This window comes from Rhea pennata, chromosome 4 (genome assembly GCF_028389875.1).
Source record: "Rhea pennata isolate bPtePen1 chromosome 4, bPtePen1.pri, whole genome shotgun sequence".
Taxonomy (NCBI): Eukaryota; Metazoa; Chordata; class Aves; order Rheiformes; family Rheidae; genus Rhea; species Rhea pennata.
This window is the reverse complement of record NC_084666.1, coordinates 6,184,840-6,329,018: the sequence shown is the minus strand read 5'-3', so window position 1 is coordinate 6,329,018 and position 144,179 is coordinate 6,184,840. Positions and strand designations below refer to the sequence as shown.

Below are 144,179 nucleotides of genomic sequence, written 5' to 3'. Positions count from 1 at the left end.
TATCAACAAACTGAAGCTCTCTGCAGTAATGTGGAGACTGCCTTCCAAATGCAGGTTTATTTTATTGAATGTGCAAAGACTTGACAAATATTCACACACATACCTGCTTTAAATCTCTGCTTTTAGAGGGTAACTGCATGTGCTTGCCACATTAAACTGCGTAATTTTATTTCCTCAATGTGTGCTGATAAAGCAAATGCTTTGCTAGGAATAAACAGGCAGAGCTCCAAGGAGCTGTTACGAGCAGAATGGGGATTCAGTAAAGTGGGATTTATTCAGTTTTGCCACAGATTTTCTGTGATTTGCAGCTTATTTTGTCTTTGAGTGCTTCATCTTTAAAATCCCTAAAGTTGAAGTCGTTTATCTGTCTTGGGTATTTAGACTGTAGGTTCTTCAGGGCCAGGGCTTTCTTGTTTGCATAACACCTATAGTATCTCTCCATTCTCTGATATCTAGAGGACCTACTTGTGCCTGAATAATACAGTTACAGAAGAGCAGTCTCAGTTTCAATGCAGTGAATGATACTGGAATTAGGGGAGGACACGGGTCCTGGTTCCTGCTCCCTAACATGCATGAGCTGGCTCTTCTAAATGAAATCTTAGGGCAGATGATTTACACAGGGGCGGAAGTAGGAGGAGACTTCTAGGGGAAAGCAAACACTTGAAACTTCAAGGTGGGATGAGTTTGGTGGCACACTTCTCTAATGACCATCGGATCCAGGAGGTACCCACTTCCTAAGCACAGATCAAAGACAAAAGGTGACTTTTGAAATGACATGCAACCGCCTCTTGCATTACTTAAATTCTCTCCTCCTGCTAGTGTTTGATCTCACTTTACTTTTGCTGTCACCTGTAAGCAGGTGGTTGCTTTATTCTCCCCGACAAGTTTGAATCAGCTGAACAGCTAATAGCCACAATGGGAAAATCTCCTGGTTGTGGGCCCAATCCAAACCGTGGTGCAATAAACAGAAGGGCTAGATAAAGTGACTTTGAATGGTCATTTTCTTGCCAAACTTAAAAAATTGATGTGATTGTATTGTGAGGTGAGACTGTACAAGGAAAGTTAAGCCAGCTGAATTCCAATAGTTCTTCCAGAGATGTGAGTTGAGGATTTTCCATGGCATGCAGTAAACATACAATCCTCCTGTATTCATTGCTAGCAATGCCTAGTGCTAGTTATTTGGGCTCTCGGCCATATGTGGTGGCTTCAACAATTGTTGATGAAAATGTCAGACCCTTGATCACTGTGAGACCTGTGACTAATATGATTTCAGGTGGCAGGCATAAGTCAAGCCAATGCCATATTGTAACTGGAATTACCTTCAATCAGGAGCTTCCTCAAGGCTTGGGTTGCTCGTATGTGCTGCTCTGGTATGTCCTATTATTCCGGCATGGCCGTAACTCACAGTGCTGCTCTGCAATACCTGTGTGAGCCTATCTCTAGTTTTAACCTTCTTCTTCCAAGGAGAAAGAGTAGTAGAATTTACCTAGCAGGCAAGCTCTTAACAAAGCCTTGGATATCTGATACACATAATGGTCCCAGAGGCATGTTTACTTTGGACTGACTGACTGAGTGAAAACCATTTTGGAAGGGCTTTTTCACCTCCAGCGACTTAACCTAACGAGGAGAAAAGTGATGTGGTTAAAGGGCTATTTAAACAACAGCATTAGTGAGCAGATTTAAGTTCTCTAACAATACATATATGTATTTGCCTTACACAGGTGCATAAATACACATTGATTTGTATCACAGGATACAGAATGCTCTCACATAGACAATGACAAGATTCTTGCAGTCCTCTGCTGATCGATGCTTTTGGGGGGACTATGAACAAACATCTGATTGTCTTAAGAGGCTACAGCAGAATTGGGCATCACTCCCGGGTTCACCAACTGCCCTAGTCTTCTGCGGAGAGTGGAGCGTCTGTGCAACAAGAAGTTGGACTTTCAGGACTCAGCCCAGTAAGTGATGTAGGTGTCTGGAAGAGAACTACAAGTGCCTCAAATTTAGGCTGAAGGGCACTAGTTATTTCTATCAGAGGGTGCCATAAATGCCCCTCACCAATTTACCAAGAAAACTGGAGAAACACATTAAATAAACCCTATGAGGAACCCTCCCCTGTTGGACTGCTGCACTCCTACAAAAGTTCATGTTTTTAGACCCAAATGGGTGACTGACCTCATGCTGACAGAACAGGCTGTCAACACTTGTCCCTTGAAGAAGATTCTCCTCTTTGTGCTTTATCTGCTTGTGGTGTTAACGTGAATGGAGATTCCCCTCACAGATTACGCTCGGCCTCTTTCACGTGATGGGGGTCCTACTTACCAATCGCTTTCCTCTTTCAACATCCACACTGGGGCAATGAATCTTATTCCCTGCTCAAAGAGCTGGGCTGACAGGGAGGTATGTCCTCCTTGAAATGTTTTCCTGAATTAAATTGTTAATAGCTGAGCATTTTTGATGGTTCTACAGAATGCTGCCAATACCTGGTGCAGCACCTTGCACAAGAGCAATACAGGCACTCCTGCCATTTTGCAAGTAGAAAAAGATGGCAAACAGAGGAAGTTAAGGCCAAATTTAGATAAAATTTGTCTCTGAGCCAAGTCCTGTATGTTACTGCAGTCCTACTGAAGCTATGAGATCAGCTTTCAGGAGGTGTATAGAGGCACCTCAAAACACAGGGAATTGGGATGTCAGAAAGCAGCTGCACAGATTATGTTCAGAGATCTCGTTTTATGCTAGAATTAAACTTAACTCTATTTTAAACTCTTCACATCTAATATTAAAGGATTCGAACTCAACAGTCATACACTCAACCCCTTTGGAAATTCTCCCAAGATGCTGTTTAAACATGTAATCACCTGCCTTTGAAAATCTGATCCTGAGTTGTACACTTGTAATTTTCTTACATCTCTGCACGTAAAATGGTCTGAAGAGGTGAAAAACACCAACACTCTCTGAAAACCTCTCTGAAAGTTTGGGGTGATTGGTGCCTTGATAAATGGGGGCACTTCCATTTAGGTTCCTGGTTTAGGATCCTAACCCTGGAAATCTCAATCATCATTGCTCTGGAGTATTATGAGAATAAACTAATTCATAGTAGTTTTCTCCTGCAGCTGTTTTGTAAAGCACTATTGGTCTTCAGACTTCATTTCTCTCTTTCAGCTCTGCAGTCAGCTCTCTGGAGAAGAAGCTGTGCAGGAAAGAGCAAGAAAGCTGCAACACAGAGAGATCGGTGGTTGCTCGACCTCTCTCTGCTGGTGCTTCTTGTGCACAGCCCAAACTAAGCATTGTGCACAGGAGTGCCAGGGAGGGATCTGATGCACTGAAGTATCCTTCTGCCAAGCTTCATCAGTCCTGAAGGCTTGGAGAAATCTGGAACCATTGCAGAGAATTCTTAGGAGGAAAGGTAACAGCACTAGAGACAACACTAGAATGTGAAGGAAGTTTAAAAAATGTTCATGTATATAAAAATGCTAAAAAATGGCATATGGTTGGTTCACCTTTTTCTCTGAGTTAGCAACAAGGAGGCAGACAAGCTCTCTCAAAAGTAGAGGAAGATATGAGCTAGGATTTTGGTTCAACCTGTTTCTAATTGGGATTACGTTGGCAGTTGTCAGCCTCATCATTTGGAAGAAGAAATAGGAAGGTAAACAGCACTAGCAGGCTGCTCCTGAATGAACTATGCTGGCAAAATGCCTTTTAATTTTCCTGTGAGCTGTGCCTATGAGAAGATGGAAGAATCAAGCCTTCATCAAGGAAGATTAGGATTTGAAGCCAGATTTTGGAAATTGTCTCCTATCTCAGTAATGAATCAGACACCCTAGGTGAAATTCGTATCCTCCTGAATAAGCAGTTTGTTTTTTGAGCTTAGCTGAGGCAAGATTTCACCCCTAACTTCAAACATATCCAAACACTGGTGTGCTTGCAACTTGGAGCTAGTTATCAATATTACATCCTAAAATTATATTTCATTTTTATTAGTCTTCTAGGCCCTGATTCTATTTCCACTGTAACTGATGGGAGTTCAAGGTGGCAGGACTGTTCCTCCTTTACCATGCCGCTTTACAGAATGCCTGGATTTTAAAAGCAAGTCTTCTTAAATTATGTAATTCCTGATAATTTAAGAGTGCAGACTTAGTTTCATTTACACTAGAAATATGATCCATTTTCCCTACCCTGGAAGGAAGACACTCTCAAGGGCTTACTGATATTTGTGTGTTTGACTTTAAGGCAGAAGTTTGTTCCTAATTAATTGAATAAGTGCTTTAATCCCTGGCCTGAGGGCTTCCCATAGAGCATTAGCTCTATTAAGAAGGAAATGGAGTGTAATCCCTTTAATATAAGCACAGGAGAACATGAGAGTTTCACATTTCTGCAAATAATTTCTTTCCTTGTTGCATTGTTTATTCTAATATTCATTTGCATAAAATACAGTGGGGAGCCAAGGGCTTCTCATTCTGCTTGACTTCAGTGGCAGGGTATTAGCAGCCCATGACTCTGATGCCAGCGCATTAGCATCCTAAGGCTTTGTGTATGTGCTGGTATGTAACAGAGTGCAAAGAGAAATTACTCTAGTAATTTCGTTCATTGTGATGGGGCCTGTGAACCTGGATCCGTGACCAGATCTCCTCTGTATCCAGTGCTATGCAAACTCAGAACCAAAGGGAAGTTTCTGCCCTCATTAGAGTCAGAAAACCCTCAGAAATAAGCTCATGAAGTTTCACATAGATACCTCTCCACACCCTCCAGCAGAAATTGTCTGACTGATCCAAATAAAAAGTTTCGTTTTAATTGTTCTTTAGTAAACTCAGCCAGGATCCTGAAACCAAGACGACATCTTTTGGACTCATGTGGCATCACTGTCATTTATTAGTTGCATTAGTATAGTAACGGAGAATTGAGTTTCTGAACTGATTTCCAGACTTAGATTTAGCTACAGAAACTGGACTCTTGACTGAGATTCAGTGGACTGAAGACAGGCTTTCTGAGAAGGCAGTTCATTTCATCCCAAACTACATATCTACACCGGTCAAAGGAATCAGTTTAAACAAGCTAGGGAGCCTGGAATGATTATTTAAAAGGGAGATGTCCTCTCTGTAGACATCTAAAATTAGGTGAAATTAGTCTTGGATGAGATGGATCCCAAACTTGGTTAATGCTTGATGGTTTTTTTTGAAGAGTAAGTACTGCCTTGAAGGTCTAGTCTGGCAGACACTCATCTGTGTGACAGAAGACTAAATCTGAGCATCCTCTGCTATGTTATTTTGCAAGTCATCAGAGGCTCTTAGGAAGGATAAGGAGATGTCTGGATAGGACAGGTCAGGTGTATTCAGACACCCTCCAAAGCTGAACAGAGATCCCTGCCTGCCTTATTTCTGCAGTTTGTTTTGTACTCCTCCAGGTAGTAAGGTGAGGAGGCTGTTTTACTCTGCTCCCCACAGCACATGCACAAAGTGGGTCTCACTGGAGGGTCTTCTGAGGGCTCACCAGAGAAAAGGGCCTGCAGGCTTTGTCCCTGTCCTGGCCACGTGTCCTCGGCATGGCTGGTGGCAGCTGAAAGAGTAGGGAGCAGGTCCCAGGCAATGTGACTGTGGGGACACTTGTGGCTTCTCCTCTGAGGAAACCTCACCCTGCACCCTCACAAAGGTCCCCTTGCCCCATCAAGGCTGCTGGGGTTCTGGAGCCCAGGTGTCTCACAAAGGGCAGGAGATTTTTCCCCTCCCTGGAAACTCTGCAGCTGTGTAGAGACTGGATCACCCCGCTACACAGGTACTGAGGCTCTCACCTCTTCTGCCCTGGGAGGGAGATCGCCCTGAGGGTCCAGACCTTAAGGTCACCCCGCAGGGCCAGCTCTGCCCTGGCTAGCCCTGGGGCTGCTGGTGTTGAGGTGCCGATGTCTCTTCCTGGTTATGTCCCACCAAGCAGCATCCCTGAGGTGCACAGCTTTGTAGGTGCTCCTTGCTGGACTAGATGGGTCCCTTTGCATTGCTAAAGTTGGATGAAGTTGTTCATACTCTAACCACCAATTTGGGCTGCAAAGAAGTCCTACAGCTCCCAGCTGTAGGTACTTGCTGCCAGTACCCATTCCATGTCACTTGGTCCCTTGTCTCAGAAGGGGCTATGGGAAGGGGCTATATAGAAGAAAGGAATTTGTTTGCTGGTTAACTGAATGACTTCTGTTTCAGGTTTCTGGTTCAGCATGGTGGACGCGATGAGGAAAATAGCCCTGTCAAAGGTGAAGCACAAGAGGGGCTCTCTTCCTTGCCAACATTTGAGTAATGGATTTGCAGTGCCTGACAGGCTGGGAAGATAATAGCATCTGGTGACAATAGGCTTGTGGTGGCCAAAGGCAGCCTCTCACCTGGGAGGCAGCAGTGGAGGAGAAAAGAGTGAAATGTTAGAAAAAATGGAATGAGTATATAAAATATACTCTTGACCATAATGGATAGCATTGGTAGCAAGGCACAAGAAATCCTTCCTAAGATGCCTTGTACTGGTACAGTTACTGATTCCTTTTTTTCTCAGTGGATGGTTTAAATACTTCAAGGTTGTCTGAAAAACTGAAGTTCTGTATTTTCCTTTGAAAGTGTTAGGCCAGGAAAAGCTGAGAACTGGTCTTTGGCAGAGTGAGCTTGTGGCGCTTCAGTGGTTTTCAGGCCCCTCTGCCTTGCAAAAGCAGATGGTAGGGGTGAGTCCCCTGGTCTCAGAACTCCCTGCACGAGGCATGGGAGTGCAAACTTGTGCTTTGGCTGGCCAAGCCGGTTCCTGCAGGGTGGACATGCCTGGACAGTATGTTTGTGTGGCAGGGGTGACAGCAGTAACACCTTCAGTTACTGCACAGGTTGTGCCGTAGCTCCTCTCTCAGAGCCCTCTGCAATGTGTTTAAAAGTTAGCACATTTTATGCTTTAACATAAGAACAGCTATCTTGGCTTAGCCCGAAGGCTCATCTCACCTGATTTCCTGTCTCCGGATGCGGCTCGTAGTGGATGCCAAAGGAGGGGCATAGAAAACAAGGCAAAATGCCTCTTCCCTAAAATCCTCGCTCTATTTGCAGCAGTTTGTGCTGCAGTGATTTTGAGCATTAAGGCTGGTGCCACTGTGCTTAATAGCCCTTGGTAGAGTTTTCATCCATAATTTCTCCAATCACATTGTAGAATAAGTATTGACATTAGTGAGCACTTAACTTTAAATATGTGACAAGCACAAGGGAGATATTGCTGAAATGTGAGACTGGAGCACATGCTTATTTAACTCGAGTGACACTGGACCTCAGCAGCTGATCAAACTATTTCAGGAGCTTTATCTTAGCGCTCTGCCCAGGCGTGAGCATTGGTGGCTATCAGGGTTGGCTGGAGAAAGGCAGGAGGAAGGTATTTTTGCAAGAGTCACCCAGGACTATAAGAACCCCAAAGCCCATTACCAAAAGAGTAGGGGGACCTTCCTGCCCAGCCTGCTTGGGGCTACACTGAGCAAGGAGTTGTCTCTGTTGCACTGACCCCACCTGGCCCAGGGAATAGACGCTGGACCAAAAGGAGCAGCCTGTCATCTCCTGAGCTCTGAGGAAGCAGTGCTTGTATTATCACCTTCGAAGGCTTCCCCCCAAGCCCTAGCAGGAGGCATCTGTGTAAATAACAGCTACATTGGTTTCCTGTCTCTTGTTTCAGGCACCTGTGTCACTGGACATGTACAGGAGTTCATACATGACAGACTACAAACGTCACAAGGAGTACCAGCCACCCACCGAGGAGTACTTGCGGGTACAGTGGGTTTTTCCTTGCATGGCTCCATGGCCCATGGTGCAGGCTGCCCCACGGGGCTCCATTCCCTCTTGTGGCCATGGGCAGCTGGGAACCAGAGTCACATCCCAGCAGGTCCACTGCCGCCTGCATGAGCAGAGTGGGAGCCCTGCGTCGGTCCTTGCTGCTGATGACCCACCAGTGGGTCATGTCAGGCACAAATCCCCTAGCTTGTGTTGGGGCGTCCCTTCTGGAGGAAATCCTCCTTGTACCCTTCAGTAAAGCCACTTTGGGCAGGCAGTGCTAATTACACTCATTAAATCAGGGCACTAATGACTGCTTGCTGAACCAGGGCGTAAGCCTTGGAGTCTTATTGCTTCCTCTGGGCTGATGGAATGAGTCAGGATTAGGCCCATCCTGATATTGCCGTGGGAGGTGGGGGGGTGTTTGTGATGGAGATGTCTCCTTACCCTGACACAGGCCTGAGAAGACTTATGTAGGGAATGTTATGGTTTTTTTAAATCTCCTTGCAGGGAGAGCGACCCCCTGAGCTATTTAATCTGATTTGCCTCGCTCCGCCTGGCCTGGCCTAATTGCTTGTGGCAGCCCAGTTGGGACAGCTGCGGTTTGCACTGGGCCACTGGGGAGAAGTAGCAGGGGGGATGTTCAGTTGCTAAAGTGGCTTGATCTGTCCTACACTCATAAGAGAGGAAAAAAGTTCAGGCTTGGGGGAAAACGACAGAGAAATCATTGTGTGAAAGTGCCTGGTGGGGCAGAGAGGAGAAGCTGTCTGAGCGGGAGGGGTGACGTTAACCCTGGAGGGGCCTCGGTAAAAACCACATCATTAATCCAGCACAAGCATGACCCAGGCTCCTGGCTACCCGTGCCTTCCTCTCATCTGAAGCAGCCTCAGGAGCCCTCTCCTGTGTTCCCTTCTCCCTCCTGCTTCTTCCCTCACTGTCAGCTCCCCTCCCTCTGCCCTCTGGGAAGAGTTACCGCTGCCAGCAACATTCATTAACATTCCCTGCTCTGGGCTCCCGCTGTTCTCCGAGGCTGGCGAGTGGTTTGCAGGAAGCCCAAGCCTTAGGTGGCTGTTCTGCTTCCAAGCTGCTGACTTAGAGGGCAGGGTTTTTTAACCCCCTGCCTGCTGGAGTGCAAGTCAGGGCCAGTGTGGAGGGAGAAGAATTCCTGTTTTCCGAGCTGCACACCTAAACTTTTTTTTTCAGGCTTTTTTTTGGTTTCACTGTTTTATTTTTATTTTTATTTTGTAAAAGGCCTTTAAGGCTACATTCTCTTTGTGGAGGTCCTGACCTGTGTCCTGGCTGGCTTGGGAGATAAAGAGGGAAGAAGCATCTGGTATATGTTTGATTTCATTGGGTTGCAGCTCTCTTTGGCTCTTTTTTGATCCTTTATTAAATCTAAAGGCCTATAAAAAAAAGTTGTCCTACTGAGTAGTTTACTGATGAGGTATTCAGGAGATTCAGATTTCTTTCTTAGACTCACAAGGTATTTTTTAAGAGGATAGAATCACTTCGGTATTTTCCGATGTGAAAATTTGAATTGTTGCCCTCTCCCAAAGAGGAAGTTGGAGAGTTCCTTAACCAGAGAGTTTCTACTATCTGGTGAGCTGTATCCACCATGAGCCTCTGGAGGCTCTTATTCTCTTGGGAGATTTGTTGTTATGAGCCCTTTCTGTCCTTAAATGAGGAAGCCCCCCAGTACAGGTAGTTCCCAGAGCTCTGCAACACTGAGTTTCCCTGTTGTAAGTGTGTTTAAGGAGAAGTCAGCTTGGGCTGAAGTGATATGGAAGGGGAAAGCCCTGGGGGATGTTGATCTTGAGGGACAAACAGAAACCCGTGCAAGTCCCAAACAATGTCATGGAGGAGCTGAGGAGCAAACGCAATGAGGACAGTCGCTGAGCAACTTTGCTAACTTCACGGGTCTGGGAATGCTCACGGCAGGAATGTCCTTGACTTGGCCCTTAAAAGGAAGCGATTTACTCTTGACAGCTGCAGTATGCAGTTTAAAAGATTCTGAAACCAACTGACTCCCAAGAGCAACCATACTGGCAGCTACATTGGTCTTTCTCTTTGTGCCAGGATTGATTCTCTCCCCTCTGCTGGCATAATTAGCTGCATTCATAATCTTGGTTGCCATTCCTTCATCTCCAGTGGCTGAAGGGCTCAAATACTGCAGTCAGGTCATTGCAGCATTATATGCCTTCAAACATCTATCTGGTCTATCTATTTGTCAGGAACATACTCATTAAGGAAAGTTAAGTAAGTAGGCTATTTTTCCTGTAACTTGATGTCCTAATCCATGACATGAGAATATGGAGGTGGTTTAGCAGAGGCTTCATGGCTGTCTATGACAGTGGAAAGAAGATGGCCAAAATGGTAGTTTATTTCCTAACAACATGCCACCAGTGAGAAAATCCTGGTGTGAAATCTATTGTGGGTTAAGATTTGCACTCTGGGCTTGCTCCTTGGTTATTACAGGTAGATCTCTGTGTCCACATGGTGCCCAGCAGAGTCCCTGGAAGAATCAGATAGCTCCATGCTGGCTCAAAGAATGGCACTTCAGCTTGCTTTACTTCAACACCCTGAGGGTGTTGCAGGTACAGCAGAGTCTGGGCATAGCAGGCTGGACAGAAGAAGGTGGGGGAAAGAAGAGGCCTAAGTGTGTGTCTCCACACAGTGCAGAGCATGCCCAGCCCAAACCATCTGTCTCAGCTGCCTCTGGAGCAATATCCCAGCTGCTGCTGAGCTACCAAGTCATCTGTTTCCTACCAGGTTTCATAAACTGCCTGAGATAGGGGCACAGCTTGCAGAGCTGTTCTTCTGGTGTTGGACCCCGCAGAGTGTGTGAGTGGAGATGGTTCAGGGGAACACTGCTTGGGTGCAAAGTGACACAGCCCAAGGAGTCATAAAAAGGACAGAAAGAAGAAGCTTTGATGCCCTGTGCATTTTAATGATACAGTTATGGAGCTGCTTTATGGCTGTTGGGTCCTTGGTCTCACTGATACCACCAAAATCCATGTTTTTCTGTGGGCAGATAGTGTTGTGTTTGATGCTGCTGTAGGAACTGGTATCCTACCTTACTGCATCTCCACTGACATATGACTTCCTTCTGCAGAAGCTAAAATTTGCAGACTCCCAGCTAAAAGCCAAGGAGTTTGCAGTGCCTCAAGAGCAGCGGTTTATGAACTACTGGGACAATGTGGTCAGAGAGGGAAGAGAAGTCATCCCAGGACCATGCAGTAAAGTGAACAGACATACTGACATGCCAGAGAAGAAGCAGGAAGGTAGCTCCTCCAGTCCTGAGTCATTCCAGCAGGCCGAAAAAGAGCAGAGGAAGTACTTCAATTCAGTCCTTTCCAAAGCAGAAAGCTACCTACCAAAATATTACCCTGCCACGGAGGCAACGGCAACTCAGGAGAAGAAACTGGAGAGGCCACAGACTCTCACTAAGCCAGAAAATGAGCTTTCTTATTCCCAGTATCTTCCAGCTGCTGTTCAGACTCCTGGAACAGAAGGTAATTTCCACGTTGTTGGCACTGTTTGCTAGTGAACAGCTGACTAGCCCTATCTTGCTACCTAAGGGGCTGTCTGCATGGTCGTTTGCCAGCTGAGCGCCCTTTGCTCATGGACTGAGCTGGCTGGACACAAGCAGATTCCAAACTCCAGACAAAGCATTAGCACAGGGCTATGCCCAGCAAAGATTAGCAGCCTGAGCACAGCACCCTTTTGACACGAATATGCAGCTTTCAGGCCAGCTAAAAGGGCAGGCATAGTGAGTTTGAATTTGCCTTCAGAAAACTCTGCAAACCTCTTGGTGCATAAAGAGCCCCTGCTACCAAAGTATCTGCACTACTGTCTTTAGGGTTTTTATCTTCACAACTCCTTTGTGAAACAGGAAGACACAGTCAACCCCATGTTGGAGGTGGGGAACAGAAAGAGCTCAGAGAGGCAAAGGGACTCCACAGTTGAGCTCTAGTTACTTTGGTTTTGGTGTTCAAGATACTGGAACAAACCAACAGCCCTTAATGTCCATCTGTCAGAGCTACTTGCCTTGGCAGTAAATGCAGAAGGAAATGACTGTTAGCAAGGCCTCATCTGAACTCCATTTCACTATCTGCTTATGTAGATTAAAATGCTGATGGAATTTTGTACTAGGATTTCAGGATAACAAAGTTAGTGATTACGAAACATCACCCAACCCTGCCCAACCTTCTCAAAGCAGCTGAGATCTTCCTCTGAGCTCCTGCATGAAAGGGAAGAGGGCAGTGGAAACAATACAATTCCCTTCTTGCTCATGAAGCAGATAACTCAAGATTCTTGTTGTTTTATTATGGTAGAAGCTGTAAAATAGAGTTGGAGCCATTTGTTGTTCTCCATGGGTTTTCAAAATTTTGATCTTGGTTTCCATCATTACTGTGCACAGGAGCAGCCATGAATTTTGTTGCTGTTCTTAGGCATGGAAACTCAGCCATGAGGCTTTTTATGCACCAAGTTACTCTAAGGGTTTCTTCTTTTTCCCTCCTGCTCCATTGCCTTTCCTGGTGATGACCTGGCTGCTCTTCTGTGTGTCAAACTGTGTTTAGCTGCAAACTGTGACCTGGCAAAGCCTTGGTCAGACACAACGTCCTGGCTCAGTTTGGTGGGGAGTCCCGCTGGGAGTCCCTTTCTCTCAGCAGTGCTCCAGAACCACAGAGGAGGACATGAGACAGGGATGTTCTCTCTGTTCCCTGAGTTCATCTCTGGAGATGATCATCTCAGCTCCCTTCATGATCATTGCAGAGAAATGCCACAGCCTTTGGCATTGTACTATAGCCTTAAGCTACAGTAGCCATTAAGCTACTGTAGCTTAAATGCCCCATGGAAGATGAGAAGAATTAAACCCAGGCAGAGTTTTTCTCTCTCCACAAACTGGAAGTCTGAACAAGCAGCCCTGATGGAGATGTCTCCATTTGGGTAAGTGATTTCTTCACTTAACATCTGAGAGCTTTGAGCATCTCCTTGCCAAGCCCATCTGAGGCTGTCTAGTGCTGAGACAATTACTGTGAGCTTTTCCCTTCCTCTACCCTGTCTAGCTCAGCATTGTAGTATTCTCTGCAAAGTCTTTCTCTTTTATATACTATCTTCTTGCAAAGGGTCTCAGCCCCTTTTAATGCTCCAGTGCAACACAGAGATGGAATGGCTCCTACCTTTCACAAAGCTAGCTGTATGCACTTGCTTAGCATCACTATATATCTTTCCCTCACTGGTTTCATGAACTAAATCAATTCAGAATTGATACAACAGCAAGGCTCTGCTGAAGTGAATGGGTCTCCCCTGATTTATGCCAGCTGATGCTCCAAATTACTGTTAGTGTACACCTGCCCAAGGGTAGGATTTGGGCGAGTAATTGATAGTCCTCCCAGTCTAATGTGCTCTCTTGTTCTTCAATCTCTCAGGTATATTGCTGTGCAAGCAGGAGCTGGCTCAGGGCTGGGCTACCTACCAGCAATTCATTTTGGAGACATGTCGGGCAAGGCAATTTAAGGCTCAACAAAACAAGAGCATGGTCTTGGGTTCATCTGTCTTTGGGGAAGGTCAGTTGATGGAGGCTCTGCCTCACATAGATGACTTATGGCCTTTGGTTTGGCTTTGGGCTTTTGAAGTGAATGCAGGCTGACAAAGTTGAAGGGCAAGTGAATGAGATAGGAAAGGTCCTTGGAACCAGGTTTGGTGGGAAGGTTACTGCCATGTGCTCAATGGGCACCCATCACTGGGTTTGTACTTCTCACGCAGCTTTGCATATCCAGAATTTCACAAGGGTAGCCTGGTCAGACGAGGCTGAGGTCTAGTCCTCAGAGACTTCATCCTCCATACGGCCACTGCAGTCCATACCAATGCCTATAGATGGTGCCCTAGAAATGCCAGGCTCTATTTACCAGGCATGATGAAGACCACTGGCGATGGCATGAAGGTTTCTGACTGAACACCCACTTCTTGGAGAGAGTGTGGCTTAAATTCTCATCTGGAGACTGAGCTGCATGATCCCAAATGGGTGAGCAGTCCCCACGACCATCTACCTGTCAGTGGGGAGAAGAAAGGCAGAAAACAACTATCTTTTTCCAGAGAAGATTGGAGCATTCTACGTGATGCTTCCTTCTTCCCAGTTTCCATATGGGCCACACAATGAAGCATGGTCCTGCTCAGTGTGACCTGTGTGGAAATTATGGCACAGCATGGAAACTATTGCTGCTACTGCTCGTTCAGTTAGCATTAACTGCATGACGTAGATGTAGAGAAGTGGATACCTATGAAATATCTGTAATCTCAGTATTACTGAAAACAAAAAATCTTAATAATGACTCATTACATGATCATATTAAAATACGCAAAAAGATTGAAACATTTGGAATCTGCAGTTCTTTGTGTATCTCCCTTGTTTTGTTGTGAGAGATAGTGACACGTTTTTCCACAGACAGATCTGTTCAGTCAGAAGGTTGCATACACAGGCTATTAATATACAGGTGGGACATCCCTGTAGAAAAAGATAGGAGACAATGTCACTTCAAACCAGCTCCCATGAGGATTTTAGGTGAAGAGGGCAGAACTGATGTGGCAGTCCTCACTTGTGGGGTCTCTTCTCCAGTGTGTATCCCCTCTGCCTGCTGAGATCTTCCCTTAGCACTTTGACAGGAGGGCTGAGATGTTGCCCTGTTACCAGCTTTATATCGTATCTGCACTAGTGCCAGCCCTTCAGCAGCAGTCTTTCAGCCTATAGTCCAGTAACAATGGGTGTTCCACAAACTCATGGCAAACCATTTTTTTTTGGGGGGGATCACTTACACATATATTTCCACACAAATGGAGGAATAAAGCCCTAAGTGAATATTTAGCATTTAGCCTAGTATTTTGGCTTGTTGTCCATGTATACTCTTGTGGCAACATTGCACAAGATGGTCAGTGGATTTCTTTTTTCTCTGAAAAGATTCAGTGGGCCCTGGAACTCTTTACTTGTTTAGTCCTTGATTAAATAAAGCAGAGGCACATTGTGGCGTGATAAAAGAGAAAATCCAGAGGACAGGAGAAAATATATAGCTGCTGACAAGTCAATGTCAATAACGGAAAAACTTAAGATATCATTTCCAGATCTGCTTTGCATGACTTACTTACCATCAACTTAAAAGGCTATAGAAAATAAGGACTCGGTAATCTTGTCTAAAAGGCCTTCTAGACCAGGGAACCACTTCTTGCATTTCCTGTTGTGGCTAACTCTGGTTACATCTCAATAATGGTAGCTACAACGGGAGAGCTGAAAGCATTAACAGCTGATTAAGCTGAGAGAAAGGGGAACAGACAGACTGCTGCATACAGAAGATAGAGACTTGAAAAAACCTTTCAATTATTTGAACTCTCTTTTACTAGAATGCTTTGACCTTGACCGCAGAAGTGTCTACAACACAGATTTCCAGCCCTTGCCTGGAGTCCATGATGGATACTGTAAAGCAAATAGGACTCTCTCACACATTTTTGCTGAAGATGAGTGCTTTAACCAGTAAGGGAGAGCAGGGCTAGGGGAGAGGGCGGGTGCTGGCAGTGGGGATACGTACATTTTGGAACTGTACGGGATCAGAAAGTGTTTCTCAAGTGTATTTCTTCTTGTCCATGTTATGCAAGGAGCTCAAATGAATTCCCTCAGGGTCAAATCCTTTCACAAGAATTGTTTAGTCTTTTATTGAAAATTTTTTGGTGAGGTTGATATAAGCTGGGAAACTTTTCCCTCCTAGGGGATATATTCTCTGATATATCCCTTTTCCCTTGGAAAGAAGGAGTCAAGCCCTTATTGGACTGGTGGAGGGAGATGTCTCTCAACACTGCAGCACCCATCTCTCCCTGGGAAAGGGCACGCTCAAATTAGGGCAGGAACTCTTTGCAATGTGATTCATCTGCATACTATGAGCAAACAGGCATCAACTGCTCCTGAGCACTCATTTCTCACTGGAAAGGCAATTCCTCCCTGCTGCATCATTCCGTTCCCTCCCGCTAACACACACATATTTCAGATTTGCACTGAAGTCTCGATTTTGATCTATGATCTTGGAGTTATGTGTGGGCTGGAGACGAAGTTTTTGTAATGGTTGATCTGGGTGGGAGATTGGTCCCAATGACAGCCATGTGTGTGGCAGCATCCATGCTGTTCCTGATGGAGACTGTTCTCAGTCTCTCCCATGCCATCTGCATGTGCTTTTGTTTGCACTGACCAGTTTCATGGCTGAGTGGCCTGCTGCTGCCAAGACAGAGGCAGATCCCCTGTCCTGGTGTCCAGTTATGCCAAGCAAAGGATGCAGATCCCCTTCTTATCCCTCTCTCCATGTTCTTCGCAGGAACTACTGGGTATCAGAGTACGAAGACAACTACAGTGTTTTCTTGCAGAGGCTGAACCGGTCATCTCAAATCCCTGCTGTGGGGCTGTGTTCAGCCATACAGCCAATCTCATGTCTGCCCCACAGCCTGTCCTCTCAGAAAGTGATTGCAGTGGACACAGCCCAGTGATAGGTGCTACAGCTGTCCATGGTAAGTGCTGAGATAATCCATGAGGTTGCCGCTTCTGTGTTGAAAGCTGAGTCCCCGGCAATCATGACATTGTAATTTTTTGTATCTTTGTTTTGTACAAACAATTGTGAGACCTGATCTAAAATAATAAGAGCTTCACTACAGGAATTTTGTTCTGAATAGCAACAGGCTTATTATCTGGGGTACTAAAGTGACTTTCCAATCATTTTCCATAATGGGATCTTTTATCCTGATGCCTAAGACACTATACTGTTACAAGACAATCACTATATTGTGATGGGATGAGAGGTGACAGATTGCAATATAGAAAACTTCAGTTAGATACTAGGAAAATATTTTTAATTATGAAAGTGGTCAAACACTGACTTGGGGGCCAAAGAGGTGGTGGAATCTCATGGAGATGTGCAGAAGTTGACTAAACAATGCCCTGAACAACCTCATCCAAATTAGCCCTGTCCCAGCAGGATAGAGCAGAAGACCTCCACAGGTCTCTTGGTCTACATTATTCTCTCATTTTCTGATTCATTTTAGGATCTGTTGCCCACACTATTCAGTGATTACAGCTCTGTGGCTCTCCAAATTATCTGTGTGATATTGTCTATGGGAGACCCTGGAAGCCTGGAAGTCCTTTATGTTCCAAACCCACCACTGTGGCTTTAGAATATTTGTGAAGTGCTCAGCAGAGACCCTTTCACATGCATTTTCATTAAAATCTCCCAAGAACGCTAGCTCTTAACAGTATTAGAAAAATACTCTTTTGTACAAGGCAGTCCATGGAGCTAAAATCACTCAAGCAGTTTCAATTCATGTACTCTAAATAAAATTTGCCAATAAACTTCATCTTCCATCAAGAAGTAGTTTGTGTTAGTAGCATTGCTTTAATGCACTCTCTTGAAAGCCTGGTGTGCTCACAGGGAAGGAAATATCTGGTTATCCAGGGCAGCTGGGTTGGTACCTTGCAGAGCTCTTTGCCTTCTTTGTATCTAACATCTTCTAGGGTTTGGCCACCAATTTCTACTAATGACTGTTAAGCCATAATCGATTCCCTCTGTCTTTCTTCCTGAGTTAAGGGAGATTTCTAGGGATTTCTACAGGGAGCAAGGCTGCTGCCTGCCTGAAGATGGCATTGCAGAGCTGCTTATCCCAAGGCTGCCTGCAAAGCCCAGCGCTGGAAAGGACTGATGTCCCAGGGGTGCTGATCCCAAAGGAGCCTGCCAGGCATATCCCAGCCTTCCTGCTTAGCTGTGTGACCTTCCTGCTGTCTGTTTCCATATACTCTGCAAATGTTTCATCCCATTACCACTTACCTGCAGTAAATGTTGCAATTAACTTGCTGCAGGACCTTAGGAAACAGCACAGCTGTTTCACTGCAGGAGGAGAAAGCTTGGGAGATTTAGAAACACGACATCTGGCAAGGCCAATCTCAAAGCAAATAAGATTGGGAGGTAAAAGGATTCTAGCTGCTGCAAAGCTGCCCCGTCTTCGCATTCTGGGATGAGATGTTGATCACAGTCCGTGGCACTTTGGGTATTATAGGTTATTTCCACTATACCTAAAGATAGTGGAGTAGTGTAAACAGGTGTGAGAGTCATTGGGAACATGGTTAGAAAACAGAGAATAACTTGAAGCCAGGCTGGTTGCAAAGGCTGTAGCATTTGGAGGACAGAATGAAACTGCATTTAACTTTAAAATGGGGAAAAAGTAAGACTTGCCTACCTCAGGGGATCCTGAGGATACAGAGATGTTTGATTTCTTCAGAGAATATGACCATGAGAACAGAATATTCTTAAGGGGGTATGCACTTTTACAGCAATTAAAATGAATCTCATTGCCTGACTGGTTGGTTTCTCTTGTGAAAGAATGCCATTAACCTACCTCCCTATGCTGAAGACAGACTCTTCCAGCAGATTTTGAGATTGCTCCACTGCACCAGTTTGTTATGCTGACAGAGACTGTGTGTCTAGGTGAGTGTTTAGGGCACATATGCAAGGTAATTTCAAGTAATCTTCACCAGGAACAAATATGTTGTTAAATGCTAATCAAAATAGGCAACCAAGAAGGAAACAAACAGATGAATCAGAAGATATGTTAATGATGCACTAATAAAGATACTCGATCAGACATACTAATGCTGGATTTGCTAACATGGTCCTTAACAATGTGCCACGGAGAAGGAGTGAAGCTGCTGATATTGAGGATAATTGTCCTTCCTGGATGTTTTGTCAGTACACTCACTTAAACTCTTTCCAGCTTTGGAGACCAGGCTTTCAAAACCTGCACATCCACGTTGCAGGGCCAGCACACCACTTGCCTGCAGTGAGCGGGGACCAGGCTGGACACCAGCATTCAGCAGGGCACCAGTCTGTAGCATGGCTGGTGGGGTCTCATCTTCCCATCCAGATCTACTCCTCCTCTTGTAGGAGCTCTTCAAGGCAGAGCCAATTGCTTTCTGGGTGAGAAATGCAGAACTGCTGATCCAGCCACAGCCCTGCCAGGATCCTGCCTATTGCATCCTCAGGTTCTACCATTTGTCTTATTTTCTCTCATACCCTTGTCTTTCCAGGCTTACTTACATAAAAACTTTCATCAGCCCTTACTGATACTGGCCTGTCTGATTTTGGCAGTGATTTCTGTTAATGTTTTTTTTTTCTTTTTTTTTTCCCACTCCCTGCTATGTAAACCAAGATGGCTCCAAGCCAGCTCAGGCGCACAAATGGGTAGGCAGTGGTTATCACAGTGCGACGTGTGACTTCAGCAAGCTCTCATACTGCTCCAGGGAATAATTACTATTTTGTGGGGGACATTCAGGCTGCATGCAAATATATTCAAATTACAGAAGGGAGCCAGCCACATAGACCACTTCTTTTTTCTCTCTGGTGCTCCCTTTGATGTTCCCATTACAGGATGGATGGAGCCTCTTCATGTGAATGATATAGGCTTAAAATCAAAGAGCACTGGGGTTGAAAAGAGGTGAAAAGCTCTAGCTAATACTGGAATTACCTCAGCACAGCCTTTCAGTCCTTTTTCTGCATAATCTGAAATAGCTGCTTGTGCTTTCAGCACCAGACAACACTAACTATGATCTCAACAGGATTCAGAAAGGGATGAGACATTTGTATGTGGAACATCAAGCTTTACACTACCAACAAGAGAAAAAACAGCACGGAGAAACAAACTGGATGTGAGTCAAACCGTGGCTAATAGAGATTGGGAGCTGTCTCCAGGAGCATATTACCTTGTTACTGCTGCAGTAGCTGAGTATTTCTCCAAAACATTTGGTCCTGGCCTCTGTCCAAAATAAGGGAACATGCCTAGATGGAAGCTGATCTGATTCACCAGAGCAGTTCTCCAGTAGGAAACACACTGAAGCTGTGAGAGTGAAACCAGTTCAAATCCAAGCAATAGCATCCACAGAACAGTCAGAAATCAGACTTAGTTGGTCCCATCACATGATGCAGCAACATAATGCAGCAAATTTTGTGGGTTTTCTCTCCAGGGCATGACCCCAAAAACCTAAGTTTTAGTTAAGGTGAAAATGATGCTTTCTCTGTGAGTGCCATCTCCTGGGTGGGAGGGGAAATTCTCAGCCAGGAAGTGCAACATGTGGTCCAAACACTCGCTTGGTCACTGGCTATGCAGGCTTACTCATTTAGCAACTGTTCCTGTGAGTACAGCAGCAGGATACCATACAGTGTCTCTTCCCAAGAACTGCTGAATAAGTTTCTTCCGTAAGACACACAATAGGGAGGTCTGTCCTAGGAAAAGGGCGCTCTGGATTTATTTGCTGTCATCACGATGAATGTCCAAGTGGCTGTAGCGTGCAGCACTGAAAGTCCGACAGTGCCACAGATGTGCTGTAGTAGATGCAGTAGCCAATTTGTGGCGTTATTTTACTCCTCATCAATGGGGTCAGACAAGATATTGTACCATGGATATAGGCTTTTCCCATGTTATTGCTTACATTACCTTTCTAGGGGAACCCCAAGCAACTCTTCAACAATATCCGCGCAATTCTGCAGCTTCTGGGGTGTATTTTCTTTCTTGTCATCCTACTGTCTAAGTTGTGCAGGGTCTAGGGAGGGTAAGGAAGTGAAGGAAGGCAGCCTAACACTGGACAAACAAATTAGAAAATGAGAGACAGCCACTGAAACCTGTTAACGCTTATTTTCCATGCCACTGGTCTCTGCATTCTTCCTTGTCTTGTAGGTCTCTTTAGTTTGGTGTTTCTTATTTTCAGAGATATGCCAATTCTTGCCTGAGGGGAAACACTCATTCCAGCCTTGTTCACTGAGACTGGGCTTGCACTAGGATAGAGTTTTCATCACAAAACTGCTTTCTTTCAAATCACTTGTATTACTGTATTTCTGTATTACCATTGCAACAAGTGGCACCCATCAGCCTGGCAAATCTGTCTAGGTGAACACCAGTCCCTATGCAGTGGGCTCCAGGTCAAAATCCACTTCTTTGCCCCCTTTCATGGTGGGCTGTGTCTTCTGGGCAAGGGGCTCCTTTGATCCACAGAGAGGAACAGATCTCCCTCTGATGACCAGGAGGAGATGAAAAAAGGGTACGAAATGAGCCTGGGCCAAGAAATTATCGAGAATTAATCAACACAAAGAAGAAGGTTCTTGTTGCAGGCTGGTGGGGAGACTGGAGACTGCTGTCACCACCATATTCTGTATAGGTTAATCTGGAATACCCAGCTGACCTGGCTAGTCCAGTTAAATAAAGATATATCTGATAATTTTCATAGGATTTATTGAAGAAAAGTGAATGCAGCTTATAAATACATCCAGGCTGACATAATACTGATGATAAAACTTTTCTGATGCAGAGACCAACTGCCTTTCTCAATATCTTCTACATAAATATCTTGGGTAAAAGAGGACAGAGGACTTGAAAGTCAAGAGATTCAAGAACAAAGGAAGGTGATTTATTCTAGAGACAAAAACTCCTTGCTGACAGTAATCTCCTTTCCAGCCCCAAAAACACATTCGGATCCAAGGCCCATTTGTTCTGGCTCAGTGAGTTCAGTGAAAGATGAATCTGGCCCAAGAGTGAAGTTGGAAAAAATGTGTATTTCTTTTAGACCAAGATTCCATCTTTGATTTTGTCTTAGTATTTTCCAGCATGGAAGAACACTGAACTCTGAACTTACAAGGATTATCCAGTTTATGAAAGATCTTTATGTTATTTTAGTGTATCCTTTAAGGGAGAATTTACTCAAAAATATCAAATTTAATTTAATAATGATTTTTTTTTTTTTTTACTTTGGGGCTTTTTAGCTCTCATTGCAGTTATCTCTCTAGATGTTAAAGGTGTAAAATCTCCTTATTGAATAACTTAATCGAAAGAGAACCTAATTATATGCCTATAGCCATGCTGGTCATCACCTACTTTCACCACTAGGTGACCAAACAGTCAGATGTTTTCATTGGTGTTTCTCCAACTTGCATGGGAACAAGCAGAAACCCCATTGCAATTGTCCCATAAAAGCTTCATTGGAGGAGTGTGGTTAGGAAGAACTAATGGTTTGTGACACAACAGTCATAAAATTGCAGAAGTATTTCTGCAAATATAATCAGAAGCTGAATTTAACCCAGCACAGCCAAAACATTGTTGTTTGGAATCTCGTTGGTATAATATGCAATTCACAAAAGAACCTGCAGTACCACTCCTTTAACACCTATACTGTTTGTTCTCCAAAATGTTTTGTTCTCTGAAAGTCACCATTTCCTGGAAGGCTTTAAGGATGTCAGAACTTCTGTAATATATGTGATCCTCAGCCCCATCACTGAGCAAACAATTTTCCTCCCCTGTTCTAAGAAAATTCTTCCCGTAGGCTCAGCACAATGCAGCAATTATGCAATAAATTGTTCAGCATGTGCTTAATTTTAGTCTTAAAAGCAGACCCGCTGCCTGATGTGGTAATTAATAGTTTGAGCACAACAACCTTGAGCATGTCAGTATTCACACTGTCTTTAATGGGCTGAAAAAAGCAGCGTTCCCATGGATCACTGAAGAGAAGTGCTTTCATAAAGGGGACTTCACCAATGCACCGTATTTGATCTCTTAATTGCAATCCATGTGCTTAAGTTAATGATTCTTAAGAGCTTTGTCAGAGCAGGTTCTTCACTTAATGTTTCATAAAATAACAATTATGGTGAGGTTTGGAAATGCCCTTTCTCAGCGGAAGCTGATGTAGCAAGAGTTAGTGACATGGAAATGCCGTATGTTGCCACCGGGTTTCCACCTTAAGTCCTACCCGTTGCTCAGCCGCAGCAGAAAGTATAAGCACAAGCAAAGCACCAAACTGGTCAATTAACGTATTTCAGCAAAATTAGAATTTTTACTAGGAAATGGAGTTTTTGGAAAGTGCCATGTCTACAATGGAGTTCAAGAGACATTGAGAGAAACGGAGAAGCAAGAAAGGCTAATTGCAAAGTAACTAATGGATTGCCAGTTGAGAATGAATGCAATTGTCAGCCACTCTTCCCAGTCTTCCAAAAATTAGGTCTTTTGTTTTCCAAACAGTCTGCATTGGTCTTGTGGCTTTTTTCCTGTTGTTTCTCCATGTGGCAAATTGGGTTCTGTTAGTATTTGAAGACCACATCTGTCAGGCTTGAAGGTGAGATTCTGAATTCGTAGAAAATCATAAGCACTTCAGTTGTTTTCATTTCCTTTATTTGAGCTTGCTTAACTGTAAAGAGGTGGTTTGGTTTGGTTAAAAACTGCATGAGCTATCCAGTAGAAAATGAAACACTTTTCTTTCAAATGAAAGAGAATTTATTATCAGGTAGCAATGACTCCAGTTATTGTATACGTATGTCCCAGAAGAAATCACAGGGTAAAAATTAGCTTATAGTTGTAAAAAGCTATATGATCAATAGCAAATAAAGTAAAGGCAGCTGCTTTGCCTGTGCTCAGCTCAGACACTGGTACCAAACACTTTGTTTTGATCTGTGTCTTTCGGAAGAAAATATATCTGTGTGTTGTTGGTCTTGGCACCGGCACCTCTGCATGTTTTGCAGTCAGTCTATACCTTGCTTGATGAATTTGCTGACTATGCCTTTGTCAGATATAAACCACATCCGTAAAGATAAATGGAAATTTTCAAGAAGCTTTTTTTTTTTTTTTTTTTTAATTGGAAACTACATTCCCTGTAATACCAAAGGTTTGATTTTGCTACTATTTTTTAATTCTCCTTCAGTGAGATCAAAATGAAATGTTTCATCTGAGGGCTGTGCTGAGCCAAATGTTTTACTTTCTTCATCAGCAGCTTAATCTGCCACAGGCTCTCAGAAAAGTGTAGTTTGCGTGTCGTGAGCCCTCCCTTCCCCTTGCGATCCGACATTTCTGAGGTCACACAGCTTTCTGGAGTCACACAGCCTTCCTAAGGCCTTCAGAGACACAGTCCAGCCAGGCACCCTGATCTATAGCTGACAAACCAAGCATTCATCCCTGCAGCATCTCAGGAGGAGCCAGTCTTAAATTGCACTAAACCCATATGAAACATTTCTGTTTTATTTGACACTATCAAACTGAAATATGCTATAATAGTTGCTAATTCAGTTCCAGTTGTTCCATGTCCAGCTGGAGATATACAGCCACATGAGTTACTTAACAGTAAAATGAGATGCCCTAGCAATAAGAAATAGATTTCCTTTCTCTATAGGCTGCATGTCTGCTGAACTGTCTTCTTCCAGATAACACATGGCTTCTGGCCATTTTACCGCGTAACGAGCCAATTAATTGAATAGGTCAGCAGGGCAAACGGTCTCATCAAAAAGCTTCTGTTCTAATCAACACAGGATAGTCTTCCAGTCTTGCTATGCCAACTGCTAGTGCTTTAAATCCAGGTTCACTGTAATGAGATTTTACTGTATTTACCCAAGGAATGTGCATATAAAAGATGTGAATAAATAAAAAAAGCAAAAATAAACACTTAAAGATTTTATTTCAATCAAGCTGTCTAAAGCATCACATAGAGGAGCAGATGGATGTTAAGATTTGCTCTCATGTATAATCACGTATCTTGCACACCCTCTTGAATTCAGGCATGACAGCTTCTAGCACAAAACTAATTTAACTGGAGAGCCAAATTAGCCACATTGCAACATATGTAACAGAAAGTCTCCCAAAATCAGATTGCATTTCGTACTATGGCATGATCACTGTTGTGTGTTCTTGCAGAGACAGGTGGGTTCACATACGCTGAAAGCTTCATCCAAAGAATATTGCGTTCCCTGAAAGATTTCCATTCATTTCAAGAGGCTCAGGCTTTTTACCACTTGAAAAAAGTTAGTTGCAGGCAGCCCTGCTGAGAAGAACCACCCACCCTGGCAGTTCCCAGAAGCTCTTCTTCACTCACTGCCAGTGCATCCAAAAGTACTTGCCTTCCCCACCATCCTTCCAGCAGCTCCAGTCCTGGCAGTGCTACATTGAGGCAGTGCTTTGTCCTCGTCATGGCAGAATTGGATCAGCCCTGCCAGTGGCATCTCTCTGTCACTCGGTGTATTGACAACCTCTGTTCCTCCCAGAACCTGTTCTGCTCTTGCCATCTACTCGTTTTCCCTGCAAAACCCTCCACTGTGTCTGGCCCTGCCCCGCGCTGGTGCTCATCCTGCTGATGGAGCCTACATAGACTTCCTCAGCTGCATAAAGCTCTGGTGAAACAACTTGCTGAAAAACACATGCTAAGAAAGACTGCACTCAGCGCACAGCTCACCAAAATCAGTTTTGCTATTACTAATATTGGCCCACAGGTGTTTTGCTGACTGTGACTTTGCAAGGTCTCAGTCCCGATGAGTTACGCTCGTTTACAGCTTGTCACAAGAACATGTTGCATGCTTGATACCAGGTGTTTCTTGTTGTGATGGTGAGTTTAAGAGCAGGATGATAGTAGTGCCTTTAAAAATAAGGGTATGGGCTGAAAGCAGAGGCCTTGGCTCTACAGACAGTCCCCTGCAGCTACTTGCTGGTTGTGAGAGAAGGATCGTCTTGAGAGTTGTGAGAACCTGCTTCAAGCATAGCAAAGAAATAGAGAAGTAAAGGAGAAATAGCAGAGTTGGAGGGTAAGTCACTTGATGAGCCTTGGAAAGTAACATCCTTTGCTGCTGTACAGCAGGTAGTGCTGAGAGTGAGGCTAATGGCTAAGGACTGCCTAGAAATTCAGAGATTTGGTAAAAGAATATGATCTTGAGCTTCGAGGAGGATGGGGGAACTTGTTGCCAGGGATGAACTCCTGTGGGGTTACTGGAGTGGCAAGTGTACTGCCTGTCTCAAGGATTTTGATGTTTGGGGTCTCTTGGTGTGCAAGCTGATCATCTAGGACTCTGTGTGGTGGTAGGTGTGTTCGAGCAATGAAGCTCTTAATTACCTCAGTGTGTGTGTCTCTATTCAGTGCTGCCCTGAAAAGGTGTTTGGGAGTGTCCCTTCTGCCTTTTGCAGTCTCTCATCCTCCAGCCCTCTGCTCTTCTCAGTCTGGTCATCCTACCACAGTCTCCTTTCTGTTCTCTCTCTCTCTCCAGGGCTGTATTGTGCTCTCTGCTCTCACGTAGGCACAGAACTCCTCTGCTCTGCTCTTCTTCCCCCTCATCTTGGCCTTTAGTTGTTATTGCCTTTGTTCATCTCACCTCCACTTCTAGCACTTTGGCAAATGGATTTATTTCCCAAAAGAAGGTGTGGGGGTTTTTGTTTGTTTTGTGAAGAAATGTTGCATTGAAATGAAGCCCCTTTCCCACTTTTATCCCAGGGAAGCAGAGGTAAAGCAGCTAGGAGTGTGAGCCACAAACTCCCAGGCTGGTAGTTGCCAGAGAAGAAGGGATTGCTTGAGTCCTTGAGGACAGGGCTTGATGAAACTTAGCAGAAATATCAGGCAGGTGCATTCCCTTCACTGTATTCCTGATTGCTTTCTCTACTCTATTAGGAGCTGACTCTGGGAATGGCCATCCTTAGAAAAGCCAGTCCTGGGATAATATTCCCTGGTCACAGCACATCCTGTAATGAATACTTTCCTATTCAAGTGCTAACTTCTTTTCTTGGAGATGATAGCATCCTGCTCATCTGCTCCTTGTTCAGTTAAAAACTTGAACAATACGAATAACTAGCAGTCTGATCTGGGGGAGGCACAGGAAAACCTCTTTTTATTTCCAAATGTCAAGACTCCTTTTAATGTCTTAAAAAAAAAAACATAGCAAATAATATTATATGTGCTGCTAAATAAGAGGGCTAGGGAATAAGCTGAAGCACTGGACCACTGTTATACTGTTAGCTATAAAGCGTTAGCCAGTTCAAGCTGATTAACCTTGTGGTCACATGGTTTGTCTCTGACTTCATTTTATTTAGAACTTCCCTTTGCCAGGGTAGACTCAGCCATACCTGAACCATTCCAGTTCAAGCTGTCTGAATGTGATTCAACTCTGCAAATAGTTTTGTTGCAACCCAAACCTCAGTCTTTGTGGTATGTAAATGCTGCATGGAGAAGGACCTCCTCTGCTCCTGCTCTCATACCAGTGAAGTAATAAATTTGGCTGATGTCAAGGTCTCCTGGATTTTGGGTCAGGAGTTTGTGATGAGCAAGTAGGAAAATGATTAGGATCTGAAGGCTCTGTGGAAGTTGAAGGTGCAAGTGAGGAAACAGTTGCACAGAGATCAAATTCTGGTATCAAAAACTAGTACAAATGGTACAACTTGCCCACTCCTTTCTGCCTCTGTGCTGCTGGGCCCTACGGGCACTCCAGCAACCATCTCTCCAGACCACGTGGGGCATGTGGGACAAGCTCTAGTAGCTATCAGCTTTGTGAGCTCATGCTATAGAGCTTTAAATGCCATAATTGCCTATTTCCTGGCTGCACACCACCTTCCATACAGTGCTATGTATTATAAGTTGACCTTTGTGATTTGTGTGATACACTACAGGCATTTATTTAGATATGCAGTGATGTTTAACTTTTTCATCCCTTCTGGCCTGCTTCAAGTGCCATCATCCATTCTTTTCTGGCAGCAAAGGTTGTAGGGATCTGAAAAATGATGTTTAAGTATCTGATGCAGTATTTGAAGGAAGCATGTTTAACTGCTAGATAACAAATGTTAATGAAGAATGCTCTCAGGTGTTAACCAGCCAAACATAAATCTCTGCTGGCAGCTCATTAAACTTGCTTTCTCTCTCTCCTATCCTGTGTCCATAAATACAGTACATGTAGGCTTCTGAAGCCAGAGCTATTAATGGTTAGTGGTCATTTTGCATTTACAAGCATAAGGTAGGTACTTGCTTCAATTAATTTATTGTGCCAATGGTAAGATGAAGTCCCCCCCCCATGTAAAGTAGTAAACTATTGGAGGGTGGGAGGTGGTGGCAGCAGGGCAGGTTTCATTCCAAGAGGATGTTGCAGACAATGGTAGTGGATAACAAAAGAATTGTTTTGTTCAAGACACTGAGCTGGGAAAGCCAGTGTAACACTATCTTCATTGTTGTTCTGACTCTCAGTCCTGTTTTGTTTTTTTGTTTTTTGGGGTTTTTTTGCTTGTTTTTAATACAATTTTGCAAGGTATTTAGCAGAGTCTGAAAACCAGCATGGCCATAGATCTCACTGAGGCCTTGACCTTGCTTCCAGAATTCCTGAAATGCTTTAAGGACAAGCAAACATAATGGATGTAGGCTCAAATTCTTGAAGCAACACCATAAAGGAGTACCCCTGGCTTTAATGCTTTCTTCAGCAATGCAAAAACTGTTTTCTTGGTGTGATTAGTTTGGAGCGTTCTTTTCTCACATGCTTGTCTTGGTTTAATTTAATTCTGCCCTCTCAGATCTGAAAACGGGCACGTCAAGGCTGGCAGGGGGTCTGTGGCCACGGGCAGCCATTCCCTTACCCTCTGAGCACAGATGGAGGGCATGCGGGGATTGCTGAGCTTGGGGGACTTGGTCATGTTAATGGCCCAAATGCAGCTTTACACATCAGTATTAGGATTCTGCCTGAGACTTCAATAGAAACAGACCATTTTTAGTTATTCCTGCTTGTTAACGGACTCAGGACCTGTTTTTTGCTAAGTATCTCCAAGCTCTGAGTGCCTTGGCCAAGGCTAATGCCCTGATGCGTTATAATATGGCTTTAATATATGTCACAGGCAATGCTGAGGAGAAATAAGCAGGTATTTCTCTGTGGAGACTCAGAAACCTGTAGGTCAGTTCTGGCATGGAGGCGTGTGGAGTGTTTTTGTGAACAGATCTGCAAGTGACTGTAGGAGCCCTGTAGACTCTGGCAGATTCCTCCCACATGAAGGTGAATCACAGGAGAAGCAATGCCATTTTAGAAAAAACAGCCAAGTGCAACATTGTCACCAGTCACCTATAAGTTATACACAGAAAACTGGCTTCTTTAGTATAAGACTAGAAGCTAATCAATAATTTTTCTGGCTTGCACCAGTGTAATTTCTCAGGCTCTCCTTGGTGCTTTGTGAGTGTAATTTGGGTGAGCATTGCCTCTGCTGCTAACTCCCTATCTCTGACCTACTTCTGCCTTTGCAATGAATTTTCATATTCCTATCTGTACTAACACTGTATTTTATTATATCTTGCTACAACATAAACCAGTAAGAGGTGCTACTGGGTAACACTCTACTTGTCTAAGTAGTTTAGAATATCTTCAGAGACCAATTGCTTCCTTAACACCCTGTGAGCACTAGATTTGCCCTTTACTGCTTTCATATAGTCAGTCTTACAGAAAAGCAGTTTCATCTGAAATTAACTTATAAAATATATCCTTTTCACTTTACAATTGTTTTTCACTGTACTTGATTTACTCTTCAACTAAACAAAGACCTTTGCATTTTAATGCAATCTTTCACTTTATAACTAAATGTAAAAACGTCCTGCATATTCAGGTTCTGACATTACCAGTCTACCTGTACTGAAGCTTATGAATCTTCATAAACAAATTTCCTTTTTCCCCTCTAGCAAGTAAGAAAGATTAGGTTTCATACCCTGCTGTCATAAACTTTTGTGCAACCTGATGCCACTGAACTAAAGCTTTTCCTTGTTGTACCAGTTTGAGCCCAGGAGTACTGGGAGAAATCCATTCTACTGGATAGGTAAGGCATTTCATGTGTTTTGGGAAGCACAAAACAATAGGTAGACTGAAGTTGTCTTTAATCAACCTCATCAGCTACCTTTTCTGGACACCAAATGTCTAAATATCTTCTTTAGCACAGATGAGCTTCTGTAACCCATTTTACCATGTCTTTCTGTCTTGGATCCTTCTGGATTTTTTTTTCCCCAGGCTCACTCTAGATTTTAAGACAAATCTGTTTAAAACATCTATTGTTCAAGTGGTGATAGATGCTGTACAGGATCAATAACTCAACGTGCTCTCGCTTTAAGAGCATAGCTGCAGAATTTCCTATCCCCATGCATAAATTGTTTCTACAATCTACAGAAGATGGTGCCTGCAAATGAAACACTGAGTTACTTTAAGTGACAGCCTTGCTCTCAGGAACCTGGGGAATATGATCAATACACAAATCAACACACTGGGGAGAAAGAAATAGAATTGCGAGTTTCTGCTCCAAAATCTTCAGTTTTGTGAGTCATGCAATTCACAAGCTAACATTTCAGGTGTTCTTAGGTATTACCTAACTGTAAAGCAGTGGTTGCTAAACTTTACTGATTAATATATCTTAAAAATATGAAGAAATTTACATAGGAATAGAATCTTGCATATGATATTTAATTTATAGCTGAATTGGCTTGAGCTAAGTATTTCTGAACTCTGGTACAGTAATTGAACATTTAAAGCTCCCTTTAGGCCATTATAACAAATCATAGCCAGAAAATAAGGATTTTGTCTTCGAAAATAAAAGCTTTGACATGGCACAAAATAAAAAACAAGACCTGCTCAATAGCCAAAAGGCCAGTTAGTGGGAAAGCCAGATCTGAACAGTGCGGAGTGTGGACACCTGGTGTCTGACTATTCCAGCTCTTGTGTTGACCAGAAACTCTGATCTGGCTTCTAAACACCACTGATTTTTTCTCCCTCCATATATTTCTGTAATATCTTTTCTATTTTTAATGGAGTAGTGTTTCCAAGCAGTCATCCCTTTGAGAAGTGCTTGAACCAGTCTAATTACAGCAGCCTTTCACAAGCAGCATCTTGTGTTTTAATTAAAAATGAATAGGAGATGGTAGCCTTTATTAATGTTTCTGTGTAATATGGCTTTTAAAATATATTGGAAAAGCCATTTGGCTATCCTCCTTAGTCTTCTGAAATAATCAGATTATTTTTTTTAAGGCTATCAGAGCCTAACATTGTTCCATCCAAAGGAGCAATTCCTTCTGGAAATTGCAAAACTCTGTTTGGGGACTTGACTTCTAACTAAATCTCTGCTGACTCTCCCTGCTTCAGTTTACAAGCAAACCTCAATGTTCAGAGGCCAATCTGGCAGGGACTGCCCCTTCTGGGAAGGGTGGGGGCATGCCAGAAAGGGGCAGAGACCTTGCCTGATAATCATGCAGAGCCAGAAAGCCTGAGACATGCCTCATCAGGTGTCAGATTTTAGCTTGAGAGATGCAAGCCATGTGTTGCCTAGCCCATCTCAGTGGACTTGCCAATAAGCCTTAGGCAGGTACTTCTCACTTTACATTAGGACAAGTTCTCTGAACTGAAAAGTACTCAGTTCTTCCTTGTGCTATTTTGTGGATCTGTGTGTGGACCTCTTGGAGGTGTCAGAGTTGAAGTTGGTCATCTCTCATTTCCAGGTATGTGGCTTCTGGAAGCTTTAGCTCTCTGTAGTGGTAACTTCTGCTCAGATTATTTTCCTAGCTTTTATTTCTAGTGCAGTGTGAGATTCCAGCTTCAGAGCCAAACAATTCTGCTTCATTCACTGAGTTATAACAGATGAGCACTAATTATTGATCACGAGTTTCTGCAAAACTAGCCAGTTCCATTGGGTTCGTGCCAGACTCTTCAAAGGGTCCAGCAGATGCTTTGCCAGTAATGCCAAGCAAATGGCACAGCTGCTCCCTACTAGACAGGGAGATACCTTAGCCTTTACACCAGCATACTCCTCCATCTGCTCAACCAGCCAACTATCACTCCTTGCTAAAAGGACAAGATGGGAAAGCATAACCTTTTTTCTCAGGCATTTTCCTGCATACCCACAGCTCCCAAGCTAGCCACTGATCTGCAAATGATGTTTAGCAGAATGCACCTCAGACAGTCTTATTTATCTTGATAAGTAAGAACAAATTCCTGCTGTAGATGAACTCCCATTCCACCAATGATATAGATACCATCGATCTCCTTTCAATCTGTGTCTACATTATCACATATGTATATACATGTATGTCCCTGCTGTGTCAACCACGCAGTCAGGAAATCTGAGGGCATGCATTATTGTCTGCTGTTGTCAAGCTTCTATTCATCCATAAGGAAGCATCCATTAGTTTTGAGATGGGACTAAGCAAATTTCCCATCATGACATCTGGACATGTGATCTTCAGGACTTAATCTTTGGTTTGAGGCGGTAACGGCTTTGAAGAATACATTAGGTCTGTAATTGTTTCAGGATAAAGGAGACAAAAGTCTCTACTCTGTTACTGTTTGAGAGTGAGTTGAACAGGAAAGTCTGGCTAAAGTTGTCTTAGACCTGGCTGCCTACTGCTTCTGAGTTTGTCTTGCTGAGGATGGAGGCACTTGGCACAGCTCCAAAGGTCTGGTTCTTATGGAGAATAGCCACCTCCCTCATGGCTATACACCTCACAGGTGTCCTGCTCCTTTCTCTCAACAGCACTGAACAGCCACTTTAGTTGCTCTTTCTAACAATATTAATTTTTGTAAATACTAATTTTAGTTCAGTCTCTGTGAGGACATAATGGTTGAAGCCCAAATACCCATTTGTTAAAACCAGCTTAGCAAAAGAAAACCACCAGCAAGGAGTAATTGCTTTGCAGGATGGGCAATATGCAGTCTGCTACTGATGATTATTAACTGTCCTGTTCAGAAACAGACATTTCCTTAGCACTAAAACATGCTGAAGGCATGAGATGCGTGTGAATACGGCTGGTAACATTTCACAGAGTTCTTGAGGTATCCAAAGTAGCTGGGGATCTCCCAAAACCTTCATGTCCGGACTGATTTGTGCAATACAGAGCAGCAGGACTTCAGCTGTTGGACTGATGCGGGAAATACAAGCTTTGTGGCTATGGATGGTGTTGCCTCAGAACTACAGGGTGAACAATGAGTTCCTCGCAACAATCAAATGCAGATTTTTTTTTTTGGGGGGGGGGGGGAGAGAAGTACAGAATATCTTAACCTGTGTTCTTATTTTAGATAAGCAAAACCTGAATATAAACCAAATATAACTTGATTAAAAACAATTCAGTAAAATTGTTTAAACAGATCATCTTGATACAAGCTCTTTGAATCTACCTTATTTACCTAGCACAAATCAGGGTTAAAATACAGTGTTTAAGAAAGAATACCATCCCTGTGTTTGGATTGGCCTAGTTGAATTAAAAGGCCTCTAGAGTATAGACAGATGTGAACTCTGTAACCACCTTTGCTGATATAAGAGGGGTTATTTCTCACTGGCTATACAGCACTGCTCCTCTGCCAGTGGTTCCTATTCCCTCCTTCCAGCTGAGCTATTTATGTGAGTGCTTTCTAGGCATTTCAATCAAAATGACCCAGGTCAGTTTAAATGTAGCTGATGAGCCTGCTAAATACAGACCTATTTTGACAAAAATTAGTATCAGTGTGTGCACACAGGCAGTTCTCTGGCAAACCAGCAAGGGAATCAGTGAAGGAGAACTTGGGGCACTGATCCTGCACAGGCTCAGCTGCATGGGCATCGCTCCCTCAGCGTGAACTGCCACTGTGGTGAATATGGGCAAAGCCTTTAGGCAAATACCTCCTTTGAACAAAAAGAGGTTTTATTTAGAGCCTGATCAAGCTGTTTCACTGGACATTAGTGCAGATCCATTGAGTAAGAGTCAATGTGCAGCTCTGGCAGAATTTAAGTGTAAACATTTAAAAGTTCAAGAATAAGTGTTTAAAATGAAATAAAAAGTCAAGAGGGCCTGAGATGTCATAGACATCTGTCCCAAGGAATTTCTACCAGGAAAACTTGCTGAGAAATCTAAAATCCTTCTGAGTGTGCTTACAGAAGCTCATTCTGGCTGTGCATGGACATCTAGCTACCTATCTCTAGGCTGTGTCTGCCTGGGAATTCATAAATAAAGCCAGTCTGGACTTAAAATCTCTAAAAGTTTCACAGAGCATGGTTAGGGGACACAGAAAAGAGGAGGGAACAGCTGTTTATTGGGAAATAATGTTCCCAGAAGGAGAACAGATCATATTAGGGAAAATCCTAATTTCTCACTCCCTGGAAAGGTGTTGTAGTTTCCAGACTATACATTCACCAGACTCATTGGTCTCCTGTTGATGCAGAATATGGTGCAGCCAAATGACAAATCTCACAGGACCAGAAAGAAATGAAGCAAGGTGGAGCTTGCCATTGTAGCTAAGCATTTCGGTAGCTTAGTTGTTAATGGGGAGAACCTTAAGTACTGGTACTTTAGTATTTGTCCATTTTGCAGTAGATAATCACTGGATGAAACCAGAAACACTGCAGGTGGTTGGAACTTGGATTCTGTTTTCACTTCCAGTGACTCTTCTGGTCAGTACAGCAAAGCATCTGCCCAAAGATGCCTAAAACAGCACTGTGAGAACCTCTTTGATGTGGGTGACTTCTTTTTATGTACTGGGAAATACCTAAATTGCTTTTCAGCTCTTACGTATTTTTAGTTAGAGGGAAGCTTTTCCTTGTGTGTGGGCAATGGGATTTGAGTGTAGCAGCAACCTATAGATGCAATACAAATACTAAATCACACAGACTTTAACTTCAGCACTCAGCTCTAGGGATGGAAGTGAGCAGAAGAGGAGATATTTTACTACTTTTAATACAGCAGTTGTAACTCGGGCTCTATAACATTGAATTCTGATTTCCCCTGAAAGCAGCCATTCAAACCCTTTCTGATGGAAAAATATAATACAGCCACACAACTGTTAAGTATAGATGAAGTTTTCTTAGCACATATATATCATGCCTTGGTATGCTCAATCTTGAACACATCTGTGATAAAACCTTTAACTGTAAAAGTACTTTGGATGGAAATGGAAGGAAAGTATATCTTTTCTCATTCAGAAGACAAAGTTAGCAGAATTAAGCCTTTCCAAACTCTGTTATAAAGATCAGAGTGCCAGGGATGGAACTGGTGATGAAAAATACATAACTAAAAAGTAGGTAAGCTTTTTAAGTATTCCAGATTGGGCAGTGGAAAGCAGGTGAACTATTTATGAAAGGTGGTCTGGGATGTTTAAGTCCTAGTCTGACACAGAAGTGAACAGAAATATATTTTTTACTTTGTTCATAAGTTAGTGGCTAGATAAAGTAATTTATATTATAGATCCACACAGACAGCACCAGGAGCACTATGCTTTGCTGTCACCTAGGAGAGAATTACAGAGCTAGACAATCAGGAAAAGAAAGACCAAATATAAGAAAGCAAGGAGCTGATATAGGGATCTGCTGGTCAGACACAGTTCCCTGGCAGGGAAATGCTCTTCCACCATTTCTGTATTACTATCAATGATGCTGGGGAGTTCTTCACTTCCTTCCCCACTTCCTTTAGATTTTTTGTTTCTAGAAAAGATAAAGCTGAATGTTTGTCCTGTTCCTAAAAGGCCAAGTATTCCAGTTCATGGTAAATCATCATCTTACAAGATCATGTTGAGATGTCTTATCTATTATTCAGCCTCTCTTACAGTATAACCTACCAAATGAAGTTTCCCCCATTGCCTGCTTCTTTTGAGGTCTAGTGGCTATAATGCTGCAGCAGCAAAAGGCCCTGAGTGGCGTTCCCAGCAGAGTGCCTGAAGCTTCTGGCACGCTGCACGTATGCCCATGACAAGTTATTCTCAACGTTTGCAGTGATTCTTGATGACTTCTCAAACTTTTTTCTGTTATATTTCTTCATTGACTTTGCATTTATATCCTACACCTTTTCTCAGTGTCCAGATTTCATGATCAAGCAAGATTCACACTTTTTTTAATCTTTGGAGTATACTATCTGATTTTGAGTACATCTTCCCAAGGCTTGCTTCCATTTGGAGCAAAATACCATTGCCAGAGGCTGATTCCCTATTAAAGTGAAGCAGCATGATGTTTCTCATTCTACTAGTTTAAACATATCCTCAGTTTACAAACAACATTCATAGATGCTTCTATCAGATGTGTATTCTCAGCACAACTATGGGCAATTATCCTACACTTTCTGGTGGAACAGCAATGCTTCAGCTGTTCTATTCAGCTTTTTATCCATGGAGCTGCAAGGCATATTACAGCATTAGTTAAGCTTAAGACAAGTGATGGTATGTTTTTATGTTTTTTTTCACTTACAAATGTGTATGGATGTAACATTATAAAGTTACTGAAGTTAGTAAGATTTATTTTTGTATTGGAAATTAAGTTGGAAAGGTAATTAATTTTATGCAGCACTAAAGTATTTTTGTAAGTTTAATTCTGATTTTAAGATGTACAGGAGGAAAGTATGTTCTTAATAAAATATTTTTATAAACTTTGAAGCCTGATCTACAGTCTTTTGCAGCAAATTTTTAAGATCCTCAGGTGAAAATACTTACTAAACTGTAAACTATTAACCTTATCAGACAACTTCTTATTCTTCAGCTATGAATCACATCAACAAACTAGTCCCTGGTCTCTCCTGGCTTCTAGATGAAATGCCTTGGAAAAGGTTGTTATTTTGGCGCTGCTCTGTTCTTCAGCACAATGTAGTCTACATTATGTCTGTATTTACATCTAATCCACCTGATCTGAGTGGGCAGTGATAAGATTTGAAGGGAGATATTCAATTAAAGCTAAAAATAAACTCTAGTTACATTTGCTGAATGACAAAAACAATTCCTCTATTTGCAGAGAGATAGTGATATCTCTGTCTATTACTGTAAGGTCTGAGATTTAAACTGTCTAGTGCCAACAAAGCAACCTGTCTAGTTCTCTTCTTTCCACCATTTCTCTTCCTATCTGAATAATTCTTTCTGGTTTTTAATTTTCTACTGTGAGATTTCTCTGAAGATCAGGCATTCCTGTTGTGATGTCACCAACTGAGATAAAATCTTTGCTCCAGGCACAGAGGAATGAGCCAGTAGAGTAGAAACACCTATTTCACAGCTCAGCAGCCAGTCTTGGCTTGAACCAGACTGGAAATGCTGTGCATATGAATGAGATGGACTGCTGCGCTCTGCAAATGAGAATTTAAACCGCAAGGAGATGTAATTTGAGACAGTCATAAAATGTGAATGACAGTGGCTCTTGTTGGAACAAATGGGCCCTGGCACTAAGATCTATTTCAGCAAATCAGTGCCATAAAAGCTGAGGAATAGCATGTGCTGTGTTTCAGAAATGCACTTTGCCTGCCTTGCTATGGACTTCTTCAGCATCCCCTATTACTTTCAGGTGCACTTGCAACTTCTTATTTGTTTGCCAAAAAGATGACTAGAGCAGGTTCATCAGGCTTGATGCTCTGAGTCTGAGACTTGCTCTTTTGGCCCATCTTCTACTCAACCCAATAGGCTCCTGTGGCTTGGGGCTGCCCCAAAAGGTATAGTCCCAGGGCAGGGAAGAAACTGTGGCAGCTATGCTGTGCTTCTTACGGGGACCCCAATGCTCCAGCAGGGCTATGAGGAAGTACAGAGCATTCACTGGGCACTACCTCTACAACCACATAAGGTGTGCCCAACTGAGGACATGCAGTGTCTCACTGTAGTGTATCAGAAACACTTCTTCCCTCTTGCCTGATCTAAAGCAAGGTCTTCAGGCATCAACATCAGTCTTGAATAGAAGGAGGATCTGAATGTCTTGCTGCTTTAAAATAACACTTCTCTGGATTAAACGAAGTTATGGTATCACATTAATTTTAGATACAAGGATAAACTTGGCTTCCTTGGGTAGGACTGCACAGCCTGGGCAAGGTAGGCCAGCCCTGGAAAAGCGCTCAGCTTGTGCTTATGTTCCTGTTCGGCAGCTTCCTGGGGCTAGAAGCTCAAGATACAATAGCAGAGGCTCAGCAGGAACATGTCCATGCTCTGGTGGATGTGGCTGTTGCAATTACAGGGTGTGCAACAGTGTATGAGAAGAAAACCATACCCCATACATGTGGGTGTCTCCCCTTCCACTTGGGAAATGCTTCTCTCTCTCTCTCTCTCACTCACTCACTCACTTCTGGTCGGTAGAAACTAACACTGTGCTTTGGGAGTCACTACTGATTGCACTAGACTGTTCTTTAGTGGTTCACCTTGTGCAGTGTTTCTAAGCATTCAAGAATCCTAGATGTCCAGTTAAATCTTCTTCCCATCTCCTATTTACTCATCTGAATCCTTGTTAGCCTGTAATCAAGCCAAGCAGCCTTGTGAGACACTAATGGGCTTCGTGGTTGTAGTTTGCTTGCCAGCGTTTATGACATTTGGAAAGACAGTGATGAGTCATGCTAGACAAATGGTTAGTGCCTTTTTTTTTAATGTATGTCTATAATTAGGTTTCATGGCACAAGAAAACAGCTGTTGTCCAGTTTGTTACAAGTTAATAAAAAAATTCTTTAGCAACTTATTTGAGACTGATAATTTTAATGATAAGTTTCTTAACGATATTTTTTCAAAGAGGCTAATAACTTCACTGTTGGTAGAAATACACAATAGAGCTATGAAATAGAGTTGTTGGAATCAAGTGAAAAATACACCAGCTATTTAAATAGATACTGCATCCTGATACAATGTGTAGGATATACTGTTTTTCCTCCAGTGGATTTGTTTGTGGGCATTCAGTGCTCTCCTACTACTCAGGATACTGTTTTGTGTATTGCTGTACCCATTGATGGTGTCCTCTTCCAAGGTCAAGGAAAGCCTTTTCATTTCCCCTTGATGGTCTCTACAGCATCTATTCAGTAGGGTTTCTGTCTGACTTTTTTCTCCTTTACTTACATTAGACATGGTCTAACAGTTAACATCCAGAATTTGGAGCCCTCCTCCTCTCACGCCCCCTCTCCCCCAGACCCTGGCACTGACTCATTATGCAGGTTTTGGCAAATCACGGAGGCTTACAAAATGTTCACTCACTTCTGATGACTCAGTTTGAGTGCCTTAATGCCATTGGGCTCGAATTTTCCAGAGAGGCTGTGAGAATCCTGGAGTACACGCACACTGGAGTAAGTTATCCAATTCTTCTGGAGAACCAGGCTAGGTATCCCAGTCTGGGCACTCAAGAATGGAGGTGCCTCTAACTAATTAGAGAGCACTTTGGGAAATGTCAGTCTTACTCCCTGGGCCTCAGTTTATTCCTCCTTAACATAAGGGTAAAAAATACCAAAGCTCCTTCTTGACAATGGGGTTTTGTTTGCAAAACAATCCTCAGGTGAAAGTTCAGTGATGTAAACAAGGGAAAGATGTGTGGCCTTGTTAAACTTGACCATTTGATAAGCAGGACCTGCCCTTTTACAGGAAAAACATTTTGCTTAGAAGTACTATCAAAATTCTGGAGCAATCTCCCACACAAGTACAAGGCATCTGTCCAGCAGCTACACAGAGATAAACAAGCCTCTTCTGAGATACGAGCAAGGGATTTCATTAGTGTGTGTGTGTATATATATATAAAAAATATATATATATATAGTAGATACTATCCATGTTTCATTGCAAGCTAACTAAAGTTCCCAGAAAATCTCCTGATACATAACAGCTGGCCCTACTGTAAAAATCATGATTATTTTTGGCTAAACCTAGGGATATCTTCTGCCACCATTAAATATCTCCTTTGAATTATAGTATATCTAGGCATAACTATGGCTTTTAGATCATCAGTCAATGTGAAAGCACTGTGATCAGACACTATTAGATTTTTCCCTACAAGATAAAATGCCCAAAGTCTCATCAAGGTGTCAGATGAACATTCAACTGTAGCCGATTACTGACATGGAGTAACATCAATGGTGCTGGTTGCAATGAAGTGTCAATTGCTTCTCCTCCTCTCCTAGTGGAATAGATCAAACCATCTAGAATTGCCCCATGATACCAAAAATGTTGGCCATTTCCATAAAAACCTCCTGATACTTTAAAAAAACAAAACAAAACCCTGCTGTGATGATCCAATTCAAGTTTTGGTGGGTGTTTTTTTTTTCTATTTAGTCTTTCTATAATTCCAGAACTATATATCTTTCATCCTGCTTTGAAATAATAGTTGCTTGTGATTAAAAAAAAAAAAAAAAATCTGATAGACTGTCTCTGGTTCCAGTAATTCCTGTGGATTTCCATTAGGAATGTTTGTGGGATTTCTGACTCCCTTGAAAATCAGGAGGATCCTAACTTTTCAACAGCGTGACACTGGCTACAGTTCAGCTGGTGCAAACAAAAACAGGAACAAGTATCTGTAGAGTTAGAACTGCATCACCAGAAACGTTACTGAAACCCAAATGTGGAAGGCTGGTGGGGGATCCAAGCTACTTACTTTACAAATATAAATTAAATACAGTTTAAATGGGAAAAAAATAGGAGTGTGTTTCCCATACGTAGCCATTGGAAAAAAGTGAGACTACTTTTGAGGGCAGAGGGGCAAGTGAAAGGCAACTCAGATTAGAATATGATTTGAATATGTGAAGTAGAAAACAGGAATGACGCTTCACTGTTCATGAACATGTGAAGATATGGGGTGAACTTGTCAAGAGTAAATCCTGGTGGAATCCATCTGAAAGAGAAAACATAAATATATGCAGTCTAATGAGTAAAAATTGAAAGGAAAATTGTCAGAATTCATCAAGTACTAGAAATGTATCAGATACAATAGCACATGAGGTATTAAAAAAGCACAGTTAGGGAGCACAGCAGGTGTCATGTGTCAAAGGAACTTCATTCTCTGAGCTGATGAGTACCACTGCTGATACAGAAATCAAGAGAAGCACACCAATGTAACCTGACAGAAAGCACATCTGAGACAGCTGTGTCTGATCTGTAATACAGCTAGAAAAACAATGTTTAGCAAGTGACTTTGGTGACTTCTGTTTGTAAGCCCTGTCAATCAACAGAGTTATTAAAGAACTATTTTAGAACAAAGATGTCTGTTTATGCAGCTTCACACCTGACTAAATCAAGACAGACTGGAAAGAAGATGCTTCTTTCTTCTTTTCTGCCTTTCATGTTGCTTCCCTAAGAATGGAGCAGAACAAGGAGTAGCATCAGGACAGGCTCCCCCTCACAAGAAAGGAAGAGAAAACAGGAAAATAAGTTTGCATCTCTTATGGTCCAATTTACCCAATCTCATCTGATTTACAGGCGCTTTTATTATCTATTATTCTCTATGACTTTGGTGGATCTCCCTGAATGATGCGGTTATCATATGCCAGGACAGATCCCCATTGGCTATGCCTTGATGACTAAAACCCACCACGGAAAATGTCTCTTTATAGGCTGCTACTTGACAACTTAATCCCCCAAATCTCTTATGCTCTGGTGTACAAGACGCCTTGGTGTGAGTGCCATGCAGGTACACAGAACTCTTTGGGAATCACTGCAGGCAGAAGCAATGCGCTCTGTGCTTGCTATATTTGTCTGAGAGTCATCTTCAGAACGGCTTCCCCTTCTCAGGGGCTTTACCAACGCTTTGCAGGTTGATACCAATGGCAAATGAAGCTGCAGAGCATTCCCGGGTATTCCCCATCCCACATCCTCTTAGCCTCTAATTTATGGAGACGTGTTGCATTCTACCTTTGGCAGCACCTCGGTGTCTGTATGACTATGACTCCCCGTTCAGATCTTCTGAAGTCAAGCTGCTTTTCATATGGAAAAGACTCTCCAAAATGTACATTTCTCTTCTTGCCAAGATTGTAAAGGCAAATAAATTCTATTCCATTCCTGCCTCCTCCCTTGCTAGCAAGCGTGCCATAAAATGTAAAAATAAGCCCCTTAGCAACCCATATGATCCCTACCTTGCTTTACAATATCCTAGGGATTCCAATACAGAAATATTAAATTCTGTGAGTTTATGCTGGTCTATGACATTCCAGCAAGTGATCCAGATCACAGATGACATTAATACAAGAGGCTGACACAGCACTGGAGCACTTTGTCCAAACCACTTCCTTCTTCTTGCAGTTATCTACCTTTCTTGTCAGTTTTAGGGGTCTGTGCTGCTATCAAACGCTTGAACTGCAAGCCTTTATTTTTCTCTACCCTGTAAAAACTCTTTGAGTCGAGCTCTGTATGAGCTTGACAGTCTTCCCGAAATACCTGGTGACAGAGAGCCACGGCGAGAGGAAAACAGCGATGGCTGAGGCGAAGCCGAGACCCGCTCTCCGTGCTGAAATCAGTTGTGTGAATCGGCGCTACCATGGACAGAAACTGGAGTAACGGAGCCAAGCTGGAGCCTTTACAGCACGGACAGAACCAAGGAGCTGCGTGCTTAAATCAGATTTACTGCAATGTTTTATTACTTATGACTGACGCTAGTTTTTTGGGGTTTTTTAAAAAACTATTCCTGCACTGTAGATTCAAATGAAATAGAGGAGAAAAAAGTGTGCACGAGGAAGGTGCTGTCAGCCGAATAAAAGAGCCATTATTTAAAATGTACGTCAAAATGTTTGTTACTTCTGTATTACATATATACGTTTTTGCTTCATTTAATTTGTTGATGGTTGTCAGTGCTGGAGAAATAACAGTTTGGCAAATTCAGTTCTTAAATTGTTTGAATTCTTGTTTCTTACACTTCGCTTATCTTTCCTGGTCCGGCGTTGCCATTTGACATATTGGTACCAACGCACATTTGCTCCGTTTTCAAGTTTTAGAAATGCTTGTAGCTTAAGGCAAATTAACATAAATTTAATGTAAATTCGGTTCAGTGGAGGTTAAAATACAATTTAAAATAACGTTGATGTGTTTAACGGTTTAACCTTAACGGCGGTGAGGCAGGGCGGGGCCCCTCGGGCGTTAACGGTTATTGAGGTGGGGCGGGGCCCCCTCAGGCGTTAACGGTTATGGAGGGCGGGGCCCCCTCGGGCGTTAACGGTTATTGAGGTGGGGCGGGGGCGGGGCCCCCTCGGGCGTTAACGGTTATGGGGCGGGGCCCCCTCGGGCGTTAACGGCAGCAGCCCGCTGAAGCAGCAGTGCCCTGGGGCAGGTAAGTGGCAGCTGCCTGCCTGTGCTGCCATCCTCCCCTCTTCCCCCACCCCTCACCCTCTTTCTGGCTGCCTCCCCTTCCCACTCCACCCCGACCAGTGCAGCGCCCCCTCCCCCAGCTGCCTTCCGAGCTCCCCCATCCTCCCCTAGCAGAGCTTTCCTGTCCCCCTCCACCCAGACAGAGCTTCCCTAGCAGGGCTATCCCATCCCCGCATAGACCCCTTGCCCCCCCTCCAATTCCCCCCCCCCCCCAAGGCAAACCTCCCTCAGCCTATCCAGTAGGAATATATCATTCTCCCCTCCCCTCCCAGGCAAAGCTCCCCCAGCAGTGCTATCCTCTCCCTACCATAGGCAGAGTTCCCCCTGCCTCCCTCTAAAAAGACCACCTTCAAGCTGCCCCCCCCCCCCCCCCGCCCTCCAGCGGAGGGATAGGAGCCCTGTGCCCCAACGGGGGCGGGGGGGAGGTGGCGTGGCGGATCCAGCCCTCAAGGGGTGGGCTTTCCCAGGAGGAGGTTTAGACTCTTGTCACTGCAGCGCGGCTGCCGCCTCGCACGAGGAATGCCGCGGATACCGGCAGGCATCCCCGGCGTTGCCGCAAGGGGTTGACTCCGGCTCGAGTTCTAGCGCTGCGATGGTGCTAGTGGCTTTGCCTGTGCCTCAGAAAAGCTGCTCCTGGAGTGCGGTCTTTGCCTGGGGAATCCCTGCAAAGGCAGTGCCTGAAGTCAAAACAAGTCTGGAAAAAGCCCAGGCTGCTGTGCAAGGTTTTCACTGGGTGAGCCTTAGGCTCCCTCCCTGGGGTCCGAGAGACAGCTTGGGGAAAGCACGCTGCTGTTCAATTAGCTTGCTTCTACTGTGGAAGAACATGTGCTCCTGTTGGAGAAGGAAGCCTCAGACTGGAAATAGTTGTGTTATTTAATAGATATAGGTTCAGTGAACTGTGCTGGGGCAGAAATATCTGACTGTACCTACTCAGGCTGAGGAGGAGCCCTGTGGGAAGGGACCTGGAAGGCTGCAAGCTGGCATGAGTCAGGCGTCTCCTGCTGTTGGGAAAAGCAGAAAGCACCCGGCTGAGTGATACTGTTGAGATGCTTCAAGCTGATGGACTGAAATTAATAGTCGGTTCCGGAGGTAAGCATCGTGGGTTTGCTTGTGCTGGCTTGTCAGATGTCACATCTGCTTAGCTGCTGGAGAGGGGGAGGTGGTGGGAGCTGATCTGTGCTGATTTGGGGGTGGGCAGTGAGGATGGCTGTCAGTATGCAGACAATTTGAGGATGAGCCTTGTTATTTGGGAAGTGGCTCTATGTCCAGCAGCGTTCCCTCAGCACACATTTCTTCTGGGCTGAACTTCCCTGGGCAGCTGGAGCAGCCTCCTGCTCAGCAGCAGTGTGGATAGACAGTGCTGCGAATGCATCCCCAGCTCCGCAGCGTTGTACTGTCCCTGCTGCCCTGTCAGTTTGGGGCGGCGCCTTGGCAAATGGTTCCTGGTTCCTCTCGTTTTGGGACCCCTTTTGCACCCTGTGCAAGAGTGCCGATGTCCATGTATACGGTTGACCTCTCCCTCTGTGACAAATCACAGACCTTGTTTTCATTAGGTGCCGCACAACTGCAAAGTAAGAAACCAGTTGTGCCCCGAGAAGTGATACCCTTCACATGGTGAAGGCAGGCAGAAATGAGGGGAGAGAGAAAGAAAAAGAGAACAGAAGAAACTCTCTGCAGAGGCTCACTTGCTAGCATGGCCTCCTCAAAAACATTTTTTACTAGTGGAAGCATCCACAGGGATATTCCTCCTCCTTTATCACCATATTCCAGGCTTCTATAGTAATGCCCTGCTTTTTAACAAACTTCAGAGCAGCTGTAGTCTTAGTTCTGGCAGCAGTGAGGAATGAAACATATTTTGAGGTCTTGGAGTAGGTACAGTTACATATAGTGGTAAGTGGATTCTTATTTGGTTTAGCAAGCAGCAGAGAAGCTGAATCTGACAGCAAATACATTTCCAACTTCACTAATGAAGATTTTAAAGTGTAGTCAGCCTTGTGATTGCAGAGGGTTTTTTTTTTCCCCCACTATGAAAAGATATCCGTTTAGTGATGAAATTAACCTTTTCCTTGGGATTTGTTGAATAAATTAGGTCTTACTTTCCATATATTAAAGGAAAATGGCCAAAATGATGGAGTTTCACTAGACTTCTATCAAGCAGAATGGGAAGAGAATCTAGCCCAGGAATTTTTAAAAGGAAGGAAAACTATTACGTCCAAATAAGAAGAACGTGAACCCTAAGGTATCTGAGGCTGGCAGGAGACCTGGAGGTATTCCACATCGTGGTTCAACAAGACATTTATCCCATTCACTAAGGCTCCTTAAAGGAAGAGCTGAAAGATTGATATTAGAGTTGTCACTGTGCTATATCAGTGGCATTACTACAGCATCCCCATGGCTGGTGCAGCATGTATGAATGTTTAATAACTCCAATGTTTACTTCATGAGTGAAAGTACATCCTTTGGAAGGATGGAGACTTTAAAATTGTATCATCCCTTGGTTTCCTATATTAATTAACAATTCTCCAGGTGTTCAGCAGTAGCATTTCTTCAAGAGAAAGAGATGAGTTGCTGGTCACAGGCCAAAAAAAGAAGAGGGGAAAAAGATGAAACATCAAACTTGGCTGTTTGGCTGTAACACAAACTGCTGATGAGCTTTCAGGGACTCTCTATTAAGGATCCTTAAAAAGGAGCCAGGAGCAGCAGGACACAGCTGTCTGGATTTTGAATTCAAAACTGAAGCTTCAAGCCAGAAGAGATTCTTTAGTGAAAATTTGTTGTTGGAGCTCACCTAGATTCTGTCCTCCTCTGACATTCTCGTTTCCCTCACCTCAATCTGTCCTGGTGTTGTATCCAAAAAAATAATATGATACTGTGATACAGGACAGTGTTTTTCTAGTGTTTTGTGAGTATGGTACTTCAGTCACCTCTGTGTATCCCTGTGTCACACTCCTGGATGTCCAGAACTTGAACCACAGAACTTGATGTCCAACAAACCCACGTGTCCTCAGACCTGGAGGGGTAGGAGAGCTTCAGTTCCCAGTCCGCAAGCCCCAACTCAGGTGAGAAGGGACAAAGGTGGATTTTTTTTCTCTCTAATTTCTCTAGAGTCTTTTTGATACTTCCAGACTTATCTTTCTTTATATTTTTTTCTTAAAAAAACTTAAAACACTAAATCTGGCAAAGGTGGAAGGCATGGGAAGGAGCTGAGGATACTGAAGAATAGGTAGGTACCTGTAATATGTAGATAAATATTCTATACTGGGGCAAAGATGGTATTCGTTTTATAGAAGGTAACCTGGCCTTGCAAACATACAGGAGGCTTTTGAAAAAGTCAACAAGTATTTTGGTGAGTTGGTGTAGTCTACTTGGACTTCTGAAACGTTTTTATTATGGTCCCTCATGCAGGACTTCTAAGAAAACTTGATAGTCCTGAGTTGAGTCTTGAGTTCCTTGCATGGGTAAATAATTATCTAAAATAGGAAATGAAAGGGAGAAGTGAATGGTGAGTCATCATGTAGGCAGGAGAGATCAGGAATACTTCCTACAGCATTCCTACGTGCTGGAACATGTAGTCTTCAATATATTTGTAACGAATTGGAAAAATTAGTGGAGAGTGAAGTGGTGATATTTGCAGAAATTACTAGGTTTAATCAGGGCACTAAAGACAATGCCTAACTTAAAGAATAGCAGAAAAGCCTTTATGAGTCTCAGTGACTGAACATTAAAACGGAAGAATAAATTTGTGAAGTGATGGACTTTGGGGAAGGAGAAAGGGAGGGAACCATCCTAGTTTCATATCTAAAACAGCGAGCTCTGAGCTGACCATTACCACTCAAAGATCTTTGCATTATGATAGGTAGTGCCAATCAGAGGTCAGCTAAGTGCCAATCAAAAAAAGTAAACCACATTAGGAATTACTATGAAAGGAACCAAGGACAAAACAGAGAGCATCATTATGCCATTATAGAAATCTGCAGTGCATTTATGTCTTAAACTGTTTGCAATTTTGGTCCATCCAGAGACTCAGAAGAGTAGCAGAGATGGTCAACGTCCTTCAGTTGCCTCTGTATGAAGAGGAATGAATGTCTAGGCTAAGAGGTGAGGAGGGGGCTGGAGAAAGCACCCTCAGTGACAGTGAGAGGGTGGATGGGGACTGATTATTTGCTCTTTCTTCCAGTACAGGGACTATAGGGCATCCTGTGAAACTAGCTGGTTGCAGCTCAAAACAAAGAGATGCTTCTTTGCACAGCATGTAGCTGAGCTGTAGAAATTCTTGCTACAGGATGTTGTGGATGCTAAAAGGTAAAGTGGGCTAAAGGAGACACAAGACAAGTACTGACACAGAAGTCCTTTGAAGATTATTTAACACATAGAAAACATCTCTGGAGGGAGTACCTGGATCACAAACTGTTGGAAGGCAAAGCATACGCTAGGGAAATTATGTACTTACATTGCTCTTATCTGTCTAAGGCAATGCTTTTTGCCAGCGTGAGATACGGTATATTGGACTATGTGGACATTTATCCTGACCCATTCTTATGTTGCACTCAGTAGTGATGTACTGGGGATGTGGGAAGGATGTGAGAGTACAGTAGGAGCAGAGTCATGTCATAGGGGAAGTGGAGTTGTTGAAATGTAACAGTCTGATGTTTCAAAATCACTTTTATAATTTTCTTTTCCATGTAAGTTTTGACTTTTTTCTCATTGGCCACATTAATGAATCTTGAAATGCTGAAATTTCTTGCAGAATGTTGGTCGTGCCTTCTGACTAGCTGCAAGTCACTGGTACCTTTGACACCATCAGGTCAAAATCTGGGAACTGAGCTAGGAAGCTGTGGACATGAGCGCATGGACTTCCTTGACTTAAGCTGAAGAGCCAAGTCTCCCATTTAGTCACCCCATTAGATGATTCTTGGCACTTCCAGGTGGTGATTCCAGCTGCCCGTTGTTCTTCAGTGGCTATAGAAAGCTCTGAACCTGAGAATATAAAAAAGCAGCAGGACATTCCAGGCCAGAGCAGGTACTGAATAATGGTTTACAAATACAAACAGCCTGGGCAAGCAGTCTGACCCAGTCTGTGGATGATGATGATGATGAGAATATATTTTATGACTATGGTGACATGCTGCTATTGAATGGGTTTTAGCAGGGCTGCTTTAATTTTGGATTTAATTTACTTGTCCTCTCTGCTCTCAATACTTTTCCTTTTTTTTTTTTTTTTTTTTTTCTCCTGTATCATACTTCACCTAATGATGTGCTTTTCATTCACAGGAGAGCTTTTAATTGTCATGAAGAATGTCAGCCAGTGCTGCACGTCTGTGATCTTACCCTCAGGATTGTAGATGCTTCTGACAGACTGATATGGTACAATGATGGCACAGACACAGCAGGGTGTGTGTGTGTGTTTTCTTTCTTGAAGTGAATGTAGCATAAATAAGATTTCCATCTGTCCTTTCATAGATTTCAAATTCATTTGTGTTAAAGACTCTGACTTTTTCTTTTTTTTCCTCTTTCTTCTTCTTTCTTTCAGATTTTAACAATGGGAAGATGCTGAAGGATGACAATGCATCTTGGCTCTCTAATTTCTCCTCTGCTGCCTCGTCATTTGTGAAGGGAGGTGGAAACTGGTCAGGGATTGGCCTCCAGGAGGTGATCATTGGACTGATACTAACCCTTATTGACTTGATCACACTCCTGGGAAACACGGTGGTCTTTATCTGCCCTGTGGTGGAAAAGAGGCTGCGCACTGTCACCTATATGTTTATCATGTCCTTAGCCACAGCAGACTTCCTTGTAGCATGCCTGGTCATGCCATTTAGGTAAGAAGTGCTTATAAGGTAAGATCTGCCTGCGGGGTGTGCATGCAACATCGCTTCTTCTAGCTCAGCAGCTGCTTTGTGGACAGGGATGTATAGTGTGGCTCGTGTGTTGTGCTCAGGCTTGAGCTCCTACAAGCTTAGCTGTGTGTTTATAGGTCAGTGAGTATGTGTACTTTTGTGCCTCAGTTTCCCCATCCAAAACGGTTGACTCAGTTACCTTTATAATGAAGAGAGACAGACTTCCCAAGGGCATTTTTCCCCTGTTGGTTACAGAGGGGCCCTGGCAGCTCATCTAAATGAGTTATCCAGCTTTTCAGATGGCTACAGTGTGATAAGTCCTGTTTTTTAGAACTAGCTCCGGATTGCTTGCAGGACCAGTGTGGCTGCTAAATGTTTTTGCGCGCTGTGTTTGTGGAATACAAGATGAGGACTGTCATTAGTGTAAGTATTAAGCATAATGGCTACACGGATTCTACCAACGTTTCAATGGAAGGGGAACTCGGGCTATATTGTTCCCTCATCTTTGCCAGTCAAGAATGACAGTCAAAGCAAATTGAGTTAGATTCTGTGCCTTTGATTTTTATACTGCTTTCACCTTATCTCTTATTTTCTGGTGGTGAGAGGGAGGAATAAAAAAAACTCTTACTAGCAAAAGAAAATGAATGATTTCAGATTATTGAACTTGAAAAGTTACTGCAGAGTTATTGTTCTCATAGTTTTGTTGCAACACAGGATTTCATTATTTCTTCCATTTCAGTCAAAATACTAGTGGAGTTTGTGGGAAAGGTTGGTGAACTTGTAAAATGGATTTTTCTCTAAACAGATCAAAAAAATTGTAGTCCACAATGGGATAGCAAATGTCATTTGTTTCACTTGGGAGAATGGTTTTATCTGTATTATCAATTTGTGATGCTGTCAGATAACTGTCAGATTTAACATGGGCACAAATGCCATCTTCCCCTCTCTGATTGTGTAAAAGTAAGAATTTTATTTTAGTGTAAGTAGGGTAACTTGTTAAGGAGGTATTAGGTAAGTAGGGCATACTTAATGAATGAAGAGGCATTTCTACAGGGCAGTTCACCCTGCCGTAGGTCAGTCTCCAAGAGCTTCGCTGCTTGGGTAAAATTCAGTAAAACAAACCCAGAGACTTATTAGCTAATAGGCTCTAGCTGTCTTATGCTGCAAAATGACTGTAAGTTTGTTTAAAGGTGAGTGACTGCACTCCTAGTGTTCTTAGAGCAATATAAAGAAGCCAAAGCCTGTTTTCACATGTTGTACCTTAATTTTCATGGGGCTGCCTACACTTCTGAATTCGGCACTGAAAAAATATTTTCCCAAGAAAAAATTAAAAACTAAGTTGTGAGTTTATAGTGTCAGGTGAAAAACAGTTAATAATGCCTTTTAAACAGTATTACTGCTAATTTCAATCCCAAATGTTTTCAGTATTTAAATTCAGGTTATGAAATTGTCCATCTGTATTTACTGCTCCCTTCCCTTCACTTGGTGCTGGAAACACCTGCTCTGGAGGCCTGGATTCCAGCTTAGTTGAATGGTGAGCTAACCTGCTCCCACCCTATTAAAGGCACTGGGAATTACAAATCTTCTGGTCTATCTCCTTTTTATCACTGATAGTTTTGTTGCTATATGTAAAAGAAAGGTAGCGTTGAAGGGCCTGTTTGAAAGCTAGGAGTGGAAAGAGTCTTGAGGTTGACTGATCTAGGTCCTGTAGCCTAAGGATTGGCAACTGCTCAGAGCCAGTGAGTGGGTAAGGACCTGGCTGAAGTGGCCCCTGAAATCCGGCGCACTGCTTCCTTCTCTGCTCCCGCTATAGGGCTAGGCTCGGCTGAGTTGGGCTGCAGCTGGTAACTCTGGGCTCTGCAAGGCATAAATTAGGCTTCTCTGCACAGCAGGCTGGTTCCCTTTCCCCTGTGCAATGTGGGTGCAGAAATGATCCATGAGCTACCACTGACAGAAGCACACACTATTAACACCCAACAGAAGATATTCCCCTACCTGTGCCGCACAAACAAGATCACCATGATAAAATGTACCAGACCATGTTAGCTGTGCAGGAGAGGAACAGTAGTGTGTCAGGCACTAATAATTAGCTGAAGTACTTCTAATCTCTGTTACCCAGCATTTTCTTGGGATTTTTTTTCCATGTCCTCATTGGGCCCAGAAATAAGGGTTTCTCATTCCAGTCTAGCTTTTGTCTGTCTTCAAAGATTCCCCCCCCCCCCCCAGGAGAGGGTGGCATCACCTGCTCCCTTGCTTCCATTGCACTTGAGGACACCTCCCAGCATGGCTGCCTGCTAGGGGGCACCTGTCCTTGATTCTTCTTTCTTCCGAATCGAGTCTTGACATTTCTGGGTAGACAACATCCTCACAACTTCTACCTCCAGCCTAGTGACGTGGTATTTGTAATCTTAGCAACAAGAAGTAGCAGGAGCAAAAAGCAAAGGCAGTTAGGTGTCTCAGCAGCTGTAACTTCCCCTGTAAGACTGAGGATGACCTCCATGGTTGGACTGCCACCTCCTTCATGGCAAAAGGAAAGGGAATTTAGCAGCATATTTTGCTCTGATTAGAGACTTGGAGGGGAAGGAATTGCACATTGTCAACTTCTGTGCTTTCACAGAATCACAGTATGGCAAGAACTTCTGGAGGGGGAGAACCATTCTGACCAGTGGTGGGGTCAAGGCTGATATTCAACAACCAGCAATTCTGCTTCTTTTTTCCAAGGCTCTTGGATGCCCCAATATCATTGTTTCTACTGGAGGAGCTGAAAAACCATGGGCTAACAGCAGCTTTCAGGACAAAGATTATAGCACAGAGCTTCCTGTGCTGTAGTGCTAAAGGGTACTCTACCACCCCGGCTGGGTGGTATTTGGCCAATCTCTCAGCATCTCTTGTCTCTTTCTGTCTGGCTGTTGGTTCAGTTGTACCTGGCTGAGCATCTGTCTGCCCTGCAACACCAGGATCCATGGGCAGATCCAATGGAGCCTTAATGCACAGCCCGAGCAAATTTTGTCTGTTCCTGTACTGGCTGCTTGCTGCAGTTGAGTAATGTTTAGATGAACTGGGAACTGTATGATCTTAGTGTGCTCCTGCCAGCTTTGTGATACTCAACTTGAAATGGATCATCTGGAGCTGAAAACTAAGTGCTTGAGAAAATAGCTGTGGGTGAGAAGCTGGCACTGGCGTAACCTTCTAGCTCAAAAAACATCCTAGTTGAGCAGAGAGGGTCTTGACTTTCAGACATAAAGGTGAAGGCAGAAGTAGGTATCCTGACTAATGAAACAGTGAAGTGACCTCACTTCTGCTCCTACTGTGCATTTCTTAGTGCTTCTATTATTCTTTCATCACTTTGAGGCCTGCAGAGACTTTATTCAACAGATAAGAGTGAAGAGGTATCTGCTGCATTGTGCTGTGGGAACACCCACTTAGATATATCTCACGAGAAGGGTAAATGTTTGTCTGCCCTGTGTGTGCTGACAGTTAGGTGTGTGCTCAGCTGTGAAGCCTGAGGTGTGTAGGGACATTGATGAAAACAGGGGATCAGACTCCAGGTGCCCTGGTGCTTGACCCACAGGTGCCACTTGGCCTTGTGGCATCTACGGGATAAAGAGGGCTTCTGAGGAGTGACACTAAAGCACCTAGTCTTCTGTTGGACCTGTGCTTTAACTTACTACACTTCATTTCCCTATCTGTAAATCTCTTTTCTGTGTGTGTGTGTGTAAAGGAAGTGAACAGGTTAGTAGTTTTGCGGCCCTCTGTTCTGCAAAAATGGAGGCCACCAGAATGTTTGAACAAGTTCTGCTATAGACTTAATATTTGCTTGAATTTTTTGCATAGCACTCTGCATAATGAAGGGGTGCCTAGGGCTGAGGCCCTTCAGCAGCACAGTAACCTGTCGATGCACTTTCAGCAATTGTTGGGCTATGAAACAATCTTTACGAGTAGTTTTAATGAATTATAGCTAATTACATGGAAACAAGGCATTGTTTTCTAACTCCTCTTACGTCAAGTTTATTTTTGCCCTTGCTAGGTGGCAGAGCTGACCTAAGTGCACTACAGTGCCACTGCCATAGCTACACTACATTTGACCTCAAAGCTGTGAACGTACAGGATAATTTAAGCCTTGCAGCAATATGTAGTTACTCACCCTTTCACATAAAATTCAACTACACAGGTTATTTGAGCAGCACCCCAGTAGTTACGTAAAGGCAGTAAAAGAAAGGATGCAATTTGCATTTAAGTGAATGCTATAGAAGCATGCATCAGCCTTCATACAGCTGCCATATGTTCCTTCCCTAGCTGCTCACTTCTTAGAGGCCCTCCCTGACTTTGCTAGGGTAATTTTGGCATAATGTCTCCTTTTTGCTGGATGTTTTCCTCACAGGCATTTGTGAGTCAGATAATGTAAAAGACTTGCAGGCATTCCCCTGATGACTTCTTTTTATTACTCAGGAGTTGAAGTTCTTCAGTTCTGAAGCCTGAGCCCAGATGAAAGCTGAGTTTCTTGCGTAGGGAGCATCTTCCATGTCCCAGGAGTTGGAGAGAATTCATAAAGCTCTGTGATTCATAGCATTAAATCAATCTCAATTTCTAACTTTGATTTCTACCCATTTTCCCTCCTAGTATCATTTATGAGGTGACAGGGATGTGGCTCTTTGGGAAGCTCTTCTGCAAGGTGTGGATCTCTTTCGACGTCATGTTCTGCACTGCGTCCATCGTTACTTTGTGCTTTATTAGCCTGGACAGATACTGCTCTGTGGTGACCCCTTCCCATTATTCAAGAAGGATGTCCCGTGGCAGGTGAGTGTATTTGCCCCTCAAGAAGTTGGAGGTCAGCCATAAGGATGGCAGGGAGAGGCAAAAATTGCAGTGATCTGAGTTTTGCAGTAAAAATGAAACGTCCAAGACTCCTGTTCCTATTCTGCTGCAGATTTTCTGTATGAGAAAGACAGTTCTCTATTTCAGAGTCATTGAGGATAAATGCTGGCATTACCTGTCCACATGGTTCTTCTCTCTGCATATTTTCACTCTGTCCCTATTCATTACAAGCCATGACAGTTCTAAATGAGCTATTGACTGCCCAAAACCAGAATAATGTGATTAAAAAAATCTAAGCATCATTTAAAACTTTGTAGTGGTGGGGAGGAGGAGGGGGAGAAATGCAGCTGGCCTGATTTGACAGTGCTTCTGGGAAAGCACCTTCTGAGTTAAGGTTAGTTTCCAGAATGGAGAAGAAACCAGTGATATGGGCTGACTTGTGCCTACAGTGTCTCCCTTGGTAGGCATTTCAGGAGGTGTTTCCTCCAAGGAGGAGGAGAAATGATGCCCAGAAGAATTCCTCTAGCAATTGGCTTCCCCCTCTTTAATTTTTAGTATTTACAAAGTGATATTAATACAGAGAATGTGGAGAAAACAGGATGACTTTTGAAGTTGCTGCTGAGGTTTCACATGTAACATTCAAATGAGAACTGCAGGGTGGATGGTTCTCTAAATGGTTTTTAGCAGGATTTTCTGCATCATCCCTTTATAGTCCATTTACTACTGGCCTTTCTCATTGGAATAGGGTCCCAGCCACCAGCATGGCTTGGTGGATCCTGATTTAAACTGTAGGTATTTAAATGCAGGGAGCAGCCCTAGGGGAAAGGGTGGTATCTCTGTGTTTGGGTCTCTTTCAGTGCCTTTCTGCTTCCAAGACTGCTGAATGTTACGGCACCCCTAAACTAGCTTTGAATGAGTGCAGTTTTTGAAGGGTGGGCAGAGAGGATGCTGCAGCTACAGTGTCTTTGCTGCTGTAGCTACACTGCCATTGGTAACTTGCAAGGTGGATTCAAGCTGTTTTGGGAATGTTTTTGTTCCCAGCTGCAGCTCCTGCAATATATGATCTGCAGAGTGCACACAATTGCCAATATGGGGAGGGGGGCTGTGCAGCATACACAATGCAGAGCAAATGCTGCACTGATGCTGAGCATCTACAGCATCCATCAGCTCTGCCCCTCTTGCAAGTAGGATCCTTAGAGGATAACACTGTAATCAGATATTAATGCTGGAGCTGATTAGAAGAGTCTACATGTTATGGTTTTAAATATTAACAAAAACCTCTGGAAAAGCCACTTTACAGAGACCATTTTTCTTTGTTTTTTCCAGCCAGCTCTGAGCATCCCTTAAACTGACCTGGGCCATTCTGTAAACTACAGATCCAAAGTACCAAATCATTAGGGACATTCATACATGGACTTGCTATATCCCAGCTTTCTCTCTGCTCTGCCACTTCTCAAAACCCTCTGGGACTGTTGTTCAGTGATATCCCACAGGGGTTACCATGGGGATTGAATTGTACTGGCTGTTCTCATCTCAAAATAGCTCGGACCCTCTCTCCCCTCCCCTATCTCTGTTCTTTTGCAGATGCATTGTAATGACCTGCATGGTTTGGGTATACTCTTCTCTCATTTCTTTCCTTCCTGTCATGCAAGGCTGGAATGAGATTCCTGGGGTAGATTTTGATGCAGGCAGAGAATGCGTCTTTGTCACCAATTGGATTTTTGCCCTTGTAGCTTCTGCCCTTGCGTTTTTTGTCCCTTTCATGGTCATGTGCAGCATGTATTTCTTTATCTACCGAGCTTCACGGCTCAAGGCCACGCGGATCATGTCTCAGACTCTGGAGATTCACTACCACCCCAACAGCAAGCGGCAGAACCACCTGCAGCTGGAGAACAAAGCTACGCGGACCATTAGCATTATCATTTCTGTGTTTGTGCTATGCTGGCTGCCGTACTTTGTCCTGAATGTTTGGCTAGCTGCCAAAGGTGCTGATTCTACCAGCACGGTCTTGATTGACACCTTCAAGATAATCACATGGTTAGGTTATTGCAACTCCACTATAAACCCAATGCTGTATGCTTTCCTGAACCGGGACTTCCAGCAGGCTCTAAAGAAGCTGCTCATTTGCAGGCACAGGTCTCAGGTGGACATTGGAGAAGACATGGTTTCAATAGCCACATTTTCCAAGACTGCTCCAGACTTGGAATATAGCATGACAGTGTCAGTGCCTAATAGCACTCTGAAGGGCAAATCCAAGCAATAGGGGTTCAGAATCGGTTGCTGGAGGCTGTGATGTGAACAGTGAAAGAACATGTCTGAATGGAAGAGTAATGGGTAGGAAATTAAGGTAAGAGAGGCTGGAACAGGGCTGGCATGTTTATTACAGCCTGTGGCATACTACAAGATACTTCTTTCTTCCATGGTTTTATGAATGCAGAACTTTGCTATTTTTGGGGCAATTTATTATAATGAAGCTAATTCCTGTCTTGGTATTTTTTTTTAAATGAGTATTTCCTAAGATGAATCCAAACTTCATACTGGAAAAAAATTGCTTTGATAATGTGAACTTGCTTTACTCTGTATAGTCTGGTGGTCTCCTACAACTGAAGATGGGACAGCATTTTTTTTTTCTGATAAGGTCACTGTAGCGCTCATCTTGCTACTTGCATCACAAGTTTGACAAGTTCTGATTGGTTCACTTGTGTCAGTCTGAATGGGTGTTGGTAGAAAGTGGTCAAAGAGCAGGGTTAACTCCTACATAAAACCAATGTGTGCTGGGAGATTTGTATTCTCAGCAATTGGGGCTGCCTGCACACAGTTTAATATGCTTGCTTCTGAAATACAGAGGCACTTTAGTGCTTTCAAGTTTTAGACTTGGTGTTTGACAGTATAAGATTGGTTCAGCATCAGGCAGGAGAAATACTCTATGTGCATGGTTTTTCTTTGGATGTTTTTGTAAAATCTAAGACTGCTTCAGTGGTGTTTTCTGTGAATTATCTATGACAAGTTTCCTTAGTTCTCCTTTATTCTGGAAAGGGACCTGATGTCTTAGACCCCCTGAGATGAGCAAAGCTTACTGAAACATTTTTCTAGAGCACCAACTACCCTAGGAGCTCAAAAGAGGTTACAAACAGTAGATGTGAAGAAGTATTACTGCTCAAATGTAAGTATTTTTTTGCACTGTGGTGTTTATATATAGATGCTGTGAATGTAACCAAATGGAGTATTACTGGACCACACCACCATTTAAAAAGGATGATAAATATCCTTTCCTTTCACCACTAAAATCCCAGCAACAGTGTATAGGCTTCAAGAAGAAAGTATAGAAGGGCAGGTCATGAAGGGATGTATCTGGTCAGCTGTTTCAAACTAATACAGGAACATGATTATTCTTACTATTCTTCACTGGACTTTTTAAACAGCAGCTCCACAGCACTGGTTCCCTGGAGGAGAGCTGTGGAACAACCACAGGATAACCCTGGAAAGGCAGGACTGTACCTGCAAGTGTCTAACACAGGGCAAAAGCAGGAGCTGAACTGCCAGAAGCACCACAGGTCTCAGGAACACAGATTTATCTGTAGCAGAGTCACAGGAGTGCTCAGATCATAGCCATTACTGCCCCCTCCCCATGTTTCACATGTGGGCTCCGGCTAGTTTACATGTAGCGTCACTGCACAGAGAGCCTCCTCTTATGTCACTCTCCTGTGAACGTGAAACACTTCAAGGATGGTTTCTAGAATGGCTTTTTCTGGTCAGTATATTCTGAGTGCTTATTTGCCTACACAGGACAGGCAAGGCTGCTGCAGCCCAGGAAACAAAACTCAAAGCAGCATGATACCCTGGCTAACATGTAATGCTAAAACCCTGAGTGAAGCGCTTGGAGGGGTGAAGAATTCCTCTCTATTAAGAAAAGGGGAGCAAGTTAGTCAAATGTCTGAGTCCTTCCACTTCCAGTGCAATGATAGCACAGAGGAGCACATACCTGAAAAGGTGTAGCAGAAAGCAAGAAGCCACTGACTCGAGTACCTCAGCCACTGAAGATGGGCATGAAGAGGCCATAGTCCTTGCTCTTTAAGAACCTAGTTCTTCAGGAGAAGAAACAGCCTTGATGTGTGATTACAACACTAGTACTCCTGGCAGTTGTTTTCTCATGGGAGTGTATTGGCTTTCTGAGCTCCTTTATCGTTTCCAAGTATTTATTCAAGTTAAGGAGAATAACCTTGTGATCTTGACTTGAGGGGGGGAGAGCATCTAGGCAAGTGGGCCTGAAGGTGGACTAGGCAGGATTCTTGCTCCTGACAGCCAACTCATTTTGGTGCACAGGACAAGGAATTGGGTTCCCGCCCCAGGAGCCATCCAGGCTGTCAGGTGGAGGGGGCAGAGGTACAGGCAAAGGTTCAGGGCTATTGGTACAGAAGAGCCTGAGACCAAAACTCCCTTTTGCAAGGCTGTAGGCTGGCAGCTTGTGGCAGCCTGTGTTCAGGTGTCCCTTTGCAAAAAAGGAGTTGGCAGAAAGGTACACACAGTATCTTTTGGTACTTCAGGAACTGAACTACTGCATGTGAAACATGCAGAGGGGCCAGCAATGGCTATGATCTGAGTACTCATGTGACTGCTACAGAAGAACTTGTGTTCCTGAAGTCTGCTTCCATCACCATGAGACATACAAGAGACCTGAGGAAGCCTGGCAGTTGTTTTCTCAGTTTCCCACAACTGCTTTTAAGTTAACCAGTGAATGAAACATCAGATGTTCCTGCCAATAGGGCTGTAGATGGGCCTGTGTAAATAGTAGGATCTCAGGTGTGGCAGTAGCTCAGACTATTGCAGGTAGCCTCATTCTGAAGAGGTGGCAGAACCATCCTGGAGCTGATGGGATGGCAGCTCTGGGTTTCTAATGCAGGTGGGTGTTTCATGACACCGAGGTGTCCTTTTTGCTTCTGGGGAGAGGCAGAGCAAGTGGAGCTGCTAGAGGCAGGGAAGTGACTGCATGCAGAGACAACTGTTCTGCTGAGGGAAAGGAAGACTTGGCCAGAGCCTGGAGAAAGAGTGGATTTTGTAGTCTTATTCTTGTCCTAAGTGCTAAGAGGAGCAAAGATTCATCAACTAGGGTAGTGAAGAGCTGAGAGTGGCCATGTGCTTTTGTGGCTGGGCACACCACAGAGGAGATGGGGTTTTCACAGGCCTTTGAGGATGACTATAATCACCCCCACATACACAGACAGCCCTAGCGTGAAGGTACTAATCATTCTTTAGCTTGGAAATGCTACAGAGCCCTTGGCACTAAGCAACAGCTTAGCTTCACTGAGAGTTAGAGATACCTCATTCTTCATTTCCTGCCATCTATTTTTAATCACTGAACTGGGGGTGAAGCTAGAGGCACCCAGGCTTCAGAGAGGGCCAGTTATCTCTGCATCTATAGCTGATGTTATAAACTGGGAAATGCAAGGGAAGAGGGCATACTTAACCAAACTTGTTAATTTTCTGTTTCTGACTGAAAAAAGTCATTAATGGCAGCATTCTGGCTTCAGCTGGGCCAGAATCTAGGACATAGTCAGCTGAGAGCACAAGGAAGAAGATCTTGTAGTCTGCTTTTGCCTTACTGTAAGGCTGCGGAGTGCCAGCTGGTTGAAGTGCTAGTTGCAATGTCAGACCATGGTGATCCCCTGAAGGACCCAATTCTGGCTTTGTTTTAAGGAACTGATTTCAAAGGTTAAATTTTTGAAGTTGTAATCTTGTATTTTTCTGTTTTTTACAGTAACTTACATTTATGCAAATGTAAAAATTATCCTCTTTTCCCCGTTAACACTTGAGATTTTCAAAGCCTCCATAATCCACACCTGAGCTTTTGAGAGCTCAGTTCTCCCCTTCTTGAGATAGCATTTTGCTTTGAAGTGGCATATCTATTCATCTTTACATATTGCACTGTGGTAGCTGTGAGAGAGGAATACCAAGCAAGTTAACAGAAATTGTTGTTCTGACCTGTTCTGACTGTACAAGGCTGCCATCTGCAGCATGCACTGATGCAGGTTATGAACAGAAGCAACTACTATATATGTTTTTAATAAAAAAGTTTATTAAATCATTTAGACTTGAAAGAAGTCACAATAATTAATGCACCCAACAATTACAGCAAGTGCATTCTGTACACCACCAACCCAAATGGATTGATTCTGTATTTTATAAATAAAAATTAACATATTTACAATGAAAAATAAAAGCATGGTATTAGGCAGTTAAATTAGCAGATTACAACAAATGCCTACTGGTTGATTTTTTTTTTAAGTACAAATTACAAGATTACATAAGACACGTATGACTTCATTAGGTTTAAATTGTCAGAATCACAACATTTTTATACATATTTTTTACTATGGCTCTTCCAACCATTGTCCATAAACCCTTTTTTTATGGCAAAAAGTTCCTTTTCCTTTTCTATAGGTTTATCAGTAAAAAATGCATTCCCTAAGCTCTACTATAGTGTGGAAATACGAAACAATTTCCTCTAATGACTGACTATGGAGAGTGACTATATGTACAGGTGTGGTACTTTTTTGCTTTAAAAATAGTGCAGATTTCCAGTTTACCCACCAGGGACAAAAATGGAGTCATAGTTTGTTTCAAAATCATATTCATTGCCAAAGAGCAAGTGATCTGAGTATATACTCACTAGGCTTAGAGACTGTAATTTGCACTATAAAAATACAGTATTTTAATTCTATTTACATGTTACAGATCTCTTACTTACCCAGCAAGCTAACATTTACAAGCTTCAAAAAAACCCCAATAAACTCAAACAAAAGATAATGAAGCACAAAACTGATAAGCACAGTAGCTGGACCCATCCACCTAGAAGAGTTAAGGTAAGAAAAATGGAATGTGAAAAGTGTAGTTACTGCCTTTCATTGGCTGTCAAAATAACCAAAATCTATCCAACGCATTGTATACATTAAACATAGAAAAAAAAAGTTTGAACTATTTCCAAGATAGACATTCTGCAACATAGGATCCTTCTGCTGAATTATCCCTTTAAAGCCTGTTAAGTGGAAGAAGTGATCCTGAGGATAATTATTTGCTTGGTTGTCTTGAATGCTTATTTCCTGATAAACTCATTGTCCGTGACCTCTGTCTAAGCACTGGTTTTGCTGGGAGTTCCAAGTCTTCAAATACAGGATTTTCTATGATTACTGCAGCCTCTGGTCTTTCAGTGGGACTTGGAGAGAGCATGTCCTTTACCATGATGTACTAAAAGAAAAGATGAAATGTGCTGCATGAACCAATTCATAAATTCCTTCTTCTTTAATGTTCAACTTTCCAATTGCTCATACAGCAACAGTTAAAGTGTCCCCAAGTGCTTTCTTAGTAATTTGGGTATTAATGCTTTAGCACAGTATTTAGAAGTACATTAAACATCTGAAAATCTATCATTGTGTATCCATTAAACTATCTTTATTATCAAGGACTACACTCTATTTGGCAGATCAAACCTGACCCAAAGTTCAATGGAGTTATAAAACTTCTGTAGTATTGGCAATCGTAAGAATTTAAAAATTTTGTATGAAATTTAACTTAAAGGTAATTTTTAGCATCAGGTTTAAGCAGCCACCTGCACTAATTTTGCAGGCTGAGTTAGGAATTTTCTTTGAAAATATATGTAGTTTGAAGATTTGTCTCAAATTTCATCCTAGAATCATAGAATCAGTAAGGTTGGAAGGGACCTCTGGAGATCACTTAGTCCAACCTCCCTGCTCAGCAGGGTCACCTAGAGCATGGCAGACAGGGTTGCATCCAGGCAGGCCTTGAAGATCTCCAGAGAAGGAGACTCCACAACCTCTCTGGGCAACCTGGCCAGTGCTCCATCACTCTCACAGGGAAGAAATTCCCCCTCACGGTCAGGCGGAACTTCCTGTGCTTCAATTTCTGCCCATTGCCTCTTGTCCTGTCACACGGGACAACTGAAAAGAATTTGTCCCCATCCTCTTGACACCCTCCCTTCAGGTACTTATAGGCACTGATAAGATCCCCTCTTGGTCTTCTCTTCTCCAAGCCAAAAAACAAACCATCACCAAAGGCACTTTTTAAAACATCTCTTAGAGGAAGAAAGAGCATCCTGCTCCAGCAGGGCACAGCACATTCCCCAAGTCAGCCTGCAGCTGTAAAGCAAGAAGGGCTGGTCTCTGATCTCCTGGGTTGAAATCACCATGAAAATCTGGAAGCATCTCAGCTTCTCCTTGGAGAAGTTTTGTATATCACCTCCTCTTTATCTGAAATTGTATCAGATCTAATACATACAGTTTTCCATTTTCAAAATCCAGTTCCTGGAGATAGACCCCATACAGCTACAATGTGGCCTACAGTCTCCACTTTGCCTGTGTAGAACTCTTTGCGTTTTGTGACTATGGACTTGTTGCAAGAAATCACGTCAGGATTTTGGTGAAAGGAATGACATCAAGTGACAAAGGAAAGCCAGATAATATTGTATAGTTATTGCAGTTAAACTGTGTGACAAAAATATCAGCATGCACAGAATGGCATAGGATGTTTGAGGCCACAGATTGGTTGAGGTTGGAAGGGACTGCTGGAGATCATCTAGTCCAACTCCACATTGTAACATTAAAATTTTGAAACACAGTAAAATACCTGGACACAGAAACATATCTTAAAAACATAAAAGCTAAAACTTCTGCATTATTACTTGTAAATCAATTGGAAATCAGAAAAAAAAAACCCTAGAATTAATAGCAGCAGATATGCTTACCTCTTGTGCATATTTCTGAGTGAACAATGATGGGAACTTCAGATTTCTGACATCACTTAAGGTCTGTAAAATATTAAGAAAAACACTTAAGTCTTCCAAAATACCGTTCTCCAACAGTATTATTTTATTATTTTTCAAAAATAGGCAAACTATGCAAACAAATCAACCTGAAGAAGGAAAGATTTGTTTTTAATTATCACATTAGTGGTTCAAATCACAACATACTTCACTGTACAAATTGCTGTTTCCCTATGCACACATTCTGCACTAGAACTCAAGAGCGCTGATATCTGCAATTTTAAACCATCCAGACAAACTTGCACATTTCCACTTTGGTTCAGTAAGGTCAGCACAGCTGCACAGCACCCCAATATCTTCTGTACCAGTAGTGGAACATATGAAATGACTGGCTCTGTCTTAACAGTTTAAACACCAATCTTTATTTGATGTTTATGGACTGATGAGCAGATCTATTGGCAGTTTTGAAAGCGGTTCAAAGGGCCTATTTGTGCGCCCACACAATGCAACTGCTCTCCATTTATTACTGCTCATTTCATAGCAAACACATTGGCTCCATCTAGTGACAGTTTTTCCCATGTTCAGCTACGTAATTTGCAGCAAGCTACCTTATGAATTTAAATTCTGTAATTTCCAGCAACCCATGACCCATTTTGGCATGCTTTTAGCACAAAGACATTATTTAGCACTTTACTTCCTTTAAGAAGTATCCCCTTTTGTAAAAAATTGAGCATAAATTGTAAGAATTCTGAAGTCAATCTACTGTTACCCTACTGAGAGTGTAAACTGATCATTGCAGTGATGGCTAATTCTCTCTCTCTCTCTCTCTCTCTCTCTCTTTTTTTTTTTTTTTTTAACCAATTCAGTCTACATTCTGATGTTCTTCAAACATCTCATTTGAAAATAATCTGCACTGGCACAGACTAACAGCTAATAGCCTGAGACAAAGGCAGGCCTCTTGTATTTCTCCTCTGGGAGTTTTTCTGCTCCTCGTCACAGACTTCTAGGATTTGCTGAGTTACCTGGTCAGGCAGAGCATTTTTCTTACGAAAGAAAAATCCTTGGGAATTTGAGCTATACACAAATTATGATTCATTTTCCTAATTACTTGCTTTGCTTCTATATTCAGGACAGAAATTGGAAGGGAAAAGCTCTTGTAGTCATTGCTGAATAAGATCTTTCTGATCAAGGAAAGCTCTTCATGGGGTCTGTCCCAGTAAAATGATTTTTATTTAGGGAAATCAGCACAAGGGGTTCAACTGTCAATCCTTCTCTAAAATATGCTCCTTTGTGTCATAAAAAGCTAGCAGAAGAGTGCAACACCTGTAGAGGTGAAGCACTCGGTCAGGCTGATACCATGGTTTTGTTCAAGCCGCTTTTACATCCCCGCTAAAAACAGTCTGTTCTCACGTGAGAATTTAAATGCACCAAACATACCTTAGTGACAAATACAAGTTACAGGAATTCTCCCTTCTTTCATGCATAGGTCACTGATCACCATGTACAAGAAGAAAAACTGCTGTAGCCTTTGTTCTTCTGTATGAACTTGTTCCTCATGGAAAAGACTGATTTCACTTGTATTTTAATAGCAGGGAAGGATTAATAATATACCATCAAACCTCCCAAATTTACAGCTGATGCAATGAGAGGTCATTTTGTTACTGGGAAGATGGTGCTTTAAGATGAACGAGATTCACAGCCAAGACTCACTATAGGAAAGGCCACAGCTACTTCTGCTAAGTGTTTTGAGTGACAAAGCACTGGAGATGCAAAGGGAAGAAGGAATGGCAAAAAATGCACAGCATTTGGGTCCAACTCTTGAATGAAAAACAAACTGATATGCCTGAAGTCACAAGCATATTTGTTGCTTGAGATCTTGGATATCGCATTTCAGTAGTTTCTCTTGGCTTGACAACAGAGGAAATTTTTGAAGAAATTAGGACCTCAATTCGATTGCACTCATTAGCAAGACTGCAATTCATTCCCGTGATTCAGGTGGTCTGTACAAAGCCGATAAGCTGTGCTTCTAATTTCAGAACTAAAGCCAAGAAGAACCTCTTGCAAATGCTTTACTGAGTGAATAGGTTTTTTAAACAAATGGTCAAACTGCAGATAATCCTCGGTGCAATACCATACCTACCCTGACCCTCTCCATCTGTGTGCTGAAAGGGTAAAGCAGCTCAAAGAGAATCAGTCCCAAAGAAAAGATATCCACTTTGTGCGAATAGGTGTTCCCATAGATCTGAAAATTCAAAATCAGAGTTAGGTCAAAGTCTTTACTGCATGGAACGACACATAATGTAATCAAATCCCATTCGGTTAATGCACAGAAGTGATTAGTTCTGTGCAGAGCTGAAAACTACAGGGCAGATGCTATATCAACCTCTGGGCGCCTGATCAAAGTTTGCCAAGGGAGCACGAACCAGTTAAGTTCTTGATCTTTGGCTCCCCTTTGCAGATCCAACTGTAAGGTGAAAAGTATCAGCTTAAATTCACGTACCACAGTGTGTCCTTTCTTAATTAACTTGAATTCATTATATGGTTATTTTTCTCTTAACATTAAGAGCAAGATCAATTAATGCATCTTTTTGCTGTGATAAATATATATGTTCAAAATATTAATTTTAAAATTCAGTTTAGGTCAAAACTTTACCTGATAGTTACAATAAAAGATTTTAAGAAACCTAATTGCAACAAGTTACTATCTAGGAGGAGTGCCTAATGCTTGAGCTCCTGGGAATTCACACATCATCTGTGCCCTGTTAGAACAGAGAAACACTAACCTGTTCTGGGCTCATGTAGAGTTTTGTCCCTACTTGTCCTGTATGTCTGGCATAAGCTGGCATTGGTGTAAGTACTGATTCCTCCTCCTCATCTTGGTCCATAGCAGTTACCAGTCCAAAATCTCCAACCTTTACTATATCATCCATTGTGAAAAATATATTGGAAGGCTGAAAAAACAATCAGGTGAAAAAAAATGTAACTAAGTAACAAACAAGTCTCTGTGTCTCAGTAGATACAGCACTTTGTTCTAGATAAGCCATGTTATCAAGGCTAAAAATTGCTAAATACAGATCAGATTACCAGGACAGGCTAAGAATTCCAGCTATTCAGGAAAAAGAGTTATTTTGCATTAACTAGTCTCCCTTCTTGAGTCCCAGACTGCTCAGCTCTTGCCTTCCAGTAGAGGTTTACTAGCACTACAGAAGTCTTCTAAGGAACATATGTAAAAGGAAACAGCTCTGGGAAATAGCAGCACAGAGAAGTAACATAACTTTCCAAACCCACGGCAAATTCACATTCGATGGCAGAGTTCCGACTCTTAGTTCTTCTTCATTCTGATCTGAGTGCTGAACTTATCCACAAAATTTTTTATCAGCACATAGCACACCATCTTAATTTTAAATTACAGCCATATTGGAAGTCTGAGAACAAGGTCTGCTTTTCAATTGGTACTGCTTAAGTTTAATTGAGGGAATAACTGTCTACCCAAGAGAGTTTAAGTTTAATTAAACACTGCAACTCACAAGAGCAGCAACAGTGAAGCTCTGGCTTGACTCTGCTTTAGCTTAATTTTGCTTTAGCTTGCTTGCCAGATACCACTGTCGTTGCTTTAAACTATTGATAATGGATACTGGAATTGAAGGAAATTCACACAGAAGCGTTCAGGGGAGCCTCCTTGCTAGTGGTGGGTATCTGTTTGCTTCTCACAGAGATGCAAGTGTTGCATTCCAGCTGAGAGAATATCACATGCAAAAATGAATGATTATTTCTTTGAACTATAACTGCTCCACTTCCGTTACAAATAAAGGCACGGGCACAGTTTTGGGGGAAGAAGAGACTGCTTCCGCAGGAGTGATGTGATGTGATTGTGTGTGGGGAAAGGGCGCAGGTGTGGTAAAGATGCAGCTGGTATGGGGCAAGCAAACTCCTCTCCAAGCTCCTGGACGTTCAAGGCTGGGAGAACATTATACATGTTTTGTTGACATAAACCCTGCAAGAGGAGAAGGCAGATACAGGGCAGTATTTCTGCACAAGATTAAAGGACTACAAAGCTGACCTCAGCCAAAGTACATCTAACCTGCCTGGTTAAAGACAAACCTGCTCTGTGTGAGAGAGAAACAAGGCTTGTTGTTCTTTAAGCAAGTAAAATGCCCAGACAGCTCTGAGATAAGCACTGTAGAAATAGTTAGATACAACCTACTGGCTCTCAGCACCCACATCCGGTCTCTAAAGCACCAGCTCTTATCTCCTACAATATTTTCCTGTAATGAATGTCACAGCGTTTGGAGTCACAACTCATTTAGTGCTCAAAAGCTGCTACGCTGTAAAGCCGCGGCAGCTTCAGGTTATCTCTGAAGCATTTATATGGCATCCACGTGACTGCATGCATGCTCCCCCTAGAACGGTTATCAAAAATCTTTTAACGTAGAACTGTAATGCTCAAGACACAAACTTCCCCCTGAGAGATTTAGAGGCTATAGCCTTTATCTCTGTTCTCCTCCTCCTCCAGCAAACACAGAAATCAAGAAGATGCATCTTATTTCACAGAGAAAAACTCTTCCAGACCTTAACAGAAAGTTTTATTTCTCTTACTTGTCTGGCTGAAAGCAGAACAGAGATCGTCTCTGACCAACCTAGCCTAACCTATAGCTTCTACAGATTAAAGAGACTGGAACTCCCTCTTGCAACCCCCCCAAAAAAACAGCCAGCAAGGACATACTCTGAAAGATAAGACCAAGGTAGATGCATGCAACTGTGATTTAAATCAGAAGAATACAACCAATTTCTAGTTATCTTGTGCACAAAGAAATTTCAGATTCTTTGATCAGAGTAAAAATTCCCAGTTTTTCACATAAATGAAGGATGTAATCACACATTTGCAAGACTACTGTTCAATTCAATTAATGCTGCAAAATGTAACTAAGACTGTTTTTTTGATCCTTTGATATCTCATTTGATAGGAACCATCATTTCTTTTGAGCTGTCAAAGCATGGCTGACAGCTTATTCTGGGAACAGCAGCCAATCCACTTGACAGACATAACCATTTTACTCTCTTTCCAAGAATTAGAAGTATGACCTATTCGCTTGCTTACCTGCTTGCCTAAATCCCTACCATTTTCTCAATAAGGTATCTCTGATCAGTGGGAGCCTAATGAACATACCTCGGTGTGCACTGTTAACTTAATAATTCATTTTAAAAGATCTTTGAATCTTTGAATATGTACACATGCAAACCTGTTTTCAAGTAGGTCCAACCAGGTCTCACTAGTGCCAATGGGAACAAGAAGTGCTACAGCACAGCTAGTTAGCTATTGGCAGAGGAAAACTGAATTTGGAGATTATTCACATATTAGTGCTGATACACATAATTAGATGAGATCTTTTCCAAGGAGCTTCTGAAAACAGAAAAAAATTAAATCCACTAGCTATTGTTTTGACCAAATTAACAAGTAATAGCGAAATAAACCTCTAAGATCCAAGAATATTGTCTACACACACAGAGGAAGTTTCTGAAGCATGTAAACTGCTCATTCAGAGAGATCCTTTCCAAGTTGTTTATACTAAGTAATCAAAAAGACCTCTTGTTCATCTTCCTGCCAACACTGAACTTTTAGGATGTTCCAACAAAACTCTACACAACTGCTGATTTACACCAACGTAGCTTTAAGTCAGCATGCAAAGCTTTGCCAAACAGTGATCCTAGTGAAACTCTTGCAGTGTTACAAGTGACTATATTGTTCAGAAAAGTTGTTAATTAACCTGTCTAGCAACATATTAATATATGGATTAAATTACTTGTCTGGTAGGTTTCTCAAGCACTAAAGATTTTCAGATAGCTGGTTCAAGATAATTGCTTAATACTGATGAGAAATAGAATACTTGGATACATCTTAAATTTTTCTAACTTTGGCATATCATTTTTGTGTTATTGAACTCGAACTCTTATTTCCCTTTCAACAGACAGGCCTGAGAAGGTATTTTTATCTTTTGTTTATACTGGTATCAGATGATTACCATCTGAGTTGCTCCAACAACAGCTGTTATCATTTCAGTATTTACTCCACTGAGACAGGTATTAATGCCTCCCCCAAAAGGGAACAGAAATAGGAACTGCCTCTCTACCGTTTGTCAAAAGTAAAGGACTCCAATTCTCAGAGATTGTTATCATAAGAGTAACTTCATCATGACTCTATCTAAATTTTGACACTTGGTAACAGTGACACTTCCAGCGCTAAGTTTCAGCAAGATTAGGCACTAACACAGGACCGGAAGCAAATGGAAGAGGTACAAAAGGTACAAAACCAGCATGCTACTCCTATTTCAGTTATCTCCAATGCCAGAGTTAAAACCAAACAACTCTCCCATGCTGTACAGCACTCATTACCAGTCTGAATACGCTGCGTGCTATCACACGTTAAAAAGATTATGTATCCTTCAGAACAGCTGCACGATAGTCGGCACCGATTCAGGAATTCAACTGTGGAACACTTTACACTTCAATCCTAGCGTACTAATACTTTACTTTTAATTTCTCTAAGCATGACTAACACTGCTGCTCTTAGGCAGCATTACTATAGAAAGAAAGAGGAGAAAAACAACAGAATTATCTGGTTCACACCAAACAGCAGAAGAGGTTTCATATGATCTTTCACTGCCATACACCTCAGCAATGAATAAATCTGCAAAAGTATAAACCAGAATTAAAAATGCCATAACAAATACAGCAGATCTGTGCCAGGTACAAATAGTCTTGCAGTAGAGAAAGACTTTAATTGTGATAATAAATGATTAATGTTTATTTCCTGGAGCACTGCACTTACAAATTATTGTAAAAGCATTAACTCAGCTTTTGCAACACCCACCCTGAGGTAACTGATACTGTCAACTACCTTAGTAGAGTTTGTCTCCAATGCTGTATTAGCCCCACATATTAGGAAAAAAAATTACCTGTAACCACATACTCATGATTTGTCAGTTTAAAGCAGAACCTAAAATTGAGCTGAAGGGCAGTCAGATGTGCAATTGCTGACTCTCAAGTTAGTAATGCAGTAGAGGGCCAGCTACTCTGTGCTGCCATTTGAATCAATCCATGTTCTTCATGAACTTTAAACTACTGGAGACTTGTGTGTGACAACTGGGGCACAGATGATTCAAGTTACCATAGCTCCAAAGATAATTTCACAACAGTAAACCAGAAAATATTTGTCAATAAGACACAGCTAATGACAACTAGAATTTGGAAAGTTCAGGTATTCACTGGTCATCATGCCAACAGAGAGAACATTTCCCACAATACACAAGTAATACAAACCTTGAGATCCCTGTGCATTAATCCTTTGCTATGCAGGAAGTCAACCGCTTCAGCTATCTGCAGAAATATCTGCAGACACTCTGTCCTTTCCCTCTCCTCTATCATGCACCTTCTGCTCATCCAGTCTTTAAGATTCTCTTTCCTGCAGAGTTGCATCTGGATGTAAAGATACACTTTTGGAGAGGTGGGTTTGACTTTTTCTGCAGTATTTTTAGAAAGGTCCAGGCTTAAACTTGTTGGCCTTGGTGGAGAAATTGAGAGGGGGCTTCCTGAAGCAGATTTTCTGTTACTGGACTCTTTCGTACTTGTTAGCTTATGCTCAGAAACACTTTCATCATGTGAAACATCAATTTTATCTTCCTTACTGGAAGCATTTCCGCACCCAGAATCCTCAAACACAATTGAAGAGGAGGTCCCTTCCCTCAGGTGTACAACAGGAATAGCTGGAGGGCAAATTTCAAAGGAGTGACCCAACTCGGTATTGTTGATAGTACTGTCTTCCACATCACAGCCTGTAAGAACACTATCCTGAAGGTTTAATAGTGGGTCTTCTGACTGGTGCAAGTCCCTGTTGTCCGTGGCAGAAAATTCCAGAGGAGAAAACTGGCTTCCTGATGAATCAGACTGGCCACAAGGTATCCCCATGGAGAAAGACCTTCCCCTCTCTGATGAAGTAGCAATAACTTCAATGTGCTCTTTTGTAGAGAATGGCTCTGTCTTAATCTTGAATGATGGAACGTCCATTGGACTGGGAGAACTGAGTGGCCAATCAGTGCTAAAAAAAGAAAAGGAAAAAAGAACAAACAAACAAACCCAGAGTTCAATGCTCCAGAACTTCATCCCATCATAAATGAGTTTTGAGAAGACCAGGTTTTAACAACTGCTTCCTTTGAGAACAGAAAGTATCCTATCATAATAGCAAATAACCCTGAGTGTGGGAATCAGTAATAACCAGAATTCAGCATCCATTTTTCTCAGTAAAGATTATGTTTTCTCATTGAAATAAGTATGTTGTGCTAAGTAGCTTATGAATGATAAAGGAAAATTTAGCAAGCTCTATTGCCTGCCTCCCTATGTGCAATCAGGCTTATCTTGATCTCAAAAAAATTCACTTCTAAAGAACATTTATTGCAACGTTGGAAGAGTTAGAGCTGTGAAATGTTAATCTGGTGCCTGAAATATAAAGGTCAATGCATTCTCAAAATGCTTAGGTATTTTAAGATGTTATTATGAGACCACTAAATAGTCTCATATTAGGCACCATTCCTTCCACGACACTTTTAACTGCTTCACTTTTTCCTTACTTTTAACATCCCCTTTATCTTCTCCTTTACCTAATTTTCCATTTTCAACCTAGTTCTACCAAGCTTTACAAATCACCAACCTAAACCAAGACAACAAACAGGAGGAGGACAGTAGTAACAAGGAACAAAGACGACAAAAATGCCAAATCTCAGTAATGAACGCCCCTATCTTCTACCCACCCAAAGATTCAAATAGAAAAGTTAAATGAAGAACTATAGGACCTTCCCTACCCTAAAGAAAGACCTTAACAAGTCCTAAATAATCAATTATCTCTTTCCTGACTGTGTCTCTCCATCTTCCTGGATAGTCTACCAATTCTCTCATTCAGTTAACGAACAACTTCACATTCAGTTATTACAAGAATTTCATCCTGTCATAAATGAGTTACCTTTCATCTTTTAACCATTGTTCATCCATCTTTTCCTGCCATCTCTCAGGTGGAGCTTCCAGCCATGCATTGAAATACCGAACAATGCCTGGGTGTTCAAGTTTAGCTAATGCCTTAACTTCTCGCATCACCTTTTCACGAGCCAGCTCCCTAGGGTTTTGGGTGAGGAGGAAAATAAAAAGACAAGGTCACATAAAGCAACAGCACAGCACAGAAATTTCTGCAAAGGAATTTAACCAAAGCTAGCCCAGTATAAACCAAGCTAGTAGCATTGCTCTTCAAACCAAGAGACAGATCTGCCTTAAATTCCCCAGAATAACTCCTTCAGGTTAGAAGTGTGGGGGAGCAGTATATGCTCATAACGGCTAATTATTTACTCATCTCTTTTCAAATAATTATGGGTAGCAAAACTTAGAAGAAAAGCTTCATCTTGCTCTCAGCTATTTACAAGGATAGGAAAAAAGTCCACTAACTGGCAATATTCTGCAGGGATGTAGAAGACACTGACATAAAAGAAGACAGACCATAACACCTTTGTATTTTTTTTAAATTGGCAGAACTTTAGGAGACTGCATAAAGACTATCTCCATGCTACAGATAGGAAAACAGGTAGCCTGGTATCTTACAAGAATCTCTCTTCATGAGACCATAAATGGATCAAATGAAGTCAAAACAATCTTATTTAATGGATTTTAATGTTACAGGCTTGGAAAAGAAAAATTCAAGCTACCTTAGTTTTCTGAACAAAACCTTTATCTTAAATAATCAAGCTTATTTAACACATTTAAAAATAGTAATTCTAGATTTCATAGCTTTACCCCCTCCCTCTACTGGCCTGCCTGTTGCTGTTCTAACTCGAGATTTCCAGAAGCAGTGTCTCCCATCTCCCACTAAAAGGAAGTGCTGCAAGCTCTGGATAGGGTAATTCAGCAGCATGGCTTGACCACCTATGACTGAAAGAAAAGGTAAGGGTTGTGGGACCAGAAAAATGAAACAAATGGACAAATGGAGTCAGAGAAGCTGAAGAGGAAGGGAGAAAAGAAAGAAAGGGTGGAGTAGGAAAGGTAAGGAGAGGAAGGAGAGAAGCAAATTAACAGTGCTACAAATCACTGGTCCTGTTATCAAAGGCTTATTCATCTAGGCAATCAAAGGAGATCTCATGTAGCCATAGCATCCTCTCGAGGGTCCTGCTATGTAGGTATTTTAGCCAAGCAGGTCTCCCTTCTGCTGTAATTACATATGCCAAATTCTCAATGCCAAACTCAATCAACCCCCCAGTAAAAATTCATCCTAATGTAATAATATCTGGAAATTAATTCAGGAACAGATGGTTCAGTGCAGGATAGGATTTCACAACACATTACTTTTTCTGCATCTAAAACTCACTCATACCTGTTAGGTAAACGGATCCTTTTGATAGCATAGTTGCAGTCATCTACTTTATTTTTGGCTTCAAAAACAACTCCAAAACCTCCACGACCTAGGCACTGAATCGGTTCAAAATCTGTCAGATATCTGAAGGAAGAGGGGTGTGAGAAAGGGGTAGAAGAAGGGTGGGAGGATAGTGGAGAAAAATGCATTAATAAGGACATTCACAAGTCATTTTATTCTTCTAAGGGTGAAATACTTCTCTACAGGCAAAATATGCTGATTGACTTCAAGCATTTCTCTTGTCTTTTTCCCATGTTCACCGCTGATGTAATCAGATGGTTAGTTGTTTATGAAAGGGACAGTTGCTGATTATACATTTATGTAGTGTCTATCACAGCTCCAGAAAGACTCCTTACAGTTGCACATAATAAACTGAAGCAGCTTTTAAGAATATTAGGTTCCATGCTTACTGTCAAGATCAGAGAGGTATTTAGCCTAAGCTCCTATCCCCATACTAGATGGCAACAGCCAATTTTCTAAATCACACTTTGCCTTTAAAAAAATTGCCCCCTCTCAAGCATTTTTGCTACCAGTTCTTTAAGCATCTCTTTTGAAGCATCACTGTTTTGGTATCTCAAAACCCTTCCTATTCTTCCTCATTTTAATTTCTCCAGTTCATAGCTTCAGCAAGTTGCACACGTATAGATCACAGTCACATTTTCTCCAAAGTATCAGTGACTTACGCCTATAAACTCTTCTGTCGTAACCAATTCCCTTCAATACAGTAGCAAAGGTTTGTTTCAAATATACTCTGCTCATTCTACTCATAAAATATCAGATGTTTCCATCTCCAATCCCTCGAATTGCAAACACAGAAACAGAAGGGTAAACACTGATTGAGGACCTTAAGGGTCAATTTTCCTTTTCACGTATCAGTGAGAAATACAAGAACGACATTCCCAAATACAGGTATTCTGTAGTCTCTCAGTGATTGCTCAGACTAATCCTAATTGCAATTTCCCACTTGGTGATAGCGTTCTGTGCTGCAGCTGACAACTGTCCTATGGAGTCTGAGAACGAGGGTACGTAAAAATCAGCAAGTACAAACTCCTTTCTCCAGATAAGGTTAGTTCTCACACTAACTAAAAGCCTTTATGGGTTTTGTTCAACTGTGGTTACTTGAGCTCACCTTGACACATATCCAGAGTTCTTGACATCACTCCAGCTGGTCTCTTTAACATCTCCACAAGCTGGCTCATATTTACTATCAGTCTGACACTGTGTTTCAGATTCCTTCCGCAGCTAACAAGGGTTATCAAAACAAGAACAAAAAAACTCAAGTCCTTAATACCTGAGATCAGTTTGAACCCTTAGATATAGCATTAAATCATTTCTTTGTAAATATTTCCAAAGACTTCAGATATAGCTGAACCAATTTATTTGCTTGTTGAAGCAGTTAAGCAACTTCTACACAGCAGCTGACAGCCCTCACAATAGAATAAATTTAGGCTTTTGATTTTGCTGTCTCGATAGTTATTAACTTATTAACAGTACTCACTGAAAACCAAAATGAAAGTCTAGAATAATACTTTCTGTATTTAGGATTGAGAAAAAATACTTACTCTGCTGTGAGGATGGGGATGGAAAAGTTTGCGTACAATAAAAGTTGTGGCCACAATGCAGAATATAATAGTGCCAACTATTTCTTTCCACCAATGAAGCAGAAGAACAGGATCTTTTTTGCGAATATTCTTGTAATTCATATCCTCAAAAAACCTAACAGTGATCTGGGTGCTACGTTTATTTCTCTCTCTCTTGTAATACGGTAAATAATAACCATTATCTGTGCATAAAAGACACAAAGAAGGAACAGATTTACTTTTGGGTAACTGCCAAGCAATTCTGTCTTCTCATTAATAAGTTTTTTCAACAGACACACATTATTCTTGTTTGCATGTCCTAGGATTTTAAATGACCTATATCGAATTCAGTTATTCAAAGTTGTGGACTCTATGTCAAGCTAGTTCTCCAGCTAAAGTTTACTATTGCAGAAGGCCTGACCACTGAAACACTTCAGTGCAGGAAATCTTCCATATAGAAAATTTATACAAGAAGGCAGAGCCTCTAGCCCTGTTAGCAAATTCTGAAAAAAAGTATTTTGCAAACATTTTTCATTGCATACAGCTATTACTGGTAGTGGCAGTACATAAAAAAACCTCTGCAGTGGCAACTTCTGGCAATCAGAAGTGGTCTGTGCAGCACTAATAGTGCATACAACAAAGTTTGGAAATCCTACTTTGGGCAATAATTTCCTTGTTCACTAAGTATTAAAAACGACGTATATTTAAGATTAAACACATGGGCCTTTACTGAACTTCACAGATAACACATGAATAAACATGGCTATTTGAAACACTTCAGAATTTAGGACTTTCACGTACCATATGGATACTGCAGAACTGAAAGTGCTCCATTACTGTACTCTTCATGAGAATACTTGTCATTGCTGAGACACTTATCAAATTCATCAGAGCCGACCAACACTGGAGTCCTGGAAGGAGACTCTAAGCATAGAAAGGAAACTTAATTTTCTGAGCTAAGCTGTTACAATAATTCCACTTTCACACATTCTGTTCTTGTATAAATTCTAAGAGAATTCCAATTGCATAATTTTAGAAAATGTAAGATTGTTGAATCAAACCATGAATCAAAATTCATGCAAGGAAACATTAAAAAGAGTATTTAAAATATCACTATCACTGCACCCCCAAACAAAATACTCTTTTTCTAGGAAAGTCCATTAACTGATATTCACAGCACTGCAAATATTTCATCCTTTTTGCAGAAAGATTTGTTTTAGAAGATGACCTTTTCATCAATAAGTAAGATAATGTCAAATTCATAGTAAAAAAAAAAAGTAGAGTCATTTAGACATTAAACATTTAATTAAAAAATTAAACAATTAATAAAGCACAGAAATTGTTCCTGAACTACATACAGCTGTTCTCCATACAGCTGGAGACATCAGAATAGTCTGATGCACAATGGAAGTCAGAAAGATGTCCTGTCTCTTCAGTGCTAAGACCATAAGCAAAACTCTGGATTGTTACTTACGGATTAAAGGTTTCCATTTGATTTTGGGAAGAGGAATAATAGCATTATCATTTCTGGATTCCAGAGCCTTTGGGTTGGTTGGGAATTTTTCAGAAATTCTGACTGATGACTGAAGATACAGCTGGCCCCTGTACATACCTAGGAAATGAACCAAAGATGGTATTTGTGTTAAGATTTAGACTAGCATAAAATTGCCCAGTTATGAATGTGGGTAAAAATTGCTAGCACTTCAAGGTGTTCATTTTTAACCCTGTATTTATTGCACAGCTAATTGTTGTCGTAAGGAACAGGAAAGACTGCTAGCCACACTTAATGCCTTGCTTGCAGGACAACAAAGGTTGGGCAATGAATCGTACTGGAAAAGGTAGTTTCTCTCAGGCAGCATTTCAGAGAGTACCCACTCAAACAAGAAACAAGTATCTCGTGTTTAATTCCAGGAAGATTCAATGAACACTACAAAAAATGTTTACTAATGTAGTAGGGAAGTCAAATCATCACCATGCATTAACTAACATAAATTAGTTAAGTGCCAGTCTCTTTACTGCAAAACACTGTTAAAGAAGGATTCACGTCTCCTCTATTTTCTGTCTTTCACTGTGATCAGCGTAGCAGCTTGACTGGAAGTTAAGACAGCTCATCTCAAATCAAGAGGCACTGTGCAACTCTCCACCTACCTACCCAAGAAGTTCATGGAGCAATTTTGGTATTTGTGACTCACTGCTTAGCAGAAGAAAAGCAAAATCCATACGTTTGTAAGCTTTCATTATTATAACCTTTGCAGTTTGTGCTAGATTGAAGAAAGCCTTTTTGGAAAATATTTCTCTGTATTCTAATTACTAAGTCTGGATGTATTCAATTAGTATGTTCCCTTCATTCTAATAAAGGAGGCAAGAAATCAGAATAGCTCGTTTTAACTTTCGTGGAATCGAAGTTTGAGAAAAATGTCATTTAAAAGAGTTATAAAGTAACGTGGGCTTTGTATAGGTAAGACTTCCTCTAAATGTCCCTGTTAATGCTGGTACAGATTACTCTTCAACACTCATTAACAGGAAAGCTGTGATAAACCAGCTGCGATAAACCAGCTGCTTTATAGTGTTATTTTGAAGATTCATCTGTTTAACCACTTTCAGGAAAGCTGAGTATAAAATATGAGCGTAAAGACTCGAGAAAAGGGCTAAGGTAAAAAACATCTTACAAAGCTGAAGTACATTTACCTCCCAGAGGTACTTGAGAAGAGGGAGGACCTGTGGCCACTCTATTTCAAATTGTCACAAACCACATTAAATAAAATTAAGTAAATTTAGACAGATGGGCTCAGTCGCACAAAACCTTAGTTGAAATTTCTTCATGGTAAGTTACTGTGATCCGTGTAGAGATAAAAAAGAACGTGACAAATCAGTGGGTTGGAAGGAAATATTGCTTATTGTTTACTGATCAATAAGACTGCCTTGTTAGGTATAAACATATCTTCAAAAGTTTTGAGGCTTGGAATAATCTCAAAAGTACTGAAACTAAAAAGCAGCAAATATTTTAGAGTCAAAGATTCATGGTTTTACCATCTTTTGTTTTTAAAAAAGAAAGACAAAGTAATCTTTTTACTACCAATTTAGTCCAAAATATTAGACAAATTATTTCTGCTGGAGCCAAAGCTATACTTTCTAAAATTGTCTGTACCTTCTATATTTGTTAGAATTTCTAAGATGGATACACAGAAGTCTGTCTTAGAATGACAACAGCAAAGATGAACCAGAGCAGGCTGGAAGGAAAGAAAACACAGCTCTACCTGTTACAAACCTTTAAATCAAGAGTAAGTGCCCTTCTGGGATATATGTTACTGAAACCTCAACTTACGGGCTTTCTAAAACAACGTAGTTCCAATTTAATGGTCTACATTATACAGAGTATCAGGCTGGACACGTAACTGCTCCTCTTGGCCTTAATCCACCAGTACAAAAAGATCTCCTTTACTAAAACCTCAGCAGAGAACGCTCACTGCAGAAAATGCTGTAATAGCTGTCTCACCCAAATAGACACTAGATTCTGTGGCCCCTCTGGCAGCTTCCACAAGATCCTCTTCATCTTCTAATATTTCATTGTTTGTGGTGTAACTTGTGTCATCAAACAGACTGATTGGAATTACCTTGCCATCTTTAACCAGCCATGCAGAAGCAATTGGAGTGCAAAACTGAAGAACAAAGAGGTAAATGGAAAATTATTATTATAGAAGTTACGCAAGAATAATGCTAAATGACACGTTTAAATTCCTTGTTTTATTTTTTGTAACAGATGTAGAAGCTCAAAAATAACCCATCAGTAAATAAAAGGTTACAAGCAGATGTGTTGCCCCCCCCCCTTTTTTTAACTAAGAAAACTCAAAATAAATGGAATTTTCTATAATGCTGTAAAGCTTCTACTTCCATTACATTTAATACTTCATCTTTTTCAATACCTGGTATTCCCATTCCAGATGTCCTTCTCGTTTATTAAAAGCCATAACCTTCCAATCAGCTACTGAGACCTTTATGACTGTATCTTTCATCACAGCTTCCTGCTCCTCCACATCTGAAATTATTTTAGTTTCTTCTTTGTTCATATTCGCTTTGAAATTGCTCTCAATATATCCCGCTCTAGTTTCAATATCTGGAACATAGCGTAGTTCAAAGTGACCAACACTGAAATTCCACCTTAAATAGAAAAAGAAAACTTTGTAGAAACAGCTTACATATTACAAGGGAACTCCCAACCCCTCCATCCAAAAGACCCTTAAAAGGAATTATGTATATTTGACCCATATTTTGCAGTAAAATTTTAAGACACAGCCAATTGCACCAGGAAAGGGCATGCTAATCCTTTAACAGGCTATTTCCAGGATACAAGCCAAACAATAAGCTTAGAAAACTCGTAGCACAACATGATGCATGAGATGAGAAGGTAAAATAAACCAGTTAGTGAAGGAGGGCCAACAGCATTAAAGTTAAATTTAGTATATGAGGAGGACAATTAAAAATAAAGTAATACATTTGGGTCTGTTTAGGTAAAAAAAAAAAAAAAAAAAAAAACATTATGCATCTGATAAAAGCTACAAGTGTATGGTGTTTAGGAAGCAGCATTCTATACATATGGTAGATTTCTCTATTGGTAAAGCAGATTTTATATGAAAGAAATTTTTCAAGCTGTGGGAGAAATTATTCTTTTCTTTTTGCTTTAATCCCACAGGTATCTTAATACAGGATCTCTTGGACAGCTACTGCAATGAAACCAGGACTGCTCTTAGGTTAACATGCTCTGAAAAGAAGATGACTGTATCAAGAACACAAATGTCTTGTGTGGCCAAAAGCTCCTTAGCTTTTTTAAACCAACGAATGAAAGCAGAAACTGAAAAATACTTCCACAAATAATGTTTGGGTACCCAAAGTTTTCTAGAAACACTCGAGCAACAATGAAGAGCCATAGATTGCCCCCTTAAAACATTTAAACTTATATGATAAAATTTGTGCATATTTTATATTTTCAGTTGAATTTTGTTGTTTAAAAGCTGTTTCTTCTCTAGAGTAAAACACAGCAGAACTACTGTACCAACAGGGCAACATCTCTCTGACTGCAAAGACAGGAGCATTCAGATACACAAGATGTCATAGTACATTTTTGAAAAGGAGATGTACCAAGGAAAGAGCACACATACTGCTATATTTTTGTGACATACCTCTCCCTGCCAGTGTGATTCTCCACGAACCACAAAATCCAAGATTTCTCTTTTAAGACTTCTCATCTGCTAATCTATTCAAGTTATAATTAGGCTACCTCTGACAGACTACAGTTGCACAACCTGTCAAATCCTGCTGCAAACAGAAGAGGGAGCAGGGGGAACAGGAAAAGACTAGTTCTTTGCTAAATTGTTGGGCAATTACTGGATGTATGGGCAGTAACCAGCCTTTTAAGTCTGTATTTTATGCAGTATATTTTTTACTTGTGGAATGTGTGTCTGTATTTTTATAAAACTCTTGATGCGTTAAAACTTCATCATGACAACAACTGCAGTCACAGATTGAACCAGTCACCACTGAACCACAGTTTTTAAAGGATAGACACATGAAAAGAACAAAATTGGTTTAAGAATGAGACCTAAAAAATAGACCAAAAACATTTTAAATCAACTTAAAATGACAGTTGAAGACAAAGTACAAAATATTCAGTGACAGTTACTACGAGTATGTAAATAACTTTAAAAATCAGTAAATCAGTATGCGATAAGACGACAAACTGTTTTCTGATGTAAAAAATCAGCAGTTTGAACAATCACATTTGTGAAATTTCCTTGTGCAGTAACTGTTCACAAACTCTTTGGGGATATCCAAGGACAAGAAAAGTTTTTTCCATTTAAGGAGAGTCAATATGTGCAAATATATTTTCTGTCTAATCATCTATAAAATTGACGTTTAAGAGATTTTAAGTGCATTAAAAAGCAAGGGAATCAGAACCTAAACAACAGTCTGTCACATTCCTTTGGTTAACAATCTAAACTCCCTTGTGCAATTCCTAATTTAACGAGGGTAAAAAGTAGGTCAAATCCTTAAAACATTACATATTAAGACCTAATCTCTGTCTGACTGCTTTTGAATCATTTGTACGCTTACTTCTCATTGCCACTGCGCGGACCAACAGCACGGACTGTTTTCTGGGTTCGGTGCAATAGAAGAGTGTCTTCCTGTTCCGATTCATCGTCATCCCACCGGCGGCAGCCCATAGCCGAGCAGATGTACTTCACCTAAGGGACAAGGCAAGGGGTTCTCGTTTAAAAAGCTTGAGAACTTCAAGACAACCAAACGTAACCAACAGCAATGTTTGAAACTAACAATTCTTACAATGAATTTTGGCTCACAAGCGATTTAGAGCTCCATTGTTTGAGATGCTCAACTTGAAGGGATCCCAAAAAGCCTGGTTTAAAAGACGATGAGTGCTTCTCAGACTATAACTTTCAAAAAGTGCTGGGAAGTCTACAGCTGGGAAGCCATTATTCAGTTTGGACCATCTTGGAATATCTTTTGACTACTCTACGCATGCTCTTCTGCTTCTAACAGAGAAGAATCTCAGCTCCTTCTTTCCCATCCTATCTCTATGGACATAGAAAAATCTGTCCTACATGAGGTCCAGAAGTTAATTCTGTTTTGATGACATATTTGCCTCAGCGTAACTCTATTAACTTCAAATGATGTACTATTGATTTATATAAAATACTGCGAAGTCATCCCCCTTTGTCTTCTCTGCTGTTAGGAGGAGAGTATCTTACTTAACTCTCCCAGTCCTGCAGATTTTGCAGCACTCCCCATTTCAAAGATGATGGCTTGGATCAGAAAACAGAATTTGAATTATACAGGCAATTGTATTTGGGAAAGTGAGTTGAATATGCTTTTTGGAAGTCTGAACTAACGCCGCACTGCTAAAAAGAACAAACTGCTGAACCTCTTAACGAGGAGGAGTCAGGCACTGCTTCCTGCAAGGTGCACCACTGCTGCTTGATGCAGGAAGCCAGGAATCAAAGCAGAAACTGAAATTTCCACTTCCTGAACAGAGGAGGAGGAGCCCTCTATTAGTGTAGAGTGTCCTCTGCTATCGATGAGAAAATCAAAGTGATTTCAAACTCAGTTTTGGGTCTATATTCTTTATCACGACTGATCACCACAGAAGCAGTCTATGTCAAACTGTCTGGTCAAAATGGAAAGATTGATTTTGCAGAAAAACAAACGTTTGAAGTCTTAAACTTTTTAAAAGTACTTTTTTTTAACCAATATCTTTTTTTTCTCCTTGTCTTTTTTTTAAATGCATCAACATTTATGATTTAGTCTGTTCTTCATTACATAAAGTATCTATAATCATTTTAATTATACCTGACATAAAAATGGGGAGTCATGAAAATCTAGAACTTTGAACAATGCAATCAGAACCTTTTTTAAGCCTTTTTTCCTTTTGTGTTTTTAAAAACACACAACTTTCAACCAATGTAATTCAGAAGGAAAATGTTTTCTACCTAGTCAGATAGCAGTTAGTTTTCAACTAACTTTTGCACAGAACTTTAAAATGTAAGCAATACTTCTTCTAAGAGACTGTAAACATGCTGGCAAAAACAACAAGTGGCACTTGTCTCAAACATTTGTATATGTTGAATGCTTTTCTCATTTTCCAACAGCTATTGCTTACTAGTTGTGAAAATCAAAACTGAAATCTGTGCATTACCTAGAACTTTCTTCTATATTCAGTAAGCTGCAAAGTCTCTTTCAGTTAGAGCTACATGATACAGCCGAGTTCTTCTTACAGCTTGCTGGAAAGAGGTGATTTCTCATTTCCTCCTCACTCACCTCTGTTCACAAAATCCCTGCCCTTTCTCCTGTGCTCACTCTGGTACTCACCCCATCCCTTGCTGAGCTGACTAAATTTGCTAACCCAGCACAAAACTAATCCAATAAAAAGCGAACAGTCTTCTGATGGGTTAGCAAGATGAGTCAGCCCAGCAAAAGGTGAGACAAGTGTTAGAGCTAGCCCAAGGGATGAAGCAGGAGGGACTGCAGCGGGGTATTTGGCTGGCATAGCCACACGGTCCAACGGCACCCCTGCTTACTCTTACTCAAGCCTGCTGGATTTGCACAAAAAGTTCAAATTCTGCTCTATTGTATTGCACAATTTTATAATAGAATTGTATCATGGTTTAAAATCTCAAGAGCAACCTATTTACAAGGCAATCCTAGGAACACACAATCGCAAGGTAATTTTTCAGGCTGTTACCTTCCCTGAATACGAGCTCAGCCCGTAGGTTGTTAAAGACTTTCCCCCAACTAAAACAACGTCCTCGCCAAATTTGTAGGATGACTCAAGAAGAGATTCAACCGTGAAGGGAACTGCTTCCATGCTCTCTCGATCCCGATCCCACTGGAAAAGGTCCCCATCCAAGGAAGGAATTATCATCTTATTTCCAAATACCTGAAAGAATTATATTGAATTGACTGTTAGACAGTGCTTAAACACAATTTCAGCAAAACACACACAGCAGCAAATAGAAACACTGTATGATCAAATATAGTGCTTTATATCCCCTTGGTTTTATTTTTTTTTTTTGTTTTCTATCCCAGAATCTTTTTTCTGAAGTTATACTGAAGAGAGAAGAAGTTTGAGTATTTAAATTAAATCCCTATTTCACTATTTTTAACACTCCATTAAAAACCATCAGTATATGAAATTTCTTCCACTTTAAGCAAAATCATTTTAAAGCTCAACCAGTTGATATATTAGCATTCATTCAACCTGTACAAAATCTGATAAGGGGAATACCAGAGACATTATTGTGGACACTCACTGGTTAAAGTGCAACTATGACAGGTTATTTACAATAGTTTGTAAACTATTGTACTGCAAATGCAAATGAAGTTCTACTTTGGGTTTTTTTTTTTTTTTTGAGCTGATTTACTGCTAAATGCAAGATCTACCATTCTCTCTAGATTAGAAGACTGAATTCTGTTTTAAAAGAAAAGCTGAGACTGTATGTGAGCAATTCTGCAATTAATGACTACTCCAGAAAACGCATTATTCTTTAAAAAAGACAGAGCAATTATCATTTAAATCAGAGCTCATATTTCATTTTTGCCTTTTTAGACAGTTAAGTCAAGATTCTCCGCCCCAAAATTTCTTATGTTTAAGAAAATAATTCCTTTAAAACTCATCTGGCTTTTTTTTAAGCACCCAACAGGTCAACGTATCTTCTCCAGAACACAGAACTCCATCCATTACATTGAGATTCTCAAGGAGATTCTAGTTCGGAAGTATGAGTCATTCATTGTCAATGAGTACTAAGGGACTTATTAAGAAACTCATTATCAGCATGATAGACCATAACTAATACTGTGGAGCCACAGTGGCTGTGCCTGTCAAGAACAGTGGGAAACTGTAATCCACATAATCTGAAGCTTTTCAGGATAGGGATTAACGTAGAAGATTTTAATGCTTTTTCAGAACTTCTGTCCATTTGGGTAGTACCTACAGCATAATCACATTAAGTTCAGATAACTTACATTTTCTAATTTAAAGATGACTTCTGGTACATATGTATTAGTACAAACAAAACATTCCTGCTTAGATTCCAAGATACAGGTTTATATTACGAAAGATCCAAAAGGTTTCTGGTTATTATTTCCAGAACTACTGTGAGGATCTGAAACCACATCTTCTGCATGAATAAAATTCTTTCTACTAGGAGACTTTTTACTCCTCTAACTGGGTCACAGAAGAGCATATGGCATTAAGCAGAGTTGAGATTCATATAAATAGGGAAAGAAAGATAGATCTTGTGGATTTGTGCATGTTATGATTAATAGCTCTTTTTACATTATCTGATATACCTCATTCAAAGAGAAAACTTAGTGCAAATTACCTCACAGTGCTGGTGACTGCATCTAAGATCCCTAAAGGATCCAACACCAACACTCACCAGCATAGAAAAGCCTCACGGTGATTGACAATTAAATAAAAAATCCTCGCAGGAACACAGTGTGTAATTGAAGAGATGACAAAAATAGATCCCTGAGTAGTTGCAAAGTACTTTAGAGAGCAAAATGAGGTAGTTTTTTCCCCACCTAGATATGCACCTTGTGACAAAAAAAAGGCAGGATCAGGTATGAGTGAGCAGCGATGCACAAGGAATGCTGCTTTATGGCCTACAACTTTTTCGGGGGGGGGGGGGGGGGGGGGAGGGGAGGTACACATACATACGCACTTATTGAAATAAAATATTAACAAAAGAAGAAATTTAGACAGGCAGTAATTTGTAGAAATCACAGAATAATAGGAAGAAAAGCAAACAAATAAGGCTTACGTAGATGCTTGTATTCCAGAGCAGCCTTATGAACTTTAGAAACAAAAACTTCTAGATTTTGGAAAATGCTTTCTTGAAAACAAAAGATCCCAGTGCCAATGCTGCAGCCTCAACCAACTTTGACAGCTGTGTTAAAATGTTTGCTTTACATAGAAGAATAATGTCATAAAATCCTTTCTGCAATACATTCTTTCACAAATCCAGAATAATTTTGACGAAAACTTTCACCTTGTGAAGTCATGACTTTACATGACCTCTGTCAGACCTTTGATCTGCAAGTAGTCCAAATACCTGCAAGTAATTTGGGGCCTGTGCTTATCTATAGCAATATGAGTTATTCTACAGAATAAGAAGACACGAACAGATAAAGTTTTTTTTTTATAATCAGCTTTTCAAAGAAACAATAGCTAAATCAGCTCCTGTACTACTGCTTTAGCATACAGAGACCAAGCTAGGTGAATCCTGTTATGCCATCAATGTATTGCACAGAAATCTGAGCTGCAGCTGTTCACAGATTACATTTTTGACTCTTGAGTCTTGAAATAGATGCAAAATAAGATCATGAGAGAAAGAATCAAAAACTTTGTGTTTTGGAAGTTTCCTGCTTTGTGGAAATGATTAGGAGGGGGTCTAAATCATGCAGGGCACCAACATACCAATCAGAGGGTGTCGTTCAGGAAAAAGAAATTAAAAGAAGGGAAAAGTAGGAAGCACTGATAACTGAAGGGCCAAGATGGGCATTTCTGTGTGAAACAGAACATTCATCCTTCACGAACAAATGAGACTGTATCTGCAGGGTCTCTTCCCAAGGAAGACGGCCTTGAAGGGCATTCAGTGCCAGCTCACTGTTACCAGAGCCAGCACGAAACAGGTTATGCAGCAACGGTGGGGGAGTGGATAAAGCAATAATGAATGACATAGCTCAGAGAGAAAGGGCTTTGACTAGGACAACTCCAAGGAAGCACTGGAGAGATCTTAGTGGTGCCGGGTTTGGATGCAGCTCTGAACCCCAAGTTCAGATACACTCAGAAGCTTTCAGGATGTAGCAGAAGCACTACTAGGAATGAGAATATTAGCAAACAAAAAGTAATGCAAGGGCAACAGGGAAGACAGAGACCTAATCCTTAAGACAGAAGCCTAAAAGCATGTATCAGGAAGGCATTCAAAACCAAGCAGGCTCAGAAATGTTATGGTCACCTAATACAGGCTCTAAATGTCAATGCAGACCTGAAGTCAGCCCAAAGGCAAGGCTACTTGTTCACTCTCCCTTAAAAATCCACAGAAAGGGGAGGGAAGAAGAGATTGCAGCACATACCTTCCCATGCAGTGTGACACTAGTTTCTCCCTTCAGTTGTAGTAACCACCTACCTTCTTTGATAAAAGCCACATGAACGTAAGTTTTACACTTTTCTGTGCCACTTGCCTATTACCACTTATGCATTAGTTAATTGTATAATCATTTTTTTGAACCAGGTAACTGCAATCTGTTCATCTGGTTGGGCTCTGGGGTCACAGGTCCTCACAACCTGACTGCCAGACCAGATGCATTCTGCTATTCTTTTGCCTCTTCCCAAGCAGTTATTTATGTCCTCACTTCAGCTTTCACAGGCATGTCAGAACCTAGCAAGAATCAGAAGCTGACTTCAAGTTGGATCCTGAAGAACTTCTACTAGGACATCAGACAGCTAAATTCATACATCATGGTTACACCACATATGTGATGGTGGTTCCTAGACAGCTACTTGCAGCTTCAGGTGGTCAGATACACTTTCTGAAGCCACAATAGCAAGGACTTTACCTTGGCATGCTCTGAGGGCTCGAGTCTTTGCCATCAATTTAGGAAGACTGAACTGGTCAGCAAGCAACCAGAAATTGCAAGCTGCCCAGCATCTACTGCTGAACAAGGGAGAGTCTTAGTGGTTCACATTCAGAGCTCCAGGGATTGTGTGACACATGGCACCCTGTTTCCCTCAACCTGAAGTTCTCCAGGCATGACTCTTGGGAAATTTTCCACTATTAAAAACAAAATGTTGGTCATTTCTGAGAAAACCACACCCAAATTCCCAGTATGCAAGATTGCTTATCAACATACACTTGTGGACTCCCAAGATACAAGTCAAATCAGGTCATGCCTTACATGAACTCAAAAATTTCCGACAGCAGGGCAGTAAACTGCTCATCTGTTAAGACCTCAATCCCTGTAAATTGTGGATGAAAGACAAGGCAGCCCTGGTTAGCTCTGCTGGTCACCTGTTTGTGTTCCTGATCTTAAGAGGAGCCAAAGGGAGCAGTATATCCCATATGACACAGGAAAAGAAAGGCTGAGAAAAGACATAACTATTGTCTGTGAATCCATCAGAGAAGTAAGCACTGGCAGAAGGAAGAGCTATTATATCAAAGGACAACACAAGTACAAGAACAGATGGGGTTAACTGACCATGAATAAGTGTGAGCTAGACATTTTAGTTACTGACCATCACAAATGCAGTATTTCACAACAGCCTCCAACCGGAATAGCAGGAGCAAGAAAAAAAAAATCGTTTTCTTTTAAGAGGAATCTACGTATAAGTGGGATTACATGACACAGCACTGACAAGGGACTGCACTTGATTTAGAGGACTCCAAAGGTCCTCTAATTACCAAATAGCTTTATATGAAGATTGAGGCAGCTATGCAAATTTGTATACTTACAGGTAAATACATGTGTAAAACAAGGGGCATTTGTAGGCACATGCGCTGACATTTTTTTTTCCAAGAGTGGTTTTAGACACAGAGGCTTTAGAAACACAGTAAATAATATTAATTCCTATCAGAGTTATGCAGCCTGTTCTCTAGGATATCAGAAGCAGCAAAGGGACTTTCCTTGAAAGTACAAGCAACCAGCATCGGCATGCAGCTCAGGTAAAGGAATGACATCACCCTGTATCTCCAAAGCATTACCTCATCTCCTAATCCAAGGAGTGAGTCACCCAGGCAGTCAGCTGCAAATCTCTTGGCATGGAAAATGTAGGTTACCACGATGCACTTGCACATTCCTCTGATCTGTCAATGTAAATAGCTATTTGTTCAGCTTCACTGGTCAGCAATATGGCACATAATTGTTAAGTGGCTTGTCTTTCAGAAGTAACACTTGGAAGAAAAAAAAAGGAAAAAAAAAAAGACACATTAACTACTGAGCCCTAAACGAGCCGCTGTTCTTTTGCTCATTAAGAGTTTGCAGCCGAAGTTCTCTATTGGCTCCGCGCAGGGTGCTGCAGGCCTATCAGCGGCGGGTGCTGCTCAATCACCAGGCCAACGGGTGAGGTAATGCAGTTTCTGAAAAAGCCCTAACAAAAAGCAAAAAGGCATAACGATCCGAAATGGCATACGCTACCAGGGAATTTGCTGTCTAGACTCTTTACTGGAAAGGAGGGCACCACACGAGAGATTCCACGACAGGTTCAAAGTGGTGCAGAAAGCAAGCTACTGATTTTAGGAAAAACAAGAGCCATGTAAACAGAGAGAAAAACAAGCTGAAGTACTAAAGCTTCCACAAGCTGTTTAACAGTAAGTGTAATACCCATTTCCCTTAACTAAAAGTCTTTAGCATATGAAGCAAAAATCAAGCATGTTCACATGCAAATAAAGCTGAGAGAAATCCGGTGCGAAAATAGTCACTATCAGCTGTGCTGGACTTTCTAGTAGCTCCAAGAAAATAACTGAACTTGCGATGATCTTGCTATGATTACTCTACAATAGGACCACTGCTAACATTAGGTATGCCTTCAAGAAAGCTACTTGCAAGTGAAAACTGTCTTTTAAGCCCCTTTTAATACATTGCCTAGATGAGTTTTAAAGCCATGTACAGCTGCTTCATTATGAAGGGAGCAAACAAGAGTCCTCGCAAACACACACAGTGAAGAGAAAGCAACTGTTACCTGCTCCACTTTTGTTTTTTAATCACTGGCATACAGTGTACAGGTATTCTTATGAACTTTATTATAGACTGTCAGGTCCTATATACAAGCAGTTACTTCTTTAACAGATCAAGCCCTATCAGATACTGTGCAAGGCCTGGAGATGTATCTGGTTCAGGTTTCCCTAAGACCCATTTATTGCCTCTTCTTGATACGCACACATGAAGTATCTGCACAGAGGCTCTGGCTTATGACTTTCTTCTAATATAAGAGATTATTCTTCCCCTTCAGTTTGGATTTAGGCATGGTTGATTCATCAGTCTTCCCTTCACCTACGTGCAGAAATTCATGTATAGGGTACAAGGATGACAATGTAGTATTAACTCAGGCAAATCCTATTCAAACAGAAACATACCGGGATGAGGGGAACAGAGAGAGTCCAAGGACATTTTTTCATCAAACTTTTTGCTAGGTCCACAACACTGACTCTTCCTTAAGAGGAGAACAAAGAACCAGACATCAGTACAATCTTTTAAAAGATGTCTGCAGAATTCAGTTATTCCACTGCCTAAAGCACATGTAAAAAAACAAATATTCTTCAGGGCATACAGTCCTGTAGAGTCAGCCCACGAAGACAAAAATTGACAAAGGAGAGTCCATGATTCACGTCAATCGAATGTAAAATGACCTTCTGAGACATCCTCAAGGGCAATGAGGAAACTGAAGCAGGAAACACCTATCTATAGTTGTTTTGTCTAGAAGAACTTCGTTTCTTGTAAATACCAATACATCTGATTTCAACACTGTAACTGTTTGCAAATATGTACACATATCTGTTGTTAACTGCATTCTGTTCCTAGCAAAAGTGCCGAGACCATTTTCGACACCAGAACCACGAGAAAGGTTGCACTTCTGATGATTCAGTATTTTGCCACTGCAGTTTATGGAGGCAGGATCACATGGTCTTCCTTCTCTGATGAGATAGAAGATGGCTGATGCCAGGCTGGCACATCAGAGAAGCCAAAGAAATGGGTATTATTTGAGCAGATATGCAATATAGTGAAAAGTCACACCACCTTTACACAGTGGTAGTGGGAGTATATACTCCTCAAGAAAGAGGACCCAAAAATATTCCCCCCAAAATATTCTACTTTTTTTTTTTCCTTTTGGAAACACTACTACCTGCAATTAAATGACTACAGTTGATATCACTGTCATGATTTTACACTTAAAACCTGATCTAGTAGATAAGAGTCCTGAAAAAACTGTCTTTTAAGCAAAGAAATGCAAACAGCAGCAGATGACAGCAGCACTGCAGCTGGAAAATATACTCTCACAACCAGTGTTGAGGACACAGTATCTTGGTTGGCTTGAGTTTGTCATTAAAAGAAGCAGTCTTGCCCCGTCCCCTGCCCGTCCTTGAGCAGCCATGCAGTGAAATGGACGGAGGAATCAGTGAGTTAACTAGACCTTGTCCCAACTTCAAGAGACCAGTTCCCCAATGCTGTCTGCTGTGCAATCAAATAGACCCTTCTTCTGAGGGCTAACAAACTAAAACACTGCCATTACTTTAATCATTGTCAAACAAGACTTGGGGTTTTGACTACAGAGATGCCAGCCTGCTTTGCTGCCATGGTAACAGACTTTTAAAAACTGTTCCTCTTAATAATAAAAAACAGCACAGTGCTTTAAGAAAGACTTTATTTTGACATTATTCCATCCTCCTTTTTCATGTAGCAAGTTTTATTAATAAGAAAAAACTGCAACAGTCATCCAGAACTTAAGAGCAGTCCTTCCTGAGACAAATGGGAGCTGCACCTATACAGCCCATCACTCAACTCCTTAAAAGTAACAGCATATATGGAAAAAATTAGTGAAGCAAAGGAAAATTACTCAAATCTCACTTCTACAGAAGTAGGCCATGTAGAGAACTCATAAGCCATCATGGCAAAGTTAATATTGTACCAGTACCGGGTACATCTTTTAACTTATTTCCCCTTGAACGTCTCTTGCAAGACTACAGGGGTAGATAACACCACTAGGGAGAGAAGCAAGATGTTTCTCTTAAGAGAGGGGGTAGGAAGGGGCTGGGGTGAAGGCAACAGCAGAGGCTGAAGATTTATGTTGATCTCCGCCAGGCCTTGTGAGTTTTTTTCCCAGCCTTGCCAGGACAGAGTGCTTTTTAGATAAGGGCACAGAGTCGCCATGTCTTGAAAAATACTCTGAGCCCCAAAGCCACTTTCACAGGAAAAGGGAGCCCAAGGCAGGAGGAGAATAGGACAGGGCAGAAGCAATGTCCCTCCTTTTTCAAGGATTTTTTAAAAAAAGTAGAAAGGTTAGACGACAGAGTGCAGAAAATGCACTGCAAGTCTGACAAAGATTAATGCATGTAGAGCACAGAGTTCACAAGAAATTCGGAAATGAGATGTCAGCGGTTGTGTTGTGAGGGGAATGATTTGCTAAACTGTCTGAAATACTTAAAGCTTGGAGTAGGCACTTTCTATATGTATGTGGTGTGTGTGCATGTGTGTGCATGCACATATACATACACCATACATACATATAAAATACGATTTGAAGGTTGAAAAGAGTCACTAGGGCAGAAGAAGCCAGTTTTTTGTTGTATTCTGGGCAGCGGAGCTCCAGATATCTCCCCTCTGTTCTAGATAAGGTGTTTGCCTAGACATTACTTGAGCTGATCCATTTTAATATCTATACACACTAAAACTGCTTAACGACCAATAAAAACACAGTCTACCATATCCAATTAAATTACAAGCTACTATAAAAATAACTAAACAACAGAGGCGGCCTGGAGACAGCAAGCTGATGATAAGCATCCTTTCCCAGATTTGCTACAGTATATTTTGACAATGTCTGTGAGCACCACAGTCAAAAGTTGGTCATAAACATTAGCCCAGAATGATTTTGTTTTAGAAACTTTTCTGGCTTTGTTCAGAGAAAAGTATCACTTGTGCGTTGAGAGCTCTGATATCATGCAAGCCACAATACTTAGCTAATTTAGTTTCCCACGTGCCTTAGTAACGGAAGTCCTCTCCCCCCCGAATGTTATTACAGTATGAGTTAGAGGACATGTGTCAGCATGCTATCACAGCTTTATCACTGCTAACCACATTAAGTGTCAGTAAGAAGGCCACCAAGCTGCAGTTATAGGAAATCATCTTTTTCTCTTTTTATAATTACAAAAACGAGCCATTTAACTAAGATGACTGCCTTTGAAGATGTGCAGGTTTGATAAATACCAAAGACCACTTGTCAAAGGAATAGCCCTATTCATCACCCCAACAGAAAACATGGTACTATATCACATTAACTCCTAACAACTCAGGTGACTGTCAGCAGATCCCCTTCTCCACAGATTTACCACTCCACATTTAAGAAGTTCAGCAGGATTTTCTACTGAAGCAGAACATCTAGCTATCCAATGAATTTTTGTCCACTAGACTATTAGAAGTTCAATTTTCAGGAAAACTACAAATAGTTTCTTTTAGTTTTACCAGGAAAACAGTGAAGACAGGTACTCAGAAATCCACAGGTCCCCGTATTAAGTTTGCAGAGTATTGCCATGTATACCTTGAGTGTTCCCAGTAAGAGAAACAAAAAGAACCCACTATGCCACCTGGAATCACAGTGCATCTGTAAAGTTAAAGAGCAGTCACATCCACTCTCTGATTATAAAACACAGGCTCTGATTCCTCTGATAGCCCTAATAAGCCTTCCCTGCTTCAACTGCAATTAGAATTTATCTTTCTTTGAAGTAGAATTTTGGACACTTGCTTCTGATTCATTATGAGCTTTTCCAGGATCATTTAAGATATTAATCTCTCTCTCTCTCCCCTCAGGCGCCATAGGATCACATTCCCCCCTACCTCCCGCGAGGAATCGAGATGGCAGCAGATAACCTGTCACAGCACCTCCTAATACAGAGAAGTCTTTATTCTCCATTTTAAACAGATCACCTCCAACCTTCAGCAAAAGTGCTGTTACCGACTGGTCCCCCAGACCTTGTATATCATTGAGTTAAATTTAAGCCTTATTTCTATTACAAAAAATTCATCTGATTTTGTAAACAAGATGATGCCCCAGCCTTCCTCTACAGGCAGAGGATCTCCAGCTATCAAAGCATCTGATGTTCCAACACTCATCACAGTAGCAAGCAAAGATAACAATTAACTATCAATATACTCTTCCAGGTAACAAAAGTTCTACTACATCTGTAAGGAAACAGATTGTCTCCAGATTAGTCACCTCAACAAGTCATCAACTAATTTACTCTGCTTACTTGAACAGAGAAGGACAATTTGGGGCTGATTACAACATATTACAGTTGAAAAATAGTTTTTACAGCATTAATAGAAGTTCTAATTCTTTTATTCTTTACTTTCTGGAGTAAAATTATGCTTCACACAGATGTGCATACACTCTAAGACTCCACAGTACCAACTTCTGAGTTTCTGTATATCGAAGTCTGACCCCACTAAACAGCCTTTGCTCCCGGATGAAGCCCACAGTGACACCCAAAGACTCTTCCGAGTGCAAGGCACAGACGACTGCTTCTGGTGCGGATGTATCCCATGTCAGATGTTTAAGATGCACAAATACATTAAAAGATTAATCTTAGTGAGCCAGATAGATCCATTATTTTTCTGAACAAAAAGCTAGTACAGCCAAAGCCATTTTCTCAGAATATTTGTGTAGTTTGAAGCGAGTCCATTTTTGTTCTTTTCAAAGAGTCAGAAGAGATTTGTACAGGTTTGACTGAAATCTGTAATATTCCTCACTATATTTAACATTTGCTGTAATAACCCTTGAAGTGAAAGTGGTCCAACAAGCAGGACTGAGTCTTAAGTAACCTCCCCAAACAAACATATGCCAGCTTACAGTTGAATGGTGTTTGCAGACAGTGACTAAAGGCGGAGGGGGTGGGGGGAGATGAAAATACTTAAGTAGAATACAGTGGGCTAAACAGAAACATCATTTTTATTCAGGCTAATTAATAAAATATCTCTGGCAAGGGTGCCCTAAGCAGTGGGTATGATTTTCTTAGAACTGACCTCAAAAGATTTCTCTCTCAAAGAGAGAGCTGCATTATCCACCCTCCTCTAACCTCAGCCAGGGCATATAAAAGAGAAAAACTAGAAATCACAAGTCCACATCCCTAGAGGGCGTTTTGACCTCATCTTGCTTGAGACCTGCTTCAGTGCGGGTTTTTTAATTTCTTCTGCACTGAAGAGCAAGAGGCCAGAGGATAAGAGTTGCTGAATTTCTTCCCTTGCCTCCAAAGCAACCCTAGATGGCTTTTGGTCCTTCTCTGCCCTTGACTGGGTACAGAAATTGCTTTCTCCAAAGTACAGCCAGCCTTTCAGGACTGTGTCCAGGCAGTTAGCATCTTATACTTGTTGAAAGTACCTGGACATTTCACAGCACAAGTCAACATTTCTTTTCTTTTGGAGAATCAAAACATTGAGAATTTAAAAGTGTTTGTGGCACAAAGCAAGGAAAAGAAATTTATACTGTATACTAAATCCTGTCACGGTGGAGATTTTATAGACTTCCAAATCCCTTCCCTATTTGTATACTGCTATAAGCATCAGCCTGTCTCCTCCAAAGGACAAAACAGGAATAAACCAAAGATGTCTACTGGTCCAGTTTGCCTACACTGCAATTAGATTTCAGCTTGCCTCAGTTTATACAACTTCTTTGCATCTCCACATTTGTCCAGAGGAAAAAATATTAATCCTAAAATGTCTCACAAACACCTGCCAGTTTTAGGTCCAAAAAACCCACCCCTACTCCCCTGACAAACAAACAAACAAAACAAAAACAAAAGCAACAAAAAAAATGGTAAATGTCTGAATTTGTAGAAAAAATTATTTTGTGTGGCTATAACGCTAAAAAATGGCAAGAGTAAAATATTCAATGCAAAGCACAAGTCTGAAGGTACTAAGAGCCTTGAGAGAAATAAGGATGTTGATTAACAGATTCTGTAACATCACATAACCCAATTATTTCATTTTTTGAAGTTAAAATGGTATGTTTATTGTGATTGCTACAGATGTCAGCCTCATGGATTCAAACTCATTTTGTCATAAGATCCCCAATCTCTCAAATAAAGAAACTGGATTCTAACTTAGGGATTATTCTGTAATACCTGAATTCGGAGCAAACGCAGTTACCTTTATCCAGTACATTCCGTGTCCAGGCCATGGAAACTATGATTTGGGCCACCCTTACCCGTGAGGCTCAACTCCCTGCACTGTTCCTGACAGCTCAAAATATCATGTCACAGTCACGAACGTATTTTCAAGCTTGTACTCCCTCATCATCACCATCAAGTATTCCACTTGTTTTCCCATTTCTCCTCATGCTTCCGCTACCAGCTTTTTCACAGCAGTATCCTTATAGTTTATCCATCCTGTATGAATCATCTTCTGTCTCATCTACTACTACTACTCTTCTCCAGTCTCCCACTGTCCCATCAGTCATACTAGCCTCTACTGACCAGTCACTTTAGTTTACAAGTGATTTCACACTTTCATGTCTCTGATACAACAGATGCCTCACAAAAGACAAATGTATTAAGTATTTTAGTATAAAGCTTTCCAGGTAAGAGAATGCATCACCTTTCTTAGTAAAGAACAGCCTTGTAATGAGGTCTTACGAACCGTTCCCAGTGTTCAAAGACAGTTCTCTATTTCCACATGATTAAGTCATTATTCCAACAGGATGATTCCCACAAATATATTCTCATCTAAGTACAGACGGTGTATTCATTACAAAGTTAAATTTCAAAGAGTAAATGGAAGTAGTTTTGTCAAAAGCAAGCTCCCTTTTCCAAAATTTGAGATTGAATGACTTTACCCTGAACTTTACTCCTCTATGTGTAAAGATTACTTGCTAATGATGAATCCTGGAGTTGTAAAATGTCAATTTTTGAAGAGAGTGGCTTTTTGTTTTAACACATAATAGAGGAAGAACCAAAGTTCTGATGCACAAGACTGAAACCTGGAGTTGTAGGTTTTCAGCACTGGCACCCTGACCATGTCTGTAGAGGTTGGAGCTTAGAACCAAAGAGTGAATTTTACCATCTCAGTTACCCAGATAAATAATTAGTAGTTTAACATACTTTCCTTTTTAATTGATCTGTTCATATGACAAACGATGAACATCTCACTTGTCAGTGTCTTCAGCAGTAGTTTCAAGATCTGAAGTGTCTGACAGAGCTGCTGGAACATTTGAAATTTTACCACCTCACTTTCCTAATTAACACATGAGCTCAAACAGCCTAGCTGACATTTTACAACTAGGCAGGGGTGAAGCTAAATTCAGGAAGCAACTATAGTTCTTTTAAACACTATGTTTAAAGTCCTAATATCTATTCTTAAAAGGCATTTAAAAATTAATTTGATACTTTTACACCAGGACCTGGAACTAGAGCTCATTGCACTGTCACCCAAGAGGCTAAAAACAAAATAGAAAACCAAAACAATTAAGGCTTAGCAGTTCCTCATTCTGCAAAACCACAAATCTTTAACACTACAAGGATAACTCAAGAGGAGCTTCGCACCTGTCGTTTCTTACAAGAAGTTCTAGGTTTCCATCCTACTTAATGATACTGTTTCAAATGGAAGATAGTATGTGGTTGCAAACACAGACAGCATTGCTATCTCAAAAAGACTGGAATGTGAAGAAAAAAAAAAACTCAATAGTTAGTTTGAGAGAATAAAACCTAACACGCCTTGTACCAAATCAGAGAGAAAAAAGTGCAGAGTAGGAAGAGGACAGACTCTGAGGCTTTAATGAATCTAACACTTCGATCCAAAACAGTATTGTCCACAGCAACTTTAGTGTGGCTAAGCATTCACACAAACAGTCTCTACATCCATTGTAAGAAATCTTCCGTTGATTCTGACAACAGATGAGGTTTTAAAATGTGGTGTGTTTAAATATTTTAGTGCAGCCTAGAGCATTCATCACACCTGTTTCAAGAAAAGTTCTACCTTTTATCTTAACACAATTCGGACATTCTGCAACTCTCAAAATCCAGGTATTTTCAGCAAAATCCATCATTGTCTTTGGCCACAGTTGTAGAAATGCAACAATTTGAAATCCCAACTGAAAACTTAGTATGTGCATAACAAACTTTCTTTAAAATTGTATTGGATGTTTCCAACAGCCTACTAATTTATAGCTACAAAAAGGAATTAATACTGCACCAAAGAACTAGGATTTTTGTCTTTCAAGCACCAACCTTGTTTCTACAGTCAAACCACATTGGAGAAAAGCTCAAAACTCAGGATAAACCAGCTGAGGGACAAAAATCTAGATTTGTAAAGTGTTTCTGTGATATTAAACACCTGTATTATAGTAAATAATGAAATCTACATTTGCATCTATTTCAAATATTTATTTTATAAATCTTTGTTCTATTTTCACTGTGGTCATGAATAGCTCTCCCATGCAACAGACTACAGACTGATATTTTAGGTTTATAGTACTGAAAATGAACTGTGGTCCTTCACAAATGTAATGGATATTTTGCTCTTTACAGTTTTCATATTCTTTTCTCTTCTGCTCTAGAAATCATTTTTATGAAAGCTCTTTCCTACAGTGTTTTTTTTAAACCTCAAAATATTCTATCTTAAAAAGAGCAAGCCTCAAAAAAGCTGCAACCCTAGACGAAATTCTCTTAGAAACCAAAGGAACACAAACTGACAGTCTGAGATATTTATTACTACCTTTCACACACTACAGCAGCAAAAAAACAAATCTTTCATTGGACTTCTTTGCACTGAAATACAGGTTATATAAATCGGGTAGTAACCACATATAAGACGCTCATACAGTCTGAACACCTCCGAATTCAAATTTTCTTCTCTGATGTTCATTATGCCAAATTACTAACATGTATCCTGGAAACACAGGACTGGTCATCAAGTCCAATTATCCACAACGGCAAAGGACTGTACACTTGGTTAGCACCAAAACCCACCTCTTTGTTGGTGTATTTATTTCTCCTAGGTCTAGGACAGAATGACTCATGGCTTGCTTCTTCAGTGTAGGAATACAAGCAAACCAGCTTTCTTCTATCTTCTAGCCTAAGTTTACTCAAACTGATGGCTGAAATAGGCCCCTGAAAGGCATTTAGCTCTTTAGAACTCCTTCTTACAGCTCATCAGCAAGAAATGATGCAGCCCTTTCTCACTCAGTACTTCAAGGTGACCTTCAGTGCTGTATTTTGCTGCTAACATACTATTTCATAGGCAGCTTACTTATCTAGTATAACACATGAACAAAAGATTGGGTTTTTAAGTCACAAAGACTTTCTTTTGCTTTTCGGGTGGGGGGCAAAGCTCTTGCCAAAACATACCTTAATAACACAAAGTAGATATCTTTAGGTTGCTTCAAAATACAAGGAACTTGTTTCCAACCAGTAATTGCATACAATCCCCAAACTCAGTTACATCATCTAGCTTGATAGTTGTTGCATACATCAATCTCAATTAAAAGGGTGACACACACTAGTTTGAAATGGCAACATGATGCAAGCACTCCAAGGAAGTTTGAGATTGGCCAGGAAACTTTGTCAACACTAAGTTTGCTGCATTATTTGGTATTTTTCACAGTGGATGAGAATGCACTCAGTTTATTTTATCAAAGTCTATTATATCGGCAAAGATTTAGTCAGGAAAGAGATTAAGTCTTACCTCTGGTTTACTGAGGCTGGACGACACAAGAGAACCTGATCCCACATCCAGATCCCACTGTTTTCTCCCACTGTTTTCTGGATCCAGTGCAGCAATTCGTCCATCCAAAGTGCTAATAATTACTAAAGACCTGAAAGTCAAGACATATTCCATAGTCAAAACTACAGCAATCTGCAGTTTCTCCTCTTCTGAAAACACCTACTACTAGCTATCTTCTGAAGTTACATTCTCTTAAATAAACTTAAGTCAATATATTCTGCAAAACAGCACTTGGTAGCTCTACCTATACAAACAAAGAGATAGTAGAAAATCTGAAGTGTACGGCTGGATGTCATAAACTAATTCTATATACCATAATACTCTTTTATAGTTCAGTTTCATATGGGGGATGGCTGACTTTTTGCTCTCAAGTATAGGTGTTCCTACTGAATGAGATCTTCCTCTCTTCTCAGATATTTACAAGAAAAGTATAAATACTAGTTTCTTCAGCCCCTTCCCTAGGGATCTTTAACATGACCTTTTTTAAGAACAAAACTAAAAAATCTCCAAATCCCAAGAACAATTAACCCAGTAAATCAGTATATAAGAAATGGTAAGCTGTAACCAGTAAGTTTTCAGCATCTGCGGATAAAGCATGGACACCCTGGAGGACATTTAACACCATTTTAAAATAAAACAAGTCTTGCCCAAGACAGACAAAGAACACCAGAAACAACCTTCAAATGTCTGCAGACAACAAAACAAACTGTCTTATGCCACTTAGAGCATTAGTGCCACTTAAAGCATAAGATAATTTATATTATCTGGCTATATAAATACATGGTTATAGAAGGCTAGCTGTTGATTTCTACACAGTCTGAAATTTATCAGTTAAAAAAAAAAATCTTATTTCTCACACAAATGAAATGAGTATTTCTGCCTGGGTAGAACTCAAGCATAAAAAGAAAACCAAAACACAAACCGCACACAGGTAATGGCCAGAGACAAAATACCGACAAAGCATTTTGAAGGGTCTTTCCTTCCTCTAAACTTGTTTCACCCTGACCTGAAATGGCTGGAATCTATGGGCTGTCCCGGCTTGTAGCAAGCTCACCCCTTTTCAAAGGGCTGTGAGAGTGTAACTGGATCACTTTACAAACGGTTTGCACTGAGGGGGGCTCATTCAGTGACCCAGAAGGGCCCTTTATAGACATAGTTTTCAATGAGACTAAAGAACTGTGTAAACAAACCTGATGGGCAGATTAACTATTTTCTAGTCTAGGGAAGGCGGTGTGGAGGGAAGGCTATTGCACACACAGATGTGGACATGAATGGCCATTTTAACCAGAAAGAATCACAAAATTGTGTAAAACTGAAGCCAAATAAATTAACTTATCCAAAATTACCAATGCAGTAAGTTGACGTTTACAGAAGAAATGAAGCGGGCACTTGTTTTTCTTTGAGGAAGAAAATAAAAAGCATGATCTTAAAAACACACTCAAGGACAGTGGCTTATTACATCACTCAAGTCATGTGAAACACTGCAGTTTTACATGAAAGTGTAACCCACACATCTTTATAAACTCTTATACTATGTTGTACTATATTATTAATAGCTTAAAGAAAATTAAATACATTTTTAACCTAAATCAGAAATATTGCATAGTCCCTATTTCTGAGGGTAGCCAAACATCACATTCCTCCATAAAACTTAAGCTTCTTTGTTCAAGAAACTGTTAGAAAAGTACCAATTGCACAAATATTTGAACAGTAGAATACACAAGTTTTATAAGCTGAGTACATATAATTATTGCAACTGTACAGAAACCAAGATCAGGTTAATAATAAACCGAATAGAAGGAGATTGTATCTCTTCTCAAGCACTGTAAACAAGTGCACACCAAAGGCTTCGGACACATACTTAACAGAATCTGGTTGCACATTATTGTAAAACAATTTACTCGAAACCCTCTAGTATTGCATAAAAATATTATTAAAAGAGGATCTATTTAAATTTTATCTTGATTCAACTGACAACTATGTTTTTAAAAAAAGGAAAAAAAAGTAGAAACAGAAATACAGCCAGAATGGGAATAATCTTGGCAATAATACTGTAGTGACGAAAAACTAACATCACACTGTAAAATGTTTCTTTCCCATCTACTCCCATTGTTTTCCTTGATCTAATTCTTCCCACCCATCTTATCCATCAGGTAAAAAATGCTTTATTCCTTTGTATTATAACTTTCCCTACTATCTTTCCTCACCAGATGCAAACCTCAACCTGCCCCAAGATTTCTCATTATTAAGGTCTCCACCATCAACACAGTAATTTGTGAACACGTACATGTGTCATGATTTCAGGTCAGTCAAATCATGGGATAACCTCACTTCAGTTTTAAATTTAACTCATCGGAGCAGGGGGAAGAATTCATGCCATGAGATTGAACTTTTGTACCAACACCACACACTTGTCAAAAAAATGGTTTAACTAACCACAAAGAATATCCTAAAACTCCTCTCCTCCCTTCGGTGCAATGACATTCTTCCTTAGTCCCCCCTGCCAATATGTAATGGACTTTGTTTCACATACTCCACCTATTGAGCAAACACTGAGACACAGGATCAGTGCAGCTCTCTGTGAGTCTAGCTACATTTAGAACTGGAACGACGTGCAAGAAAGCATTTAATTCGTTCAGCTTTTTTTTTTTTTTTTTTTCCTTGAGTGATTCATTTTGAACTAAAATGTTACATGGCATATTTCTGATTCAATCTTTAGCTTACTGTTATACCATATTCCTGCATGTCATAAAAGCCAAACTGCTAAACAGAATCCTAATTTGTGTGCTAAAATCCACAGTTAATTTCCTCTAATTATTTATTTTCCCATAATTTAAAATATTTTTCCATAAATTAAAATCTTAATGTCTACTACTCCCATATCTGACCAACTCCAATGAATTAAAACCCTGTTGCTTGCACTTTAATTGATTTAGGATGTGGTTTGGCAAGGATGTTTAAGACTGGTTCTCACTATCAAGTTTTCCTTTTTTCAGGCTTCCCTCCTTTCGCTGTGAGATTCCACTGCTTGTAAATTTGAGCGCCAAGAATGTAGAGTGCTGACAAGAAAAAAGATTTTCCCATTCCCATAGAATACCCTTTCAGGTATTCTAATTGAGTTGTTATTTGAAGCAGTAAATTAATACATTCTGATACAAGTAATTTAAGTCAATACTACTCCAAGAAACTATTTCATTTAAGAGAACTTAGAAATGGTGAGGTGTCTTGCTTTTTGTCTTCCTACATTGCTATCACAACACTTTACTGTGGCATACTATGCCAAATTTTTATGCCAAAACACTGGCCAGTAGAATGTGGTCAAGGAAGTGGAAAGTTATTTAAGAATAAAAAGAATATGTTACCATCTCTTTGCAAGCCTTTTGCTGGAAGTTGTTGAAAATAAATCACAGACTGTACTAGGGAATGAAAAACATCACACAGTACTACAGAAGGCAAAAATAAAACAAAATGAAGCCAGAATTGCAATTCTAGGTCTGTGCAATTGCCTCCGCAAGTGTGGACAAGAAAAAAAATAAATTACACATACGTATATGTATTTATATATATAGGTATAAAAAAAAAAAAAATATATATATATATATATATATATATATAATACACACACACACATATGTAAAGTGAATGAATCAATCCCAACTCCACATCAGGCAGTTACTTAATCTCCAAACTTATGAATAAAATGTATCAATCAGAAAGCTGAAAATTGAAATCAGTAAAGACAATTATACACCTTTACTCTATCTCTAGCTAGTGCTCCAGAACATATTATGGACCAAATGATGGAGAACAGAATCTCTTCTGGATCCTCACAGATGGACAACTGAAGGACTAAAGGATGGGATCAGTACAATGTAGTGCATACAAAGATAACTGTAATAGCAGCAGCTATCAGAGGCTATGTTAATACTACAGTCAGATTTGATATGCACTTTGTCAATACGAAAAAACACCTGGACTTACCCTTTTTTCATCCAACTATAAATAATCTCTATACTCAGACGAAAATCCTTTCTTACCATTTCCTGTCCTCTTTCACTTGCAGACGTGAGCTTGCTATTGAAGCGCAGTTACAGCTTTCTCTCTTTAAACTATAGAAAAAAAAATCAACTACAGACTTTCACTTATTTCTATAAAATGCAAATCCTAGGACCTAAAGACATTGTCTACATCCTGTTATGAGCTCCATCACACTGGATGGCTTGAATACAGCTTTGTTCTACTTTGCAGAAGTGAAGGTATCTGATTTACCTACAAAGAGAACAGCAAAAAGATTGCAAGGGAAAAATCCATCAGAGAGAAGGTGTAAACAGGATAGAAGAGGAACGCTTACTGAGCTTGTCTATTCTCTTTCACTCAACAAAATATTTACATCCATTCAAAGGAGCTGTTTTCATTAACAAATGAAAGAAGAGCTTATCATCATCATTTATGTACAACATTTTTCTCTATTCTGCTTTAGGAAAAAAAATAAAAAAAATAGTGGACTCAAGGGCCATTACAAATTACAAATATGTACTGTTGACTATCTGTCAAGCTTGTACTCTAAACAGCTACTCTGATTTCAATTCTGCATGTCTGTATGTAAGGAACAGTAGTAACTCACTAACCATTACATTTATTTTCTCCTAGGAAAGAAAGATTTCTCAACAACCAGAGGATTACATTCATTTTCCAACAAGAAGAACAGATTTTTTTTTTTTCAGATTACACACCCTGTTATACTAAATGGGTATTTTATTGCTGAAGAACAATCTGCTGGGGTGAGCATACAATTCAAATATAGAGGCTAAAAATTAAAGAAAAGAATGAAGGAGAATACTATGACCCTACAGCAGTTCTGTTTAAAGTTCATGACAGCAAATCTATTCCAATGCAATAATCAATTACAGAACAGATACATTTAATCTTAGACTTTAAGTTATTAGATTGGATATCTACAGTGTTTTTATTTAACTCCAGTAATCAAACAGAATATTCACTTTTAAATAATTTTTAAGAGTATTAAAAAATGAACACACTCCCCACACTCACTACAGCAGAACTGTAATAAACTAGCTAGGTTTTTGATGACCCGATACACAAAAGAATGATTCTGTTAATAGATGACTATATTTTCCTTAAAGGAAACAGGATGCAGAGTTGTCAGTCAGTTTCTTCCTCTAAATGAGTGCTTGGGTATACTAACAGAAAGCTCAGGCTTTTCATTTTTAGAACACCTTCTCAAATAGAGCATTTAGTCATGCCTTCCCTCCTCTCAACTCTAGCTGCGGCTTATCACCTCATCTTTTCTCAGCCAATTCAGAAACAGATTGGGAACAGCTCATTTTTGCATTTTTGCATTTGAGTCATTCATTAGATTCTTCCTTTTGCTAGAGCTTTGTGCCACATGTACTTATCAAATATTTTATCTCTCCTTGTTGTATTCTGAAACTTGTCCGCACTTTGTCTTGCATGCTTTTCTTCCCTTCAAGCATGCGCTAACACTTGTGTCTAACAGTCAATTAAGTAAACAAGAGAACAGCATTTTGTTTAAAAGAAAGATGACAGAAATACTATACTCTGAACAACTCCAAGGTGCAAGCGCTGGAAAGAATTTAGAGGACAGATAGGGAAGACTAGTGCCTTGGCTTTTGGATTTCCTCACAGCAGGCGCAGCACCATCACTTGGTAACAAGTCAAGAAAGGAATCGGACTCAGTATTATCATGCTAACAGCCAGGCAGGCCAGATGTTCAGTGGGATGGCATCTAGCAACTCAGGCACACAGGAAGAATTAAAACATCCTCCCTGCCTCTTCATGACCACCACCACCACTACTTCGGGGACAGTCAGGTCCTCAAGCACCATGAACCTGCTGCCTGTATTCAATCCCTGCACACTAGGTCACAGCACCCTGACTCCTCTGTTCCACCACAAACCCCCTTTCTAGGACACTGCTCCCTCCGCCAGCTCGCCCACAACCCCCCTCCAAACCGTTTCTGCTCTAAGCCCCCGACCTTATAAAGCCCTTTCCCCCACAGTGCGCCCTCACCTTCTGTACCCAACACACCGCTTCCACCCCTCTGCTACCCCCCAGCTCCTTCTGCTGCACCGCGACCCTGCGTCCCGAGACACCGACCCCCATGCCAGCATCCCTGTGTACGGGCACCCACTTGGCGCTACGCCCATTCCCAGCACCCCTTTGCACCGCCCCCTCTCCTGCACTGCCCCCCAACCCCGGGGCTCCCATGCACTGAACCCCCCATCCTGTGCACCCTCATGCACCGACCCCCATCCCATGCACCCCTGTGCACTGATCCCCCACCCTGGCACTCTCATGCGCTGACCCATGCACCGCCTCCTCTCTCCACGCCCCGACCCCCGCCCCGGGCACTGACTCCCTCCCCGACACCCCCATAACCCGACCCCCGCCCACCTGCCGCCGCTCCGGGCCTCGCTGCTCTCGTCCGGCTCCTGCTCGCCGGGCGCCGCGGCGGCCACGCCGGCCTCATCGTCCTCCACCGTCACGTCAGCGGGGCCGGCGGGGAGCGCGGCGGGGGCGGCGGCCGCCCCCAGCCCGAAAGCGGCCTCGGCAGCCGCAGCATCGCTCCGCGGAGACGGCGGCGGCGGCTCCGGGCCGCCCGCCGCCGCCGCCCCCAGCAGCACGAGCACCGTGAAGGCGGCCAGAGCGCTGAGGCACCGCGGCCCCCGCATGGAGGGGCCCCGCCTCACCCGCCGCCGGCCGTTAGGACATGAACGCCAACCGCCGCCGCCGCCGGCCGTTAGGACATGGACACGCCAACCGCCGCCACAGAATGGGCGCCCGCCGCGCGCCGCCACCCACCCGCGCCGCGCGCCCCGCCCCGCGCCCCGCCCCGCCGCCACGTACCGGCGCCCGGCGCCACACCGCCCCCTCCAGCGGGCAAGGCAGCCCATTGGGCGAGAAGGACGTCGCTCCGACCGGCCTCGCCGCTTGATTGGCGCGACGGCGGGGCGGGGCGGGAAAGAACGCGGCGACGGTGTTTGTCAACAGAGCCGCCGGCCCAATCGGAGTCACGCGGCTTCCCCCCTCCCCCTAGCCCGGCCTGCGCGGCCAATCAAAAGCGCATGATTCACCGACCCGCCCGCGGATTGGTGGAGCCGGCACGCCACACGTGCTGCTGACTGGCGCGCCGCGGGGCGCGGCCCCGCCCCTTCCTGACCGGCCCTCTGCCGGGCTGGAGACGTGGCTGTTTCTCCGTGTCGGGAGGGGCGGGCTCAGCGGCGCGCACCAAGCGCTCTGGCGGCGGGGGAGAATTAAAGGGCCCCTCTGCGGGCGAAATGGGCTCGCCGGGCGGGAAGGAGCGGGAACGCCCCTCGGCCGCCCTCGCCTGTGTGAGGGCCGCCGCCATGACGGGCGGCGAGGGGCTGCCTGAGGGAGCGCTGCCCGGGGCCGGCCTGGTGCCGGCTCCAGGCCCCGCCGCAGTCGGTCCAGCTCTGCGCCCCTGGTGTTCACAGGCCCCCTTCACCGGGCTGGTAGCTCCCCAGCTCCCTTCAGAGCTTCGGGGCGTCACATTTGACCATCTTAAGGCACCTTCTGCTTATTTGGAGCCAGTTTCCTACATTCCCGCCTCTTCCTAATTTACCGCCCTGCCGGTGCGGATGCCGGCCACAAATCGTGTTAGGAGTGATTTTATATTACTTCTGAATGACTGATGAAAATAATGGTTACATACCCAGATAGTACTGATCCTGGAGGGATCTTATTAGAAGTAGCCTGGTTCAGCAATGGTTTATAGGCAGTCCTAAAAACCATCTTGGTGGCCGATATTCAGTATATGTTTAACTGATGCTGTATTATGCTGGGTTTTCATTAAAAAAATAAGTTTATTACTCTTAAAAAGTTAATTTCAAAAGGCCTTGCTTTCTTTTTTCTAGAAGACTTGCCTTCTTCAAGCCTGAAATGAGGTTTCTATTAGATTTCCGGCTGGCATTACTAATTTTAATGATTGAATCATGTATTTAATCATTATTAATTTTAATAATTGAATCACAAATCATCATCGTTTCCAGTATTTAGCCAGAAACTGTTCTTACATCTACAGCTAACCCATAGCATACAAGAGCCCTGTCTGAAGACAGAGACTGTCCTGGCACTTTTATAGAATTGCCCTAGTATTTTAAAGTTTACTATGGATGAATGTATACAGGAAAGAAATTTTGCTATTTCACAGCTAGTAGGCAACAACCATCCCTAGAAGACCAGAGCTTTGTTGGTTACTGAGGGACTGGGATTTATCACGTTGCTGTTAAGTGATCCACCAACATATCTTCCTGCTTCTTTACAAGCATAGATCATAAATGTTCAATGAACACTCTGCATTGTTATGGACATTTTAATTATGTCCATCTAGTAACGGGCAGTTTCAGGCAGTTTTCAGGCAGTTTTGCTGGGCATAGCCTTGCTGGTTATGGATTTCCTTTGATGTGCTTCACTCACAATAACCTTAGTCTGCTCTTCCTAACTTCTTACTTATACCAACAACTATTTCTTTCCCATTTTCCTCATGTTGGCTGTTTATTATTTTTAATCATTCTCTCCAGCTTGCCATTAAAACGGGAATAGTCAAAGTATTTTCTGTCATGATTTTGGAAATGTGGCTCTCTGACCGCTCAGTGAGCTCTTTTTGAAGAGCTTTGAATTGTCTTTTGTAAGCTTCTAAATTTTTCTTCTTGCTCACACTATTTTGTGAGTTGGAAAAAACAGCTGCAGATGTATGCAAAGTCAGGTCACGAACACTGGTCCCCAGACAACCATGGACTTGCAATCCAGAGATTTTTTTGGCTTCATTCATTTTAACAAAGTCCAAAAGAGTTTACCTTGTGCCACATGCCAAGCAGCTCGTGTTAGAAAACTGTCATTTTTAGTAACTTGAATGACATTTTTTATTATATACATATGGTCTTGTGCTAATATTTTCTTTATTTAGGTAACTCCTCTCTCTTGAGTATCTGCCCCATCATATGTTTGTAAGGAGTAATCACATTCTTTCTGTTTTGCTAGGCAAACCAAGCCAGAGGCTTTTATTCTTTCCTTGCACTTTTGGCTCTCTGTTCCCCTGTTCCTTTCACTGGCCCTCCCCTGCACCTGTTCCCATTTAAATTAATCTTTCTTGCATAGCAATGCTGTGAACAGTCATGTCAAAGGGTAGCTCCAATATGTTTAAATTTAAAACTCCATTATATTTAGAGATTGTGTACACTGCCATCCTTTTTGCAGTAACTGCTCTCTTTCCCAGCTAGTTTTTCAAGGGGCTTAGAGACAGATGCTCAATAACCACAGACCACAGCAAGTTTTAGAATATCTGAATACTTCACAAGTAGATCAACACTTCTACATTTGTCCTGGTTCATGATAGTTTATTGCACTTAAGGCAAAACATGAAGTACCTTGTGCAAGTGTCCTTAGCACACTCATGAGTATTAACTCATATTCTTGTATTTCCTCCTGCTACCCTGCCCCAGATCAGCAGTCTGACAAAGGCTGCCTTTTATTTTATGGGGGCTGTTAACAGCTTTCAGGAGAGTCCGTATATTCTTCTAAGCTGCTCCTCATCTATGTTTCTTAGCACTGCAGCAAAAGGAATAAAAATCATCATGATCTAAAAGCTCTCACTTTTCTGTCTGGAAACTTAGTTCTTTAAGACATGGATGGTACTGTTTGCAAGTCCATAAACCAAGCACTGTAATCCAATAGTATGATTTCCTGTCTGTATTAAAAACTTGTGCCAACAAACCCAAACTTCCTGCTCATTGCAAAGCATGACTCACATTCTCCATTCTGTTTAGACTGACTGACACAAGAGAGCTATTGCAGTCATATGACAGTAACTTTAAATCCAGCCATTTATCTGGAAATCAAAGCCTACGTAACTCCGCATCTAAACTGCCAGCTTTTCTTGAAGAACCTGCTGTTGGAGCAGCAAGGCACAGCAATGAAAGCCCAGCATGCCACCTTGTGGCTGCCCTGTACCAAAGGCCATTAATAGTCCCCTGCAAGACGATCATTTATAGCCTGCCTTTTCCCCCAGGAAATTCAGACTGTCGAAAAGCTGCACACATCGTAACCGATATGCCAGCCCCCCCCCCCCCCCCCCGCTGATTTCTTTTCATAAGCAGAACAAAACCAAGCAATTCTTCATCCAACAGGATCCCAACAGAGACAAGAAGTGAAGTAGGTGGTATCCAGCAGAAATGACACTGAACTGGAGTTTGCAGGATAAAAAATGAGGTAGCAAGAATATATTTGCTGAGACATGATTGGAAGAACAGGCTTGGAGAGTTACTGCCAACCGGAAAAAGAGTTTATCTGGAAAAATGAGTTAGAAGTGCTTTCAACTACTCTACCTTCCACTTGGTTTCTCTGGTATGTTCGTGAAGTTTTACCTTCACAGGTCTTGTTGACTTCTAGCTGTTTCATGCCACTATCGAATGAGAGGGACATACAGTTAATTGGATAAACAGGTCTGACAGTCAGGGACTGCTATGTCTCCACTAGGATTTCACTCAGGTTAGTGTGCGCTCTCATAACAGGTTTAAGATGGGCAAAGCCTGCTGCAGAAGGTTGTCCTGCAGCCTTCCCACTCTCACTGTGTAGGAATGTCCCTTTTGGGGGCATTTGCTGTCTTGAACAAGAGCAGCTTAAGCCAGATATGCAACTCCCCTTCAGGGAGGTGTGTAAAGTTTGTCTGAGCCAGTTCAACTCACTCATGTTGAAAGAAGAAACTGCTCTCTGCTGGTGTGGCAAGGTGAATCAGCTCAGCACAGGGTCAGAGGAATGCTAGAGGCAGCACAAACTATATCCGAGACTAGAGTGGAAGCTGGGTGAGGAAAGTAAGGAACAATATCTTCTGGTTTTGACAGCATCAAGTTCTCAGCTACTGTGTAATTTCCTAACATGTAATTTCAGCCTTAGATGCAGAATTCACCACCCAGAATCATACAGCTACTCTTGCAAGTCTTGTGGTCCAAGCCATTCTGCTCACCAGTGTGGCATTTTGTTAGGGGTAACATCCAGCAGTTCCCACCCTGTTTGACAAGGAAAATGCCTGTTCAGACAAAGCAGGTTCAAACACCTCCCTCTGCACTGAAGCAGGGAAAACTAGAGTTGACTCCCAGCAGGGCTTTGACAAGGGGCAAACACAGGCTTGTACGAAAGGACTTTGAGCTGTTTGCAAATAGAGCTGTCTGTCACTGAAACTTGAGGAAAATTCAATTCTGAAAGTCCGGTGCCCTCCTTTTGTGCACAAGCAATTCTCAGCACATCATAAATTCAATTTTCTACAGAAGATTTTCCTGCATTCACTGAAACTGTAACTCGCCAACAGATTCAGAGAAAATGCTAACAGAAAAACAGCATTATCTGTAAGTGGAAATGTTTGTGTTCCTCCAGGTGTATGCACTGTAAGAGATATGTTTCAAGCCAAAGCTACCAGTAATTGCTGTGAGAATACAAACAGGTTTCTCAACCGTACTTAACGTTAGTGCTAGCACTCCCCACTCCAGTGGGATTTGAGATACACACATGTAAGGATGGGCTGCCTGATCAATGCAAAACCCCCACGACTGTTCAGCATGTGTTTCCACTTCAGGCAGCAGTCAAACATTCGGGTAATGAAAGGAGTAACCCCAAAATCCAGTCACCTTCTCCTTCAGGTCTGATGATAACGCATTTTGGAAGAACACAGTACTTACGGCCGAGTTTTTCTGAAATACAAATCTCATTAAATGTGTGTTTGCACTTTAATTTGCAGGAAAAATCATTGCCAGCTAATAGAAAACTCTAAACTATTCTGCATGGCCATCACGTGCTCTTAAGGGCAAGTCACCTGCTCTGTATGGAAAGGTAAAGCCTAATTTGCTCGGATACTCCTGGGCAGTGGTAATAGAGTCTCTGTTTAAGTAAAACCCCACTGTTCAACGACTGGTTTGCTTACCCAGGGAAAACAGAAAGGATAATTTCTAGCCCTTAAAAATCACTGCAGAATTGCAGAGGATGGCAACAAAACAAGTTGGGCACACACAGAACTAAAAGAAAGAAAACAGACACAAAGAGAAGCAGCTCTTCTATTGTGCAAATAATAATAATAAAAAATCCTTCTCAGCTCACTGTGACCTTGGAGCGAGCAGTAAGTGGCAAACGCCTGCAATTCTCATAGATCTCCGTGGGGTTGCACCAGTATGAGATGCCAAAGCATGGTCTTAACTAGGTTCCCAGGAGGGCAAATGGTGGTGTGGAAGTACTTGACCGCTGACTTGTCTCCCTGTTACTCTCCCAGGAACAATCTCAATGGATTCCAATGCAGGATACCAGGAAACAAAAAATGGAAAAAAGGGTTTATGTGCTCCCTGACTGGAAACCTCTATCAGGCTTTACGTTGGCCCTCCTGCAAGCTGGGATAAGCTCCAGTGAGCGTTAGATAACTCTGTGGTCTGAGGGCCAACGTCTTTTGTCAGGGACCTGGCCTGGCCTGCCCATCCGTACAGGAATACAGAATATAGGAGAGCTCCCGGCGCACGAGGTGCTGCCTGGCTGGAGCGCCAGTTGGGGCACAGCGGCCTTTGGGAAGCTGGACACGGCTCGGGCCACTCTCAACCCTGTAGCTTGAGGTCGGCAGGTGCCTCCATGACCCGCTTTCTCCCCCAGCATTTCCACGTCCAACATACCATATTCTCCCACACGTTAAAATGAAGCTTGGCAGCGAGGGGGAGTCATTTCAGGGCTTCGTCTCTCAAAACTCTGCTCCCAAAGACTCAACGCTGCAGCCCTGTGCGCCCTGAGACTGAGACGAGACGAGCTGGGACAAGTCAGAGCTGAGCTGAGCTGAATCTGGCCAAGCTGAGTTAGGCTGAGCCGAGCTGAGCTGGGCCAAGCTGAGTGAGGCTGAGCTGAGCTGAACCAGACTGAGCTGAGCCAAGTTGGGCCAAGCTGAGTTGAGCCGGGTCCAACTGAACCAAGCTGAACCGAGCTGGGCCAAACTGAGCCAAACCGAATGAAGCTGGGCCGAGCAGAGCCGAGCCAGGCTGAGCCGAGCTGAGTTGGGCCGAGCCCAGCCGAACTGAGCTGGACTGAGTTGAGTCGAACCACGTTGGGCCACGCTGAGCCGAGCCGAGCCGAGCCGAGCCGAGCCGAGCCGAGCCGGGCCGGGCCGCTCGGGGCGGTGCCGCGGCGCCCGAGCATTGTGGGAGCTGTAGTCGGCGGGCGGCGGCACTACAAGTCCCAGGCGCCCGGTGGGGGCGGCGGCAGGAGCCGGTCGCGGCGGCGACCTCCAGCCGGCGCGGGCAGAGCCCCGGGGGCCGGGCGAGCCCCGGGGGCGGGCGGCGCCGCGGCATGCGGCTGCCCGCGCCGCTCCGCTGCACGGCGCTGGGGGCTGCGCGCCCGCCGCGGCGGCACCGGGCGGCGGCGGCGGCCGGGGGGGGCAGGCGCGGCTCCGCCGGCGGGCGGCTCGGCGGCATCATGGCCGAGGAGGCCAAGCGGCTGGCCGCCTGGGCGGCCGTGGACAAGCACGTCCAGGTGAGAGCCCCCTCCCCGCGCTCGCTGGGCCGCGAAACCGGGCAGAAACGGCTTCCCCCCCCCCCCCCCGCCCCGTGCAGGCGCGGCGAGCGCCGCTGCTGCCCCCCGCACCCGCTTTGCATCCCGAGCTTGCACCGCTGCCCCCGGCGCTTGGGGGCTCCGCGGTTAAGATCAGGCAGTGCTTCAGCACTGCGGTGTTTGCTCTGTGAGCCTTTCTGCAACGGCCGTGGTGAAACTCCCTGCTAAGGAGTTAAATGTTTGCACTTAGAGGTGGTGGTGGGGGGGGGGGAAGTAAAAAAGAGAAAAACCCATCCCCTCTGCTGCCCGGGTTGTGCCTTGCGTTGCTGCTGGGTTCCGCGGTGCCTTGTAAGCGCTTCGCTCGCTTTGCAGCCTCTGCTCTAGCGCGGCACCGGGAGGTCTGTGCCTGGGTGCACCTTTCTCTGCGAGTCCGGGGTCTCCCGGCGCACCCAGAAGTTTTATGCGGGGTGGGACATAACCCAAGGGATTGACTGGTGATTGCATAAACCTCCTTTCTTAGCGAAACCCAGCCCGAAAATTGCGTGTTGACAGTTGGCAAGAGGAAGGACTTGGGTTGCGAGGTGTGGAGTGGTTTGAGGAGCTGGGGCGCGACTGCTGCTGGGGGTTATCGAGAGCTGGATGATCGGTTGGTCTTGGGTAAAATGTGATTCTTAATTTGGGGCTTTTTTTCTAGAGGAAAGGCTGACCTTTGAGCTATTTTGTGCTCAAGCAAACTTACGGTGGTGTTTCTGGCCTTGTTCCAGCTGATTAAAGTTCAGGGCTTGGCTAATAATGCTGATTAAGTAAAATAGCCAGTGGTGGGGTAATGTTGGTTTGAAACCGTTGTGGGGAAGCACTTAGAGTCACTGTAAAGGAGTTAGATGGCTTCAGCTATTAGAGGAAAATCTGTTTCACCTTCCACCCTCCTCAGGAGGACAGAGTTGCTCTTTGTAAAAGTTAGTTAGCTGTTTGGCCATTAAAGCTATCAGTGCTAATGAAGAGAGTGGTGTAATCTCCTAAAAACACAGCTGCTCCTCTGTTTTTGCCCTCGAGTTGTGGGGATGTGCAGAAGACTGTGCTGAGTTCAGGGTTAAGTTGTGCTGGACGGATCTTTCAGGAGATGTCCTGTCCCTGCAGGATTTACAGCCTTCCTGGTCCCGACAGCAGAAAACAGACCAACTTACTTCTGCTGTCGATACCGCAGAGTGGGTACCGCTATTAAATTAAGCTGTTGCTGCTCCTGGCCATCCTCTTCTGCACCTGCCCCTAGCTGCACTGGTACAACAGTTCCTTGTACAGCCTGCAGCTGATTTAAAACCTAGGGATGAGCGGGTGGATTTAGGAGAGGAGAGCCTTTTACTATTAATTAAAAGCCATGTCAGTGTTTTTGTCCACAGTGCTTATCCCAGTGCAGCTGTGGGAGCAGAACTCTGTAATACAGAGCAGGAATATCTGGAGGAGACCCTGGAGACGAATGAGCTTTGAGATCAAGGACGGCGCTCCTGTTCAGCGTGAATGCTCTCGTAGGAGTGTGGATAGCACGAGGATCAGGGCTTTAGAGCCGTAAGCTGCTTGGGGAAGAGCTGGCCCTGCTTTTATACAATACCTCTAAAGGCAGGGCTCTGCCACAGGTCCTGTTAACTTCTCTGTTAGAAGCAAAAATGTGAGGTGAGGGTGCTGCATCCTGCTGCTGCAGAGCACTGAATGTCAGTAAGAAGAAACTTGGGTTTTTGCATTTTTTTTCCTCCTGCTCTTTGCTCGTGTAAATGCTAGTTTCAGGCCTTGGAAAACCATGGGTCTCCCGAGGTTTTACTGAGCTACCCGAAATTGCATTCTTTGTGCTGGATGTTGTTCCTCGGTGGTGTGAGCTGGACCTGCCCCTTGCACACTCACCTCGTGCTTTCGTTCTCACCAGTGCTCATCCTACACCTATTTTTGAAAGCAGATGGGTTTTGGCCCTGCCCTGGGTAGAGGGGGGAGCTGCCAAGGGGGAGATCTTGGTTGGGATAGGAGAGGCTGGGGTTGTGACAGCACCAGTTTAGACCGGCTTAACCTATTGTTTTGGGAAACTGGCTTAGCCCAAGGTGTTGCCACTGCCTAAGGGAGGGTGTTTTGTCCCTCAGCAGTGATAAATGCCTTCAGGTTTATTGCCATTGATGGGCTGGTGGCTTTGGGAGCTGATGCCACTTTATTAGAATGGAGCTGCTGATTTTGAGGCTTTTACCATCCCTTTAGGGCATCAAGCTGCTCCAAGAAGCTGTCCCACACAGTCAAAATGAGGGCAAGGAGATGAAACTGCTTCTTCCAAGGTCAAAACAAGTCTCTTGGCACAGTATGGGTAGTGGTGGTGTTTCCAACTCTGTCAGCCTCGCTCGTCCTTTACAGCTGGGATGCTGGGCTGGGCTCTGCCTGCCAGGGAAAGGAAGCCCAGGAAACTTGAGAGCAATTGGGTTTCTCCTATGCTGTAGCGCTGCTGGCAGCCTTGCAAACTCACAGCTGTGATCTGCTGCTTTCCCCTTCTTTTGCAGACTTGGAGTTAGTAAGGGCTGTAACATAGCATGAGTCTCTGGTTTTGTACTGGATTTGGAATGTTTTATTTTTCCTTAAACTTTTAACCTGCAGAAGTGAAGGAAATCACTAGTCATAGGGGAGAGTGACCTGATGTGAGCTACATCTTTCCAGGTAGGCTTGTAACCCAGTAGGATACTCTGGATATGGCTTTGTGCGTGGCTGCCAAACTCTGGGTTTGCTGGGCATGGAGAGGAAGCTCCTGACTTGTCTGATGAATGTACTGAATCTCTGGCTGGGTTGAAGTCTTTCACATCCAAATTCTCTTTAGTGGTATTGTGCCTCCTTCAGTCAATCTAGGCTTTGGATCTCATGCAGAGAGGGGTCAAGTACACTGCAAATTAGAAGTGTGTGAGAAGCTGCAGGAAGCTCTCAGTGGGTTGGATACTGAGACAGCAATAAGCACAGGCTAAGGGGATCTACTAGTTTAGAGCATAACACAGTTACACCTCCACCCTCATCCTGCAGCAAGTTTTAGAGGTTCTTCTGCCCTGTGGATGGAACTGAAGTGATCCACTCTTCAGCCAGACCAGAGGCAAAGAAGTCCAGGGCTGAGCCGTGGTTAAAATGTGGCCTATGCTGCTTACCCATCTTTCCAGTGCGTTACTAGACTCTTGTGCAGGCAGTTACATACTCTGTTTTGGAGGGCAGGTTTTACTATACTCGAGGAACAGCTCCTGCGCGCTTTGCTTTGGCCGCTGATGCCGCAGCGCTGTTTACTAGCAATACTGTTGGTGGCAAATGGGTGCTTTTACTGTGCAGCTTCTTTGGGAGATGTTATCGTGAGGCTGTTTCAACTCCTCTGCGGTCTTGTCTGAGCTTTCCAGCTTTCCTGCATGAGAGGGTGTGAGGGCAGCTGCAGCAGGAGCTGACTGTCTTCTGCTTCCAGCAGGAAAAGCCTTGGCCCGTGCTGGGACTTGGCTTGCAGACTGCGCTGTTTGTTCCTAAGGGGGATGTTGCTGGGAGGAAATGTCTGAAGGCTGAGCTCTGAGGTCCTTGTGCAAGCGTGGTGATATGGGAAGTGTTTTTCAGGCTTCCTTCTTCCTCTGCAGTAGGCCCTCATGGGGGAGGAAAACTATGTCTTTTGAGCTGAACTTTTCACGCTCCCTCAAGGATTAACTGGAATTTCGACTTCCTGTGTCGATAACAAGCAGCAAGTGTACATTGAATGCCTGGAGAGTCAGACTGTAGCAGTATTAAATAACTCCATGTCCTATAAGGAGCCGTTGAGTTGCTTAAAATCCCTTAACGAGCCCGGCTAAGACCAGAAAGTAGTTCTGCCATCGCTGGAGCAATGGGTTTCTTTCTTATCTGATGTGCTTATACATTGGGTTTCAGGGTTCATCTGAGCAAGGTTCCTCCTGCGTATGTTTTTATAGAGTCTATTGGGAAAAGCAGACGAGACCTTGTACCGAGCCCCCGATTACAGCTCTCTCCTGTCTCTCTTTGATTTGCAGAACAATCAAATTCTTGGCATCGGAAGCGGTTCCACAATTGTCCATGCAGTGCATCGATTAGGTAGGATGCTCCCTTTCGTGTCATTCCCGCGGCAGAAAATCCTCTTGTCCAGCCACCCCAACTAATCAAAAACCAGGCCTAAATCGTGAAGATGCGGACTTAGTGCTTGTGCATCTTGTGTGTTTGCTGGCTGCTGTATCATGCTTGAGGCTGAAGGTTAAAGCTGGGACTTATGCTGCAATTCGATTGCATAGAGAGTCCCGAAGAGCTAAAAATTTCCTTGACTTTGTTCAACAGGGCTGTGCTTTGCCACCTGTTCTCCCCATACAACTAGGTAATGCAATTTACTGGCATCCACCAAAAACTGGAGCTAAAACCCCTCTGTCTAGTTCCCTGTCCTGATTTGCTCTATGGCTTCGGGCCATGCAGCTGCTCTGCTTCCGTTAACCCATTTGTATGCAGCTGATGTTCCTTGCTCACATCCATATTCATATCAAGGGTCCTGCTGAGGTATAATGGAAATAAGGATTGACTCCCGCTGCAGTTTTGTTATGCCCTGTGGCTAGACTGATCTATGTGACCCGGATGTACATTTTACTCAAGGTATAATTCAGAAAGTTTCTCTCTCCTTGCAAAATATTAAAGCAAGACAGATGTGTTTTTGGAGAGTGACTGTGAGGCTAATTAAACCTTGGTGCCCTCTCTAATGAGGCACACGGATAAACTTTTCCTTTGCAGGCTTCTAAAGGACACTTTCAGCTTTGGGGCAAATTTGCTTGTCAAGGTACCGTACCTAGTCCTTGTGGGGCTTGAGCCACCACGCTCTGCTTGACCATACAGAGCAGCCCGCTGCGGCGGGTCGGGATTGCTAGATCAGCCTGTCCTTCCTGAGAGTTTCAATCAGAAGCTGAAAGGACTCTTGTTTGGAAGCGAAGTTTAGTGTGTTGCAGCTGGACTGCTCTCTGCGTGGCTGGAAAGTCTCCTTAGGACTTGCAGCTCGGCAGGCAGAGCTCCGGCTCCGGCCCTGGGAGAGCGGCCGGCCGGCAGGGCTGCGATCTGAGCACCGTACAGTGCTTTGAATACCAGGAGAGATCGTGGTGTGGCCTGCCTGTTCTGCCCGTTCATCCCAGCTCGTGTTTGTACACACATTTGTCTGTGAGGAATTTGAGGAGTTGGGATTCAGCTTTCTGGCTTTGACTCACTGTTACAGCTGCTCCTGACTTCAACACAGATTCAATTTCTGAATAAATATGTATAGCATTTAAAGCCTGTTTCAGGCTGCAAAATATGACTTTTCATATCTACTGAATGTATTATAGCCCGTATCATACGGAGGGCTAACAACACGCAACCCATACGTGGCATCTTCAACGCCTGCGACTGGTATCATTACCTTGAAGCGTGTTTTCCCGCATGCTTGTTCTCATGAGAGGCCGTTGCTGATACCCTTGGGCTGTTGACTTCTGCCATCTACCATACTTACTTAAATAACATTTTGTCCATAATGATATCTTAGTAATAGGTTTTAGTCATTTGAGGTTAACCCGAGGGAGGAAATATTTCCTTTCATTTAATGGACTATCGTAGTTTATTTTATTAGCCCTTTCCCTGCTATATATTTAAATATTTTAAAATAAATGGATGTGATGTCTCAAAGGCAACAAGCCAGAAAACCTTTCAGACAGCTGCTGTAGCTCTCTAAGAGGCCCACAGTAAAACCTGTCTAATGGAGGGAGAGAGAGGAGTAGGACTAATTTCCCCGGTGATGGTCTGCTGACTGGGCACAACCGTTGCTCCTCTGCTGCTGGAGATGCAAAGGTTAATGGCCCGTGCTGCCTTGGGCTGTGCTGGGAAGGAGAGCCTGAGCCTGTGCAGGGTGGCACCTGTTTGCATTTTGTGCCTGACTGAGTTATTTGCAAGTTGAGCAAGTAATTGCCATGGTTCAAAGGCGCTGTTAAGAACTGAGCTTTCTTAAAGAGAAAGTTGCTGCGTTTTGCCTCTGCAATGAACAAACCAAGTTCTGCTTTTTTTTTTTTTTTTTTTTTTTTCCCTGCAGCTGAGCGGGTTAAACAAGAGAACCTCACAATTGTCTGCATCCCTACATCTTTTCAGGTAAGTGCTTTCCTCCTTTGCTTTTTGCTAGTCCCTGCTGTTAGTCATGCAGGTTATCTTCTGTTTGGTTGTGGGAGGTAACCACGATGCTCCCCGGAGTGGCTCACCGCTGTGTGGGTTAACTGAAAGCACCAAAGCAGCTGTGATGCAGTCTGCAGACTGATTTAGTGAAGCTGGCAGCATTGGTGCTGTGTTTCCCTGACCCGAGGTGCCTGGATCCTGTAGTGCCAGGAGGCTTGTATTTTGAGCATGTAATAACAGCAGTAATCCCAGTGTCGGTGTGTGGCTTGCTCTGGATCCTGCTGTATCGCACAAAAATGCTCTTAACCATGATCAACCAGACTCATAATGCAAAGCTCATGGGAGACGCTTAGGCTGATTTCCTTTGATTTGGGATTAGGCCCTGAAAGCTGTGAAAGTCATGGTAAAAGCAGTAATAGCAGGCGCTTGTGTTTTCAGGAGGAAACTTCAGGACAGAATGTGTCAACTGGCTTATATGTGAAATTCCTGCAGAGAAATCAGCTTAATCTTTCCTTTGCTGTGCAACTTTTGCAGGGACTGGTTCATACTAAGCTGCTGAGAAGTTTGCCAGGAGACTGTGGGCTTGTTAAAACTCCAGGCTGCTCAGGAAGCCTTGAGTTGCTTCCGTGCCTTCAGGCAAATGGCTTTGCTCTCTCTGCTGCAGAAGAGCAGCTGCACATCTTGTCCCCCTTAGGGCAGGGAGAGGTGATGTCAGGGCAGGCTTTGGGAAGCCAGGTGGCACTGTCCTGCTCTGGGAATTGGACTCCTACTTTTCTGGGTCCTGCTGTGGACCTTGGGATTGTACCTTTGTCAAAACCTTTCTTTTTTCTTTTTCTTTTTTTTTTTTTTTTTTTTTTTTTTTTTTTTTTTTTCCCCGTGAGTATAATCAACCTGAGCAACTTGGTCTGATCTCATAGCTGACCCTGCTTTGAGCAAGAAGTTGGGCTAGGGACATCCTGAATTATCCTGAAAGCCTATGAAAACATAATATCATCTTGCCCTGCAGATGTTCTTTTAAGTATAAGTACAGAGGGGTAGGGCTTTTTCCCTCTTCTCTCAGGTGTTGCAAACAACTGATGATAAATGACTGAATATAAAGCAAACCCCCTACAAAGGACAAAAAGTAAAAAGCCAGAAGAAATTTTTATCCACTTCTCTCAGTATTTCCGTTGCATACGTGCACTGTCACTGCAACATCTCTCTGGTCTGTCTAAAGTGATCTCTATCCCAACACATCATGTACCTTTTCATGTACCTTTTAAACTAGGGGAGAGCTCCTGAGACCTTGGTTGCTAGGTCTTACAAGTAATGGTGAAAACATGTGGCTTAAGCTCACATGCTAAATGTGGAATGGAGCTAAAACGGAGAATTCCCTGTCATGAAATGCAGAGATAAGTTCAAATAACAGTAGCTTTTTTTTTTTTTTTTTACCAATAATGCAAAGACTGCTGTTAAAGGGAAGAGATGGCCCATGCAGGGGTGTGATCTAAAATCCTCCAGACAAGGGTCTGCTTCATATCTTTTGCAACCCCTTGAACCTTGACCAATTCTAAATGAGGCATTCCCAGGTCAGCAAAACAGCATCTTATTTCCGCTATGTACAGGTGTAAATGGCTGCCTGAGGTCACTGGCAAGGAAGAATTGGTTTCAGTGGGCTTTTATTCTCCTCCCTTCCCTGTTGTAAGTTTGGGTTATTCCACCACCATCAGTAAAGCTAGTACTTGGGGTAAGTATCGGTCTCTTGGCTTTTGCATTGTTTCTTCTCACCTGGATGTGTGCCGAGAGCACAGAGCGAGACTGTTCCTTGGCAGCGACCCGTCACTCATCTAATACTGAACGGATCCGTCTTTCCACCCAGCTAATGCCATGGTCCAGGCTGCATGTTGGATTCCAGGTGCTGGGCAGCTCGCATCCAGGACTATTGAGGAAAAGGGCTTAACCTGGCCGTTTAGCATTGCACAAGTGCTACGCGGTTACCGCTGCTTTACCCGAGCTGTGGGAGCTCTGCTTTTGACTTCTGCTGGTGTGTTCTCATCGCGATGCGAATAGGGAGCCTGATCTTTGGCCGAGAGAGCTGCCTTGTTTCCATGCTGACCCAAAGCCTGTTCAGGATCTGCCTGCATGTACAGCACGGTGTTTTTTCAGTGGTTTCAGTTTCCAGATCCCTGAAAGCTCTTTACCTAGACACCATGTAACGAATGTAAATCCACTGGTGGAGATCTGGTTTTTTCTTCAGTGAGCCCTTATTAGGGCAGTCATAGTGCACAATCTGTTTAAGAGCCCGTAGCCCATGGGAGTCAAAACTGCATGCCATGAAATGCCACAGTAATGCAGAAGATTCAAATCGTATCTCATTACCTTTAGTATAATCTGCTAATTCTTCTTAATGTTTCTCTGATACAATACATATGAGTGATAGACCTTGTTGTAATCAGCGAGTTAAATTCGGGACATAAATTGATCCAGACTGTAGCACTGGACTTCCCTGGAAAAGCTAAAGCATAGTTGGAAGTAGTTAATTGCACTAACTCTGGCCGAGTTAGTGCAAGGAGGGAATCTCACTCATGTGACTGTTTAATGCTGAAAACTGAACCGATTTAAAATTTGGTAAGTGTGAACTTCCATTTACGCTGATGAGCCAAGTGGAGGGTAATTCTGAGTGCTCTGTGCTGTCTTACCACTAGAGGGAAATACACAGCTACTTCAGTAAAAGTGGATCAATCCACAAAGCTGTTTCAAGAGGCTTCTCACACTTTTTTTGATAGGAGTTGTGTTCTTTTTTGCCCCCTTACCCACCAATAAAAAAATACTTTCACCATTAGTCCCGTATTTCTGTGATTTTTAAATACTTTGCTTTCTTGCTCCCATTTTTCAGCCAAAGGCAAAGAGGAGGAGAGGGTCCACATGGGCACGAGGGGCAAATGAGAATCTACCCTTATTCTTGGATACAAGAGTTTCCCTCCAGAGTTTATATGGCCTCTGATTTAGTTTGGCAAGACCTGGACGCAGGAGTGCTGATGTACCATCTGACCATTTTAGTTCAGTCATCCAGTCTGGATGCAGCATTTTCTTCTTGTCAGATGTTTCTGCTGATGGTTGCAGCTTTGCTGCTCGGGATGGAGAGATCTAGGTCTTCCAGAGAGACTCCATCCTTGCTGGAATTAGGGGAATGACACAACTAGTTTGCTTTCTGCTGCTGGTGAATGGTGTTTGCTGTGTTCTTGGTGTACAGGCCCGTCAGCTGATCCTGCAGAATGGCTTAACACTAAGTGACTTGGACCGACATCCAGAGGTAAGTGGAACTGTGGGAATGAAACCTCACCTGACCTTCCCTAACCTACTCCTCGCTAACACGTCAGGCTCACTTGCCTCCTCTGAGGACAATGGTTCAGGCAGGCATGCTGCAGAACACAAGTGAAAACAAGCTCAAGGTGGAGGGGAAAAAATGATTTATTTGCCCAAAGCTGGCTGAGAAGTTTTGACTTAGGACTGAGGGTTGGCTTGTGGGATCCAGGCTAGTGTAGAGTAGGGATTGCAGAGGCAGGGAACTGGCCCTATCTGGTGAGCTGGGCTCCTCTGCTTCACAAGGACCAAATACACCCTAAATCCTGGATGCTAACAGCACGAAGTGAAAGCCAAAAGCAGTGCTTCTCTCTGAGTGGTCCCTTTGAATGGTAAGATACTGAGTTGTTTCTTCTGGATGTTTGGTGGTACTTCCAGTTTAAGACTTGCTGGCCTGAAGCAGGGGAGTATTGCATTGCTGAAGTGTCACTGAGATTTTCCCCTGGAGCCTGCTGCTTGTGTGCTGACCCTTAGGTCACAAGACCCGTGGCTGATGTGTAATGCACTGCTGGCCAGTGGTCGTTTTTCCTCCGCATGTGGAGAAAACGTCTGATTTAGCTGGGGCTTGTATCTCTGGGTGACTGTTCCACAGGCATTCATCTCTGGCCAGGCTGGTGTCCAGGTGATTCCAGCTCTAGTGACATCTCTGCTGCTGCTTGGCACCTCTCTGCTTAAAAAAGGCCTCACTGCCTCCCTGCAAGTTTCCTGTGCAAGGTTGATGCTTTCCCGAGCTGCACAGAGACCAGCGCTTTGTGATGCTGCATGGGAGATGTTTCCAAGCCAAGTTTTCCCTCTTTTTTTATAGCTTGACGTTGCCATTGATGGAGCGGACGAAGTGGACTGTGACCTCAACCTTATCAAAGGTGGCGGGTGAGCTTGCCTGTGTGGGGCAGCTGTCGGGTGGCTTCTGAGCTGTCTTTTCTAGCTGCACATGTTCCTCAGGGTAGTGTTGAGAATCTCATGTGATCTTGTGCAGAGCCACATGTAAAATTGTAGTGGGAGACAGCTGCTGGCTGAAATGTATATAACAGTAAAGGATGAGGTGGATAAATGGTGGTGAGGAAGAGCACTCATGGGATAGAGGCAACTGGCCTTTGGGGCCACTGGGCACACCAAAGCACTGTGTTATTTATTTATTATCCTCCCTTCTCTTGCAGTGGTTGCTTGACACAGGAGAAGATAGTTGCAGGATACGCAAAATGCTTCATTGTTATTGCTGATTACAGGTGAAATATTACTGTCCTATTTGGCCCTCCACAGGGGATAATTTGGATGCCCCTGTGTTACAGCATTATTCTCCTTCCAGCTGGTCAGAGAGAGCAAGAATAGGTAGAAATGAGCTTGACTTCCAGTGTTGAAACAATTTAGTTTTTCTGTTTTAATTTTCAACTCGGTAGACTTGCTTAGGAGTCAGAGTTTGTGGTTCTAGGAGTGGTGGTGGGGGGAAATGGCTGTATTGCTCTTTCTGAGCTCAGTAGTTGTCAACACTGAATAAATTTCCCTTCTTGTAAAGACTGCCACAGAGCTGTAGAAAAGCTAACTTCTGTCCTGCTTGTTCAAAACACGTCAAAACAGGGCTCATGAGTAAATTGAGCTGTGTACATTGAACTTGTTCTTACATGTGTGCGCTCCAGGACCTTATGCCTCGGGGGTTTGCAAGAGATAATATGATAATATGTTAATGTTGTTAGCGACATAATATCTGATGCTCATCCCATCTCAAACCATGTCCGCAGGAAAAAATCAAAGAACCTTGGGGAGCAGTGGAAGAAGGGAATTCCTATTGAAGTCATCCCCATGGCTTATGTCCCCGTCACTAGAACCCTCACCAAAAACTTTGGAGGTGCCGCAGAGCTGCGGATGGCTGTTAGCAAAGCGGTAAGCGTTCCTCATCAGCCCCAGTTCCCCCAAAGGAGTGATGTGAACCTGGCCGGGCAAACGACCAGAGACCTGGTCTTTCATCTAATCAAATTTGGCCTCTTACTTCTGCAAGTGACTCCCCCCACCTTGTGCAATTCTCCCTAATTACGCTTTTGTTATTGAACTATGTCTTTACCTGTTGGGGCTGCTTATAGAAAGCCTCTCAGGTGTACGTCTCCTAAAGCAAACGGCCCCTGAACAGGGGCGAGGAGAGATTGCCTGGGTAGTGCCCCGAGACCTACCACATCTGTCCTGTCCATATCTGAGGGTTGCTGCATTTCTCTCCCCTGCTGTGTACATTCTGTTTTTCAGAGTGGAGGGCTCTGTGTTTATGGGAATGATATTTACTGTCCCTGGGCCTCCATCTGCTCACTTACAAATCCTTGACCTGCTACTCTGCAGTGCCATTTAGAAGATGGAGGGCAGTCTGTGCTGTCAAAGACTGTCCTGACTTAGGTGGGCAGCTCAGGCTCCATCCCAGGCTACCCCACACCAAATGGAGCTAGAGCTGGACTAAATTAAGACTGAAACTGCTTTGTCTCCACTGCCAGAGTCTTATTCTGAGTTGGGCGCAATCAGGCTTAGCCAGCCCATATCACATGTGAAGAGGAAGAGGAATGCTTACAGCAACAACTGGGCTTACTAAATAATACTTGTATTTAATGCATTTAATCCCCTGGCCCAAGAATCAGGCTATATTTAGGCTCCTGAGAAGAGTGAGCCAGTAGTTCTCTGTGAACTTGAGACCAGCCTTGCTTGGGGAGCACACGTCTATGCTGCGCCAGCCTGAGTCAGGTCCTCCGAGGATCTCACCCATGCAGTCTTGCATGCAGGTCTCTCCTGGCATATGTGGTTGCAAACCCTGCTCAGTGCCACTGAAGTGTTGTCTTCTCAACCCCTTCTGTCTCTGTTAAAAGAACTTGACTGCCCCTTCTGTTGGGCTTGAGAAAGTGCTGGGCAGATCTGGGGCACTAATGAGGCCGGCAGTCCTTTGGCTCCCAGACTTCTTGATGGCATCCAGCAGATCATAGCACACTTATTACTGGTGGTGGTGGAATCTTATTTCGGCATCAGTTGCCTGTAGTAGCCTTTCTAGGCTATTCATATGACTTTGCTCATGAGGAAAAAGTCCCCTATTGCAATGATGAAATAGCCACACGGATGCTAGAAAGAACAATCCTTTGTAACTGTTCCACAGAAAAATGAGGATCTCGCAGTTGCCTTGGGCAAGGATTTTGTTCACAGGCTAATTGTTTGGGCGGAGCAGTGGCCTGTCCTGATGTACTTGAATGATGACTCTTTAAACCGTTCCATCAGGGATGGGGATGGCTGTGCCCGGGGAGATGTGACAGCCTCTCGCTTTGCTGGGTAGAACAGGAGCTTGCAGTGCTGATAAATGAGTTTGCTTCCCAGGGCCCCGTGGTGACGGACAATGGGAACTTCATCCTGGACTGGAAGTTTGACAAGGCTCACAAATGGAGTGAAGTGAACACAGCTATAAAAATGATACCAGGTAACTTCTCCAATTTTAAAAGCTGAGAGTTGGCTAAAGCTTGATCTGTGCTAGAAAACCCTGACCATGCGAACCTTCCTCTGAATAGGAGGGATGAGCTGAATTACTGTAACTGTACACAAACAGGATTTCCGTATGGTGGTGAAAGCCTGGGGTGATCCCAGGGGAGCAACACCTCCGTCTTCATTAGGCTTCCAATCCTGCACTCTTCCTTACTGTCCTTCTACCCATTTAGAGAGGGGCTTTTAATGGAAACACTTGTGGATCCTGGAAGGGGAGGGGTTGCTCTGGGTTACATGATTTCCTAGAGACTCCTTACAACTGTGTCCCGTTACTGTTGTGTAGTTTGGAGGCTCACCTTGCTCTAAGGGTGCAGCATATCTTTAATGTGGTTGCTGCCATGGCTGTATAAATGTCTGTTGTTGTAGCTGTTTCTGTGCAAGAGAGAAACACTGACCATTTACATTAACCGTTTCTAAACAAAATGCAGCCTCTTTTGTTCCATAGCACAAAAGAAGCCCAGATTATGGGGCTGCTGGCTTTTTCGGGAAAAAGGCATGAGATAGACACATCTTTGTCCTTAGCAATTCTATGAGTTGAACTGCACTGAGTGATAACTGCAGTTTCTAATTCCCTCGCAGAGTGTATCAGTGTTTCATGTCATCCAAATAAAATATTTGATACTGAATCCCTGGACCTAATTGCATGAATACTGTTGAATTGCCCTGTGAGCATGTTCTGCTGCAGAGACAAGCTCTTAAATGCTGTCCTTCAAGGCTTAACCATCAGGAAATGAAAATTATATACTTTTTTTAATGGGTGTGCATCAGTCTCGGTCTCTGCTTGATCTCTTTGCCTTGATTTTGGAGGATCTTGTGACAATACTGAATAATCTTTCTGCTGCCAAAGTCTCTCTCCACCACCACTACCATGTCTGTTTTAGCTGCTGTGCTGTAAACTCACAGATTGGCAACTTTCTTACAGAGAAACAGGGGAAAGTTTTCTCCTAGAGCTCTAGAAGCAGACCAAATACCTTGCAGCACAGCTCATTCTCATTGTGGAACAATCTCTTTTCTTTAACTGTGTAATTATAAACAGAACAATCTTAGAAGGAAACTTGACTTCCCAAAATCTTCCCTTCAGTCCTCCCTTTCTTGGCTGTTCAGTCTTTTTCTCCCCTTGTTCTTGGAGGCTCCCTGCTTATTCCTGATGCCTGTCTGTCCTGAAGTCCCCAGGACAACTGCTTGTGTGTTGTCATACCGCTGAGGAGTGGGTAGGGATTCTGTTGCACGAACTTCAGTGTTTGTGCAGATAGGCAAAATATTGTCCTTGCACTAAAATTAAAACTTGAAACCCAGCACAGGGCATAGGTTGGGTAAAGAGTCACTGGTAACATCTAGCTGTTTCTGGCTTTGCTTCCCTCAATGCTTTATTATAAGGTTGATTTGCTGAAAACTTACCCATTTTCTTTCTTCCTTGTCTAGGACCAAACTGCTAGAATGTTACCTCTGCCTTGGTTGGTCCTGGTGTTTGCTTAGTCTGGAATAATTACCTGGCACTTGCTTGCAGCCAACAGTAGATGGCAGGTTCAGCTTTTAGGCAGGAGCAGATCTGAAAAAACCAATGATTGCTGCTGGTCTGGAGGAGAAATGAAATGGCATGTGACGAAACATAACTCCGTCATGTTGATGTAGAGATGATCTCCTTCATTTGCTGCTCAAACGGGCCTGCTAAGGGGAGAAGAGCATCTTTGCTAGCCAGAGGTGCAAGAGCAATCAAAGACTGGATGTATTGGTAACTGAGCTCTGGCCAGCTTGTGCACGTGATAGCCCTTGTCCTCCCTTTCAAAAATACTTGATTTTGGGGGCTTGGCTGCACAAGTCAAGTTCGATATGAGGGCGTGCAGGTCATGCTGCAATGGGAGTCCTGATAAATTCCCACAGCGTGGCAGTCCCCAGGCTGGAGCTGGGATTTGAGCGTTGGTGACCCACTCTGGGTCTGTGGCGAGGCCAGAGCCTTGGTCAGCCGCATGCTGTGCACGGTCAGCAAGCGACTATGTTGAAAAGACACGTTGGGCTGCAGAGCTGGGCCCCTCATTACAAACTGCCTACGGTCAAGTTGCTTGAGAATTTCATACCTCTCAAAACAGAGCTAACAGTGTCCCTAGGCCTTTTATCTAAGGAGTGACCAACTGAACAACAGTTTGATGCTTCCCCCCAGCCCTTGATCTTTGTCCTCCAACCCATCTCGCCCTTACTCCTCTGAAGACGGTTCAATTAACTTTTCTCTTAGGGCTTCTCTGTGGTCCTGATCTCTGTGGTTTCAAAGACCATTATCCATATGAGAAAATGGCTTTCATCCCTCTCCCAGGGGAAGTTTCATTTTCAGATTCCCAGAGAAATCTGTCACTGGATGCAAAGAAAGCCTGGAGACTCAGTTTGAACCCGCGGGTCTGGCTCGTGTTTAGAAGCTGCTGGCCTGGGTGTTTACGGGCCCTTGCTGTGGCTTAGGGCTGCCTGGTGTGATACTGCGATACAGGCAGCAGCGTGCAAAGAAGGAGCACGCGGCTAATGACTGCGGTGAACTAAGGAGCATGTCAGCACTGAATAATTAAATGGAACTGGAACTAGAAGTACATTTGAAAGCTTGTTTGCAACTGCATAAATAGCATCAAATTCGGTGCATCTTAACACTTGAGTAGCAGGGTGGCTCTGGTGTTAACTTGTGTGCGAAACCTTGTTTTGCAGGTGTGGTGGAGACGGGCCTCTTCATCGACATGGCAGAGGTGGCTTACTTCGGCATGGAGGACGGCTCGGTCAGCGTGCGGGAGAAGCGGCCTCGCTGACGCCGGCGCGCTGTCCGCTCTGCTTCGCCTTCAGCCGGTTTGATTCAGCTGTCGTAACGGTGCCAACCTGATGTTTTGCCTTAACGAGCAGCGGTTATTGTGGAAGACTAATGAAGAGTTGATCAGAATCCGCTGACATGATACTGAATGTCTTTTTTTAAAAAACAAAAAGATTATATTCTATCTATATTTTTACTTTACAGGAATGTTATCTTTTTTTAAAAAAGAATCATTTAAACAAATTGCTTTAAATTTTTTTTTATTTTCTAAGAAATATTTACCAAAAAAAGACACTTCTTATTTTGTGTTTTTGTTTGTTTTTATTTGTTTTTTAAACAGAACTTGAACCCTTCTGGTTGCTCTTGGTGTTTAGTGGTTGAGGTCAGAATTACAATCCTAATGCGTTAGTCTGAATCACTTGGCTAGGAGGGTGACGTATGTAACGGGAGCATATTCAGTTGGGACCTGCTGATGCCTTATTTGGAACCTTTTCGGTTCGGCATTTTATGCCTTTTATTTTTCTACACCACTGTTTGTAATAGTTCAGGGTGTCTAATTATCCTCTCTGTGCATATGACAAGTCTCTGAGCCTGGGGATGTTGTAGTCTCTACATCCCTCTTGTCTGGGGGATAAACATTATAAAGGTCTTTTTCTGGGCCTCTCTGGAGGAGACATTCATCCTTTGGGCCAAATTCTGCTCTCATACAACTGTGGTGATCCATTACCTCTGATTAAAGTCTGTTCCAATATATGGAGATGTTCTGGACTTCATCCTTGTAAAAAGAGCAGAACTGGGTCCTTGATGAAGTTTACAGAAGCATATTTGAGCAATTTAGCACAATGTGAAATACTGTTCAGTGGCAAATTGTTTTGTTTGGAATGAAGGTTAGTTAGCACCTCTCACAGCTGGTTGATTTGTGGAAGGATAGAGCAGAATGCAAAGGGAAACTGAGTCTTCCTGCTGGGATTTACCACGTGTGGCAGGAGAGAGACGTATTCAATGTATTGTTTTTTTGCGTATAGGTGCTTTGCATGGTTCTGGTGTCAAAATGCAAGCCCTTACTTTGTGTTACAGGCACTGAAATAAAGAGCTGTTGCATCACATCTGGTGGTAGTTTGATTCTTAAAGTAACTGTTTCCTGGACAACAGGGCAGATCCTTGTTTGATTGTAACCAAGTTATGTTGTAATTCAATTAAGAGCTTCTTCTCCCCCCCCCTCCCCCCCCCCCCATGAAGGCAAACTTTACCCAGGTCAAATTCAGCACTTTGCATCTTATTTCTTTTTGCTTAAGATAAATATAGTTGATCATTTTAAATGAATGACAATATCTAATCAGCACTTGTTAACTGCAGCACTTGCCATAGAAACATCTTGCATCTGCATGTCTCAAAACTGCATGTTTAAAATTATACATGTATATATATTTTTTAACAAAAAGGGGAAGATTTAAAGTTGTGAAAATAGCTTCTTCAGAACTAACAGCACAGGCATGGAAGAAAGCTTGTAGTGAGAAAACTGCCTGCTATCAAGTCAACAGCTTGCTGGAAAGGCAGGAATGTGTCTTTCTGCAAGTTTGATAGTGCAGAAGTAATTCACAATGTAACAGTTCAGTCTAGATTGCCACGGGCTGTCTTCAGGTACTTCTCAGGCTCCTAATATAACCCCAGATACGCAGAGAGCAATCAAACAAAGCTTTCTGACGAGGTATCTTCTTTCACAGGGTGCTTCTGAAAATGAGATTAGCAGCAAAGAACGCTGCTGTTGACTCCGACTCTCTAAAATCAAACAGCTCCTTCTCAAAAATCCAATAAAACCATTACTGCACCATTACTTGCTGGCCGGGGCCCAGGTGTGATCTCATTCAGCTTTGTGCTTAGCAAGGACTTGTGAAATCTGAGCCCCCAAAGTTGCAGATCTAATTCTTGAGCTTCTCCGTGTGCTCTGCTGGACCAAAGCTGGCCATGTGGTGCGAAGCAGAGCCGCTCTGGGCATCAGCGCCCAAACTTGCGACGCAGGGAGGAGGAGCGGGACGGCTGGGGGGTGCGGTGCTCAGCACCCACCTGCCAGCTCCAGGTGGCTCGTGGCTGTCCCAGGCTACCATCATGATGGTTGCTTGCTCTGTATTTTTTTTTTTTTTCCAGAGAGAACGGTTTCCAGCAGAGCATGCCGTGATGGACTTGCAGAGAAGACCAAGCACTGCGAATATGTGTAATTTCCAGGGGGAGCTCGGCTGCGACTGCGAAGCAGTGGCCCCTTTGGTGGTCTTCTCCCAATGGCTCTTGCACCTGAGGTTGGATTTTAGTGTCTTGGCTAGTTTGCACTGTAGCAGTTGCTTTTGTCAAAACTTCTGGAGGATCTTGTCAAAGGAGCCCTAAGGGATGGAGCTGCCATCTCTACCCTGCCCTGCTCTCTTGCAGCTTGGAGTGAGAGCATATTTACAAGACAGCGTTGCGAAGAACGTCAGAAACCGATGGCAGGGGTGCGCGTAGAGCGCGAGGCAGAGCGGTTGTGACTGCTTAGGGTGTGCTGCTGCCATGCACCCGACGGCTCCTCTTAGCGCCATGAAACGGTCTAGTCCGTGCCCTGCACGTTGGACCTGGGATCGCTCCTGGCACTGTGCGCGGTGGGTAATGCAGGATCGATCTGCCATTAGCACTGAATCATGCATTAACTTTACACTGGAGAAAAGAAGGGTTCAAGAAAGATAGGCAGCTGCATGAAAATTAATGAGCAAGAGACGTAATAATAGTCTAATTTCAAAAAAAAAAAGCAATATAAATATAATAATAGAGTGCTTCAGATTCAATGTCATTAATCCTTGATTAATAGGTTAAATAATTAAGCAGAATTAATTGGACTAAATGGCAATAAATTGTTTAGTTAAAATAAATCACCTTGTTCCGTGCAAGTGTTACTGTCTGTCAGGTTTTTATTATTTGTGACTGTAGGACTAGTTTTATGATGTGACATAATTATCGTTCAGAGGAAGCTGACATGAAAAGAGATGAAAATAATTAAGGAGGCAGCTCAGAGGATGTGTGCTCCAGGTGTTAAACCAAAGGATTATAACCAAAGTGATGTGGAGAAAATGAGCGTGCTTCAGCTAGGGAGAAACTGATGAGTACTAATAACTTTCAAACATAAAGCCCGATCCGTCTGGTAACGGGGGGAAAACCTTCCCATTCCCTTAACTGCTAAAGTTAAGTCTGGAAGGACTTTTAATTTGGGTGGCTTAACCAAAGGTCATGCAATTAATTAATTTGGCCATGTCATTGCTGCAGCAGAAAAAAAAAGAGGAAAAGTCCTAATTTTCAAAATGATTTTTTTCAAGTTTTATTTATCAAGCATGATGAATCCTCCAAAATTTCTTTGCAGTTTTGTTTTACTCAATGCAGTAGCAAAAAGATGATGTATTTCAGCTTAAAACTTAAAGAGCTTTTTGATGCATTTTTTTCTAAAGCTATCGAAGATTATTCATTTCCCTTTCTGGTAACTTTAACAAGTCAAAATCATTAGTTAAACACTAATTCCCTTAAAACATTTTCAAAGGCTAAATTTTAGCAACTTGCAGGTGATTTGCTTTCCACAGTACAGTATCACCTTGTAATCAGCGTTTAATGCCCTGCACAGTTTAATCCCAGCGTAATGTATCGGGCAATGACAAATTAAATCGAAAAAACCTGCTGTAAATCTAGACGGCATACAGTGACACTTTTCTGCAATCTTAATTCCTTACTTTTTTTAAAAAAAGTCTTGCTTTCATCTAACCCTTATCTATTTTTTTTCCAGAGAGGATATTATCATTTTCTTCTTTAATTTCATGTATAATTTAGCGAGGAGTGGATCAGATCAGTGAAGAGTCCAAATCTAGCAGCTTGTTGCTAATGGACCAAAATCTTGGTTAATTGAAGAACGCTATTTAACGTTTCTCTCTATTGGGGTGATAGATGGTGGCGTGTACAGCACGCTTCCATTTCATACCTGGAATAGGCAGCTCTGATTAGACAGAAATATTATTTTATTGCCAGATTTTGAAGAAGTTGCTCATAAAACCTAAAGACCCCCTTCTTTCTTCTCAAATTTCTGTTGTTTCTGGTTGTATGACAGTAAAAAAAAAAAAAAAGAAAAGAAAAAGTCTACAAAGCTGAAGCTCAGAATTTTTCAAACTATATTTTAATGCTAGCAGTTAAAACGTTTCCTTGCAACAATAAAATATCTCTTAAGATCTGGCTAAAATTATTCCCTGCTGAGTTCCACTGCAGGATTTCAATATATTTAGATAGATCTAGGGGGGAAAAAAGTGCATTGAAAGGGTGGATGTTCAGACGTTATTTTTATACCGGGTCCAAATTCCCAAACTGGCACAAATCTGAAGTCTCATAGCTGTGAAAATGTCTGAAAGGCAGCCAAGGTATTTAGGCCACTACTGGCTCCCTAATAAACAGGTTTTTAATACCAGAGACTACGAATCCACCTGGTTTATCCTTATTAGTGGGCATTTGGGATCGATTCGTTACCTATTTTCTTTGACGCCGGGTTTCTTGGTGGTGGTGCCTGGCGGTGTGGCACAGCCGTGATCCACGCGCCGTGTGGCCGGAAAGGTGCTGGGCCAGATTTGGTGACACAGTGGCATCAGACCTCAACGCGAACACAACTGCGCTGCTTCCAGCACTGGAACGGGCCCTTCAAAGTTCACCCAGTGATGCTGAGACCTGAGCAACCTGGTCCAGCCTTGCAGCAGACCAGGCTTTGAGCAGGAGGTTGGATTAGAGATGTCTCCGTGTCTTTGGAAGGTTGTCTGCTGGGGGCCACAAGATATTACTGCACAGAGGTGTGTGTGTCCCAAAGTTTCAGAGGGATATCTGGGCTGGAAGACTTCACCCCTGAACTGCAATCTTTTTTCTCTGCTCTCCTGCAATGATCTGGAGAAATGGCCACCAGGAAACTAATGGCATGAGCTTCCCCAAAAGTTTCTTTTTTATAGCTCAGAGTTAGTAGGGTTTATCTGCACATGCTAGTGAAGTCAAAATAGCACTATTTTTCCCCTCAAGCAGCCTGCGGCCCTCAAAGATGCTGAATTTGTATCTGGGTTGCTATTCTGCAACCCAGTTCACCAGATCTTCAACGAAGTGACTCCCTGCAGTAGCTAGAGGTAGGTGAGGGTGGCTATGGCCAACAGAGCCCACAGTTGGATCCTTGTTTGCTGTAGGGACACATCCTGTGAGCCCAGGGCAGGGCCTTCAACAAAATGATCACCCTGAACCAGGACACTGCGGCTGTCAATGCAGAACCAGGGTGGGATGTTGTCCCACAGCCTTCGGCCAATGTAATTCATCCGAAAAACTGGTTTTGCCTCCATGTGGATTTTCAACCTCTGCTTCTCCCCAAAGTAACTTGATTTTGGCAGTGTTGTTTGTAGACATCTGGCTGGCACAGTTAGGTCTGTCTCTACGTGCGAAGTTTGGAAGAAGGCATTGGTCATTCTGCCAGGGACAGGACATGTTCTTATGGGAGCATAAACGATTGATCAAAGAAAGCAAACAGCAACCGCAAGCCCCTTCAGAAGTACTAATATCTCACCAGCAGTGATCTTTCTAGCTGGGTTTTAAATAAAGAAAAGGTTACATTGGAAAACGAATTGGTGAATAATTGCTCCTAATGCTGGGAAAATAGAGACTGTCTCACAATGTCTCTACAGTTAGCAGTTAATTGATTTGGAAATACATTTAATGAGGAAGGAGAGTCGGATTTTTGTTTCAGGGACAGTGGTGGATATCTGCAGAGAGTCCTCTGAGTTTTGCTTTATTAAAATATTTGCAACTCAAGGTGGCATTCAGTCATTTGCGTTAGCTGTAAGAACAGAGCAGAACAGCTGGTGCAAAAGATGCTCCACAAAATTATTTGGTTTTGAATGTTGTGTTCTAAAGCTGATTAATCCTTTTTTAATTGAGCTGTATCACTTGGGTCTCTGTTAGAATGGAAGGGTATGAGACCGTTTCACGTACTGATGAAGAGACAATTATTTTCCAACAAGGTTTGTTTTTCAACTTGAACACAAACGAGTGTTTTGGAGGCTGTGGGTCCCCCTTATTTTTTTGTGCCTTTTTCTGTGACAGCCATCGCTGTTTGATTCATGCTCCCCTGGGCCCCGGCTGCGGTGAAGCTCCTCCAGCAGGACTGTGACCGCGCACCCTGCGACTACACGAGTGGGACCACTGGACGTGTTTCCTTCCTCCACCACCGCCTCTCCATGCCCCTTTTCTTTGGGATGTAAAAAAAATTGCTGCAGACCTCAAAAAACCTGACTCTGAACTGCCAGGTTTGTTGTCACGGGGGCTGGTGCCCCTCTAGCTTCACCTGCAGGTGTTCAAATCCACGGCTCAGGCTGAGGCTGGACGAGGCTGAGCTTTCTATAGCTTTTTATAGCTTTTTATAGCTTAATGTGAAACTTTCAACAACAGAGAACACACCGTCAGCTACGAAAACGTCATCAGTGAAATCTCTACTCTCAGGACTGTAGGTGCCAGCAACATTTTGCCATGTATTTTAATTAAAATCATATTTAATACTTCATATTTTTGTCTGTCCTACCTAGTTATTTTCTTTCCTTTAGTATTACTAATTATATTAATTTTGAGTTCTGTAAATAAGGAAGAATTAAAAAAAAGACACGTTATTCCTTTCTTGGACGCCAGATGGACATTTTTAAAGCAGCCAGGCAGGCAGCAGGCTGCCGTTTCACTTTGGGAATCATACGCTGGTTCCAGGTGTGTTTTCTGTTTTAGCACAGCAGCTCTTGTACTCACCTTCTTCAAATTGCTCTTTTCCTGCAGTACAAATATTCCTACAGATTCCTTTGCAGTTTAGCTTTTGCTAAAGCGTAATATAAGAAAGAGTATCTGAAAACATGTTTGGGCAACAGTATTAGGAAACAAGAGAAGAGACTCCAAAGGGATGTTAGGAAAAGCTTTATCACGTTTTCATCAGAATCAGCTTCCAAGACAAGCTGGAGATTTGCAGAAAGAGGGATGTGGAAGAAGGTGCCGAATCTATATTTAGATTCATATTTAGTTAAGTCTTCCTTAACTTTGGTAGAGCTTATGTTCCACCAAATAACATTCACTTCAGTAAGACAAGTATTTTCTAGCTAAGTACATAATGTAAGATCTTATTTCAATCATCCAGATTTGCAACATTTTGGCTGTAAAGGTACAAAGCCTCGTGCAGTCAATGACACTCGGAGAACTTGAATATTTTTGGATTTAAGAATATTCAAAGTTCCAAACTGAAAGTTCAGTAAATAAGGGGGAAAAAGAAACCTGATACCTTTCCAGTCTTCATTTGACTGATTTAAAAGAAGTAAATAAGAGACAACCAGTGAATGAGAAAGTCAACTTCATTCAGTAACTCTGTGGCAAAAAGCTGTCTTCTCCAGGAATAACTGAATTCAGCTGGAGAAAAATCATGTTCCTAGGCTTGTGCTTACTGCTTGAAGAATGTTACTTATTTTAAGGATGTCGTTATTTACGGGATCAATATTGCTATTTAGCCAGCGAGCTGACTGAGCATGGACAAATATTGTCTGCTATTAACACATTTATCTGTCCATCAGTTGATCTCTGCATCCATTTAATTGATCAAATAGATATAGCAGGACTAGAAGCAGCTTATTCCTACTCTTGCTGTATTAGTAATAGAATTTGCTTCATGTAGTTTGCTGTCCAAAAGCTACATGAACAGTTAACGTGAGTAAACTTGGAGCCCCATGCAAGGATGCGAAGTGATTGATTCATCCCATCTATTTTAGGCAGGTCTCATCACCTCCTGGCAGGGTCTACCTCAGTCCCAGAGCCCAGGGGTTTGGCTTAGACAAGATAGCCAGATTTCAGAGGGCTGAAAGTAGCTGAACCTAATTCCAGCCCTTGCTATATTGCTTTTCAAGATGAAGATCTTTAAAGCTTACGCTCTCACTGCCGTTCGAATGGTTGGTGGAGATGCTTGCGTTTCGTCCTGCAACGTTCACGTCCACTGAAAATCCATTCAGTAAAATCCCATGTGTCGATTGTTCATCAGTCATTTATGCAACTGAAGTCAGGAATTTGCTCTGTTTTGACCTGGAGTTGGTTTTTCTTTGGGAAAAACATGATTGGGAAAAAGCCAGATCGGAAAAGAAACCCTCTGCTTATGCTCTGCCTGTGGAGTGCTGTACAAAGCTAATTAATAAAGTCTCAGCATTTCATTTGGCTTTGGACATCATTAGGCTGTAGAGCTCCTACTGGAGCATGTCCCACAGGCACCTGCCAGGACATACATTTGTAACGCTCAGGCCTGTTAGATGTTAAAAAGCTGTGAATTTGTAACTACTGTTTAGGAATATTAAATTGAAGTGGAGCCTGCATCACCCTATAATTTTCCCCAGAGAATCAAGAGAGCAAAAGATGTTCGGTCTCGATCTTGTTAGAGCTGATGACTTGATTAAAAGACCCTAAAACGCAACACAGTAGGTGCAGTACATTAAGTAATACAGATGGTTTCTGCTCTGTTTTTTTCTAAATTCTGGCTCTTCTCACTGTGAAATTTGATTGCTTATTAAATTTCTGCACACAGTGCTCCTCCACACCATGGTAATACCATGGGCAGGACTGTCTGGGGAGCTGGAGCGGCCATACACAGGGTTTCTATAACTCTGGTGCACTATGAAATGTAGAGGAGAGTTTAATTTATTTTAGTTATTAATTAATTTTAGAAATTAATTTTAGTAAGCTGGGAGAGAGGACATGGGGTACACAATAATAAGGCTCCAGTGGCCTCAAGACTTGAAGAAAGGGGAAGGAAACAGGCTGTGAAAGCATCTCCCATGGGGACGACACGCAGCCAGTATTTGGGGTGAGGGCCAATTCTCATTTCACGCTTTTCTAGCTGCAGTGTTTGACTGCTTGGGCTCTGCTGGCGGGGAGGCGACTGCAATCGCTGCCGAGTGCTGTGCCAGCCAGAAAGAACCGTTCTTTTCTGCTAGTAACAGTAACAGGGCCTGACAGCCCGATCTTGCTGGCACACAGTAGCATCCTTCTCATGAACTTCAGTAGGATGAGGAAATGGGCTTAAAGGGGCTGCAATCATGACAGTAGGTATTTGAAGACCTGGAATCCCTGCTGCTGCTGAATTGCCGTGAGAATTCAGCAGCAATGCCATGCTGCGTCCTTGGGAAATACAGAAGAGGGCAATGTTGTCATGTCACGGTCCCCTCACCCCCCCAAAAAAAATCTATTTTTTTCCCTTTAGCTTCATCAAATCAGTTCAGAGGGCTTTGCAGATTTTCTGCTTCTTCCCACAGTGATGCATTTACACTAGTGTTGAATTCTTTTAAAGAATCTGCAGGTTGATCAGTCACCCTTTTCTGGGGTGGATATTAGGACCAATAACACTTTCAGTATAAAAATACCATCCAGCAAAGGGCAAGAAGTTCCATTTAAAATATGCTTTATTTTTAAAGAAAAGATTTAGAAAAACAAGTTTTTATTCAAAAACGAGAGAATGAGAATATACTGAACCAACATCTACCCTTTCTCCCTTCAGAGGAAATATTGGCTCTCTCTGCCAGGGTTTATATATGCAGTAGTGATATTTCACCATGTTAGTGCTGCTGGTGCCAGTCCCAAATGTTCTTAACCTCCCTGCAGCAGTATAAATGGCTTTGCAGTGCTACCTCCTTTTAAACCAAATGATTATAGGAATTGCCCAGAGACACAGAGGGAGCCAAGGGCAGAGCCAGGCAGGAATCCTGGATTTTAGTCTTTTCAGTTTTTTTGAGAAGACATCTTCCATTAACGTGCTTGTAGACAGCAGCTGCCACTGACTGCAGCCCAAATATTCCATCTAGCAACCCTCTCTCACGGTCTTTTAATAGGGCTTACTTTAGTTCATTGCTATTTTTTAGCAGGGAATAATTCTCTGTGCCACTGAGGCTGATCCCCTGAAGACCTAAGGACATTGTTTGCCTTTTTTATGGCATCAAGAGCTTATTTCTAATACTCCTATTGGTTTTCTTTTAGTATAAAATGGATCTCTCACAACAGTGACACTCCAGTCTCGGTATGTGGTAAAACCCTAGTGCTGGTGCACCAGCTGGTGCAGTCAGAATCCGCCCATAGTTTATTAAGGATTGCATTATTTCTAAAGGTTTTATTTTTCAGATGAGAAAACACAGCTATAGAAAGGTTAAGGCAAAAAAGCAAAAAACGTGCATTCGTTTTACAAATCTTAAACTTCCCACGGAGTCAGAGGTTCGTTGCCAGCAGGAAGATCAGACCTGCATGTTCTTAAGTGGGCATCAAGAAACCAAGTTATCTATGTTTACAGCAGATTTCAGGTCTTTACAAAGTGAGCAGAGCCACCGATGGAGCCGTTCTCCCCAGCAGGAAGAGCAGCAAGGTCTCTGCTCCCACGGCCGTGCTCCGACACTGCAGTACACGCTCCCCAAGGAACTGGCTCCTGCTGAATTAAAGCAAAATGGGCTTCCTCGAGCTGCCTGACTCCTTTGCAAAGCCTTGACTACATCCACCGGCCCTTTGCAGATCAGCATGTGTTCATGGGTGGCTTGCACCAAGGGCAACTTTAGCAATTCTGAATTTAAAAGCAGGTTTTGAGCTGGTTTCCTTTCTTCAGCAGAGCAGATGAATGAGGCAGTCTAGGGGCACGTGGCGTGCGGTCGTGGAGCCTGGGCAGCAGCCTGAAAAGCACTCGAGCGCAGCATTTAATGCTTTCAGATAGCACTGTATCCTTCTTCATATCACATGAGTGCTCCTCACTGTGGTTTCCCGATAACAAGGCACTTTACCCTGCTCTGGTGCCAAATTGATTCAATTTCATTTTTCGTTCCTTTTTGGAAGCACAAGTGGCAAACCTACCGGCTGCTCTGCTCTGTGAGCCTGTATTGGTTTTTATCTAAGCAATTTAGTTAAAAAATTTTCTAAGGATATGCAGGCAATTTCTAACCTCAAAACCAGGTTTATTTCATACATTTTACTCTCCTGGCCATCCCTGCTGATAGCTTTCTCGTTACCTTAAAAGCACACAAACCCCACAAAAACGGTCAAATTTGACAGCGTAACAGAACAATGAAAAAAATGCACTTACATCTGATCTCCAGCTGGGTCCCCCGTCTGAAAACTTGCCATCATGCTCCACTGTTACCCCCTGCAAAAACCTCACTTCCTTCCAGTTTAGACGATAACCAGTTTCCGAGGCACTGTGTATTACAGAGATCGGCAGCCTGAGCCTCAGACAGCGCAAAAGCAGATTTTACCCTGTGGGAATCCACATGGTGACCTCAGAGATAATTATGAGACCTGCTGAAAGTTTGGCCAAAATCTTTCAGAAACCTGCTGCATAGTGATCAGGGAAACATTTATTGAATTTTACTTACCTGAAAAGGAAAACAACATCCTGTTTTCCAATTCATCTCTTCTCTGTCGCATTTAGCATCATTCTGAATGCTCTCTTTACATGACTTCAACACCTGCTGACACTTATTTAAAGAATTTACAAAATTAGTTATGGACTGAAAGAAGACAGTGAAAATGAAGAATTTGCAATATACTTCACCTTTGATTTATATCTTGGTCCTTTTACCAACCACTCGGTGTACCACAATGATGAGTTTTGACCACCTTGCTGTAACAAAAGACTGACAGCAGTAGAGGCAAAAGCCTTACACCGACACGATGGCAGTGAACCTCAGTTTCTTCCCTCAGTACTAATCAGGACAGCTCCAGTGAGACGGATGAGGTTAATGCACAGGAAACTCATGTTAGCAGCAAATGGATCCAAAGACAGAAAGGGAACATGTTTGGAAATTTTCAGCGAGGTATGGCTTAAAAAATCTAGATGATTCATACCAAAACCCTTGATATGATACATTTACTGGGCATGATCTACACCAGGGTATGCTCAAGGGGAGGATATGGAAAATCCCATGCAGAAAGGCCCTGGGAGGCCGGGGCTGGAACGAGGGGCTGCGTTCCGGGAACCATCCGGGGACAGCAGAAACGCAACAGCCTTTTTTTGCTGAGTAAGACGGAGGGTGAAGCACTCCACTTCATGCTGTTTACTTCCAGATGAAATGGATGATGAAATGTGGCTGCACGGTGGATTTGGCTGCTTGCCAGGCACCCCATCCCTCACTAATTACCTTCAGCGCTTGCTGCTGCATCAGTCCTGCTGGCGCCTTCGCGGCCCGTGAAGGTCTGATCCGAAGCTGATTTAATGCACTGATGTGTCCAGCAGGCAGATTGCTTTTACGCTCTGAAGAATATCGCTGTTTTTTGAGCAAATCTGATGAGCTATTGGGTTGGGTTTTTGCCATACAGTTCCAAGAAGACAAAATACATTAGGGCGATTGGTTTTGCACCCAGCAGTACTAGCTGGCACGTTGTTGATAAACAGATGGTTTGAAACAAACTTGTTTTTCTGAAAACCATTAAGAATTCTCAAGACAAATACTTTAGAGAGTTTAGACTTGACAATATATGTAGAGGCCAAACTGTGGAGACACTGAGGAAAAATATACAATGCATCTTGGGTGTCTTGAAAACAGTCACCTAGAGTATCTCTCTAATACAGCTCTACATCTCCATGCCCTGAGGACCAGCTGGTCCAAGAGTCACAGCTTAGGCTGTAGGCTGAAGCTGAGGAAGCCTGCCTTGATCTCAAATCGTGTTTCTACAGGCTGACACGGAGCAGGAGATTGGATATATTAGCTATGATTCTTAGTATTTTAATCTAGGAATTGCTAAACTAACTTAGAAAAATGTGCTACATATTAAGGACTGGAGAAAAAAATGGTTGGTTTTAAGATGTCCTACCTGGAGTAAATTGTGGACTGAGTTTCTTTTCTGCCAGGATGTGAGGGTCAGTCGGTGCCAGGCTTGGATGAGCTCTGATTTGGTATTATCTCAAATGAAAGAGCCACTGAGCCTTTTGCATTTTGCAGTGTCTAAGGATGAGTAGACCTATTGGCCTCAGTTGTTCTTCCTCTAACTTTAAAGTCAGACACAAAGATAGACAGAAAACACTGCTTTAAAGTGCAGAAGAGGAAGGTGACTAAATCTGCTGTAATAATCTTGTGATGGGCGAGTTCTGTGCATTGGGCAAGTAGAGACAAACAGGGTTGGATTCATCTGATCAAACTTTGAGATCAGAGATGCTGTTCAGGTACCTTTGTGTGTGAGCTATTCACTCCAGGTCCCCGTTACAGTGCATCAGTGGAGGGATGTGGGAGTTCATCTCCTCCTAAGTGGTCTGCTCAGTGTGCAGAAAATTGAGCCAGAGTGGGAGAAGGCCAGAGCAGAGGACCAGGGAAGGCCCGGCTGCCCTCAGACGCAAAGAGAAAGCACACAGAAGGTGGAAGCGGGGAACACAGAGACAAAGGGAATATGGAGACATTGCCTGAGCTTGCAGGGCTAGATTAGGAAAGCCAGAACCCAGCTGGCGCTAGACCTAGCAAGGAAGGTGAAAGACAACGAGAAGGACTTCTGTAAGTGCACTGGGGGGAAGGATTGCCAAAATGTGGCCCGTTGCTTGATGGTGCAGGGAACCTAGCGACAGAGAACATGGAGAAGGCAGAGGTACATGGTGTCTTTTTTGCCTTGATTTTCACTGGTGAGATTTGCTCTCGGCCATCCCAGACCTCTGATCCAGTGAGGAGAGCCTGTGGGAATGCAGCAGGACCCAAAGGAGAGGAAGAAAGAGTTAGGAAGAGCTTCAGCTGCTTGGGCATGTGCCAGTCCACGGGACCAGATGGGCTGCGCTAGAGGGTGCTGAAGGAGCTGCCTGGTGTCACTGTGAGGCTGCAAATATCACACCCGTCTTCAAAGAGAGCAAGAAGGAGGATGCACGCAGGTTTTTAATGTGTGCAGTAAGCAGGAAATTGGACACAACCTGGAGGCCACTGAAGATTTCTAGTGACTCAAAAAGTTCACCAAGCCAGCACAGTAAAGCATAGACCACAGCACTAACTCGCAAAGAGATTAGAGTCTCTGTGTATTGATGTGGGACATTGACAGACACCCAGCGAACGGACCACTCAACATCTGCCGGTCTGGGGTGGCTTAGCCCTCCTGCAGCAGTTGGAGCACATTGAGAAGATGCAGTGATCTGACTTCACCAAGCGGCAACCAGGATGGTTTTACAGCTATTCCTTCACTCCATGAGGACACACATCTCCCATAGCCACAAACTATTGGGATTGAGTAGACATTGCATAACAACGTCTAGAAGAGCTTGCAGTAACAAGGTATGTAACCAGACAGTCACGAGGGACTGGAGAGCAAGCTGCTTGCAGTAAGAGGGCAAAAAAGACTTGCTCCTGTTTTTCATCCTTTGGTACCTAGAGAAGTCTTATTACTATATAGTCTTTCCTCCAAAAGACTGCAAAAGTGAGTAAATTGAATGCAGATTCTGTGCATAATCTGTGAGAAGGCAGTCCAATCTGCCCCAAAGCATACAGCAGTATTTTATATGTAAACACATGATGCATTCAAGTCTCCTCTGTGGCTGCGTATGTGCCATTTCATATGTTATAATTTGCTCATCATCTCTGATGAATTAAGACTTACTAAAATGATTGGATTACAGCTGTGGTTCTTTTAAAATGCTTCCCCAGTTAGCGTGGTCCCAGGAAAACCATTAAGACGATGTATAGAACTGAGAAATCACCTAAGTCTTTTTTTTTTCTCTCTCACCTTGGACACTCAGAATTAAAAGACAGATTCAAGAAAAAGATCACAGATCCAAGAAGCCACGAAATCAGCTCACTGACTCTAGCCCAGTCAAAGAGGAACAACAAATTACACACAAACGAATGAAAAGAGCAAGCTGGGCCGCTTCTATCTGGTTTGGGTTGCCACTTTGCGTGCGCAGCCCCAGTGGGTGGCACAGTGCAAACCCACCGTTTAACAACGAGGGGCAGATCTGTGCGTGTCACAGCTGTCTTACTACTGCACGAACGTATCCGACCAAAATCCTATTTTGCATCTGGAGACGCTACATATAATCAGCAGCAGTCCACTGCGGCCTTCCTGAGCAGAGTACTCGGGCTCGTGTGGTTCGAAGCCTGTGAACAAAATGCTGAAAAGCAGACGCCACCAACTTAAAGCCTATCTACCACCCTGAAACAATCCTTAAGGAAGAAAAGGCAACAGGAAAATTGAGAACTAGCACCACTTGCTGGAAACTGCTTGGAAATATTTCTTCCTCATATAAACAGCCGTGCTTGGATATTCAATTTGAACATGCCAGAAAAGATTCTAAAGATGTATTTGAACCATTTTCATCCTTATTTTCTCCCACTAGGTTAGCAACATATCTTAACACTTAAATTTCTTGATATATGCACTGCTTGCATTTTTAAAGGCAAACAATATTTTAACTCTATTCTACTCTTTTATTTAGGCTATTGATTTTATACCTTCAGTGGACACTGCAAATATTTTAATAATTAATACATAGGATCATTGAATAATTTATATTGGACCTCTGCAGGTCATCAAATCCAATCTCTTGCTGAAAGCTGGCTCTGAAGTTAGATTCAGCTTCAAACTGGATACGACCCTGAGTAACCTGATCTAACTTTGAAGTTAGATCCAACTGGATTTTAAATATATCATTTTGACTATATGGTTGCTTAGAAACAAGTTCTTCAACAAAAAAGTTCTCCTGCACAAAATCTTGCATGTCTTCAAAATCTTGCAAGTTCATGAAATGCTTAGCTCAATCCTCCTATGTGATGCTACCAAAAGGAAAAGTCCTAGTGTCTGATCCCAGGTCTCTTCTCTCTGCCAGCCCCAGGAGTACGGTGTGACCATCCAGTCAGCTGCCTCAAGGAGCGGATCTGGCTCAGATGCTGTTGTGGTTTTGGTGGGGCTAAAGATCAGAGGGATCAGCTTCCTAATTCAGTTCACCATGCTGCTCTCTGAGTGTTGATGTCAGCATGAGGAAGGGGCAGGACTCAGCTCCATGGGACACAGGGAACAGCAGGACAGGCTGAGATGGGCTCCAGCTGGCAGCAGATCTGCATGCCAAAATCCTCTGTGTGACAATATCACCTGGAGACTCTGGACGTAAAAATACCTGCAGAAAAGCTTCATCCTGTTTTCTGTTTTGATCTTCACTTTGCTTTGATACTCCTCAGTTATTGCTTTGGTTTCTATCTTGAATGTTTAATACACTTCCTGGTAAAATGATTTTGAAATTACCCTAAGGATCTCATTCTGTTCTCCTGGGAACAGAGTTCAGCCATGACCAACAGGTATGATGCCAAATTCAACTTTTGCCTAGCAAAATAAATCTTGTATCAGCTGAGTCCACCACTCAAGATCCTACTCCACTAATCTGATGCCTATAGCAAGGACAGACTGATGCAACTTCTAAAATTAAGTTAATTAATTTCATTAATTAAGTGCTGCCATCTCATGGCCATAGTGTGGAAATTCTAGCTATCATAGGTCATCCCTAGTGAAAATGCAGAGGGTTGCAATGTTAACCTGTAGGTGATGTATCAGAGAGTTAAATAGAGTGACTCCCATCCAGGTGAGATGTCCTTTCCTCATTTCACTTATATATATGTCGGGCAACTCATGCTGCCCTGATGGTCAATGCCATGCCAGCTAGTTTGGCTTGTCCCAGTTTGAAGGCAAAGCTTGTGATATGGGGGACACTTAATGCTGCTCAGAGCTGGGGTAAGAAACCTCTGTCCATGTGCTGCATTTGGGCTCTGGGACAGAGGTACGAGATGGAGAGATGAAGGTCAACAG

General features: G+C 42.7%; 3 protein-coding genes across 3 annotated transcripts; 2 read left to right on the top strand and 1 right to left on the bottom strand.

The window, feature by feature from the left end:
* Nucleotides 1-47,949: 47,949 nt before the first annotated feature.
* On the top strand, nt 47,950-55,492 carry LOC134139751 (octopamine receptor-like). Its single transcript, XM_062574490.1, has 4 exons — nt 47,950-47,968; nt 48,108-48,396; nt 53,035-53,211; nt 54,814-55,492. Exons 1-4 carry the CDS (start codon nt 47,950-47,952, stop codon nt 55,490-55,492), a joined length of 1,164 nt encoding a protein of 387 aa, XP_062430474.1.
* Nucleotides 55,493-59,282: 3,790 nt separating this feature from the next.
* EIF2AK3 (eukaryotic translation initiation factor 2 alpha kinase 3) lies at nt 59,283-104,550 on the bottom strand. The gene is made up of 17 exons (XM_062575107.1): nt 104,453-104,550; nt 97,979-98,108; nt 82,275-82,469; nt 80,132-80,262; nt 77,947-78,181; nt 77,520-77,682; nt 75,498-75,635; nt 74,825-74,947; nt 74,006-74,226; nt 73,573-73,685; nt 72,405-72,527; nt 71,013-71,162; nt 69,320-70,094; nt 64,786-64,953; nt 64,143-64,244; nt 61,985-62,047; nt 59,283-60,471 (listed from the first exon to the last, which is right to left on the bottom strand). The coding sequence occupies exons 3-17, from the start codon at nt 82,452-82,454 to the stop codon at nt 60,295-60,297; spliced, it is 2,862 nt and encodes a 953-aa protein (XP_062431091.1). The 5' UTR covers nt 82,455-82,469; nt 97,979-98,108; nt 104,453-104,550; the 3' UTR covers nt 59,283-60,294.
* Nucleotides 104,551-111,385: 6,835 nt separating this feature from the next.
* Nucleotides 111,386-128,470, top strand: RPIA (ribose 5-phosphate isomerase A). The gene is made up of 9 exons (XM_062575104.1): nt 111,386-111,568; nt 115,612-115,672; nt 117,669-117,724; nt 120,978-121,037; nt 121,893-121,957; nt 122,245-122,313; nt 122,824-122,965; nt 124,421-124,520; nt 127,268-128,470. The coding sequence occupies exons 1-9, from the start codon at nt 111,386-111,388 to the stop codon at nt 127,363-127,365; spliced, it is 834 nt and encodes a 277-aa protein (XP_062431088.1). The 3' UTR covers nt 127,366-128,470.
* The last annotated feature ends 15,709 nt before the right edge of the window (nt 128,471-144,179 follow it).

What these genes read in the sequence shown, in the direction of transcription:
- EIF2AK3 (XM_062575107.1), bottom strand. Translation starts at nt 82,454, where the DNA reads ATGATAATTCCTTCCTTGGATGGGGACCTTTTCCAGTGGGATCGGGAT. An exon ending in ATCCCCATCCTCACAGCAGA is followed by an intron (nt 73,686 to 74,005) that starts GTAAGTATTTTT and finishes AACCCTTGTTAG; the next exon opens with CTGCGGAAGGAATCTGAAAC. An exon ending in CAATGGTTAAAAGATGAAAG is followed by an intron (nt 70,095 to 71,012) that starts GTAACTCATTTA and finishes TTCTTTTTTTAG; the next exon opens with CACTGATTGGCCACTCAGTT.
- RPIA (XM_062575104.1), top strand. Translation starts at nt 111,386, where the DNA reads ATGCGGCTGCCCGCGCCGCTCCGCTGCACGGCGCTGGGGGCTGCGCGC. An exon ending in ACTTGGACCGACATCCAGAG is followed by an intron (nt 121,038 to 121,892) that starts GTAAGTGGAACT and finishes CTTTTTTTATAG; the next exon opens with CTTGACGTTGCCATTGATGG. An exon ending in ATTGTTATTGCTGATTACAG is followed by an intron (nt 122,314 to 122,823) that starts GTGAAATATTAC and finishes CCATGTCCGCAG; the next exon opens with GAAAAAATCAAAGAACCTTG.
- LOC134139751 (XM_062574490.1), top strand. An exon ending in TGCCTGGTCATGCCATTTAG is followed by an intron (nt 48,397 to 53,034) that starts GTAAGAAGTGCT and finishes TTTCCCTCCTAG; the next exon opens with TATCATTTATGAGGTGACAG. An exon ending in AGAAGGATGTCCCGTGGCAG is followed by an intron (nt 53,212 to 54,813) that starts GTGAGTGTATTT and finishes GTTCTTTTGCAG; the next exon opens with ATGCATTGTAATGACCTGCA.